We start from the raw sequence: 144,179 nt of genomic DNA, 5'->3' as shown, positions 1-144,179 counted from the left end.
AAATCTGCCAAGTTGATGCCTTTAAAACTCCTGTGCCTTCCTGTGTACACATGGATCCTGCTCCATCAGGCAGCCTCCTGCCCTTCTGGAGAGACGTGCAAACTCTCAGGAAGGAGAGGAATGTGAGATTGCAGGCCAGGGAGGTGTCACCACCATCTTGCAGGAAGCCACTTGGGTGTTAGCCCCAAAAGGCATGCTTCAAAGATGAAACCACTTTTGAAGAGCAGATGTGTCACACGAGGAGGGCTGCTCCATTGTTGAGCTTAACAGGCTGACATGGGAACCAAAGAGGGGAAACCAGTTGCCCAACCAGTTGCCCCAGGGGTGTGTAGCTCCAAGGTAGTGACACCCTGGGTGGTCAGCTAGGGAGGCCTGAACACGGAGGGACAGGGTCATCGCCATCTTGGGAGTGGGCAGATGGTGCATCCTGGGATAGACATATTACACAATGCACAGGAAGTGGTCACCAGGTAGGAGGTAACCTGATAGTCCATTGACTACCAACCACATTCTGCCCCGCGGGCCAACATGTGTAAATGTGTTTGTATTTTTATATAGCACCTTCTACCCAGAGGTCTCATAGCACTGTATTCATACCACTGTGGAACCTTCCTGGCTTTCCTGTGAGATGTCCACTCCTGGGCACCACCAAGGTGAAGCCAGGCATCCAAGCGCTGCTGGGGCCGTTGTGGAGATTAAGCAAGCTATTGCCTAGAGTCACAGAGTGTGACCCATGATTAGACTAGGCACCAAGGCGAGAATTATCAGGTCCGGGGAGATTGAGTCCAAGAGCCGCCGAGGCGGGAATTGAGCCCAGGTCCCGGTCCAGACCTCTGCATCAGGGTCTGCCGCTCTAACCATTGAGCCACGCTTCTCCACAAAGACTACACTGGTTGCATCCGGTGGCTAGCGAAGAGAGAGACTGCGCCAGCCATGTCCAGCTCAAGGAGAAGCAATCTCCAGAACCCAGTCAAGCCAAGAGAACTCCAAGGACCAGCTGACTGGCCTTCTGTTAGCAGCACAGGGACACAACAGGTGAACAAACCTGCTGGAGCAAGTTGGTAGCCCGGTCTTCAACTCTCTACCACCGCTGTCGTGCAGCACCAAGTCCAAGATCTGTTGCAGAGTTGCACCAGAGTTCATTGAACCCATGAGTGCTGTCGGAGAGTTACTGGGAGCCTCAGAAGGGAATTTATTGACTTAAGAAGTATTGGTCTGTGACCACGACAACGGGTAGTACAGTGGTAACTAGACTTCGGCAAAACCAAAGAGGACTTTGTGGGACGAGGACTCTGAAACCAGGATCCCTCACCACCTTCGTGGACTGAGACAGACCCCCACCGACAGCATCGTATCCACAACATCCTAGGAGCACCTACAGCATTCTTCCCGAATGCATCAGGACCACACCATAGGAATTTTTTGCAATGCAAATAAAGTGCCTGGACTTTCTGAAATACTATTCTCCTGTGAAGGTAGCTCTGCTCGAGGACCTTGCTGGCCCCCCTCGACTAGCTCCCTGCCAGAGTTGGTCACCCAAAGTACTTGCAACCTACCGCATTACCACTTACCCTTCCTCTAAAACATTTTTAAGTATCTAATTTATTGACTTTGTCAAGGCTTGTTTCTGGTTGAGTGAAATTGCTTTGATTTAATATTGCTTGTAAAATCAATATATCCGGAACCCTGCGGTAGATTTATTTTTTGTAGTGTCTGACTTTGTGTAAAAATGTAGCCTATTTGGATAAATTGGTGTCCGATTTCTTGTGTTATGTCGATTTCTTTTTCAATTGTTTTGGTGTGGTTTAAATGCATCTTCTTCCTCTGTGTAAGCCTGGCTGCTCAGTGCCACCGCTAAAGATCTTTGAGCGGGAGGTTTTATGGATGAAACCTACTGAACCTAAAGGGGTTGGTAAGTGTATTGCATGGTGAAGTTGCACAACCACACCATATAATACACCTGATTTCCTCTCACAATATAACTGATTTATAATGCAAAAATAAAAATCATTGATAAGTTAGTATAAATATGGTCCAACCAACCGTTGTTTTCTTCAAGAACTATTCAGCTCTACTCTTCACAATCTTCTACTAAAATATGAATTAAAAAAAATCAAGGAGAAGCATAGGTGAAAAATCAGTGAAAGTAGCAAAAAGCAGCACGTAGGATTCAGAGAACAGTGTAATATACTAATATCAATGCTGAGTTTCAGGAGGGGCCATGAGTTGCAAGAAGTGAAGCCTTGAGGGAGACCGGTTTAATCTCACCTCCAACAATGGTCATAAATAGCATATTACTTTCTGCACATCTGCATGGATTATTTAAGCCATGCTGTTCTTGTGAGTGCATTATTTCTACACAGTTATTCAAGCCGATTAAGAGAACAATCTCACTGCACAGATTCATGGTGCAAAGTCGTGATTATCTTAGGTAGGACCTAGGCAGAAAATGCAGCTCTACTTTGGCAAAAACATGGGATTTGGTTTTTGCACTGCAACAATAAAAATATAAATTTGCATTTATTATGATGCCTGTTACAAATGTCACTTCATGTGTGAGTATATATACAACATCAACTCTAACTCGGCACTCTACCATGTACAGTCTTGTCACAAATTATGTCATTTGAGATGTTATAAGCGTTGTGAATGCTATGATTTCACATGGGATAAATGATGTTACATGAAAAGGTATAAGAAGTGAATTGAGAAGGCATAAGTTATAGTTAATGTAGTGCTGCAAGTGAGCTCACAACACTGTACAGAGGTGCGCAACATAGTAATTTGAAGGTAGTGCGCAAGTTATAAATTTAAGTTATAACTGACTGGAGCATTTCTAATGTTTGTGTAGTTTAAGTTGGGTTTGTATAGAGATAATTAGGATAATACAACTTACACAGTATGCATCTGTTCTTGGCATGTAGAGCAGTAGATTCACATGTTTTGCCTATGTCTGCCATCCAGTGTTGAGTGCAGATGTTTACACTTTGGTTTTGTTAGAAAAAGTATTTTCCAGTCGCGAGGTAGGAGACTCCTCCTTTCGGTGATAGCGTGCATGGGCATCAACTCCATTGTTAGATTGTTTTCCCACAGAGGATGAGAATGGAGTTAGTAAGAGTGTAATAAAGATGTCCATGTGGATGGATCTAAGTAAGATAGTAATGGAACAGGTACAGGTACCCAGGGAGGTGGGAGGGTGCATGTGAATCTATAGCTCTAAATGCCAAGAACAGATGCATACTGGGTAAGTAGCATTTTCAGTTTGAGGCATGTGAGCTGTAGATCACATGCTTTGCATAGGCTATACATCAGTAATCTCCCAAAGCGGTGGCTAACCTATGGCTGTTGCAGTCATTTGAAATAGTGTACGTAGCACTGCCTGGGCTACATTAGCTTGTTATCTAGCTAACACATCTACGCAAAAGTGTTTTGTAAAGGTGTGTGATTTAGACCATGTTACAGCTTTACAGATGTCAGCTATGGGAATGTTTCCTAAGAAAGCCATAGAAGTCCCTACTTTATGGGTGGAATGCACCCTAGGGGGGAAATGGTAAAGTTCTCTTTGCTTTTGCATAGCAAGTTTGAATGTATTTAACTATCATGCAACACCAGATTTTGAAATGGGATTGCCTTTGTGTGGTGAAGCAAAAGCGACAAAGAGTTGTTTGGTTTAACTAAAAGGTTTTGTCCTTTCTATGTATTAGAATAATGCTCTTTTAACAACCAAGGTGTGTAGAGCACGTTCAGCCATAGAATCTAGTTGAGGAAAGAACACAGGTAACTCAACAGACTGGTTGATGTGGAAGGCAGAAATAACTTTAGGTCAAAAAATATGGTTCGTGCGAAGTGGTGTACTTGTAAAAATAGTTCTTCTATGGTTAATGCCTGAAGCTCACCCACTCTCTTCAGAGATGTGATAAAAATGAGGAAAGCAACTTTCCAAGTGAGAAATTGCAGTTCACATTTATGTAATGGCTCGAAGGGTGGTCCCATTAGTCTGGTAAGGACAATATTAAGATTCCACGCTGGGGCAGGTGGAAGTGTGGGAGGAATAACTCTTAAGTCCTTCCATAAAAGCTTTAATTACAGGCACTTGAAAAGGGACAGATGTCTATTTTGAAGATATTGCAGCGAGATGTAAGCGTATAGATGTGTATGCTATATTTGAGCGTTGTAAATAGCATAATATATTTTGAACTGAAGCATCAAGCAGGTCGATGTGATTGTTATTACAATAAATAACAAACCGCTTCCATTTTGCTGCATAGCAAGCTCTTGTAGTAGGTTTTCTGGCCTCTTTAATGATCATACAGTCTGGTGGAAGGTTCAGATAATCAAACTCTATGATTTTAAGTGCCAGATAGCAAAGGTTGAGAGGTTTGTGATTTGGAAGTCTTATCTCTCCATGGCTCTGCATGAGGAGACTGGATGTGAAATGTAGTTTTTGATGAGGAACTACTGAGAGGTCCAACAGGGTAGTGAACCAGAGCTGACGGGCCCAAGTGGGTGCTACCAGGATTAGCGTGGGGGATGTTTGCCTGAGCTTCCCTAACCACTTGTGGAATGAGTGGGGGAGGCGGAAAAGCATAGGCAAATATCCCTGACCAGTTAATCCATAGAGCATTGCCTTTGGATAATGGGTGTGGATACCTGGAGGCGAAGTTTGGGCATTTTGGTGTGTGGCGAACAGATCTATGTCTGGGAAACCCCACACCTGAAAGAACAGGAGGACAACTTGAGGGTGCAGTTCCCACTCGTGGATCTGTTGCCTCTGTCTGCTGAGCAGATCTGCGATCTGATTGTTTACTCCCAGGAGGTGTTCCGCTAGGAGGTAAAATTTTTGATGAATGACCCATCTCCAAATGGCTTGTGCAAGGTATGACAGTTGGAGAGAGTGTGTCCCCCAGTTTCTGAATGTAACACATGGCTGTCATGTCTGTGCGCATTAGGACAGCTTTGCCTACAAGGTGAATTTGTAAGGCTTTGAGCTCTAGAAAGACTGCTAGCAGCTCTGGATGATTAATATGGGGTTGCTTTTCTTTTTGACTCCACAATCCCTGAATTGTGCGAGTTTGGAGATGAGCTCCCCAACCATCAAGTGAAGCGTCTGTTGTAAGCACTATCTGTGGAACTGGGTCGATGAAAGGCTGCCCTTTGGAAAGGTTCTGTGGATTCCATCACTGCAGAGAGCGATGAGTGTAGCAGTCCCCCAACACAATCGACCTGGAGACTGATTCCACAGACGTGCTAAACATTCCTGAAGGGGACGCATTAGAAGTCTTGCATACAGAACTATCATGATGCAGGAGGCCATCATTCCTAGTAGCTGCATGAATACCCGGAGGGGTTGGGTTGGGACAGGCTAGAGCTTTTTGTGGATCTAGAGTGGCCCCCATGTACGTTTGCGTTTTAGAGGGTTGAAGATGGGACTTCAACTGATTTACTGTGAATCCGAGGTTGTGCAGTAAGTGTAGTGTTCTTTAAGTGTGCTGTAAGCACTTTGTGAGAGTGCAGGCTTTGAAGAGCCAGTCGTCTAATTATGGGACGACATGAACATGTTGTCTTCAAAGATGTGCAGACTACTGCCAGGTATTTGGTGAATACTCAGGGGCAGTGGTGACCCCAAATGGGAGTACATTGAATTGGTAATATTGTCCTTCTACCACAAACCTGAGGTATTTGCGATAAGCGGGATGTATTAGAATATGGAAGTACGTGTCCTTTAAGTCTAGAGTGGACATAAAGTCGCCCTGTTGTAACGGAGGAATCACCTGTTGGAGAGTGACCATATGGAAGTGATCTGAATGAATGTATAGGTTTAATTCTCTGAGGTCTAATATAGGTCTGAGAGAACCATACTTTTTGAGAATTAGAAAGTAAAGAGAGTATACACCGGTCCATTTATATTGCAATGGGACGGGCTCTAAAACTCAGTTTTCCAGAAGAGATTGGACCTCTTGTTTGAATAGGTGTATCTGTTCTGGAGATAATTTGTATTTTTGTGGTGGAAGGTTGTTGGTAAGCTCCAGGCAATAACCAGATTGGAAAATTTGTAAAAACTCATTTGTCTGATGTGATGGTATACCAGACTGATAGAAATTGAGTGAGACATCCCCCGACAGGTGTTGAATGATCGGGGGAAGGGGAGACAAGTCATTGTTTATTTGTGGCTTGGGAAGTACGGGGTGTATTACCTTTCCCTCTTCCTTCGCCATGGTTTCTCCAAAACCCACCTCGCAAATAACCTCTGGTAGAGGGTGATTGACTATTGCCTCTTTATGAGGTAGAGGACCCGTCAGTAGGCATGATCTTTGAGCCTCCCCTGTAAAAGGAGCTGCGAAAGGAACCACGGTTGGATGGTGTCTGCTTTGCTCCCGTTGATTTGGCTACCTCAGTGTCTTTCTTTATTTTTTCTAATGAAGTGTCCGCTGCAGGGCCAAATAAATGTTCCTTGTTAAAAGGTAAATTTAAAATGGATGCTCGAACCTCCAGTTTAAATCCTGATACCCTTAGCCATGCGTAACGTCTAAGTAGGACGCTGGTGTTAATAGCGCGTGAAGCAGTCTGCTGCGTCAAGAGAACACCTATTTGAAGTGTCCGCTGCAGGGCCAAATAAATGTTCCTTGTTAAATGGTCAATTTAAAATGGATGCTTGAACCTCCAGTTTAAATCCTGATGCACAAGTTACTACTTGTGTAACTATATATCTTTAAGAGACATTAGTTAGTGATAGATTCCTTACCTTAGAAAATCCCCAGGCATCAGACTGGATCCGGAAATCTTTGCGTAGCAGTACCCTTGCGCGTCAGTAGGCGTCGTCTGCGGCTCCGCGTCAGTCGTCGTCGGAGTACTTAGACGCCGCCTCCGCGTGCTGACGTCAGTTCTTAGACACAGCTTTTCCGTGCCAAAAACTCAGAGCCATGTCAAAAAGCAACACTGGTGCCATTGAAACTAGGGCCCTGAAAGGGGATGACCGTTACCCTAGATATCGGGGAGGATGGGTGGGTCTGTAAGGAATCTATCACCAAATAATGTCTCTTACAGATATATTGTTACACAAGTAGTAACTTGTGCATCTGAAAGAGACACGTTAGTGATAGATTCCTTACCTTAGAATAGATACCCCAGCAATACCAACCCGGTGGTGCGTCTGCGAACCAATAATCACACCAGAAAGTACTGGAGGACAGAACGGCCAAAGAAGCCATCCCTCCGGACTTGGCTGTCCAGGCAGTAGTGTCTTGCGAACGTGTGCAGCGAGGCCCACGTAGCTGCCTGACAAATGTCCTGCAAGGGGACTCCTCGGCCCAGGGCAGTAGTAGTCGCCGTGGCCCGAGTGGAATGGGCCCTCAGCCCAACAGGAGGTTCCTTTTCAGCCAAAGAGTAGCACGCTTGGATGCACAACACGATCCACCGAGAGATGGTCCGTTTGTGCACCGCCCGTCCTTTCTTAGCGCCCACGTAACCAACAAAGAGTTGGTCATCCACCCGGAACTGGCGTGTGCGATCCAAATGGTATGAGAGCGCACATTTTGGGTCCAGACGGTGGAGCCTCTCTTCCTCTTTCGAGGGATGCGGAGGCGGAAAGAAGGTGGGCAAGGTGATGGACTGCCAGATGTGGAAGGCTGTGACTACCTTGGGCAGGAAAGAGGGTCTTGTCCGCAACACAATCTTGTCCGGATGGACAGAAAGGAAAGGAGGTTTAGAGGAAAGAGCCTGGAGCTCACTCACTCTCATGGAAGAGGTGATGGCAACCAGGAAAGCAGTCTTCAGAGTAAGAAGGCGGATAGGACAGTAGTGAAGTGGCTCAAAGGGAGTGCACATCAGATAGGTAAGAACCAGGTTCAAATCCCACTGAGGCATCACGAAGGGAACAGATGGAAACGTGTGTGTGATGCCTTTCAGAAAACGATTTACAATAGGGGACTTGAACAAAGATGGCTGATCAGGCAGCCTTAGAAAGGCTGAAAGGGCAGAAAGGTAGCCCTTGATAGTGCCCGGAGCAGAGCCCTGCTGGGCAAGAGAAAGAAGGAAGAGAAGAACCTCAGAAAGAGGGGCAGAGAGAGGATCCACAGCCTTTGCTGATCTCCATGCCACAAATCTGTTCCACCTGCAGGCGTATACCGACTTTGTGGAGGGACGCCTGGCTGCCAGAATAATATTCCAGACTTCAGGAGGCAAGTCAAATGGCCTCAACTGTCACCCCTCAATCTCCAAGCATGGAGGTGGAGACTGGACAGGTTCGGGTGGAGGACCGTCCCCTGTTGCTGCGACAGAAGGTCCTCCTAAAAAGGCAGACGAACCGGGGGATCGACTGACATACTGAGTAGCTAGGGATACCAGTACCTTCGTGCCCAGTCCGGAGCCACAAGGATGACTTGGGCCCGGTTGCGTTTGATCTTCTTCAGCACTCTGGGCAGAAGTGTTATAGGCGGAAAGGTGTACAACAGACCACAACTCCACTCTCGACGAAAAGCGTCTCCGAGCGAGCGCCGCCTTGGAAATTCCAACATGCAGAACTGTTAACATTGCGCGTTCTCTTCTGTGGCGAATAGATCTAACCAAGGCTCTCCCCACTGCCGAAAGAGACCTTGCGCCACGTCCGAGTTCAGACGCCATTCGTGATCCATCATGCACCGTCGGCTGAGTTCGTCCGCCCTGGCGTTCAGAGAACCAGCCAGGTGTTGAACCACCAGGGTCACGCCCTGATGTTCAAGCCACTGCCAAAGGTGCAGAGCCTCCTGGCAGAGGGCCCACGACCCCACCCCACCCTGTTTGTTGCAGTACCACATGGCAGTGGTGTTGTCCATGAAAACCTGCATTACACTCCCCCGGACAGAGGGGAGGAATGCCTTCAGTGCAAGACGAAACGCCCGCAGCTCCAAAAGGTTGATATGGAGCCGGGACTCCGCCAGAGACCAGAGGCCTCTGATCTCCGCCTCTCCCATGTGGCCTTCCCAGCCCTGGAGGGACGCGTCCATCACAACTACGTCCTCGGGTTGGGGAAGGGAGAGGGATCTGCCGCTGACCAAATCGCGGTCTGCGAGCCACCACTGCAGCTGTCTTCCAGTGCCCTCCGAGATCAGGACATGGTCGGACAGGTTGCCCTGATGCTGGGCCCACTGAAACCTCAGGTCCCACTGCAGAGCCCGCATCCGCCAACAGGCGTGATGCACCAGAAGGATGCAGGAAACCATCAGCCCCAGAAGCCGCACCGTCAACCTGACCGAGACTCGGGATAAAGGCTGAAAGATCGGAATCAGAGCCTGAATATCCCAAACCCGCTGCTCGGGGAGATAAACCCGAAACTGCGCTGAGTCGAGAACTGCTCCGATGAAGACGAGCTTCTGAGAGGGACACAGGTGTGACTTCGGCACGTTGATGGAGAACCCCAGCAGGTGCAGGAGATCCGCCGTCGTCTGGAGGTGGCTGACGACTGTCTGGGGCGAGCCCACCTTCAACAACCAGTCATCGTGGTAGGGGGAAGACTGAAACCCCTAACCTGCGCAGATGAGCTGCGACCACCGCCATCACTTTCGTGAAAACACCCGTGGGGTGCTGGTAAGGCCGAAGGGGAGCACGTAAAACTGAAAGTGCTTGTGGCCTACCGTGAACCGCAGGTAGCACCGGTGGGCCAGCAGGACGGGGATGTGGAAATAAGCGTCCTGCAAGTCCAAGGCTACCATCCAGTCTCCTGGGTCCAGGGCAGCTAAGACCTGAACCAGTGTGAGCATTTTGAACTTCTCCTTCCGGAGGAAGCCGTTAACGTTCCGTAGATCCAAGATAGGGCGTAGGCCCCCTTTGCCCTTCTTGGGTACCAGAAAGTTGTGGGAGTAGCAACCGCACCCTACTTCTGGCCCAGGAACGCGCTCGATGGACCCCTTGGCCAAGAGGGCCGTAACTTCCTCCTGTAGAAGCCGCAAATGATCCCCCGATACGCGGTGGTATTGCGGTGGCATGGCTGGAGGGGTCGTCTCAAAGGGGAGGGAGTAGCCCCTTCGGACGATTTGCAGCCCCCACCTGTCCGATGTGACAGTGCGCCAGTGAGAGTGGGGATGGCTAACCCTGCCCCCCACTGGCATCACATGGGCCCGAAAGCACGGACTAGGAAGGTTTTGAGGCGGATGCTGCGGGGGAAGGTGTGGACTGGCCTCGCCGTTGTCCCCGACCGCCTCCACGGCGGTTTCCACGGCCGCCACTGCGTTGGATGTTAGCCTACTGTGCGTGGCTGGCAGCACATGTGGGGGCCCCCTTCCTTGGCCACGAAAGGAGCAAAAGGCACCAGTTTGCTTGCGCGGACCGAGAGGACCAAGGACTTGGCCGTAGCCCTGGAGTCCTTAAAGCGCTCAAGCGCATGGTCTGCCTTGTCGCCAAAGAGGCGACGGACATCAAACGGCACGTGCATGAGGGTATTCTGGACATCCGCTGAAAAGTTGGCGGACCTCAACCAGGCGTGGCGACGAATCGCAACGGTCATTGCCATCGCTCTGCCTAGTGAGTCGGTGGTATCCAGCCCACACCGGATGGAAAAAACGTGCCGCATCTCGACCCACTGCAAGGGCTTGGGCGAGTTTAGCCTTGACCTCCGCTGGGCATTGTGGCAGCACGTCCGCGACCGTGTCCCACAGGGAGTGGGTGTAGCGGCCCAAGAGGCATACAGTGTTGGAAGACCGCAGTCCCAAACTAAGGGAGGAGAATATCTTCTTTCCATAATTCTCATACCTCTTGGATTCCCGACCAGGCGGAGCCGACGGGAATGCGGTTTGGGAGTTAAAGGCCTGGATGACCAGGCTCTCGGGGGTGGGGTGGGGGGGACAGGAAACAAGGGTCGCCCGGGGCCGGGCGGTGGCGTCTGGCCACGTTCCTATCTACAGGCTGGCCTGTAGCGGGCCTGGACCAAGTGCCCAAAAGAACATCAGTCAAGGCCTCATTAAAAGGCAGCCGAGCTTGATTGCGGTTTAAGGACCTCAGTGAGGAGGTTAGTCCTCACGGCCGCGACGGGGAGCTCAAGGCCAAAGGCCTTGGCTGCCCGCGTCAACACCACACTAAAGGTTGCCCTCTCCTCCGAAGCCCTTGGCTCTTGATGAACTTGCTCCGGTCCATTTACGTTACTCGGCCAGGAAAAAGCCGTCGGCCCCCTGGTTCTCAGAGTCTTTAAGACTCCTCAGGCCGGGAGTCAGGAGGCAGGAGCGTCTCTGGTTGGCCAGCTGGGACCTGAGGGAAAAAGAAGTCCACAAAACCTTATTGAGGGGCTATAAGGCAGAGATAATAAGAGCTAAGCAACAATATTTTACTGCTTGTACCATCTCACTCTCCTCCCCTAAAGAGCTTTTTAAGATTGTGGATTCTGTGACTACCCTGCAGGTTCCTGATCCGGTTATTTGCTCTCAGCTGTTGTGTAACAACATTGCCTCTTTCTTTCAGGCGAAGATTGCTGATCTGTATTCGGCATTAGAGCTTCAGAAGGCAGAAACTGCGGACTCCTCTGGTTCTGCTGAGCTTGCTCTAGCCACGATGGAGGCTGCTCCTTTGGGACGCTTGGCATCCTTTCCTCCCCTCGTATCTCATGAGCTAGAGGACCTGCTTTCTAAGACTAGATCAGGCTCCCCCCTAGATCCCTGTCCTCTCACGCTTCTCAGGCAGTGTAAGGAGACCCTTTTACCTCCCCTTCTGGAGATCATGAATGGGGCAATGAGGTTTGGTTCCTTCCCTCAGCAATGGAAAAGGGCTTTGGTGAAACCATTACTTAAAAAGGCAACACTTGACCCTGGGGTATTTAAAAACTTTCGCCCCATCTCGCTGCTTCCTGCTGCAGCAAAGATGCTTGAAACACATCTTAATAAGCATCTTTCGGCCTTTCTGGAGAACTCTGGCTTGTTAGATCATTCGCAGCACGGATTTAGGAGGGAGCATAGCACCGAGTCGGCCCTCACCATTGTGCTGGATAATATCCGCACTCGAGCCGATAGGGGCCAGACCACCCTCCTTATCCTGCTAGACCTCACTGCTGCGTTTGATACCCTCTCTCCCTCGGTGTTAACATCTCGCCTGAGGGAGATTGGAGTGGAGGGGTCCGCTCTTGATTTGCTGACCTCCTTCCTAAACCAGAGAGAACAGAGAGTGATGCTGGGGGAGTTTCTATCTCCATCCCTGACTGTGCAATGTGGGGTCCCCGAAGGGTCGGCATTAAGTCTGACCCTTTTTAACATCTATGTGACCCCACTTGCCAGGTTGATAATATCTTTTGGGATGGAGGTAGTTTCCTACGCCGATGACACCCAGATCTTGGTCTCCCTCTCCCAGCCCGTTAACGAGGCTGCCTCCAATTTTAGATCCTGTTTAGAGGCAGTCGCAAAATGGATGACTTACAATTCATTAAAATTGAACGGGGAGAAGACGGAGATTCTGGTGTTTGGGGGAAAAGAGGACATCTTGTCGGCTAATCGGTGGCCTGCATCTTTGGGAGCGTGTCCGGTACCTATCGCTCTGGCTAAAAACCTAGGAGTCCTGATTGAGCCCACCCTCAATATGCATCAGCAGGTGAATCGAACAGTCTCTACCTGTTGGGGCATAATTCACATCTTGAGGAGAATCAAACACTATCTATCCCAGCAGGCCAGAAAGCAAGTCGTGGTTGCCCTTATTGGCTCCCGACTTGACTATTGTAATGCGCTGTATGCAGGTCTCAGTAAGGGGCTGCTGCAGCGCCTTCAACTGGTCCAAAATGCGGCAGCTAAGTTTGTGTTGGACCTTCCCAAACGTGCATCGGCCACTTCCGCTAGGAAGGCATTGCATTGGCTACCTGTTGAGGACAGGATTTCTTTTAAAATCCTGTGCCTTACCTTTGGCGCCTTAGCGAGAAATAGGTCAGTGGGGATTGGGGCTCTTTTGGCCCCCTATTGCCCCTCGAGGAATCTGCGCTCCACGAACAAATCTTTGTTATCTGTACCACGCATTCGCAGAGCCAAATGGGGTGGCAGAGCTTTTTCCACAGTGGCACCTAAAATGTGGAATGCTCTTCCCGTTGAAATTAAGGCCCTTCCCACTCTTCAGTCCTTTAGGAAAGCTTTGAAGTCACGATTTTTTGCCAAAGCATACCCGTAGTTTTGCCTCTGCCTTTTAAGATTTATTTTTTAGGCGCTTTGATGCCTTCGGGTCTTAGTTGCGCGGTATAAATTTTCTTTCATTCATTCATTCAAGCCACGGTAGGAGGCGAGACAAAACCAGTGTCTGGCGAAGTGTCCAGACCACTGGCATCCCCAGGTCCACCTGTCCATTCCTCCTGGGACTGATACTCATGTGCCAGAGGGTCCTCAGACCCCTCCCAATACTCCTCATCACCAATCTCCTGATAATCAGGGTTGTCAAATGACAGGGCGGGTTCATTAGAGTAAAACTCCCCAAGCGGCGCCGCTCCGACGCCGGAACCGGGTCGAGGGAGGCATTGGGGACGGCGCCGCGCGAAGACGGCGCCGGAGGTGACACCTGTGGGACCGGCGCCGGTGAGGTCGTCAGGTCGACCGGCGACGATCCAGATCCAGTAGCGGATCCAGTGGGGCACGAAGGCGCCGGGCCCGAAGGCGCCGGCGGCATCGGGGCCGAAGCACCCACCGGCGACGAAGCACCTGCCGGCGACGAAGCACCCGACCCGCTAGGACCCCCAGGTGGGTCCGCTGGGCCCGAGGGCGCCACTGAGTCCGCCGGAGGAGAGAGGGACCTCATGGCCATGAGGAAGCGCTCGATCTCCTCAGACATCGCTTGCTGCCCAGGGACCGGAGGGTATGGGGCAGGTCGCGACGCCCGGGACTCCGACAGAGCCGTGTGGGCGGTGTCACCGGAACCCCCCTCGGCCGCATCGCACGAGCGTTCGGGGGGAGTCGGAAGAGCTTACCTGACGACTTTGATCCTGAGGAGTGATGTCGACTCGCTGAGCTATGATGGCTCCGCCCCGCGACCGGTCCCTCGACCTCCGTCTGGACCGGGAACTCTCACGGCGCGGGGCCAACTGCCGGAGCTCTAGCCGCTTGCGGGACCGCTCCCGCCTAGCTTTCGAGATTAAGGCACGACAGTCGGAGCAGGTCTTGTCGTCATGATCGACGCCGAGACAGTGGAGGCACCGTCGGTGAGGGTCAGTGACCAACATGAGCTGGTCACAGTCCTCACAAGGTTTAAAACCTGGCATCCCTACCGGCACTGATCGGAGTCGAAACCTCGAAGAATGATCAAAAAAAATCTCGAAATAGTTTAGTCAAAAAGTGAATAAGGTACCACTTTTTCCGGATCTGCACTGCTGGCGCGGAAAAAAGAAGAACTGACGTCAGCACGCGGAGGCGGCGTCTAAGTACTCCGAAGACATCATCACGGCGCAGACGACAGACGCGGAGCCGCAGATGACGCCTACCGGTGCGCAAGGGTACTGCTACGCAAAAATTTCCGGATCCAGTCTGACGCCTGGGGATATTCTAAGGTAAGGAATCTATCACTAACGTGTCTCTTTCAGATACCCTTAGCCATGTGTAACGTCTAAGTAGGACGATGGTGTTAATAACGCGTGAAGCAGTCTGCTCAGTTTCAAGTCTAACATTTGTATAGCGCACTACTCACCCAGAGGGTCTCAAGGCGCTTGAGGGAAGGGGGTATTTTATTTGTCGAATATCCAAGTTTTTAGTTGTTTTCTGAAGGAGAGGTGGTTCTGTGTGAGGCAGAGGTGGGTGGGGAGAGAATTCCAGGTTTTGGCCGCTAAGTAGAAGGATCTTCCCCCCCATGGTGGATCTATGGATACGTGGAATTGCGGGGAGGGCTTCATTGGACGATCCTAGTTGGCGGGTGGGGGTGTAAAAGGACAGGAGTGTGTTGAGGCATTCAGGTCCTAGGTCGTAGAGGGCTTTGTGTGCGTGGGTGAGGAGATGGAACGTTATTCTCTTATTGACAGGGAGCCAGTGGAGGTCTTTCAGGTGACCAGAAATGTGAGCTTGGCGGGGGATGTCTATTATGAGTCTGGCTGAGGCGTTTTGGATGCGTCAGAGTTTTTTCCGTAGTTTGGCTGTGGTTCCGGCGTAAAGGGTGTTTCCGTAGTCCACTTGGCTTGTGACCAGTGCGTGGGTGACCGTCTTTCTTGTTTCGGTGGGGATCCAACGGAAGGTTTTTTTGAGCATACGTAGGATGTTGAAGCATGATGATGAGACGGCGTTGACTTGTCGGGTCATCAAGAGGGAGGAGTCCAGGATGAAGCCCAGGTTACGTGCGTGGTCCGTAGGTATGGGTGCGTTTCCCAGGGCCGGTGGCCACCATGAGTCATCCCAGGCGGAGGGGGATGAAACTAAGATGAGGACTTCCGTTTTGTCCGAGTTCAGTTTTAAACGGCTGTTCTTCATCCACTCGGCTACTTCTTTCATCCCTTCGTGTAGGTTGGTTTTGGCGGTGTTTGGGTCTTTGGTGAGGGAGAGGATCAGCTGGGTGTCGTCTGCGTAGGAGATTATGTTGAGGTTGTGTTGGCGCGCGATGGATGCGAGGGGACTCATTTATACGTTGAAGAGGGTGGGACCGAGTGATGATCCTTGTGGTATGCCGCAGATGACTTCGGTGGCCTCTGATCTAAAAGGGGGGAGGTGGACTCTCTGGATTCTTCCGGCGAGGAACGAGATGATCCAGTCCAATTCTTTTCCTTGTATTCCGCTGTTGCTGAGGCGTTGTATAAGGGTGCTATGACAGAAGGTATCGAAGGCTGCAGAGAGGTCAAGTAGGATGAGGGCAGCTGTTTCTCCGTTGTCCAGTAGTGTTCGAATGTAGTCTGTTGCTGCGATGAGAGCGGTCTCGGTGCTGTGTTTGGCTCTGAAGCCGGACTGTGAAGGGTCGAGGGATTTGTTGGACTCGAGGAAGGCGGCGAGCCGACTGTTGACGGCTTTCTCAATGACTTTGGCAGGGAATGGGAGGAGCGAGATGGGGTGGTAGTTCTTAAGTTCAGTGGGGTCTGCTGTGGGTTTCTTCAGAAGGGCGCTGAGTTCGGCATGTTTCCAGCTTTCCGGGAAGGCAGCGGAGTTGAGGGAGCAGTTGATGACGTCTCGGAGATGGGGTGCGATAATGGAGTCTGCTTTGTTGAAAATGTGGTGGGGACATGGGTTGGTTGGCGATCCTGAGTGGATGGAGTTCATCAGGCTGAGGGTGTCTTCAGTGGTGATTGGGTTCCAGGCGCAAAGGTTGTTGGAGGGGGTTTTAGTTCGGAGGTGGGTGGGGTGGACTGGCCTCCGGACTAGTTATCAAAGCCGTTATGTATGTCAGCGATTTTGTTGTGGAAGAATGAGGCTAGGGAGTCGCAGAGGTCTTGGGATGGAGTGATGTCGTTGGTGCCGGCGGTGGGGTTGGTAAATTCTTTGACTATGTTGAATAGTTCCTTGCTGTTGTGGGCGTTGTTGTTGAGTCGATCCTTGAATGCTGATTTCTTGATGGATCGGATCAGCTGGTGGTGTTTGCGGGTGGCGTTCTTGAAGGTGGCCAGATTGTCAGTGTTTGGGTTTTTTCTCCAGGCTCTCTCGAGGGTGCGACAGAACTTCTTGGATTTCTTAAGGTCATTGTTGAACCAGGGGGCTTTTTTGCTAACTTGCTTGATTTGATGTTTTTTCAAGGGTGCTAGTTCATCAGCGCTGTGGGTGATCCATTGTGTGAGGTTGGTGGCTGCAAGGTTTGGGTCTGATGATTTTGCAGGAGGGTTTTGGTGAAGCGATGTGAAGAGTTGGTCGGTGGTAATTTTGTTCCAGTTTCTGCGGGGAATTGGTTGTGGGTGGTTGTGGGTCGTAGTCTTATTGTAGTTGAATTGAAGGCAGCTGTGGTCTGTCCAATGGAGAGCTGTGGTGTGATTGAAGGAGATGTGCTTGCTGGAGGTGAAGATTGGGTCGAACGTGTGCCCGGCATAGTGAGTGGGGGTGTTAACAAGTTGTTTGAGTCAGAGATTGGCGAGGTTGTCAAGAAGGGTGGTGGTGTTGCTGTCGTTGTTCTTTTCCAGGTGGAAGTTGAGGTCTCCCAGTAGAATGTAGTCCTCGGAGGGGAGGGCGTGTGGGCTGATGAAGTCAGTGATGTCTTCGCTGAATTGTGTGCGGGGTCCTGGTGGCCTGTAGATGAGGGTGCCTCTGAGTGTGGTCTTGGGGTCGGTGTGGATCTGGAAGTGAAGGTGTTCGGCGGCTGCGAGGTTATCGTCGGAACTGGTCGTGATGCGGTTGATGTTCTTATGGACGATGGCGATGCCTCCTCCTGTTTGGTTGATGCGGTCCTTTCGGATGATCTTGTAGCCGTCCGGGATGGCTATGGCGATGTCGGGTGCTGATGAGGCGTTCATCCAGGTTTCTGTAAGAAAGGCGACGTCCGGCGATGTGGTGTCGAGTAGGTTCCAAAGGTCAATGGCATGTCTGTGGACCGAGCGGGTGTTGAGCAGGATGCACTTCAGGTGGTTAGTGTCCGAGCTCTGTTTGGAGTTTGTGGATTTGGTGTGGGTCTTGATGCAGTCGAACTTGCAGGAGTGGCAGGTGAAGGGTCAATGGGTGTGTTCTGGGGCGGCTTGGTGGCAGTTTGTTGGTCGGCCGGGGTTAAAGGCTGAGAGGGTTGCGGCGTCGTACGTTATGTGGGTGGAGTGGATGTTGCGGGGGCCAGGGTGTCTGGCGCTGGGCACGGTCCAGGCGCGGACGGGCGTAGACGGGCTTACCTTTGGCGCGCATGGGGCGCGCTCGCTGCGCGTCAGCTGTTCTGACATAAGTGGATATTGGGGGGGCGGAGCGAGGGAGGGTCAGCTGGGAGGTGGGAGCGGGGTGGAGAGGCGGGCTGGAAGGCACAACAAGATGGCTGCAAAACGAAAGCAAACAGGACGAGATTGGGGTGGGCAGAGGCGCAGGCACAATCAGGCACAGATTAAATGAGAACACAAGGCGAACCTGTAAAAGCGCTACGATGGCCAATATGCACACAATCCAATAAACTCGATGTGGGCTATGCAAAATAGCGTTACGCTATAATCAGGCAATGCGGCAATTTTAAATAATCAAAACGGAGCGCAATCAGTAATGGGAGCAATAGCAAAGCAGAGCACAATAGCGTCTGTAATGGGGCAGTAATGGGAGCAATAGCAAAGCAGAGCACAATCGCGTCTATAATGGGGGCAGTTGCGATGAAGCGCTACGATACCAGCTGGAGCCAGGGAGTGTGGGGAGCGACCGCTTCTGAAGGAGTCAGGACGGTCACAGCGCTGTGGTCTGCGAGATCGTCCTTAACTTTTCTGTGGGAGGGAGGGTCAGCTGGGAGGCGGGAGCGGGGTGGAGAGGTGGGATGGAAGGCACAACAACAAGATGGCAGCAAAACGAAAGCAAACAGGACGAGATTGGGGTGGGCAGAGGCGCAGGCACAGATTAAATGAGAACACAATGCGAACCTGCAAAAGTGCTACGATGGCCAATATGCACACAATCCAATAAACTCGATGTGGGCTATGCAAAATAGCGTTACGCTATAACCAGGCAATGCAGCAACTTTAAATAATCAAAACGGAGCGCAATCAGTAATGGGAGCAATAGCAAAGCAGAGCACAATAGCGTCTATAATGGGGGCAGTAATGGGAGCAATAGCAAAGCAGAGCACAATAGAGCTCTGTCTCACCTTACTATGAGTGCTTGTGTACTAGCTATGCACCAAGTATTGGCTGCTTATTATGCTCCTCTTTTGCCTGAGGCATCTATTAATTTCGATTTTTTATCAGGCGGCGGGGCGTCTCCTGTTTGAGAATTAGCTAGTTTACAGGCATTTGATACCACTAAAGAATCTAATGGAACCTGACCCCTGATGTAAATATGGTCTGTAGGTGCAGCTTTATATATTTCTTCAACTCTAGATGTGAGGACCCTAGCTGGCACTGGATCTTTGAATACCTCATCTGCATGTTTTAATATACCAGTGAACGTAGGTAGTGTATGTGGCCTTTTGTTTGGGGTCTGTGTTGGCAGGCGGAACATCCAAACGAGGCTCCTTAGATGGTGGAGGAGCAGTTTTTAGGTCTCGCCTGCCAATGGGCTTGCGCATTGCTGGCGAGAGATATAGAGGCTAAACCAAGCTCTGAAACTATCGCGGATTTCATCAGGTGCAATTAGTTTTTTAAAAGCCATTTTCATCAGTAAAATATTGCTCCGGTAGATAACGGAGGTGGAGTTTAAGAGAGAGGCATCAACCAATCGGACTGCCCAGCAAAAAAGCAGCTACGTTATTCGAGAGTAAGGCTGGAGCTGTTAACAAAAAGAACGGACACGAATCATGACTAACGTGGTGGGCATCTTTAAACAGGAATCTTTTCTGGAAGTTCATATTAGTGCCGCCATAAAAGGGTATAATACAGAACGATTTATTGTTACCATTAAAGTTAAGAAGCAGGCCAATTACTTATTTTGATGCCTTCTAGATTAGCAGTAAAAATGATTAGAAAAAAGTTTAATTTGATGTGCGATATCCAGAAACGAAATATACCTAAACAAAACATAAGCAGTAGATGATTAAGATAGATCTCTGTCGCTGATAGTCAGCCGGTCAGCTAACTTTGCTGGTCAAGGAATAGAAATTTGAGGCTCGCACACTTCTAGTGCGCGAAGACAAGGCTGCTGACACTTCGCTTCTTTTCTATTTCCAGTGCTCGGAGACAAGTGCGCTAACCCCAGTAGGGTTTCTGTTTTTGGTTTTAGTTATCGCGAGATTCCATTTAGCCCTTTCGCCTGCCGCTATTCAAAAGGTAGGTTTAGGGCTTCGATTGGGTTAGGTCATTGTGTTTAGTGAAGGTTTAGGTGACTGGTAACACTCTAAAGTCTGGTTATGTTGACTGCGCGTGCTTTACGGTCACTAAAACCAAGAGAGTACGATGCACAATGAGTATGTGACGTACGCAGCCTGGTGAAATTCCTTTAGCCAAATTTGCAGTTACAGTTTTATTTACTGGCATTAATGGTTGGCTTATGTACAAGGTCACTTTAGTACTATGGGCTGTTGCAATAACACATTCTGGTAACTCATGTTGTATTTGTACATTGACCTTTGTGTTCTGATAATAAACTCTTGCCTGACTGGTTTTATTTTGTTTTTGCGGCAACCTGGGGAGACCGTCGCTTTTTATTGGCTGTACCAAAACTTTGGAACCTTCTTCCACTAAATATCAAAAATGCACCCAACTTGATGAGCTTCCGCAGGCTCGTAAAGACATGGTTGTTTGACCAGTGAATCCTATTACTGTGGTCCTGCTAGTTCACACATGCGCCGAGACACCTCCGGGTATTTTGTCGCGCAATAAAAATATCAAAAATAAATAAATAAATAAATAAATAAATAAAATAAATTTGCGATTGCGCTAGGCGCATTTGCCTCTCGCACACACAACTCCCACTTCTCCCCCTCCCCCACCTCGATCAGGTACCATTCGAAGCTGCGACTTCCTTATCTGTGCAGAGGGGCCACCCGAACCCACTTGTGAATTTGGCACGTTCATCATTACAGCCGTCTGCGTCAGGTGGCGACCCTGCCCACGACCCTGATGTTCCGACAGCTGCCTTCCTTGAAATGACCGTTTCTTCTCCACCGCTGCTTTTATCCTTTGAAAATCTCATTTTGCGTTCAGTGTAAGCAAAACAAAGAGCGCGCTAAGGTAAGTTTTCTTGCCTTTAATCATTCATTACGTATAGAATAAATGGGACACTTACCCGAGGTGGCGGTACAGTTTGGTGTTGGCTTGATTTTTTTAAACTACCTGGTTCAAGTCTAGTTTATCGTTTTAGCATGTTATCCAATATTGTTTTACATATCTTGAAGACAGACCGTCTCTGATTAGCAGTGTCAGCATTAAAAGTTTGTGATTTCCATGGACCTACAGGTGTTCACAGCACTTCCATTTTAGTTGACTTACCTGCATTCAGAGTAAGACATTTAAAGACCATTTCGTTTTCGTGCCTATCCCTTTTGCACTCTACGAATGAATGAATGAATTAATTAATAAAGATTTATAGAGCGCAACTTAGCCCAAGGGCGTCAAGGCGCTTAAAAGATGGTACAGCTGCTAGTGATGTGAAAACGGTGCACCGGCTACAGGTAGGCTTCTGAAAGAGCCAGGTTTTTAATGCTTTACGAAAAAGCGTGAGCGATGTTTGCCCTTTTAACAGAAACAGATGAGAATGGCAATTTCCAATATTTAAACAGGTTAGGCTACGTTAGGACCCAAATGAATTCCAACCTTGTTACATCATGCTGCATTTAATGCAGAAAAGCGGCACATTTAAGTTATCAGCACTTCAATATATTGTACGTTTGGTGTGTTTTGTATTTGTCTCCCAACATAGTGTGCATTTCCAGCTTTTGAGATTTTAACAAACCTCTTTCCAAAATTAAAACCCTTTGCATTATGCGTGAAGTCTGCATGTTATTGGTAGTATTGTTTTTATGTTGTATTATTGACAATTGTGTAGCGCCCTGACTCAACCACACACACAACCACACACACAACTACACACACAACCACACACACAACCACACCGTCAGTGCACACTTTCACCAGGCACAGACACCCCCACCGTCAGTGCACGCTTTCACCGGGCACAAACACCACCAGCAGTCAGTGCATGCTTCCACCAGGCACACACCACCAGACGTCAGTGCATGCTTTCACCAGGCACACACACACACCACCAGCCGTCAGTGCATGCTTTCACCAGGCACACACACACCACCAGCCGTCAGTGCACGCTTTCACCAGGCACACACTACCAGCCGTCAGTGCACACTTTCACCAGGCACACACACCACCAGCCGGCATTGCACACATCAATTGTTAACGCATCCACAATTAACTATTGTAGCAATCGCAGTATGGCACACTTTACTTTTAAACATATTCATCTAAAGCGCAGCATGCCACCATTGCTACAAAAATAATCACACTTTTTTTTGGCCTACAATTTATAGACTTTTGTTGCAATTGGTGTTGCAATGCCAATAGCTCAAACTTAATAATGCGAGACATAATGCATTGCAAATGCTGGTTTCTCTTGGGGCCAGAATTTTCGGTGTGGAAGATTTTGGTGCCGATAATTTCGGAGCCAAGGATTTCGGCGCTGAGGATTTTGGATAACTTGGTTTGTTTTTCTGTGCCAAAGTTTTGCGTTTGGTCCCTGAAGGAGGTCGACTCGGTCCAGAGCCGGAAGGCTTTGATACGTGTTTCGGTGCCGGGCCCGAAGGCGGAGCGTTTGAAACTTTATCTTGGTGCCCACCTTGGCACGAAGGCAGAGGAGGGACCGGAGCATTTTTAGAGGGAACCTTTTGGGGCAGAGGAGTATCTTTACTCACGGTACGCTGACCGGGCGTGATGTCTTCCTCGATGTCGGAGTCGTCCTCGGACACGTAGATGTGTTGTTCCTCCTCTGCCTCGGCTCCCTATGCATCAAAGATCTCTTGGTCGACATTTTCACCGTAGAGATCTGGAGCGGAGTCCCTGTGTTGCTGATATATTTTGTGGTGTCTAGCTCGACTGTCATGGAGCGTCTTCTTTGATCGAACGATCGGCAGGCTTTGCAGTGCTTCGTTGTGTTCGGGTAATAAACACAAATTGCACACGTCGTGTAGATCGGTGCGGGGTACTTAGAGTGGCACCCGGGGCAGAATTGGTATGGAGTCTGTTCCATCTACTGTGAACTCTGTCAACGCGGATAGGCCCAAGGTCCTCACACGAGACATTCTGAAGTTTTAGAAATGGATACGATACGCGAAGGAAGGAAAACATGATCGAGAAACAATACGGTTGAGGGTAGTGGATTACGCACCGAAGTGAACCCAAGAACGGTGTCGGAGCGCAGCAATTCATGGCGGAAAAAAAACAATCTAACAATTGAGTCGATGCCCATTCGCACTATAACCGAAAGTAGGCATAGTGGCATAGAGTGGAGTAGGTCTTCTGGAACTGGAGTGGCGTAGAGTGTAGTGGCCTGCAAGAGTCTAGTAAAATGTCAGTGTGGAATGTTGTACAGCGGACTAAGATGGCGTAGAGTGGATGGGCATACAGTGGATTAGAGTCTTCTGCAGTGGCGTACAGTGAAGTAGTGTACTGTAGAGTACACTTGAGTGTCATATAGTGGACAGGAGTGCCATACACAGGAGCGTTGTATAAAGGAGTGTCATACAGAGGAGTGCAGTACAGAGGAGTGTCCTTGAGTACAGTTTCATAGAGTACCACAGACTGTTGTGGAGTAGAGTGTTAGAGTGGAGTGTTATTGAGAGGAGCATCGTGGATTGGAGCCTTGTAAAGTACAGTGGAGGACAGGGTCGTGGAGTGCTATGTCAAAAAGAGGGGTGGAGTGGATTGCCATTGAGTGTCATACTGTAGTACATTGGGGTATAGTGGATGGGCAGAGAGTGTGTTACAGTGGAGCCTCATAGAGAGAGGAGTATGGTACAGTGGGGTAAAGTGTCAGACAGTGTTGTGGATTAACGTAGGGGGGTAAAGTGCAAGAGGGGTGTGTCATACAGTAGAGTGAATTGGCATAATATACAGTGTTGGAAAGTGTTATACAGTAGGGTACAATTGAGCGGCATACAGTGGGGTGGCATAGGGTGTTGCGATGTAGTGTTGTGGCATAAAGTGTAGAGGCGTGGAGGGACGTTCAGTGTCATAGCATAGACAGAAGTGGAGGTAAGTGCAGTGGCATATAGTGTAGAGGAGTAGAGTGGAATATAGGAAGTTTCATAGTGTGTTGTACAGTGCAGGAGAGTGACGTACTGTCATACAGTGGAGTACAATAGAGTGGCATAGAATGAAGTGTAGTGGTGTGGCATTTTGTAGAGGAGTTTGAGTTGTATGTCATACAGTGTCTTAAAACAGAAAGGCGTACAGTGGAATGATGGGCCATACAGTGGAGTGATGGGCCATACAGTGGAGTGATGGGCCATACAGTGGAGTGATGGTCATAGAGGGAGTGGTATGGAGTATCAGACTACTGTTGAAGAGTGTAGTGGCGTGTCATTGAGTTCAGTGGAGAAGTAGGTTATGGAGTGTCATGTAGTAGTGGAGGAGAGAGGGGTGAGTGGAGTACTGTGTCACACAGTAGAGAGGGATAAAGTGTATAGAGAGTGGAGTACAGTGTCAGAGTGGAGTAGAATGCCGTAGTGTGTCATTTCTTACAGTGTTGTGGCGTACAGTGCCGTAACAGGATTGCTATGGCACAGAATGCATAGGTGTGGAGTGGGGTAGAGTACAACGGCACGTCGTAGAGTAGATTGGAGTGGCAAAGAGTGTAGTATCATGTCAAACAGTATAATGGAATTGCGTGTGGCATGTTTCTGAGTGTCTTAAAGTGGAGGGGCATGGAGTACCGAGGAGTGGCATGTTCTGGAGTGGCGTGTTATGAGGTGGAGTGGCATACAGAGTTGCGTAGAGTGAAGTAGAGTATTGTAGAGTGGCACTGAGTGTAGTGGCGTGTCATACAGCGGAATGGTGTGGAGAGTCACACAGTGGTACTGTTGTATAGTGAATTGGCATGTCAGAGTGGCGTCTTGCATAGTCGAGGGACGAACAGTGAACTGGGATATCATAAACTGGAGTGACATAACAAACTGGAGTGCCGTATGGGAGAGTGGAGTGTGTGATGTGATGTGGAACTTTTATAGCGCGCTATCACTCCGAAGAGCATCTGGTGTGTCGTACAGCATTGGCATATCGTTGAGAGGACTGAAGTGGTGTGGCGTTGAGTGGAGTGGCATGTGGTATAGTGGAGTGACATTTCGTAGGGTGTTAAGAGTGAAGTGGGGAGGAGGAGCTACGCTAGCAAGCAAGATGGCCGCATAAGCTCCCGGCTCCGCCGACCTCCGCCAGCAGCTCGTATATCCTGCAAGTTATCCTGTTTTCAAACCGGACTCCCGTGTACACGGGGAGTGACTGACTCTGAAGGTGCAATCCCGAGCTTTGTAACTCATCGGGTGACGAAGATATGCCGTGTTTCATTCTCGGCCTAACTCAGCGTGGAAGCCGGGGCCTCGATTTCCAACCCATCCGGGCTGGAGTTGAACAACATCGGCTGTGGACTTTGGGCTTCGTCCGGTCTCCCGAGCGAAGACACACTTTACTTTTTTTTAACGGCGATTTGGTATCCTGTCTACACCGCAGACGCTGCAGCGTGACTTCGGTTGCTGTGGCCCTGTATCTGACGCCCGGAGACACTGTAAGCCTCCCGGGGGTGACGGACGGGAGCCCTGACCAGCGGCGAAGGTGTAGAAATTGTGAGGTGAGGGCGCCCATTGTTGTGGTCTGCTCCGGTTGTGACTGCTACCCCGAAGTAGTTGACCTCCGGGGTTCAGATCCTGCTCTGTCGCTTCGCGAGAGGAGATGGAGGGCACAGAAGGCACACCACCGCTACATGCCGTAATGGCGGCCATTGGAGCGCTCCACTCACAGATCATCGCCAACTACCAGGTACTGTCGGCAACAATGGACAATCTCTGCCGGAGACCGGACGGCGACTTTTCGGCATCATCTCAACCAGCTGTACTACCCATGGAACATTATATGCTCAACTTTGAAGACCCTGTGCGGAAGCCGAATTTCGTGTGCGCTGCTGATCCCTACAGGACAGATCGCGCGCCCGTGAACATTGTTAGCTTCCCCTGCTTGAGCCATATCCCGCTAAACATCGCTATGGACAACCTTGGGTTTTTAGGGTTCGGCAAAATAATTTACTTTGCTGCTGGGATTGTGACCTGTAATGTACGGGAGTTGGGTGGTGTGTATCATACTTCCCCGGATATATTGTATATTTCGCTGCATTCTATTTTGACCGTGTTTCAGGGTGGTCGCATCTGGTGGGGGGTAAGGGAGTCCGGGAGTGTGTTTTTATCTTTCCTCCTCCGCTTCTCTTCTCTTTTAGGGGTGTTTCTGGGCGACAGGCACGCTGCTAGTGGGTTAGGCCGTAGCCATTGCAGGGGTGCAGGGTGTGGGGGGGGGGGTTGGTATTTTGCCTTTGTTTTGTTCTATGGTCCCTTTTTCTTTCTATCTCTCTCTTTTTAGGGTATTCTTCTGGGCGACAGGCACGCTGCTAGTGGGGTAGGCCGTAGCCATTGCAGGGGTGCAGAGTGGGGCGGTGAGTGGGGGGTTTGTTATTTTGCCTTTGTTTGTTTTGTTCTATGGCCCCTTATTTTTCTTCTTGCAGTGTCCGGTAGCAGTGCTTTCGGTTTCATCCTGAAGGATACGAGTGGGCGGGGTCTGGGGTGGGCGGCTACGATGGGAGATCGTTTGTTTTGTTCTTCACTCTCATTGAGCTTACTAGCGCTTGCGTCTTTACTGTTTCTTTAACTTGGTCCGCGACTACCTTCTTACACCTGCCCGCCTTTCTCATACCTTCGAATGTGTGGCTCCGGATATTCTGTATCTTCTTTATCTTGTCTCTGGGGAGAGGGGGCGGGGGGAGGGGGGTTAAATGTAAAATGAAACCTTATGAATATTCTTTGATCTGTACTAGTTTCAATGCACCGTATATCCTTTACCGCTGCCGGACCTCAGGGTTGCCGGCTGAAGAGCTGTGTTATTAGAAGTTCTGATACGTATCGCCTACATGTGGTGACCGGCCCCTGTGGCTGTAGGGCTACTTCTGTAATTTTTTTCTGAACGATATAATAAAGGTTTTCAAAATTTTTTTTTTTTTTTAAAAAGAGTGAAGTGGACTGTCATACAATGGAGTGCGTTGTCAGAGTAGAATGCCATGTCAGAGTGGTGTACAGTGTATTGAAGCGGCGTGTCGTAGAGTATTGTTTAAAAAGACTTAGTAGGAAAATGTCATAACGGATTTAGATAAAATGTGTCAGAAATATAGATTGTGTATTGTAAAGGAATCTTTTGAGTATTTAATTTAAATTGCCTCAGTATTTTTAAAGTTATAGGTCTGATTCAGAAAGGTAAAGTTAACCTTTTCTACAAGTTCACAATTGTTTGCTATTTAGAAAGGTATTTTACGAGTAGCATCTTTACGACTGGGGAGTTTCTGCACCTAAAGAGATTGCACAGTCCCATCTTTTTAGATTAGGCAGTGATAAAGATACTACCAGTGAAATGCCTTTCTGAAGACCAAACAATGGTAAACGTATACAAATGTTTAAGTTTACTATTGTGAATCAGGTCCATAGGGCACAAAAACAGTGATATATTGGCCTGCAGTAAACTGCAGGAATTTCATAGAACACTGTGGTACATGCTGACTATTAAATAGTATGACTGGCTAATGACTGCCCTTTCAAAAGTAAAAGGCAGCCTTATTGTTTAGACCATGCTTTGGCTGTATCTGGGTATTAAAGCCTAAATATAGTCTCCTATTGTTCTCTAAGTGTATAGGAAGGGATAAGTTAGTTTACGTAAGAGTCAAAATGTAAGTACAATTTGTTTTTTTACTCAATATATTTTTATCAAAGTTTGCGGAGTACTACCAAGTTGTTACCAAGTTGTGTAGACTGCAATTGGTGTGTTTTCTGGTGTTAACCTTCGTGTCACAGAGTTTCGTTTTAAACAAAAATATTTACATTATAAATAAATTAATTAGGTACACTACAGTAGACTATATTTCCCATTGAAAAACCCACAATGCCAACTAAGTGTGGCATAAATAATATTTTGCCCTTCCAAAATAAAAAGTGCGAAATATAGTTTATATCACGCTTACATGCGTTATGGGTCTTCGGGGAAAATATATGATATTAGATTTCTTTTATTATTATTATTTTTAAGTTCACTGTACTACACTAGGTTTCTCCCATAAATCCAATGCATTTTTTATTTTATTTTGTACATTTTATTTTTTGTTTTTAAGTAGTGCAGTAAATTCTAGGTATTACCATGGTACTTCAACATTTTTATAAAAATGTAATATGTAAAAAAAATAAACAGACACCGTAGTAGACTTTTGTGAAATAAAGTGTGTACAGTGGATTTTTAATTTATTTCCAATTTTGTTTAATTTTTATAAGTAGCTTGGGACTTTGAAGGTAGTACAGCGCAAATGGTATTTAAACATTTAAATATGTCAAAAATTGAAATACTTCACTACACTACATTTCAGAAATATAGTGTAGTAAAGTCTATTTTTAATGTAACATTTTTTCCCCAAGTATTGTGAAACTTCCTAGGAACTACTGCAGTACTCAGTAAATTTTATGAAAAAAATATCAAGAAAACATTAAATAATTCTCCCTACCTATTACCAATTTAATAAAGTGGCAATAGATAGGGAAAAATATCAAACTTAACACTAACCTATATCTTAGTCCCTAACCCAGAACACAGCCAAAGTGTACTTAAAAGAACATGGCTGCCTTTAACTTTTATAAAGGCAGTCATTAGCCAATTACATAATGCCTTGGTATTGGCATGTACTTTGGTACTTCCGCAAAATTTAGCGAAACTACAGAGGCCGGAAATATAACCAAATCAAAATGCCTTATAACCTTCAAAATACTTAGCCTACTTAGCTGTGAAACCAAAAAAGGATCATCTGCACACACTCTATAATCCTGCCAAATTTCATGGAAATCAACTGGCTGTTTGGCCGCTATGCGCGAGTACAAAGTCTATGGAAAATGCATTGGTGAAAAAACATGTTTTGGGACCCCCCTCCATTTTCTTTGCATACCCTTGTCCAATCACAATGATCATCCACCAATGTAGAAAAGGCTATAGTTCTGCAAAGTTTCATGGAGATTTGCCAAATGGGTGCAAAGGTATTACAGGTCAACTATCCATGGATTTCCCATCTACGGCTATTCCAACTTATCTACAGAGCGACTACTGACACACTGTAATATATATTTTTTTGATTATGTTTGAGAGTGTGCACCTCTACTGCATCAGTGACTTGGCAACAGACTAATCACACAAAGGTAGCTCAAGCCTCTGCAAAGTGCTCTCTACCAGAAGGTAGATGGGATGCAGCTCTCTGGATACAAAGTCAAGTTTCACAATAGAACAGGTGGAAAGCAAACTTTAAGAAAATACAGAGAAGAAAAACAAATGGATTTATAAATATGGCGGCCACATCGTGGCCTCTGTCCCTTTAATCAGCTTTCACCCTTTTCTTTTTTTAGCAGCAACAGAACAGGAAAAGAGTCTTGAGGTATTTTTAAAGAGTTTAAAAAAAATATAAAGTTATAAAAAGCAGTGAACTCTGCATCCGAATTTCTCTACAATGGCACCAAGAGACCAAGGACTGGCAAACACCACTTCGATTAGGTCAGCGACGCTGCTTGTATTGGCCAGGACTTCGATGACATCAGGAATGTTGCTTGGATTGGCCAGGACTTCGGCATGCCTCCACTGACCTCAGTAACACAGCATGGCTTGGAAAAGCATTGGGACGTGCCTCCGATTACATCATTAACGCTGTATCCATCGACCCCGAACACCCCTCCGATGAGACAGCAGTGCATCACTTTCCCAAGAGCCATGGACATACCTCAAATGTCATCAGCAACACTGCATGAACTGACCAAGGCTCTCAGGCACTCATCCGTGGCACTCAGTATTGATGTCTAGACTGACCACGGCATGCTGACACCTTTTACATGATCAGGTTCAGTTTACCCGATGCCGGTCATGGTGCATAGAAGGCCACAGCACATACACACCTTAGATCGCATCCAACAGAATCAGTCATGGTGTATGCGAAACCCAAGGTTAGCAGAGATATCTCTGACACTTTCCATAAGTCTCTGGACTCTCCAAACTATTTCTGATGACTTCTTCCAGGAGGCCAAAGACTTGTGCACCCTTATGCAATACTTATCCTGGTGCCTTAAGGCTCAGGACTCAAACAATCTTCCAGAGAGATCAGCAGGCACTTTCTTGCTAATGCGCTTTTGACTAAAAGAAAAAGAGAAAAAATGATTAATTAATGAAAAACAGTAAAGAACAGTAGTGTTTAGTGCCATATAAACACTTCAATAGTGATAATGTGCAACCTATTGCTGCCCTTACTCCCCTTATAAAATACAGTATGCCACATCCTTGAACCCAAAACCAGGGATATCAAATAACCATTATCAGTACCCCAACAACCCAACTCCGCGCCCCATAATCGTTCCTTTACTCTGTGTACGTGCAGTTTATTTTAATCAATGTGACAAAGTACTGAAGATGAAGGATAGGTTTTAAGTCTTCAGCACCATAAGGTACAAGAATACCGTAGTTACTATAGTAAATTAATTATTTTTATACCAGACCTATTTTATTCCAGCAGCTATCATCCAACAGAATCTTGGACAGAGATGGAGGTGGGAGAAAGAAAGAAAGAAAGCAAAGAAACAAAGAGATGAATTAGTGCTGCTTTGCAAAAGAGAAAGGTTTCCAGTAATTTGTGGAACTGGGTTTGTGAGCAATTTTTGAGAGTTTAAGAAGGCATGCCATTCCAGACTGTGGAGCTCAGGACTCTGAAGATTCTTCCTCCAGAAGAAACTTGGCAGTACTTGGGGGATCTGGAGAAGTAGCAAGGATTCACAGCTACACGATCAAGCAAGAATATAATGTGAGGTCAGTAAAGACACTAGCATAAGGCCGGTTTTATGAATGTATAGCGTTAAAATGAATTCTGTTTGATGGTAAGCTAGCACAGAGTATGTTGATCTCCGATTTCATTACATTTTCTCAACCCTCCTGCCATGTTTTAAAGTCTCTGAAGTTTGAAAGTAAAGTACTTTGCAATGCTCAAGTAAAAAAGACATTTCCATAATACAAGTGGGAGAGGATGTTGGAACAAATCACCGCTCGCCCAGGAGTTCTGTGGGAGAAATGTGAGTCTCTTCCTCGGGGTTTAGAGCAGGGAAAAGCAGAAGTCAAAGTCTTCTGGATTCGGGTACTGTGATGATTGTTCTGATCTACCCAGAAGCCATAGCTCATCACCGCCCTAGCTCGTGGTGGAAGAGTACACATGGAATACTGTAAGAGGGGCCCGTTTCAAACAGGGGAACTGCCCCCATTATTAAGATTTAGGTTTGGTCTGCGTTACGTTCCACGAAGTGGCCCACCAACCAGGAAGTCAGATAATGAGGGGTAAGTTGTTGTATTTAAGGAGTTGCTTAGCAGCATAAGACGTCACCTAAACACCACAGCTCTTGATCAATTTACAAAAGGAAAGGACACACTTTCTAGATACATGTTCAATAGGATGTGTTCACAGTGCAGACCCTTGTGGGAAGTCACATTTCAATTAACCTCATGCGCGCTAGCGGAATTCCGCTCCTGCGCGGAGATTTTTTAAATCGCATGTTACGTGACGAGCTGGGCTCGTCATCAGCGTGCGAGGAGGCTACGCCATGACGAGCCCAGCTCGTCATCAGCGTGGAAGGGGTTAAGAGTTCTTGAAACAGAAAAAGGGCAGGGAAACAAACTGAATGTGGTCTGAATAGAAAGACCCCCTTGAGGTGCTTGACAAAGATAGCTTGGTGAATTGGTATCAAAGGCCAGAGAGGTCTAAAAATAGGAGACTAGCAGGGGAGCTGTAATTACAAGATTTACAGCGATAGTAAAAAGTAATCTCCAAGGTGACCTCAGTGGTGTATTGTGCCTTAAGGTCAAACTGGCCTGATCTACAAATTTAATTATTTCCAACTTGCCCAGGAAAAGCGCAATAATCTTAGCAAAAGCAGGGAAGAGTGATAGGTTTGGAACAGGTCAATGGATTCGGTCAAGCAGGTTAATGCCTTTGGCTAGAAGAGCCGCCATGATAGGGGCCAGCAATGTTATGTTCCTTCCGGGCTCAGACTGGCACACTAAGAGGCTGTCACAATGAACACTTATAGAGCAAAGGATGCATGTGGAACCAACTTCCTCATACATATTAGAAATTGTGTGAGAAAAGGAAGACATGTATTTGTATAATCTTTGAGAAGAGGCACACCGAGAGGTCATACAGCCTGGGACAAAAATAGCGCAAACTACTTTATAACAATTCACTTGCCAGGTAGAGGAAGAAACCAAATGTAATAAAATAGAAGTTGCAACAGCATGAGCATGCACCGCTACTTCTTTTCAGCGTGACTTGTTTGAAAACGCATCTGTTTAAACTCCAAGGTAAACCATCTATTGGCATACCTGATTGCTAACGAGACCACTGGCTTTCAGGCAAGGAGGGACAGATATTTAGCAAGCTGCAAGAGCTTATCAGTGAGCTGTCGAAGAGAGGGGCATCAGTGATGGAGTCCTCCGGGAAAGAGAATCTAGCAGATGATCTGCTGCAGCAATATAGTTAAATTATTACCATTTCTTGAATGCAGATCGAGAGGGAGGCCTTATGTAGTAGGTGCAGCCGCAGCACAGGACCAACCCATCAAAACAGATTACGGAGAAAATGTTGCAGCGGTCTGTGGAACGATAGAAAAAATAAGGTCCAGAGTATACCCTGCAGAGTCCATGGGATCAACAACAATCTGTCTCAAACCTATGGAGGAGAGGTTAGGGTTTTTTTCTCTCCAAACTGTGCCGTTTCCAGTTTTAGCAAGAAGACTGAAGTCACCTAGAGTGAACGTTCCGAGAGGATATCAGCACTAGGTCTGCCACTAAGGCCAGAAAGATGTCAAGCCACACTTCTAGATGAGTAAGCTAAATCAAAGGGCCAGGTTGAGCGTGAAAAGGACATTTTACTACAACAGCCTTAGGAAGTGAGATAGAGCAGGTGAGTTAACAAAAAACACTAAGAGGATCTAGGGGGGTGGGGAGAGGGGGAGAGAAACACAACTGCTTATCCATCCAGCCGGTGCGCACAATATTAGAACTATCAGGGAGAGCAATCTGGAGATCAGGATTGGATATATCCAATAATTTACTTGGTTATAAACAATTGCCAAAATGATAAGCTATGGAAAGATAGAAGATTTGCCACTGATGCATATGGAGGGATCTGGCAATCAAACAACATTTAAATATCAAGGCTGTGTCAGCAGAGGGTGCAGAGGCACACATGGGTAATATGATATCAACATTAGGGAAAGAAATAGACTGCAGGACATTAGTATGAATGTTATGGGAGAAGTAAGCAATCCTCTGTGCAGGAAAAAGCTGGATATAGTAACCTACCGAATGTGCAAACAGGGTGCAGAAGGGCACTCCAAAGGCATAGTCACACCGTGACCGCATTTAAACATGAGTTCCTTATCTTGCACATAGGGGAGACCAAATGAATACTACTCTTTCACGCTGTAGATAACAAAACGGCTCTCAGTAATCAAAATGGACGAAAGACTAACAATATGTCCATCAGTCTTGGGAGAAAGAATCTCAAATCAGCCATGCAAAGGCTCTGTTCTTCCCAATGCAGACCATTTAATGATGCGTGCTGGCTAGGATGTGTGACTACCAATCTGGTGGAAATGTGCTTACATTCAGACTATTAGAAATTGGAAATGGTAGAAGATCAAGGGTACTAGAAACTATTGGCACAGTTATTTTGGCTAGAACCCCAGAGGCTTCTGCATAGTCTTCTTTTGCCTTTTGAATGAGTCCGTAGAGTGAGGATCGTTAGTATAGATAAAGGGCAAATTGGGCCATTCTGGTCTTCCACAGATTTAAGAGAGGCTGCTAGATTACTGTTGTGCTTGGCGTTTATCATAATAAATCTCTGGAAATGCTATAGGCGTATAGTTTAGACAATAGTAGATTGAACACATTAAAATCAAATTGGAAAAAAAACTTTTGGGGGTCATGTTAGGTACATCTAATTATTTTGTAAGTATTAAACAAGGAACCGGTTTCCTGAAACCTTGCAAGCTGTTAATTAGACCGGTATTTGGAAAGCCACTTGGCTAAAGGACCTCATACATGAAATGCAAGCTTAGGCAATAGTTCACAAACACTTAGAGTGTCCGGCTCTGGCACAATTTTTTGCTAAACTGGATTTGAGCAGATTGAACGATATTTAGACCTCATACATTTAAAGGCTAACAGTACAGATATCAAACGACCCAGGCTAAGGAAATTACCCAAGTTAATTTTGACATTCTTTTAGAAGAGAAAAACATACAAAAACAGACTAAACTTAATCTGCTTGTGTTCAGCCATACTATTGAAGATGTGATTCATTTTATAGTGTTTTGCAACTGGTATCATCTGTTCACAAATAGTTACTTACACTGATCTGGAAATCAAAGTATTTTCCTGCAAGGATGCAGGAAGTTCTCTCCTTTTTGCTCAAAAGCAAGATATGTGGGTTATATAAATAAGCTTGCCTATTATATAATGTGTGCTTTTTAGAATTAGGAAGTAAAAAGAAAAAAAGTACTCAAGGCCTGGCTAAAACCGGATAGGGCAAAGCATATACGATTGATACAACATTCCACACTATCTACTAAATGTCTTTTAGAAGTCTAACCATGGATGCACTTTAAAGATATGCTACAATACAACGTTTTATTAACATTGAACTCCTGATATGTGATGATTGGTTCAAGGAATATTCGGAGGTTTTTAAATGCTGATTTGTTGAACTAAGGTGATTACGATCTAACTTTTTTATGTATGGATCATTCTATAGAATTTTCCCGAATTGCTTCTATGAGAATTGACCACATTCACGGTAATGCTATCCCTATCAGGTTATTTTCTTTTCAGTTAAGAACATTTTCACAATATAGAATACTTTTATCTAAACACTATTCCTAACCCGAACATGAAGTAACATTTATTATTTCACTTGGTCAATTAAATTAAATTATTTTTTATCAACAAGGAATCTAGGGCTGAATGTAAAAATAATAATCCAAATCACAACCCTAACTAACCCCACACAATTGAAAATATTTATTATTTAAATAATTAACAATTTAAAGAACGTCCAATGCACCTAGCCCCAAGGAGATACAACCGTTTTCTTAAATGTATTTGAATAATTGTGTATTAAATGGTTCAAAATGTTTTTCATTTGAATTCACACAATAAACAAAAAAAATCAGTGAATGTTAACTAATTAATTATTTTCTCCCGTTGGTAAAGCAACTGAGGTAATGGTGTTCCAGAAATAACTCTCAAGGTAACAGGCTGTGTAATGTCGGGGAGGTACATGTCCCCCAAATATAGTTGCCCTTCGGCTGATATTGCGAGCTGATTCTGTTCAAAGCTATGAAGGCTTTGCTAGTAGGGCAATTTTGCAGAAACATTTGCACAATAAAAACGTTATTACTGTAGTAGTAATAATAGGAATTCTGGAACAGAGATAACAAATGATTATGAAGTCTTCGAAATATAGGTCACAAATATGTCCTTCCACTGGAGTGTATGGGACTGAAGACTACTGCTAGACACCTAGGAATATCATGCGACTATTACATTTGGAAAGGAAGAAATAAAATACACTCATGTATCAGCCTTGGCCGTACTGAGGGGGATGCACATTATTAAAAAAACACAAACACAAATGAAACTGGACATACTTAGAGAAGTGGGCTTGTGGAACATGGCCACCTATGGCAGACTCCACATGTTCAGGCCTTTTATTCAACTGCAAAGCCACCCTCTATTCCTGTGGTGTCTTGCAAAGTGAGAAAAAAACTAAGCTGGGACACAGGAGTAAGTTATGTTCAATACCACACATTTTATTGATGGTTATCAGTCATGATAGAGCACGTTTTGTAAGGTGTTTTCCCGTACTGACTGGATCCAGAATACTACCATCTGTGCTATAACTGATGGTGTGCCCGTAACCAGAATACTGGAGTTCTAGTTCAGATTCTATGATTCCGTCGGAATCTTATGTTGTTGTGGAAGATCAGTTCAAACTCAGTTTCAAGCCACATGCGACTCTAAAAGCATAGAGTTATACGAAGTAAGCTTCCTTTAAGATGATTTGTAAACTTCTAGCATGTAGGCACTTTCCAATCCACAATGTAATACTCCTCTGCACACACAGGAGAAGGTGCCAGCTGTGCTTCTAAAGAAATTAAAACAGATGTATGTCAAGCTGACATATACGTTGTCAAACACCCCCAATGTCAAAGGTGCACAGCCTTACCCAGAATGGCTAACTTATGATTAAAAACTCTAGACATTATCGATATCTGCATACAAGGTAACCAATTCGTGCCTAGATTTCTGAGGCGCCAACCCAGGTTTGTTGAGTTCTTGTCTTAAGACAGGTTTGTTATTGGACCCATTGCAGCAGGATGTAAATGCTATTGTGGTAGAAATCGAACATTTAAAGTGAAAGATATTAATAACGGATTTTTTTGCTCAATTTTGCTTGATTTTTACATGTGAAGTAGTGGTGATTAGGGACTACTGAACACGGTCCTACTTTCAGACCAGTTTAGCATCGCTTTATTACTTCACTCCTCGCTTTGCTAGAAGGTTCATGTAAACTACACTCAGGCCCGGACTGCCCGTTGCGGACACCGGGCAAACCCCCGGTGCGCCGCACGGGTGGGGGCCGGTTTGTGCCCCTAGGGGCCGATTTTATTACAGGGCCCTGTAACAAAATCGGATGAAAACCGGCCCTGGCAAAGAGCTCGGCGGCTGGCCGAGCACTTTGCGAGGGCCAGTGTTGGTTCCCAGTCCGGCCCTGACTACACTTCAACATTAGTCACTGTTCAGTGAAAAATACATTTCAAGATTCCTGAAATGAATCCAAAAATCATACAAACACAATGATTTCGGCTTATTGCTAATCTTGGAAACCAGAAGTAACAAATGCTTGATAAAGTCTTTGCATTGTGCAGGGAATGCGTTCAGGAAGCCCCAACAGTGGGTAAAACCTAGTCTTGTGCTGTGAATACCCTTCAAATATGCACAGATAAAAACTTAAAAATATAAAATATCTGTACACCAAAGTTAATAATAATGGAATACGGTATCTTGGATGTAAAACAGGTTGCATCTTGACCCTATTGTTTCACAAGATCGAACCAATATGGAGGGGGAAAGGTCTATAGTTAAAATGTAAATAGCGCCAAGGTGAGCTCTACATAGGAATGACTATGGGCAATTGATGGTTCCCAGGAACTTCACCCTCTACCGATTTGCTAAATTACTGCAGTTGACCGACAAGTGAGGACCTAAACACCCCCCCTGCAAACCCCACCTAGCTGCTATTCCTAATATGGTTTGGTTGGAAAGCCCTAGTCTTCCCATATCAGGCATAATCAACAAGGCTATATGTGATTACCAGTAATGAATCCACCACTTGCTGACCCACCTGGTATTGCCAAAATTACACACTAAAATGTCCCTCTGAGCTAAACACTAGGAACATCACAGCAGCACTTTACTACCATATATCCACACCCAAGCATCTGCAGAAGAAGATAGTTTGCTCCACGCCTAATGCCAGCCAATTGTAAATTCCATCTTTACTGAGAAATAATTTACTGTTACTCAGTCCTAAGCATACCCACTTGACCCTCAGGAGAAGGCATCCCACCTGTGGGCAGAACCGAAGAGGGAGCATTTGTAATAAGGCCCCGGGGGATGCCCTGTGTCAATTAGTAGTAAGAAGTGGAGAACCCCGTGGTTGTATTGATATACAGGACATGTAGCGCCAAAGCACATAGTTTTAGTATGAAAGTTGAAAGATTTGTTTTATAAAGCGCAACAATTACTTCGAGAGTGTCCTGGTGCTGAGGCAGATGGCCAGTATCGGGGCTGCTCCGTCCTACTGCTAAAACAGATGGGTTTTCAAGAGCCTGCAATAGGCGTTCTTCTCCGAGATGCATCTAAGAGGGAGAGGAAGCTTGTGCCAGTATTTAGCAGCAAGGGCCGAGTAGGCAGAACCACTCCATTTCTTTCATTTTGTGCGTAAATTATGAACAGCCTTGCTGACTAAGAACATATGGTTCTTTTAGGATCGTATTCCACCATCCTATTGAATAGATATTTGGTTGTGGACTTGGAGTACGTGGCCTGAGCCACTACAAAAAGGTACAAAGTAGTTTATTGTGTTGATTATTTAAAATCTTACAATATTACACATCTAAATGAAAAACAGTAAAAGCTATATTCATGTATAAAACCACTTAAAATGACATTGCATCAGCTTTGTAGTCAGTTAGATATTTACAGTAGGTACGACTCCTAGTTTCCTTTTAACTATTATTAGGAACTTTACAAAGGTAGCATTTAAAATGATATCATTCGAGTGCAGCCACTATCAATGCTTTGAACCTAGGTATAGAATATTTGCATAATCCAGTCTGTTGAGGTACGTTTGCCTGGGTGAAGACTTGTTCCAAATCTCCAGAAGGAGCACTGCCCCCTTGTTCTAGGCAGAAGGCATGGGTACCGGGAGACAGCTTGTTTCGGGGGTGGGCTACATTCTCGGATACTGGGACTGCGAATTTAAGCTGCCAGAGCTCCAGTCTTTATATACGCAGCCCAGCCCCTGCAAGGAGTTTTCCCGCGCACGACTGGAGTTCCGCCAGTAATCAGAGTGCGGCAGCCAGCTCCTCGAGACGCCAGAGGCACTCTAACTCTGCTGCACCTCCTCTCGTAGGACAACCTGTAGTTTCTGCTGCGGGCATGGAGAAGACGGAGTATGCACCAAGTAGTTGAGGAGAGAGTTCCCCCCACATGTCGCCTTTCCCTGTCACATGCAAGTGTTGGTCCTAAGAGACCCTATGACGTCCCTCCCCTCTTGGTTCTCTCTCTGAACCCCTCACCCGCAGGCTCCCTGCTGGTTTACTCCTGAATGAAATCATCTCCAAAGAAGAGTACGTCTGGAGTTACGGCTCCACCTCGTGACGCGCCACTTTTATATATACACGAGGGAGGAAACGCGTTTCCATAGAGAAACTATTCGAGCCCACTTTATAACAACCTGGTGAGGGGAGAGGGGGAGCAAAGAGGCACATCTAGCACTCTGAGCCCGATGCTCGCGGTGACCGGCTGCTCCTGAGCACCAGGAAGACAGAGAGGCGCTCCTCCACGCACACACGGATCAGGTGAGTCCACGTGCGCCCTGAGCTCAGGTGCACGTACGTGAGGCGCTAGGTCTCCTCGAAGCGCCCTAGAGAGGAAATAACAACAACTGACGGCAAAGTTGTTATGAGTACTTGGCGCCTTCGAACTGTCCAGTATGTACAACTTTTTATTAGTTGGACTTGCCGTTATAGGCAACTGGTCTGGCTCGTAAGTTGCCACTAGTTGTTTGAACGAATACATGAATGAATGATGAAAGAACCTCGTTGAGCACTGCAAACTGGTCCTTCTTGGCGTCTCTCTCCTGAAGAGGAGTGGCATGATGGTACCCAAACGGCAGGGCGCTGGTAGTGATTTACTTCTTGGGTGATTGCTGGGTGGACTGTGCGAGGCGGCATCCTTTAAATGGACCTCAGGACGTGTGCCCTTCCTGTGGTAGGCTCACAGTCTTCGGTGGTTGTACTTTAACGGTGCAACGAGTGAATCGATACACATTTAACAAGCACGCCATGCGCGCGTTGTGACGAACGCGCCAGCCCTTCGCGTGCACATCGCCTGGAATGAAAGAAAAACAAGGCAGCGTGACGAAGGTTCATCACGACGGCCGGCCGTAATACAGGCTACCATGTCCCGGGAGGCCGTTACAAAAGCGGATAGGGCGGCAACAGAAAACCATCCTTTCTAATGGGAAGCCAGCATTTACCATGAACGCTGACACAACCCAATAGTAAGGCGGGGCTTAGGCTCCCTTTTTGTTTACAAGATCTCTCCGAGGGCGGGGCAGCTTTGCTGCCACACCCACGAGAGACCTAAAAACAAGATGTTCTGAACAAGGTGGGATGAGTTTTAGATTTTGACATCTTCTGTAAAGCGTACTCAAAGTATACTATGCACGCTTCTCCATCGTAACAGCTCTGGTTAGTCAATAATCTACATAAGCCTAACTCAGTTTTCCTAGGTTTGCTGCCCACACATTAGGTGAACATCATGGCCATATTATTTCATTCTAAACTTCAGTACTATTAACCTATAGTGCTATTCCTTCCTCACCCCGCGATATCTTAGGATATGGGATTTATTAGCATGTTTAAATAAGGAAAATAAGACTAACGTAGTCGTGAAGTCCTTTCTTGTACATAAGCAGGAGCATTCTGCAACTTAATGTACATTCAGGTGAGTTTCCCAATGTTAGGTGTACATACTGGTCCGAGGGAACCATCTGTCTTTTGAGTTAAGAGATTAATCCCTGCGGTTTTAGGGTACTGCGGTTTTAGGGAACCTATTTATTAAAGCATCATTACAAATGTTAGATGTATACTATTTTCCTGAAGCAGGTGGTTTAATCAAGGCTTCAACCTCTAACTGCCTTGATATTTCTCAATCAGGGTTTCGACCTCGGCACAGCACCGAACTGGCCTTGGTCAATGTGGTAGATGACATGCGTATGCAAGCAGATGCAGTCCGGGCAGTAATTCTTATGCTGCTCGACCTGTCTGCCGCGTTTGATACTATCTCCCACCAGATCCTGCTACACAGATTACATTCGATCGGCATTCGGGGTATCGCCCTTGAATGGCTGAAGGACTTCCTCATAGACCGAACTCAAACAGTTAATCGTGGACCCTTTAAATCTAACACCACAGCGGTAACTAAAGGGGTTCCTCAGGGCTCCTGTCTCAGCCAGACCCTATTTAATGTGTACATCGCCCCCCTAGCGTCACTTCTTAGGAACATGGGGTTTAACTCAATTTCCTACGCAGATGATACGCAACTTCTTTTGTCTTTTGATAAAAATAACCCTAATACCCAAGATACATTTGCAAAGGGAATGAAGGCAATCTCTTCCTGGATGAGCTGCAAATTTTTGCAACTCAATACAGGTAACCGGAAATCATGCTCTTCAAAGATGCCACGAAGTTGGTGTAGCCCCCACACCCAAGCCAGTAGTCAAAAACCTTGGGGTTCTCCTAAATAACAACTTGAATATGGATGAACACATAAGCGCTACTAAACGAGCATGCTTTCACGCTCTTAGCCTACTGCGCAAAGTTTTCCATTTTCTCCCTTCTTCCACATGTAAAGCCCTGATTCATGCACTGGTTCTTAGCCGCCTAGACTTCAGCAATGCTTTGCTGATCTCCGCAAAGGAATCTGCTATTCAGAGCCTGCAGGTTGTACAAAACACGGCGGCCCGCCTTGTTAAGAGTTCCCGTATCGTACCCCCTCTCTTCCTCTACGCAAACTTCATTGGCTTCCCATTCGCAAAAGAATACACTTTAAAATCTGCTGCATAGTATTCAAAAGTTTAAACCAACTGGGACCAGCCTATCTTGCCAAAAAACTGTCCAAATACACTCCCTTGCGCACTCTTCGTTCGGAAGGGAAAGGTTTTCTTGTGATCCCCCGTATTAAACAAACCAGAATGGGAGGCAGATCCTTTTCCTATCTTGCCCCCAAATTCTGGAATGATCTTCCCCTGGACATCCGTTCTTCCCCTAACTATTTGATTTTCAGGAAAAAACTAAAAACCTTTTTGTTCTAATAATGGACCATTCCTCCACTGTCTACTACACCCCTCTTAGCACTGTCCGAGCGCGGAGATTCCCCATTTGGGGTGATTCAGGCGCTGTACAAATGACAAATAAATAAATAATAAAAATTATCATAATATCTCCAGTGACCGTTTCAAGCATCCATAGATTAATGATTCCCCAAACCCAGTCCGATGGAAACACGTTTTCTCCTCCAGGTTTCCACTCTACAAGCATTTATTTGCTACAGCACTTGCGACTACCACCCAACAATGACCCAGTCTTTAGGTCACCAGTTTGAGGATGCCTCTGGATCAGCAAGGATTCTTCGGAATGGTGTTTGCAAAGGCCTCTGAATGAGTCTCTTTGGCTGTAAAACTAGCATAGTTTTGACTGTACATTCTGGTTTGAACATGGACATTCGCAAATAACAGGAGCATGTCAGCATAATGCAGTCAAAACCTGCCTTGTGTCATCCTCTGCACATCAGGTCCCCTGATGCAACTGTTGGCGGTTATTTGCCTGGACTCCCCATTAAAAAGGCAGCAATGTCTTCTGTATAATCAAAACTGGACAAACACCTCTTGCCACACGGACTCTTGTCACTGTATTCTATCGAGAAGCAAAATTGGCCCCTCAATGCGAATTATAGATTCCTAAAACATATCTCAATGCACTTCCCTCCTTGGCCAGGAACAGGAAGCTTTGATTAATACACTTTCTTCTTACCTTTATTACAATGTCTTAATCTGCTCTTAAATGTCTTTTCATATTATGGAGATTTTGAGGTGCAGGTTTAAGGTCTGGATGCCACATTCTAAATACTAGAAGGCTTAAGGAAAATGTCCTTCACTATCATGGAGTACCTTTTCATAAGAAGTAAACAAAGCTGAACTATCTGCAAGTTCAAGCATCAGGATAACAACTTGGGTGAAGAACCTACATTGATTAAGGTCATTTGTCACAGCCGCCTTTTGTACTAGAGTATTGTATGCCATCAGATCACCTGTAGACATTGATACAGAATATACAGACACTCTGTCAAATGGAAAGTCTGTGTTGTTGTCTTCCTCAGCATCATTTGGAATAAGGTCTTTGAAAAGTGGTTTCTCCCTATCTGCTTTACTGTCAGAAGATTTCTAAACCCACCCATAAATTGATGTTCTATATAAGTGAGTAATAGCTAAAAGTGAAATATACAACAAGGCATTAGTTAGTTTGGGGAGTACAAATAAAAGTTCCACTGCTCTTAAGTTGCTGCGATCGAGTGCACCGTTGTGAGACAGCAAGGCAGAAAGGCAATTTTGAGTATCATAATTTTGAAGCACAGACCACCTTTGACACTCATGTGAAAGCACATGGTGAATTAAAGATCAGCGACTATGGTTAATGCCTCTCCTGGACTCTACGCTTTCCTTTTAACCTCAATTTAGAGGCACATCTGCTGTTCGATACTAAAAAGGTCGAGCCTAATAGTATCAAGACACATGACTCAAAGACCCCTTTTGCCTCCAAAGTTGGAGGTTTTAAAAAACATGGCAAAATAAATACTGACTGCATCCTGATTTGATACGAAGCCTGATCGCCTATGTTCAAATTGCATATAATTTTGCGGTTACAAAGAAATGTTTCCATGGACACAAGTTTTAACCGCATCCGTGCGGCGCGAATTCCCCGCCCATGCTGACTCCGCCTTGCGCGGGCGGAGTCATGACGGAACGGTTCCGTCATCAGCACAGCTCAACCGACGCTGATGACGGAACCGTTCCGTCATCAGCATCGAAGGGGTTAAAAGCCATAGCAAACTAACAGTCCTCAAAATTTTTTGCTTTTGAATACTCACATTTGTAGTAATGCCAACATAGTGTACGCTTTCCTATTCAAAGTTGTCTGATAATGTTCTGCTCAAGTCTCAAATACATACATTAATTGCACATTTCATTCCTGAAATTAGATGGCACACAAATCATTGTCGAATCACACCACCACTTGAGAGCACTGCTTTGAAAGTAAAATAATCTAGAACTACTTTGTGTAGAAAGATTAGGAATCCCTATTTCCTGTATCATTTGCTAGAACCCTGTTAGTCAACTGCTCCTGCATCATTCTTTACAACTCTCCTCCCATCCAAGATCCCGGCATCATTCCCTACAACTCAACTCGTTCTCTTACACCACTACCCTAAATTCTCCTCAAAACCAATGCTTATACCACATTCCAGACTTCTGTGCACAGCAAGCACTCCAGCATAACTCACTAAACTCCCTTTAGAGCCAGCGCACCTGCACAACTCCCAAAGTTTCCTTACGAAACATACAGTCCACACTGCCTAGAACTCTTTACAGAAAGCATTCTGCCAACATACCCAACAATGCCTCAATATCAGACACCACGACCCTTCCCTCCATGAGGGTGTGCTATCTTGAAGGCGTGAAGACATGAACACAAGACAAAAGGGTCAGAGAGCCCCCTGCTGAGACATAACAAAGCACTGAATGCCAATACATTACTGAACATGCCACTGCACAGCTGCCAAAGTTGCATCACCTTTAACGTGTTCTGCTTTTCCTCAAATCCCAGCGAGGTCCCTGGCTTCTTCCTCCGCACTGCGCAGCTAGCATCGGAGGGAGAGGTGGAGTGCTTCGGCTTCACAGACCGGCAGTATGTGGCCAGATTTTTGCGCTTTTTTGCCTCTTCTTCAGAAATGCAGTTCGGTGGTAGAGCTTTCGAGCTATTAACTGGCGACCCCCGGTTTTCCAGTGTTAAACCTTTCACCTGCTGGTGAGGGGGTCCCCGAGGGTCCAAGTGTCCCACCTTTTTTACCTTACTGCTTGGGGAGATTGTCCCATTCACAATAGAGTCAGAAGGAGGCTTAGTCTGTGAAGGGTAGGATGAGGGCGATGGAGCAGGCGAAATAGAGGAGGAGGTCCGTATGATGGAAGGCTTCACCTTCCCAGGATCCAGAATGCAGTTCCTTTTGTGAGACGAAGGACTGTGGGTAGGGTCGGAAGACTGTTTGCGTTTTCGTGATAGGTGTTCAGTATCATGACTGCTTCCATCCTTTACCTTGGAGGAGCGACTGGACTTGTTTGAAGGGAGTCTGCTGAAGGAAGGAGATGGGGTGTTAGCTGGTAGCGGAGAGGTAATAGAGTGGCTGTTGCCACCAGTAGAGTCCGACAGGCTGCATGCAGCAGCGGCGTGCGGAGAAGCAGCTACATAGCTGAGGGAAGGATGGAGCCTAGTCTCCTTGTTACAGGTAGCCAAAGTCACAGAGGAAGACACGGTCCTGGGAGGATTTCCATGGGAAGCTCCAGTAACAAGGACAGTGCTAGAGTTCGGGGAAGGGCGGCCTGTAGATGATACAGGGACAGAAGATGCAGTCGTAGGAGGCAGCTGAAGATCTGTTGCTGGAGGTATTTTCCTAGAAAGAAAGAAACATTAATTGCAAGCAGTTATATCCCACAACACTCTACCATCATTAAGGTGAGAAATACTTCGATATTTACTGACCTGTAAGTGTTCCTCAAAATATTGATACATTGCATTGTCTTGACACCAGGGGTCAAAGCATGTGAATATGTTCACAATTCAGTTCTGGAGAATTTGCAAACCATTAATATTTAGTAAATAGGACTGAACTCCTCCATAGCTGCTTCGTGCAAGTGCATAATTGAACCACCATTAAATCAGCCAGGAGAGGTTATGCTTTTGTGTAAGTGCATTTAAAGCAAAATGTCTGAGTGTTCTTTCAATAGCTCACCTGTGTGTGTTTGCAATACACTTGCCTTCAGCACTTTATTTTCTTCTGTCCACACAATGGAAGCAAATCACTTTTCTAAAGTAGTGCATATTGGTCTGTTGGGACCCTGGTAAGAAACAGTGAGTAAGAAAGGACGCAGCCTGGGTTACATTCTCAATATCCTTCACCACGCAAGGTTAGGAGTTGGAAAAGTGGGAGTGTAGGATAGGAAATAAAGACTAAATCACTAGCTGAAGGGGATTCACTCAGTTTTGTGTTGGGCCTTAATTCTGAATGGACTACAGTAGCACAAGTATTTAAACCCTTCGACCCTATAGTTAAGAGCCTGGCAACAAATCTTGTAGTTTTCTCACTTTTCCGGTTCCAATGAGTTTGCCACTTGCTTCCCTTGGAGTCCCTCAGGTTCACCAATTAACTATTCAGTACTAACTTCTCTGTTTCTGCATTTGTCTTGGCTGGATGCTGTAGCACAAACTTCTGGTTTATCACTCCTTTAAGTCTTGGACAATTCTTGGATGGTGTGAGGGCTCATCACAGGTCCACCCACCTTGAAGTTTGGTAAATTGTTCTAATATATCGTCCTAACATTGTGGTTCCTTTTCCTTTCCTCCGGTTTCTGTGGAATGTGATTGAATCGGCACATGCCGATGATGGATTTCTGTGTCGGTCTCCTTTAACCCTTTTTTCCTTGCTTCTCTATAGGTTGCGCTATTAACATGATAGCTATTAGTCTGAGAACAGAAGGGAGGACTAAGATTCTTAGAAGGTCCATTTCCTTCAATCCAGCTTAATAGCTTTTAGTGTTGGTACTGCCACATATCTTCTCTCCCTCACCTCTATATCTGGCAGGAGAACAGAGGCTTGTACTGCTATTTTTGCTTGGCCAAGCCCATCAATATAGATATAGCTGGACAGTCAGTAGTTACTTGACAGAACCGTAAGTGTGGGCACCACTGGTTTGCAATAGCTGCCAATAATACTATCTAATTCATTAACCAAGATGCTACTTTTGGACATTTTACTTTCTAGTGGTAGAAACGTTGAGCAGGTTGGGTTTCATTTAGGGAGTGGTAGGGGTAAGAAACGCACACACAAAACACAGTAAATAACACACAGCAATCTCACAGTAAGTAGCATCATGTACAAAATAATTGACTTTGGAGCAGTTAAAATACAATGTATTCATAAAAAATGATAAAAGCCTGACTAGGGCGGATATGCATTTCTAATGTTGACGCACTAGGGAGCGTTGGGTGTTGTCTGAAACACTTTAGGATTTCGACAGGTTTGTAAACACTATTTCCTCAACGGGACAGAGGTTCCAGGATACATGGGTGCAACATATTTATCCCTCCGTTTTACGGTCTCTGGATGAAAGACTGGACCAATGAACGGTGTTTGCTGAATAGCGAGCCAAAATAGCCCAACACTATTAAAAAAAAATAATAATCGCAAGCAAATAATGAGATTCAAGCAAAATATGTACTAGTGCAGTCCTAGTGTACAGTTACAAAATGCTACATTAGGATAATTTGGTATTGCTAAAGAGAAAGTACTATCTTGCCCGTAGAAATTGTAAATTAGCCTTGCCTCTATCAGAAGCGAAGAACCTGTTTACTGGCAAGCGGAATTTCACTGCAGAAACAGGATGCAACTAGGCACAAATTACCCAATCTCCACTGACCAATCCACCTAGGTTTTCAGTGGTTTATCAATGGATCAAAATGGGACTCAAGTCAACAAATGAAATAAAACTCCAATCACAACTCGTCACACTAATTTGTCTCTCAGCCTGCATAACTGTATAGCCTAATTTGAGGAGTGTCCAAAGAAGCTCACAATCAGTTTCCTACACTTGAAGCACATTCTTTGTCCTTCAAAAAGGGCTATGGTGCCCAAACGGAATGCACTGTGCTAGCCTTTGCAAGAAAGACTCCTGCTGTTAAAGAAGAAAAATGTGTACAGAGTAGAGGAAATGTAGTGTGCACGAAGAGGGCAATAGCACTTAGCAAGCAGAACTCTCTGTACACACAGAAAAAAGTCTATTAGTGCATTTTGAAGGAATTTCGAACAACCACCAGGTGGTGGGTTTGTATAACTACTGTTTTACCTACTCTATCCTGATGGTAGAAATGATGAATGAGAGAAACTCTTGAAACGTGCAGAGAAGTAGGCACAGAATGAGCAGGTAAGCAGTCTGTGTCGTGTGGATATAATGCAACGTAAGGTGTAAAAGGGCACTAGGGCAGCGCCGGGACACCCCCGGTGGGGGGGGGGTAGCCGTGCGCTCTATCAAATTCCATAAATGAATAAATAAACAAACAAACATGGATGCAGTGTTCGGGAAAGAAGCATTTTAAAAAGGGGGGGGGGGGAACTTACTTCCACATGTGAGATGTGAGGTGTCTCTCAAGCATGGAGCTGAGTGCAGAGCAGAAGCGATCCAGTCGTCTATTAAAAAGGTGACACCCAGGACTCACTGTACGGCTCCCAAAGGTACAGACCTGTGAGGAAGAGCAAGAGACATGATGTAAATAATGCACTGTGTGTGCTCAAAGATGAAGGACACGTACTTTACTTTTACATTCACCCTGGCAAGGCACATGAACAAACAGAAACAATACCGACACACACACAAAAGAAAATGTGCCACAAAACACTCACCACCAACGATACCACAGAAAGCACACACATCTCGTCCACCCGTCATGAACACTAAACATACTTACCTACCATCGCTGCGATTCACAAAAACATAATTTTCGGCATGACAAATCAACGCTTCTCAACAGAAAACATGCACACACATTTACTACACATCCACCACGAAATACATACACAATATCTGCACAAGAACTTCAACCACATCCACCTACTACTGAATGCTTTGGAACTAAACAACTTCCTTGCTGAACTATTACCAACATATCTAATGCTTCCACTAGTGCATGAACACATGCACCCTATAAACACATTTAACACCCAACAAACCCACCTCACAGTAAGACCACATTAAGAACACCTAACATACCGACAGCATTCTCGTCAACCACTGTGAACAGGTACGCACAAATAAAAAAACCAAAAAACGACCTCGCCAAGCGGCTACAGACATGAGTAAACATAACATTACAGACATATACCTTATCACCATTTGCAAATGCATGGCCGTCCAATCCTTCGTTGCACGTGCTAGCAACTGCACTTAGGCTGCATGAACGCATCAAACCTTCACCATATTACATGCATACATCTTTTTATATGCATATGCACCACAAAGGTATCCTAGTCCAAAATATCGCCTACTTACATAAAAGATTAATTCTCTCCAAACAATTCCACATTACTTCTCTTCCTAAGTAAGGCTAGGAATCTACATCATTCAAAGGCATGTTGCTAACATTAAGGAGTGCAGGCATGCACAAAACACACCTCACCCTTCCGAATGCCAGTTGATACACAATGTACATTCTACTATGAAATACAATTCAGGGGCCATAATAACTCAAGCTACCTTATGAAAAACCCTTCTACAGTGAAAAAAGGCAATACAAAAATATGGTGCTTTCTGTATACAATGAATCTTTGAGCTAAACAATTTTAAGTAGATGATTCAGTATACTATTTAGATATAAAATAGTTAACCAGGCCTTGTAATACAAAGACTTCTTAGTAGGCGAAATTATAAGAACCAGCAACAGCATGATGTGAAAGATAAATATACCTCTGGGCGGACACAAAATCCAGTCTAGGTATATTTACAGAATTGGTAGCAGTGCACGATCAAGCCAGAACCAAAAAGAGAGTACACCAAGATACCATAGCACACTATCTTGATTCACTCACATTGCTCATCTGCTGTTCCTAAATAGCCTTATACAATGCAACCGTCCACCTCCTTGTGGATGCAGTGTGCTGCCCACCATGCTGCTTCATGCAAATTCTTCCACCGCCCCACTCAGTTTACCTCCCAAATGTCTCAACTTAGAACCAGTCTTCCCCTAATCACCTGATAGAACCATTCACGCACATACCCATAGTAATCCTCATTTAATTCTGCCATAGTTCCTTAAACAAAAACCACCAACAGTCATCTATGCAGTTCCACATGCTCTCCAATAGCCTCCCTGCCCATAGGCAGAATGCCATTTCTCTTTTCTGCATGCAGATGTTTTTCTCTCCCAGAAATAATCACCTGCTCCAACACGCTGTCCTTCCACTCTCCCTACTGTACAGAAAGTGCTCCTCGGACTAGGTTGTCAAAATATTCAATTTTTTAGTCCGATTGGGGTTCCGGAAGTCTTAAGGACAGCTAAATGATGTAACAATGGCATTCCTCTGAACTACGTCTCCTTGCAGATATTACATTCGAGGTCAATTCAGTCACGTTAGTGACCTTGGATGTTGAAAGCTTATATACAAGCATCCCCCAGGACGATACCATCAAAGTCCTGGGCAAGGCACTGGACTCAATCGAATGGGAATATCAAACACCGAAAAAATTCATTATCGATTGTGCAACAATAGCACTCAAAGAAAATTTCTTCTCTTTCAAGGATAAGTTGTTCCTCCAATGCTCAGGGACCTCGATGGGCAGTACTTTTGCCCCAAGTGTGGCTGGGCTGTACGTGGCGGATTTTGAAGCCCAGCACATTCTCCCCCCAACTGCAAAATTTGGCTCGTCAATGCTTTTATGGAAGCGTTACATTGACGATATCCTGCTGTTATGGACAGGCAGTGAGAGTAACATGGAGTCCTTTCTGATGTGGATCAACACCCTAGACCACAATCTGAGATTTACCAACACCACAAGTAAAACAAACATTGTCTTCCTGGATGTACTAATTACGATAACTGGCACATGTCTAACCACTAAAACTCATCATAAGCCAACAGCAAAGAACAATCTATTAGAATTCAGCAGCTTTCATCCCCGTCCCTTAAAGGAGAACCTTCCTTATGGGCAATACCTTAGGTTAAGGCGTAATTGTAGTACTATAACTGACTTCAAGGAACAAGCCTCTGGCCTAACTGAAAAACTAAAAGACAGGGGATATCCTCCCTCCATCCTTAGCAAGGGCTTTAAGAGAGCTAGAAATCAGCCGAGAGAAGTCTTGCTGGAAGAAAAAACCAACAACCAAGAACTGGTACCACTCACTTGTGTGACAACATTCAATGGGCTGTCAAACTATATGAAAAAAACTATAAACAAACATTGGAGTATCATAAAATCAGCAAAAAAAGATTGGGAAAAACCTTTGTTTTCTTTCAAAAAAGGTCAGAGCCTAAGAGATGCTCTGGTTCACACTCGTCCAAAACAGAAGACTGACCCTCAGACATCCTCAGTCACAACAGCATGGGGCCTCCCTCCTATCACAGGGCACTATCCGTGCTCAGACTGTAGCATATGCCACTTAACAGAGGCCTCGAAATCACTTTTGATGGAACCAGGAAAAATCTGGACACAAGTAGCACATACGAACTGCAATTCAAACAATGTGGTGTACTTAATAACGTGTCCCTGCTCTTTACGCTACATCGGCATGACACCAAGAAAAGTGAAACAGCGCATTGGTGAGCACCGGAGCAATATACGATGCAAGAAAGCAACGACAAAACTGAGCCGACATTATTTGGAACACAATCATACCCCCAATGATATGAAATGGACAATAATTGAAAAAATCACTGGTACCACAAACATCCCTAGCAGACTTTTTGAGAAAGAACAGCGGTGGGTGTACCGTCTAGGTACTAACATCATTGGGCTCAATGATGATATCCCGTGGAATACAGTCCTAAACTGACACCCCACCACCTGTACTAATATATGCTAGTTCACTAACAGTCCCCGCAAGGCTAAATGAGAAACCCAGTAAAAGTTATTACCTGTAAGATTCGTCTGATGAGTAGCGCACAATCCACATTATTGATACTAGAAACTAACATTCTGGTGTTACGTATAGCTAATGGATTATGAAATCCCCATTAACATATGAATATGCATATCTAATCAATGGATAACGATGTTATTTCACTATCCGCTCCCTTGCGCTCCCTTGTGTGCTGTTATATGCAGATTTCAACAAATAGGGAAGCATAGTTAAACCTATTTACACCCATGATAAAATCGAGTGTATTTCAAGCAGCTAAGAAACAATCGAATGTTTCTTGCTGTCTTGTGTTTACATCCTCGAATTCAATGATTGGATAATGGATCCAAGCCTCCATCTGGAGACATATCGTAATGTTCCCAATAGAAACTAGCGCATCCAAGCCTCGGTTTCGCCCAACCCCGCCCACGGGGAAGAACACCCTGGCCTCACTCGGGTGCAGCCACGCCCACCCGGAAGAGCGCCAACAACGTTACACAGGCTATTAGAACGGACCCACCGGCCCCGCTCTCCATCGTCGGGGTCCGGTTGAGGAAGTACTAGGTGTACAAGTGGGCTGCGAGTGCTGAGGGCGTGAGTAATACTGCAATGGCGATCGGACAGAAACCACGCAATTAAGCTAAGTCGAATGCGATTCTGAATATTTCTAGCCTATTTTCTTTATCCTTAGGATGTGCCAGGGACACTCCAACCCCCCTCCTGAGACCCATGGTGCAGAGAGCGCCAAACTTTAAAGTGAGATTTGTAATTTTATATGAAACTTATTGTTGGGGGTCACTGACTCTTTGTCCATTGATCCCCTGAAACACTTACACGGTGTGATTTTAACCCCTATTAAGCCACTGATGGCCTTTTTAAATCACCTTTGTCACTACACTTCCCAGAACTAGAGTTATCATCCCCAGAAGGGTTTGCGGATGGTGTTTAATTCTAGTAGCTAGTTTGGGAACACATTTGCTGCCACTTATTTGGAGCACCATGAACAGAAAAACGTTATGGCACAGCTCTACAAATAATTGTTTGTTTGTCTTATGTGTCTGTTTGTATTCTTGTTCCACAGGTGCCGATACACTCCATAACTAGGAGTGATTTTTCGGAATGAGCATTTCGCTCTTCCATTTTTATGTACTTTAACACCTTTTTCATTAATTTTTCACTTTCACGCCCCCAGGTTAGGGTGGACGATTAGAGAGTCCATACCGCCGGGGTTTATCATTGTCCTGACGAATGCCTAGGTAAATTAAAACCACCCCTAAGGCTGAAACATGTTGACTAAGTTAAATCTGAATTAAACCATCCATTACCTTTGGCATTATAATTCAGACACATAGAACCCTTTTACTTGTGTCCTAGGGATCACTAATAAACTTTTTTTAGATACCCTTTAGACACTTTTTAAGTTTAAATTAACCTCACAACACACCCTTCACACAAACCAGCTCCGCAGTCTCCTGGCGTCGCAGCACACCGAAGAGGCATTAGGTCTCTTCGGTGGGGCCCGATGATGAAGCATGACACTGGCCAGGTCGGTGTGTGAGGGCTTTCTTTTCAAACCCTAATAGGGTGCGAACTCCACGAGTCGTTTGGCTCCATCTAAGTGGCTTATAAGAGACCTCAACCTCTCTTCTTTTGTTTATTGACATATAATTGGGGATTAAGAGAGAGTGTTCTTGTACTTCCCTACCTCTCCCATTGTTATTCTATTCCTCTGAAATCAACATGAAGGAACCACATATTTGGGTACCGTTCCGGCTGCACAGCCAAATCCAGAACTGTACGAATCCAATAAATCAAGTTAACCAATTAATCTTCTTGTTAATCCTTATTTCATTTCATATTCTTCACCATATTTCACTCTGTATTCGTCGATTTATTTTACTCCTACATCTGCCATACGTAGTTGTTAACACAAACGCAGGAGAATTGCATGTTACCGCAGGTCACAAATTTTATTTTACCTAATGCATTTCGGGATTGGTTCCCTTCTTCAGGGGTATCGTGACATGTATAAATAAAGGCTCAGCCACCGAAATTGCCGCATCATATCAGCACTAAATTACACCGTATCCTCAAACTCCATCGTGACTGACATTACACCTCTAAGATAAATGCCACTAGAAAGCTTTTAAGGAATTAAGAACACCCGTGACAAACTTACTGCCTGAGGCCGAGGCTGGTGAGCCGCATAGTGGCAGTCCGGCCTTTCCAAATCCTCTGGCTTTTCTTCCTCGCTCTCCTCACTTGACAGACGACTGCTGCTTCTGGCCATGGAGAAGGGGTAATAGAGGCCTGACTCTGCATTGCCTGGGGGTGGAGGTACATCCTCTGTGTCGCTCTCGGAGGAAAGCCTTGATCTAGAAACACAAACTACTAGTAAGGACATATGAACTGGACTTGCCTTCTCAGGCAAACTCTTACTCAACCCATGCGACACAATAGTCCCACTCTAGCCCCCACAGCCTTCCATTACTAGCTCATGTCATATCTATAACAGTATCTGTCCCTCTTTTTGTTTATAATAGTTCTAGAACAGCACACTAGGCCTTCTGCCTCTCTGACAACAACAACAAGGAATGGTAATGCGAAAAGCTCTGGCTCTGCAAGAATGTTGTATGTCAATGAAAATAATTAAAGTAAATATCAAAGGAATCAATATGGATTTGTGTGGGAACAAAGAACTGTAGAATAACATTGGTTCGGGTTAAAAATAAAATAAAATCAGATGTACTGTCTAGCCAGACCTAAAAATCCATCCGAGTTAATGACTGACCTCTTCCCATTTGCGCTCCTGCTAGAGAAAAACTAACAAATGATCTGGTTATCGAAGACACTTTAATAGCGTTACAATGATGTTTGTGACCCTGAAAGTTCAAGCTCAGGCAGCTGGATAAATAAACAAAATTATCACAGCTGTGTAGGATAATAATTTTTGGGTGGAAGCAGACAATTTTTGCCCAATCAAAACAGGTTTTCCCGATCCCCAACATTTCTATTGGGGAATATCAGGGTCAAAGCCCTTCTCTAGTAATGCTCTCATAATTGTATGGTGACACCTACCAGTGTCAAGCTAGACCATGAAAAAGGAAATTTATTATTTGTGGCACAGTTTCGAAAAACAGGGACCCTAGGCATCACTACAGATATTTTAGTAAGCACCTGGACAATTCCCAATTTGTGTACATCAGTTACTTGTCAGGCTTTCCTTTCCACTCCCCCAATTCGTCATCCTTCAGTTTCATGGGCTCAATTCACTAGTCATAGCACATTTCACTAAACTGACTGCTCCTTTACCCTCATCTACATAAAGGGATACCAAAAACATCACCTGTTCGGTCCCCAAAAGTAAATCTCGTCTTAATCTGTTTTATGAGAATCATTTAAAAAAAATCCTTATCAAGCAGTCGCATGGAAAGTGGGCAAGGAATGAGTGTGTTTGGAGGTGGGCGAAGAGAGTAGTATTGGGGAGAGAAGAGTTTGTGGTATGTGTCGCTTTCCATATGCAGGGACTGAGCTGGAAGCAAAAGATATCACCCTAAAGTAAACCAGATTATGCTCCACTGCCCTGTCCTTAGGCCCATTAGCTGTGGTAGCCCTTTGTGAATGTAGTACTACTGTTAGACCCTCTGGCACCTCATGATTTGTGAGGACACAAGGAGACATACATATAACAAGCATTGGCAAATAGCTATTGGCTTTGCCAGTGTGTTTTAGCCGTGTTCTACACCAAAGCTGCTGCATTTCAGCATGAATAAAAGTCAGTGGCGCAAAGGAGAGTGGAATGCTGAAGAGTGATGTAGAGTAGCATATTTAGTTGTGTATTGGAGTGGCGTACACTGGAGTGGCATAGAGTGCAGTGTTACAGAGGATAATGTTGTAGAGTCCACTGGTGTAGAGGTTTTGAGTACAGTGGCGTGAAGTTGTGTAGAGTAGAGGGGACTGATGTAGAGTGCATTGGTGTAGCGTGTTGCAAAGTCGAGTAGAGTGCAGTGGCATAGAATTCAGCGGCGTACAAGGCAGCGTCAAAGATTAGAGAGGTGCATAGTAGAATGTAGTAGTGAAGTGGTGTAGAGTGGCAGAGAGAGGAGCAGAGTGATGTAGAGTAGCAGAGTGCAGTAGAGTAGAGTGGTGTAGAGTAGAGTAAAGTAGATTTCAATGGCGGAGAGTGCAGTGTTGCATAGTAGTGTGTCGTACAGTGCAGTGGTGTAGAGTGCTTTGGCCTAGAGTAGTGCAGAAAGCAGTGGAGTGAAGTACAGCGGTGCAGAACAGAGTGCAGTGGCATTGAGTGCAGTTGAGTGAAGATGCGTAGACCTCATTAGTGTACAGTAGTGTGGAGTCGAGCAAGAAAGGGCATAAAGTGAAGTTGTATAGGGTAGAGTGCACTGGAGTAGAGTGGCGTAGAGTGCAATGGGGTAGAGTAAAGTGGTGTAAAGTGCAGTGGCATAGAGTACATTAGAGTGGATTGGGGTAGAGTGCAGGTGCATAGAGTTCAGCGGTACAGAGCAGAGGGCATTAGTGTAGAGTATAGTTTTAGAGTGCAGTGGTGTAAAATGCAGTGTTGCAGAGTAGAGCGGAGTGGAGTGGTGTAGAGTAGCATAGAGTGCGGTGGTGTAGAGTAGAGGAGCACAGACTACATTGGCAGAGAGTAGAGAGGTGTAGAGGGCAGTGGAGTGGTGCAGAGTAGAGTGGAGTTTGCATGGTGTGGTGGCACACTGCCATTACAGACAACACATTTTCAATTAAAATGACCATTACATGGCACAGACATGCAGTTTTGCCAATAAAACTACACAGCACACAATCGATAATGTGTAGAAATGGTAGCACCTAGTGTAATGATTTGATCATATTAAAGTATTTGTTTCCAACACACTTCAGAAATAACAGAAAAAGTGCTCTATTTGCTCTGATATATTTAGAAATACTTGAACTATTTTTTTAATGCTGCACTAAAGAAAAAAAACTTTCCTATCCCTAGTATCCAGCAAGATTGTCAAATAAATCCTCTCACTTTGAAGTCAGAGAAGTAAATGTAAACACCAAGCTCCCTCTGAAGACCACGCCTGGCATTTCAACACTATCTTTGAAAGCACAGCAAATTTGACAAGATAAGAAAAATATTTACAGGCTTGTTTAAAGAAAGGAGCAATAGTGGAAGAATACAAGCAGAGGTAGTGTGAAATGGATTTGCTCCTCGGAAGGCATGAACTCACATTGGACAGCCCAAAACAAATAAAGCAAACAAATAGAAAGCCAGCAAATGGGAGTTACAAACCACAAAGCCAATGGTAAGCAACAAGTGGAATGCATTCCCAGAGAATCTTTCTGAATGTCACCAAGATGTCTTTAGCAAACCACACTGGTAGATTTCAACCTATTAAGCAAATAAGAACTGGGGGATTTGAGGGTGTGTGTGTGGGGGGAATGGACAGATCAGGGGTTTCGTTGAGATTTATGAAGAGGTATTGTAGGTAGCACATCCACTGGTCACTACCTATTCTGCAGTAATGACCTCTGCACTAGGCAGGTCTAACGGTCTTGCATGTGTTGGCTGCAGCATACATGCAGATAAAAGTATTGGGACAATCTGCAGCATTAGAAGTATAGACCAAATGTAATTGTTCAGCTCATTTCTAAATGTTACTTATTTGTACATACAGCATGCTTCCGATTACCTTGCGCTTGGAAGGCATATTGGAGACGCTGTAATCTCCCTATTAATACCCATCACTTATTTTCTTATTTAAAAAAAAAAAAAGAATGCCAAAAAATGTTTGTAGTAAGAAAGCGTAGTGTGTATGGCTGTAGATTCACATGCTCTGCATACTTATGTCATCTAATATTGGGCCTAGAATTCAGAACGTTTTTTTCTTTTTTGTTCAGCAGATGTTTTCGAATCACAAAATCTGTTATGACTTCACCCTTGGTCCACACTGCACCAGGACAAAGACAGACCTCATATTGGTTTCTGCTCAGCGGGAAAGGTCAGTGGAGTGCAGCATCAAAGACAAACATAGCGTGAACTGTGATCTGAAGAACCTAATGAAATGGAAAACATCTGATCATCAATAGCTTCTGAGGAGGAGGGTAGCACATATGAATCTACAGCACTAAACGTAGCAGACAGATGGGTGCAAGTAGCATGTAGGACTTTAGATACACATCCACTGAATAGACTATAAACCTGCATTTCAAAGTGGTGGGTAGTGAGTAGATGATGCAGATGTTTGAACAGGCTTGAAAGTCCACGCACTAGTGTTCAGTAAACGTGTGGTGCTGACCAAGTGTCAGCTTTACAGATGTCAGACCTCAGAAAACCATAGTGCCATTGTTTTATGTATGGAATGCGCTTTTGGGGGCACAGGCTGTGGGCTTATCTTTTGTATAGCAGGTATGATAGCTTTTAGCAATCCACCTACCAATGACAGCTTAAACTTTGGGTGTCCCATGTGAGGCATAGCAAAGGCTATAAGCAGTTGCTTTGTTGTGCGTTCAGACTTGGTAGTGTCAGCTCAGTATGAGTGCCTTTTTGACATCTAATGTCAGTCAGACAGAATTCTTTATTTCAGTCTAAAATTATACAATAAAAAGACAATAAATACATCACACATCATAAAACATTATCAAAACTTCGAGAATAAAATACAATCAGTTAATTCACACATTTGCAGCTGATAATCTAATGTATATAATACCCTCTCCATGAGTGTGGGGGAAAACAGCAGTTTAACAGCATGGCTGATGTGAAAAGGAGAGACCACTTTTGGTAGGAATTTGGGGTTCGATCTAAGGTCTACCCTATTCTTATGGACTTCGATAAAGGGTTCCTCTATAGTCAATCCCAGTAACACATGCAATCGAAATGAAGCAATGGTAGCTAAAAATGCCACCTTCCAGGACAAGAACATTAGGTCACAAGAACAGAGTGTTTCAAAGGGTATACCCTTAATGTGTGAGAGAACTACATTCAAGTGCCAAACTGGCCTTTCTCAGATATGTGACTTGTGAGGCCCTTCATGAACGGATTTTAAAGAGGCTAAATGCTCTCTGTTTTGCATGTATGCTGTTACTGCAGCTAAATGTAAAAGGATGAAGTGTATGTAAACTCTGCTTTCTGCAAATGTAGGAGGTAGCAGATAATGTCTTGCAGATACTTTAAGGGTTAGGGGGTCTATGTGCTTGTTGATGCAGTAGGGGACAAACCGTTTTCACTTGGCTGCGTAACAGGCGTTTGTGATGGATTTATTTGCCTTGCACAGGATTTAATCCGGAAGCTTGAGGCGCTCACTACTATCTCACTACTATCTACTATCTCACTACTATCTCTTCCCCGTAATGTGTAACAAAGTCACCTGAACTCCCCATTAAAATAGGTTGTGAACACCTATCATATGTATTTAATATTGGTCTAGTGTTCAGACCTAGTTAAAAAGAAGGCAGGTTTAGACCATTTTAAGCTGAACGGCCGACATGTTCCATTGCCTTACAGTTTTGCAGCAATGTCCTGAGGGAACGGGGATACATCTCCACCTTAATAATACTGGACTGGGTGGCTGCCAGGTGGACACCTGGATACCAGCAACTTACCAGGGGTCACCTTCCCCTCATACAACTTTAGGGGGCAGAAAGACGCCTCCACCGCTAGGACCGGGCGTATAAGCTTCACTACTAGAGTAGGTAGTAGTTGATATAGAGTGAACATGGAGTGTTGGGACATGTTTGTGGTTGAATGTTTTATTCGAAATAAATGTACACACATTTGTAAGACTGAAATATAAGCATAGCCTAACCCAGGAGGTGTAGTTGATACCCAGTGAACTAAGAATGTAAAAGTTGTGGGTGTTAGTCACAATCAGCCCTTTTTAGGTTTTGCCTGGCGAAAGCTGCGCTTTCTGCGCAGCTTTTTCGCGCAGGCGAAAACCTGATGAGAACTGTAGTGTAGCTTGGTTCGGCCCTCGTCATTGATTGGCTGGCTCCGTAAACGGAGCCTTGCCATTGGACGAGGGGCCTGTCCGTCAATGCCGGACCAGACACGGGGGCGTTCCCGAGATTCTTTGGCTTTTGCCGACGTCACGCGACGCCGGGAACGCCCCCGTGTCTGGTCCGGCATTGCCGGCACTTCTGCGTCTCTCCTGCCCCGTGACTGGCCGGCCGGCCAATCCTAGCGCGGCCGGCCGGAAGTGCCCGCCCCCCGCAGCCCGGGGAAGAAGGAGAGGAAGACGGCAAGCACTATGGCGGCGCCCGCGGGGAGACCGGAGAAGTGCCTCTCCAACCTGCCGCTCTGTCTGGGCTGCCCAGCCTGTCGCTGCTCGCCTCCCAGACCGATCGTCACAGTGCTCTGCTAGAGGCTAGTTGCTTTAAGCCCCGAGTCGTCGGAAGACGCTCTGCTTCGTGGGATAAAACACACGGCATCCACCCTGCCCCCTCTGCAACATCCAGGCGTCTATCATGTTGGACTTTGGCCTCCATGTCAGCCAGGCTTTTGTCCAATGCGTCAAATCGCCCATCGAGGTCCTTAAAACCAGCCCTCATTTCCTGGAGCATCGATGCAGACAATGAAGGGAGGTCGTCTACTCTGTCCGCAATCTGAGCATTGTCCGCCATGGTGGGGGTCTCTTCGGTCGTTCTGTCTGTAAGTTTCCCAAAGGGCCCATGCCGCGGTGTAGTGGTGCAATGTGGATGCAGAGTGAGGGACAGGCCCTGGTCGCAGTCGGCGGGTCCAGACACCACAAGGAGTCAAGCACGTTGTGCACAGCAGTGGGAGAAGGGGATAGTTGAGACCTTGGCGCAGTTTACAGCCGCCCCGACAGGAGAGAGGACGATGGGTAGTGCCTAGTACAGTCTGCGCAGCTAGATACCCATGTCCAGGACTACTTGTTAGTGCGTATCCTCTGCCTTTGCTGTGCTCTTCACCTGGCCGCCAGGAGGACCCAGTTGTAGGGGACAGTTGAGCATCAGGAGCGCGCAGTCTTGGACACACCAGAATTCTGCAGTGAAAGTGCGTAGATCGCAAGGCCACTGACCGCGGTAAGTGTTGAAAGATGAAAGGGGGTGCAGCCAGACATCACATCAGGGATAGAGATATGTCCATCATATGGGGTTCTCAGTTCAAGGACGCAGTGTGGTAGCGGCTCGCTCACAGGCCCGGGAGCAGGCTCAGGCGGGCACCCGACAAGAAGAGAGTCGAAGGGGCCACAGAGCCGCGCGGCCAGTCGCTGCGTGTTTGGGGTAGGCACCAGAAGGGTTTCCCCCAACCGTCTCCTACGCCCCAGCACTCGTTATTCAATGCAGCGAGGCATGCAGTTGGCCCTGTCCCCAACGTCGCCTCCCAGAAATGCCGAGTGTGTTTAGTGCGGAACGGGCGCGGCCGACCAGGCCGACTGCAGAGCCCGTTCATGGCGCATGGGGAGGTGTGAGTCACCTCAGCTGGTCCGCAACTGGCCAGATTGCGACAGCCTACCATCCAGGCAGTTCACCGCCGATCCTCCAGCAGCAGGGCCCAAGTCGCTGTGTCCATCTCTCTGCAGTCCCAGAGTGCCGGTGTCGGAAACACAGATTGAGAATGTCTGTTGGACTCGGGATTGATTCAGGCGCACAGCGCCACAATTTTCTTGGCAATGGTGTTGAGGCATTGGGGGGGGGGGGGAATGCTGGAGATGTTGTACTAGCCGACGACGGAGCTTCGACAGCAAGCGACCATCTTGGATGGAAGGGTGGGTGTCTGACATAGAACAGTCTGGCACGCGGGGTGAACAGCTGGAGTGAGTGAGTGGGTGTCTGGTGTGGTGTACATCAGGCTGTTTGACTCACAGCTAACCCTGGGGTGGGTGTGTCCCCGGTGTAGAGCCAGCGAGAAGCCGGGTCCACAGCTGGGGTCGTGTGTGTCTAGCTTAGAGCAGTTTGAAAGAGAAGCCGGACGAACAGCTGGGAAGGGTGGGTCTCTAGTGTAGAACAGTTTGAAGGAGAGGTTGGGTGCACACCTAGGGTGGGTGGGTGTCTGGTGTAGAGCGGGTTGTAAGAAAGGCTGGGTGCACAGTTGGGGTGGATGTCTGGTGTGGAACAGTTTGAAGGAGAGGTTGGGTGCATACCTAGGGTGGGTGGGAGTCTGGTGTAGAGCGGGTTGTAAGAAAGGCTGGGTGCACAGTTGGGGTGGATGTCTGGTGTGGAACAGTTTGAAGGAGAGGTTGGGTGCACACCTAGGGTGGGTGGGTGTCTGGGGTAGAGCGGGTTGTAAGAAAGGCTGGGTGCACAGTTGGGGAGGATGTCTGGCGTAGAACAGTTTGGAAGAGAGGTTGGGTGCAAAGATACGGTGCCTCTGTGTGCCCCTGTTGCCTGCTTGTGCCCCTGTTGCCTGCTTGTGCCTCTGTGTGCCCCTGCTTGTGCCTCTGTGTGCCCCTGTTGCCTGCTTGTGCCTCTGTGTGCCCCTGTTGCCTGCTTGTGCCCCTGTTGCCTGCTTGTGCCTCTGTGTGCCCCTGTTGCCTGCTTGTGCCCCTGTTGCCTGCTTGTGCCTCTGTGTGCCCCTGTTGCCTGCTTGTGCCTCTGTGTGCCCCTATTGCCTGCTTGTGCTCTGCTTGTGCCTCTGTGTGCCCCTGTTGCCTGCTTGTGCCTCTGGGTGCCCCTGTTGCCTGCTTGTGCCTCTGTGTGCCCCTGTTGCCTGCTTGTGCCTCTGTGTGCCCCTGTTGCCTGCTTGTGCCTCTGTGTGCCCCTGTTGCCTGCTTGTGCCTCCGTCTGCCCCTGTTGCCTGCTTGTGCCTCCGTCTGCCCCTGTTGCCTGCTTGTGCTGTGTTGGTGTGTGTGGAGGGCTCTGTGTGGCTGTGTGTGTAGGAAGCTTTGTGTGGCTGTGTGTGTGGAGGGCTCTGTGTGGCTGTGTGTGTGGGGGGCTCTGTGTGGCTGTGTGTGTGGGGGGCTGTGTGTGCGGGGCTCTGTGTGGGGGTGTGTGTGGGGCGGCTCTGTGTGTGTTTGTGTGTGTCATTTGCGATAGATAAAGCTAGTGGCATTGTAAATGACAATGCCATTTATTTATGTTAAAAAAACATAAATAAAAATAATGTCAAGAGCAATGCCAATAGCTCTAACTTTAACAAAGGCAAAACCATTGCATTGTAAATGCTTGTTGTTGAGTAACTGTGGGTGGAGGGTGACCTGGTTTTGTATCCCTCTGATGCTCCTTGTTTAAGAGGTGAGACAATGGGACTCTGTTGCAGTGCCCTCCCACCCCACACTTTTTGACTGGCGTTTGATGCAGCATTGACTGTAGAGTACTGGATGCCTGCTGTCCAGTAGCAGTGGTGTTTCCCTAAAAACATGTCAAAATTGGTAGGAATGCCCCCTTAAGTCCTAAGTAAGTGGTACCCTAGGTAGCAAGGCTGAAGAGGGTCCCCTGGTAAAGGGTCCATTGGGACCCCCTCGCTAGCGCCATGCCACTGTCCCTGCAGCTGGCATGCACCTGTGAGGTGAAAGAATAACAAAGTCGACATGGCACACTGCTTGCCCGCTAGCACTGCCTAAGATATGGGTAAGTCGCCTGTCTAGCAGGCCTTACCCGTTGTAAGACAGGGTGCACTACATCCCAAGTGATGGACTTATCAGAATGAGCAGTATTAGGGTCTATTCTCTAGTATTTTAAGTCCCAGGGAAGCCATAGAGAGTACATGGGTCTGGGAACCAGACAACTCGAGTTCCATAGCACCATGATGGCTTCACTGAACCCAGGAGTGTTTGGAACCAAACAGCTCCTTGTAATAAATCCACACTGATGCTAGTGTGAGATTTATTAAAACATGTACTCAGAGGGAACTCAGAAAACCTACCAACCCTGGTGTGGGCACGGACTGGCTTTAGGCAGCCTGTCACACACAGACATGTTGCTGGACCCCTGGGTTGAAAGCCTCTGCTCTCTGGGGCCAGAAACAATTTATTTATTTCGTTATTTAAAGAGTTTTATATAGCGCTGGCTAGACCCAGAGGTATCAGAGCGCTTTACATGAGAATTAACAATGTAATATAAAAAGTTCAACAATTGCACAATAAATCCCCCCCAAACAATATGCAATACAATTAGGAGAGGAGATAAACGAGAGAGAAAAGTAGTGGAGGGGGCAGGGGAGGTGAGAAAGGGAGGATAAGGGAAGAGACAGTACGGAGAGATGAAAAGAAGTCTGTCTAAAGGCCGACTGGGTAGGTGACGACCAAGGAGGGAATCCACGGCCCATCTCACCTATAGCTAAACCAGGTAGCTCTATCGGGCATCATACAAAAAAGTTCAGTCTCAGTACATTGAGGGAGGGGAGAAAGAGAGCCATAAATAGAGGGAGGATGCGGGAGGAGACAACAGGAGGGACGAAAGGAAGTGCAACAATGTGGTTTAACCTTATAATAGAAAAAGATCAACAATTACAAATTGCATCAAACAATCAGCAATACATTAGGAGAGGAGAGAAAGGAGAGAGAAAAGAAGTGGGGGGGTAGGTGAGAACGTGAGGATAAGGGAAGAGACAACCGTATAGACGAGAGGAAGTCTGTCTAAAGACCGACTGGGTAGGTGACGACCAAGGAAGGAATCCACGGTCCATCTACCCTATAGCTAAACCAGGTAGCTCCATCGGGCATCAGACAAAGTAGTCTGGTCTCAATACATTGAGAGAGGAGAGAAGTAGAGATATAGATAGAGGGAGGAAGCGGGAAGAGACGACAGGAGAGACGAAAGGAAGTCTGGCTAAAGACTGACTGGGTAGGTGACATCCAAGGAGGGAATCCCCGACCTGTCTCCCCTATAGCTAAACCAGGTAGCTCCATCGGGCATCAGACAAAATAGCTAGCTCTCAAATGACGCGGGAAATTCACAGGTAAACAGGGTGGGGACTAGGGCAAGGACAGGTGAGGGCAAAGGTTAGTAGCCAAAAAGAGGAGAGGAGAAGAGCAGGGAGGGGTAGGGGGTAGGCAGCTCGGTAAAAGTCCCCATGGATCTGCTGCGAGGCATTCAAAAAGCAGGTCAGTTTCTTCACAGGCACCATAATGGAGTTTTCTGGCGGTGCTGCTGAGCGGGGTCCCTTGCAGACTCTTCTGGTCGTCCCCTTCTTGGGTGGCATGTGGACCAGCCCAGGGGGTCCTCCCTCGTTGCGCTGGGGGCGGCCACAAGGTTCGTTTGGCAGTGTGTGGGGCCGGCTACTGAGAGTCCCAAAATGATGGGTAGTAGATGACAAGGAGCGCTGGGTGAGTTGTCCCAGGAGGAGTGAGACGCAGGACAGCCCGGTTCTAGACTGTTTTGCAAAGTTTTAGTGCATCGGTAGGTAGAGGCAGGCACCAACCTCAGCATCTGCCGGTCTCATCGAGGGAGGGCAAGAGTAGATGAAGGCCCCTCACTTGGAACGAGTGACTCCATTTTGTGATCAGCTCAAAGTATACAGACTGACCGGCATGTGGCAGGGAAAGGTGCAATATTCAGGGTTAGCTGCCGCTGGGCCAGATAAGCGCCGCAAGGTCATAGGCCCACTAGGCGATGTCTGGCAAGAGCGGGGCATAAGCTTTTGAGTCTGCCCGGAAAGTAGCAGCTCCAATGTCTCTAGCGGGCCGCCATCTTAGGGTCAGGCAGGCAAGCCTCGGCACAATGCAGCCCAAAGTGCGCTGCCGGTAGAAGCCCCCCGCGGCAACCCCGATTGTTGCGCTTAGTCCCGGCCTCACCTCCAGCACTGGTAGCTCTAACAAGGGCCAGCCCTCAAGCGGCATTTCTCTTGGGCAGTAATGGGCCAATGCTCGAAGGGGAAGCTGCCGCCTTTGCAGCAGATGCCAGCCCCAGGTTCACAATCCCCACTTTGAGCGGGAAAGCTGGCGAGAAAAGTTAGAAAGACTAAGAGGTATGCCCACCTTTGGAGGGGCAGTTAGGTACACTTTTTAGTCCCCTCCACCTTGAAGATGTGGGGACCCCACCAATCGAGGCTAGGTCTATGCCCCCTCCCAAGAGGGAGGAAGAAAGGTGGGTGTAGACACCCCAGGTAAGGTGGCCATTGGCCCTACCTACTCCTCCTCTAAAATGCTCCCTGAATTTAGTACTTGGGAGGCTCCCCCAGACACACAAAACCAGAACTGCGACCGCCTAAGGAGAAAGAAGACACTCTACAGCAGAAGCAAAAAGAAGACAACTGCCTTGCCCCAGCCCTACCGGCTGGTCTCCTGCTTAGGCCCCTGCGATTTGTCTTGCAAGAGCGACCTCTGAGACCCCTGGGAGACCTTTGCTTTCGAAAAAGACTCCAATCTCTCATGGACCATGGACCTGCCCAGAAGAAACAGAGTACAAAGGCTGCAGATCCAGGCGGATCCGCGGCCCCTGCCCACTCTGCCCCAGCTGCCTACAGCCTGAGTCGGAGTGGCTCACTTGTGCATTGAAGTCTCCCCTGCCATACTGACCTTGTGTCCAGCACTGGCTGAGCTCTCTTGCTCTCCACGAGGGCGTCTGCAGTGTGAATCTAGAGGCACCCACGACCGTGAACGGCTCCAGTAAGAAGACACCCCGGTACCCAAAATCCCTGCGCCTTGGTGAGCAGAACCGATGGTACCCCTACGATCTCCTACATCTCAACTTACCTCTGCTGTCGGTCTTCCTCTTGCATGCTGTGGTTACGCGCCTGCAGCCTCTTTACAGACAGGAAGATCCTCACTGAAAAGCATTGGGTGCCTGATGTCGTATTTGCACCCAGCACCAGGCCACCCCTGTACAACTGGTGGTGTAGGTGTGATGCCCCCATGCTTGTGCTAACCCCCAAAGCTTGGCCCCAGCAACCAATTTACTTACCTGCAAGCAGTGTGGTTCCAGGCACCCCCTGTCTCCATTGGAAAGGTTTGGGTCGAATGCCAATCCTGACCTCGGAACCCGGCTGCCCCTGTGCCGCTGGTGGGGCAGATTTGTAACTTACCTGACCTCTGACCCTTGCTGACCTTTGGCTCCGAAGACTGAGATTGTAAGTTAAATACTTAACTGTTTAACTGCAATATTGTTTTCCCTATAAGATAACATTGGACTGTGTGAAAACGTTTCCAAATGTCGATTTTTCAAAGTGAAAAATATTTTTATTAAAAACTTACTTATCTTATTACGAAGACCTTGGTCTGGATCTCCTTCTTGAGTTGTGTGTCCATTATTGATCACTGTTGTGCAATAAATGTCTTACACTCCTTTGTGTTAGGCCTAAGGCTGCTCTCCCACACTATCACTAATACAGCACTTTGGGTTTTACATTAAAACCCTGTACACTTTTGGGGAATGCCTGGACTCTGTGCACACTATTACCACCTAGTGATAATATCATATACAGAGCCAGCTTCCTACATTTGGTCTTTAACACAAGATTCTCCCAATGACACTCCATCGCATGGCACTCTTGCATGTGCAGTCTGTCGTGTGGCACTGTTATGATACATTAAGCCATCATCTCCAACAGACTTCATTACCATTCTTACAGTAAAGAGGAAGTTCTAGCTAAAAAAGAAAGCAGGTGGTTTTGGAATACCCCTCTCTTGGTTGAGGTAGGTCTTCCCCATGACAACTTTTAAGATTGGCACTAGGCAAGGCTGGATCTGCTGCTACTGCAGCTGAAGGAGGGAATTGTTTTACATTGACAGCAAAGACACCGCTGTCAGACTGTGCTACACATTTCACTCTGCTACGGCATAGAAAGAGGTGAGCGGTGTCTCTCCACAGATGTACCACCACTACCGTCAAACACCTTGTGAACATCATTTGTGACTCCAAAGGGCAGAACTTTGAACTAGTAGTGCTGTCCACGTACCACAATATGCAGGTGGTGGTAGTGGACTGGCAGTATGGGCATCTTTTCAGTCGCTATTGAAAGTAGTCATAAGGAAGGATGATTTATCAGCCTGAGGTCAAAGGTAAGGGACCAGCCGCTGTTAGGGATTAAGAAGTAGAATGAGTACACTCCTTTGTAGCTCTGGTATGGGGCACCCTTCCTAGCACACCTAGCATACCAGTGGGGGCATCTGTGGAGAGTAGCACCTGCATCTCCACCTTAAGCTGCTGGAGATGGTCACAGCTGATGACATGGCACCAAGGTGGAATATTTGGTGGTGCAGTGTGCACTCTAGGCAGTACCTCTGTGGAATCATCAAGAGTACTCATTTGTTGGAAGCACTCGTCTCCCACTGGGGAGGAAAAACATGATTTTCCACCCTACAGGTGTTGTGTTATCAGGGGAATGAAGGCAGAGGCACCCTGAATGACGCTGCCTCTCCCATACCCTCTGCATCCACCATAACCAAATGTCTTGGAGGACTGTGTGTCCTGGAAGAACTGCTGCTCATGTTTGTAGCCAAGTCTCTGGTTATATTGTGTTTTGGCAGCTCCTCTAGTCTTCTGCGTATGAGAAGCAGACCTGAGTGCCAATGTCTGAAGGGCACGGGTTGATTTGGCCGTTTCCACGTCAATCTTCCCCTAACATCTGATTGACGTGTGGGTCGAAAACATGCTACTCATCGAAGGGCACTTAAGTGTTGTTGCACTTCTGGCCAAAAGTGAAGAATTCAAAGCCAAGCTTGACTTGAGAAAATGATACGGTTCTTACTCCCCTGAGAGGCAATGTCTGGAGCATCCAATGGGGACCTTACATCTGTGTTGGAATTTACCTTGCCCATGGCAACCAGTTCCTGTCCCCTTCTCCTGTGGGCCTCAGGGAGTTGGTCAATGAGCTCCTTCATTTCCTTCCAATGGTGGTGGTCAAATTAGAAAAGCAAGACAACTGAGTTGGCAATGCAGGATAGTAGAGGTCGCCAGAGCCATAAGCTTTCCATCTGCATCAATCCGCTTGCTCTTCCATTTGGGGGGGGGATGGGAGGGGCATCTCCAGTCTGTTGAATGTGCTGAGGCATACTTCCTCACTGAGTGAACAATGAGGGAGTCAGGTGGACCTTGCCCACATAGGTCTACCAGATCTAGTGCTGGCTTGAAAAATATCTCCACCCATGGAGTAATCACCGAGCCTTTACAGGTTCTTTAAAGTTCTCAGTGGCAGTTTACAGTAAACCCCAAAGCCTTAAGCATAGTGAGATACCACACTGACCTCTCTTTTGGAGAGTGTTTCTATGAGGGAGTCATCCTCCTCCTGGACAATCTTAACATTGTGCTGGTGTACAGCCTTCTGGTAGGCAATAGTATCATCTAGATGGGAAGCATTAGCGGAGTAAGGGTCTAGGTGCGTGTCATCAGGAAGGGAATAAGGGGAGTCAGGCAAAGAGGGTATGCAGGGGCGGAGAAGGACTATTGGAGGCAAGGAGTCCTGATGAATGGCAGGATAGATGGCTCAAAGGAGAGCTCTTTATCAAATACAAGTTTCCTTTTCTTGGGGAAGCAGACGACTAGTAACATCAAAACAACCCTGAAGGAATGAAGTCACGCTAAGCCAACCCCATATGCCTGCCTTCTCTTACCAACTAAAGTGAGAGGACAGAAAAGACTGCTGAGCACAGTTTTACATTCTACCGATAGTTCCAATGTTGTTTTAGCTAGAATTACATATCACAGACATAAATACAGACATCAATTACAAAAACTCAGGGTATAAACCAACTGCATGCCATGACTTCCCTAAAAGTTATTTGTTCCCCATTAGGGCGACTATTTCCAAGTTGGGTCTGCGTGAAAAATGCCCTCCTTGTACGGCAACTTTTTACCAGCAACAAAAAGAGTTACTGATTTTGTATCTTAAAGCTTTGAAGAAACTAAGGCTGCAATTCTACCATAAGTTTATTAGAAAGTGCTAGAATTCATATTTTAAACGAACTCTTTGTACCTCTTTGCAACTGACAATCTAATGAAATGTAATCATTCCACTGAAGTGACATGGACCAACCAGAACTGTATCTTTTCCCCAGTATTTTCATAAAGGATCCAGTGATAAATGCTACACCAAAAGAGACAAATATAATTCAATCCCAGACCAAAACTAATACTATTACTTAAGTGGCCCAAAGGCTGGAAAAAACCCAAGCTTCCGTTGAAAGACAAAGCGTAAGAGACCCCTTTAACAAAGTGAGTACCTTTGATCACCACATGAGCAGCAACTCAGATGAAGCTTGTTCAATACGAAATAGTCAATATGAGAGATGCGGCATGTAAATGGTTCATGCCCTCCTTAAAAACAGAAAAACTGCACTAAACAAATTGGAATATCAGTTGAGAAAATTGCAATATCAGTTCCGAAAATTCTCTAACGTCATAGATGGTACCAACCAAGAGCAACAATTTTGTAAATACTGCTTCTGAGCCAGACAAGCTAAGCCAAACCCGATAAGGACCTCCCTGAAAAACCCTAAAGAAATCTTAGTAATTAATGCCTTATTCGAGCCACAGGGCCTGAACAAACATTCAGGTCATCACAAGAATTGGTGGATTAGGTTTAAATTTTGTTTTCTGAAAAAATGTTTAAAAAGAATAGAAATAAGAACTTCATTAAGTCAACATGGTCTTCTGCATCCCCTATTAAAAGAAACCCTCTATAGACTTCACTAAGCTTTCAAATTATATAATCCTATTTTGTTACTACCATATATTCTCAAGTTATCAGGAAAGGCTACAACTGCATTCTTTGTGTAAAACAACATCCTACTTCACCGTTTGGAAGTAGGGTTTAGACCAGGCGGGGGAACAAAAATTGCAGTTGTCTGCAGCACCCGATTTTCAGTTGAGGAAGACAGCCAAGTAGTCGTAGATTATTAGACCTCTCAAGACACCTCGGACGACTCACTTCTCTTACATTGATTATCATTAATGTCGACTGGGGGAAAGTTATTCATGGCTTTCATCTATCTCGTCAGGGGATAGAGCTGCTTTGTTGGGCCGTTGCCCCCCAATGTTCCATAATCTCTCAGTTTTTGTTTAACCTGTATTTAGGTCTGCTAGTAACTGTGCTGCAGAAGATATAGGTCAGAACATACTTCAATGCAGATGATGCCCAGTACATTTTGAGGTTACACATCAACTTGGGTGCCTCTATCTCAGTTCAAACTCACACTGAAAACCACATGAATGGATGAAAGAAACGCCATAAAGTTGAAGCCTTAAAAAACTGAAATACTACCCATCTGCAATAAATCTAGCAAATGAGATCACGTTATGGTAAATGCCTAAAACCGGTTATAGCAGCTCGTAGCTCACATCGTTGACTATTATCTTCACCTTCATGCCCAAATTATGGCTGTCACTAAATCATGTTTGTCACCTTAAAACTCCGTATAGTGTATTTTTTCTTTTCTTTCAGTTTCACTTAGAGTCACAGTAGTTAAGGCTTCCAATTAAGACTGGATTATAGCAACTGAACTTACAGATCTTGCCTAAAAAAGCATAGCCCGGTTACAAACACTACAGAATGCTAGACTGCCGTTCAAATATAGAAAACTTGACAACATATCCATCTACTAAAGAGATCTCCAATGGATAACAATTAGAAAAGTAAATCAGTTTAAATATGCATCCCTGGTCCACAAAGCTCTATCTGGACCCAGCCCAAAATTATTTGCGGATACGTTTTTAAAATATCCACAAGTGTAATGTTAGATCCTCTGGCAACTGAAACAGTGAAGAGAGTTACACTAGCAAATTGGTGAGAACGTTCCTTGCCGATACTCTATTCTTATTAGGGGTGGGTGTAACTTGCATAACTACTTAAGAATTATGCGAGACTCTGCTTTAAATTACGCAAAAAATAGTTATTCTGCATTTAAATGCCCCCATGTATCCAAATTGGACGCAAGGATCTATTTTGAGCTAAGAAATAGTGCTAAATGGAACAGAACAAGTATAATGAGCAGCTGCTTGGGATCGCTAAATGTGCTCTTGGTGTAGGATTTGTCAAAAACTTACTACCAGCTTTAATGCTATGTTCTAAGCTTAGAATGTACCCTTGTGTCCAAACAGGGTGTGAGAATGCAGTTTGTGCTAAGAAACAGAGCTAAATACAGCAGAGCACTAATAGCATGGACAAGTAGCCGCTGGCACTTGCTAATTGTGCAGGAGTAATCGTGCAACTATCAATATTTTCGCATCAAAGAGTGATGCGAAATCACCAAAATTACTCCGGCATAATCGAACTTCTACCCAGGCCTCCTCCTTCTCAGTGGCACACAGGCACAAATTCATGAAGGTCCTTAAAACCTTGCTCTTTATTCAATAAATCTGAATATTCGATCTTTTTATCTATGGTGTTAGACAATACCTATAGTTTTTAAATAAAAAATATATACGGTGGAAATATTTTCTTACAGGGCTTTTATTGAGCCCTCTTCAGTCATTTTTCTGCTGTAACATCATTTAAATTTGGCTTTCATTCATACAGCATGGGGCACTGTGTCCGTCCACTTCAGCCGTGGCTATCTTGGCCGTGGCTATCTTGACTTAGTGACAGCATTCTGCTGTAGCACAATGTGCACATCAATGCAATATGTAGCCCCACTTAGCGCAGGAGGCTTCTGGTCCTATAATAGATTACTTACTGGCGGTTGCCAGTAGGTATGGTTAGTATGTAGTTTCCATAGAAGAACTATTTTTGCCAATGACTTTGGCGTCGTTTGACGAATCCTTGCAAAATTTTCAAAGCTAGTTTGTCACTCACTTCAGCTGCTGTTTTGAAAATGTTTGCGTTCACCATCAAGCGAGGGGCCCAGAAAAAAAAGGGAGAGTCCCAAAACGCGTTTTCCAAATGTAAACTTCCATAGGAACTTTAGACATGGCTTCAGATCTAACTGCTGAACGAAATTACACTAAAATTAGCAGGAAGGTAAATGTTGGTCCAGAAAAAGCCCTTTTTTGTAAATCAGTTCAGCAGTTGCAGAGAAATTTAAAATAATCTCCAGTTGTATATCTAAGTACACTGAGGATCCACAATCCCTCCTAATCTCATGCGGAGATCAGATTGCCTACCAACACTTCAAACCAGTAAGTGTTAGCAGCCATCTTTTGACTTAGTTGAACCCAGTCACAGACAAAAAACTTTTTTTAAAGAGAAGAGGGGGCAGGGTAGTAACACCCTGACACCCCCTAGGCCTCTTTGCAGGGTCTCATAAGGACCCTGCAGGGCCCAAAAATAATTTTTCTTTTAAATAAATTAGTCTGGAGTAGCTCCGGATTAGCGGATCCTGACGAAAATTTTCAAAAAGCAGAAGTGCGGTTTCTCATGCTTCTGTAATGTTGAGTCCCTGGCTGGGCCAGGACCTGGGGGCAAGTCCAATATATGTAGGAGGGGGAGGGTGCATAGGACCCCCTCCTAGGAGCCCTAAAGCCCCAGGGACCGCCACCTCCCTGGTGGATTTCAAATAATGTATGCAGGGTTGGCTGCTCGGCAACCCTGTGCTATTGGGACCACCGCCTCCCCAGGGCTAAAATGTTTGCATTATTGCAGGGGCAAGGGTAAAGCCACCTCCCCAGGGCTAAAATTAAATGAATTACAGGGGACCGTGGTGCACCCCCGTGGACAACCACCTTTATGTGGATGTGTCCTGGAATGGAGGGAGGGCCCTCCTGGAGGCATAGGTGGCCCTGGGGACCGCCAACCCTCAGGGCTGGGTCCTGCTACATCCTGGAGTGCCCACCCACGTGTCATAGCTGCTTGCTATAGCGTGGCGGGAGCTTTATTACTCCTGCCAACCCATAGCATACTGTGCTCCGCTTATAGCAAGCGAATGAACAGAAAATGCTCTCGCTTGAAAGAACGGAACACAACTGCTTTGACAGAGAGGGAGCTACATGTTAGCTGCTCCCTTTCTGTCAAAGCAATACAGGCTCCCGCAGGAGGCAGGAAGCCAGCAGGGGCTTTCAGGATACCCCGTGGTCCCCAACAGGATGGGTGCCCTGGGTGGGACCAGAGCATCCACAATTGATGCCAGGCCCGGGCAATGGGGTTCTCGGGGGTCAAAATCAGCCTTGTGAGGGGGAGCCAATTCAAAATACTCCCACTCACATGCCCCCATACCACTCATATGCCCACTCACACCCACACAACTACTCACATGCCCATTCACAGATCCATACCAGTGGTCATACATCCGCTCACTCTTCCATAGAGCCACTCACTCTTACAGCCACTAAAACAAACTTTCACTCACCTATACAGCTGCTCATACAGTCACTCACCCATTCAGCCACTCACACAACCACTTACTCACCCATATAAGCACTCAGTAGTTAAACACCAACAGAATACCCATTCACACATCCATATAAGCACTCACACATCTGCTCACTCACCCATACAGCCATTCACACAAACATCCACTCTCCAATACAGCCACTCACATACCAACTCACTTAACTAAACACTCACTCAAATAGTCTCTTACCTACCCATACAGCCGCTACACATCCACTTACCAACCCATAGAGCCACACAGAACGCAACACACTCACCTATATAGCCACTGGCACACCCACCAACTAACTCACCAATACAGCCACTCACACAGCAACTCACTCACACACACACCTACCTACTCACACACAGAGTCACTCAATCATAAAGCCATTCAGGCATCTGCTCACTCACTCAGCCATAGTCACTACACACCTAATTACCCACCCATAGAGCCACTCATTCACCAATATGGCCACTCATAGCAACTCGCTCACCCACACATCACTTATAAACACCTTATTTGAGAAGGTATGTATCATAATCCAATACTCCTAAAAACAAACTGAATAAGGACATTGTTGAATCATGTTAGAGTTGCAGGACCTTATAAGGCATGCAGTTGCAGGTAGAGTTCAACTCTATGGTTATGAATTTCTTGGTAAGCTGCAACATCTCGATTACATATATCTGGTTTCTGGCTTTGAACTGAATGGTTTTTGGTATAAATAAAAAGATAGAGTGTGGTGGCATCTAAATTACCAATAAATCTTCAGGGTTCATTGAAGATACTAGCAGGTTTGAGGCAGTGTTCGAATGACAGTGGATAAGCATTTGTTCACAAAATATAGATTCAAAGCATTACATCACCATCAAATCAGAGCAAAGTACAATTGCAGGGCTTCCTTACCTGAGAAGTGAACACTGGGGCGGCTTTCCTCCACAGGGAGAAGAGCTGGAAGGTTTTACTTTGCCTGGGGAAAGAGTAGACAGTTTTCCTCGGCAGGTGGGTGTGGTGCCGGGTTTCCCACGACTTGTTGGTGTGGAGAGCAGTTTTCCTTTACTGGGAGGGGTGATGGGAGGTTTTCCTCTACTAGGGGGTGTGGTTGGTGGTTTTCCTCTGCTAGGGGGTGTGGTAGGTGGCTTTACTCGGCTGGGAGAGGGGTTGAGCAAATTTGACGAAACGGGTGACAGAAGTGAAGACTCCTGGTGGTCAGAACCCAGCTCCTTCGGCGCAGGACTCTTCTCCTTGGGTGACTCCCGATTCTTAGCAGTGGCCTTCAGTTCTGCCACAAGCACATCAAAATCCTTAGCACGGCCCTGGACCTCACGCCTCTGATGCACTGAATGGATCTGCATTTAGAGTACAAGACGTCAAATGAAAAATCTAACCAGAGCTGCAGGAAACACATCAGACCAAAGGGAAATAGTGGCACGGGTCTAGTATTATAGATGAGCATTTATAGAGAAGTTACAAAATACACAGAAAACAATTACATTACACACTGACAAAAGCGTGAAATGAAAGGCAGTCTAATATCATCTAAATGTACTACCAGAAGCACAAAACAGAAGGAATTGCAAAAGACACTGAAGGAAATGCATGTTTCACGTGGTCCATTCTCTAACACAGGAAAATAATAGTTTTTAGGATTGTCAGAGGAAGAACTTCAATCAATCAATCAGTGACACTTATAAAGCGCGCTACATACCCGTGGGGTCTCAAGGCGCTGGGGGGGGGGGAGCCGCTACTGCTCGAACAGCCAGGTCTTCAGCTTCTTCCTGAAGGAGAGGTGGTCTTGGGTCAGGCGCAGGTCGGTCGGGAGGGAGTTCCAGGTCTTGGCGGCCAGGTGGGAGAAGGACCTTCCTCCTGTAGTCGCTCTTCGGATGCGGGGGACGGCGGCGAGGGCGTGGTTGGCTGATCGGAGGTGGCGTTTGGGAGCGTAGAAGTTGACTCGGCTGTTGAGGTAGCTCGGGCCTTGGTCGTGTAGGGCTTTGTGTGCGTGGGTGAGGAGGCGGAAGGTGATTCTTTTGTTGACGGGGAGCCAGTGAAGGTCTCGCAGATGTCCGGAGATGTGGCTGGTTCGTGGGATGTCGAGGATGAGTCTGGCTGAGGCGTTCTGGATCCGCTGGAGTCTCTTCTGGAGCTTGGCGGTGGTCCCGGCGTAGAGGGCGTTGCCGTAGTCCAGTCGGCTGGTGACGAGGGCCTGGGTGACGGTCTTCCTGGTCTCGGTGGGGATCCACCAGAAGATCTTCCGTAGCATGCGTAGGATGTTGAAGCATGCCGAGGAGACGTTGTTGACTTGCCTGGTCATGGAGAGGGAGGAGTCCAGGATGAAGCCCAGGTTGCGTGCATGGTCTGTCGGTTTGGGTGCGGTGCCCAGGGCGGGAGGCCACCAGGAGTCGTCCCAGGCGGAGGGAGAGGAGCCCAGGATGAGGACCTCCGTCTTGTCCGAGTTCAGTTTCAGGCGGCTGGTCGTCATCCACTCGGCTACCTCTTTCATCCCTTCGTGCAGGTTGGCTCTGGCGGCGGCGGGGTCGTTGGTCAGGGAGAGGATCAGCTGGGTGTCGTCGGCGTAGGAGATTATGCTGAGGTTGTGTTTGCGTACGATGGCCGCGAGGGGGCTCATGTAGACGTTGAAGAGGGTGGGGCTCAGAGATGATCCTTGGGGGACGCCGCAGATGACTTCGGTGGCCTCTGACTTGTACGGTGGTAGGCGGACTCTCTGTGTTCTCCCGTCGAGGAAGGAGGTGATCCACTCCAGCGCCTTGTCCTGGATTCCGACGTTGCTGAGGCGCCGTACTAGGGTGCGGTGGCAGACCGTGTCGAATGCCGCGGAGAGGTCTAGGAGGATGAGGGCCGCTGTTTCTCCATTGTCCATCAGGGCTCGGATGTCGTCGGTGGCGGCGATGAGGGCGGTCTCGGTGCTGTGGTTGGCTCGGAAGCCGGACTGTGAGGGGTCGAGGGATCCGTTCGTCTCGAGGAAAGCGGCCATCTGCTTGTTGACGGTCTTCTCGATGACTTTGGCTGGAAACGGGAGGAGCGAGATGGGGCGGTAATTCTTGAGGTCGGTGGGGTCCAATGTTGGTTTCTTGAGTAGGGCGCTGAGTTCGGCGTGTTTCCAGCTCTCGGGGAAGATGGTGGTGTCGAGGGATGTGTTGATGATGTCTCGCAGGTGGGGTGCGATGACAGCGTCGGCTTTGTTGAAGACGTGGTGAGGGCAGGGGTCGGTCGGTGATCCGGAGTGGATGGAGTTCATCGTGCGGATGGTGTCTTCGGTGCTGATCGGGGTCCAGGCGCGGAGGGTGGTGGTGGGGGGTGGTTGTTCGGTCATGGTGTGCGTTGGTTGGTTGTTGAAGCTGTTGTGTATGTCCGCGATCTTGTTGTGGAAGTATGAAGCCAGGGAGTTGCAGAGGTCTTGCGATGGGGTGATGTCGTTGTTTCCTGCGCTGGGGTTGGAAAGCTCTTTGACGATGTTGAAGAGTTCCTTGCAGTTGTGTGCGTTGTTGTCCAACCGGTCCTTGAATGCTGTTTTCTTGGCGGCGCGGATCAGCTGGTGGTGTTTCCGGGTGGCAAGTTTGAAGGAGGTCCTGTTGTCCGGTGTCGGTTCCCTTCTCCAGACTTTCTCGAGGGCTCGGCAGTTCTTCTTGGAGCTCTTGAGTTCGTCGGTGAACCATGGGGCTTTCTTGCTGCCGGGTCTGCTGGGCGGGGTCCTCAGTGGGGCGAGTTCGTCCGCGCAGTTGCTGATCCACTTCGTGAGATTGTCGGCGGCCTGGCTGGGGTTCGCTGAGCTGGCAGGAGGGTGCTGGCTCAGGGAGGTGGCGAGCTGGTCTGCTGTGATCTTGTTCCAGCTTCTGCGGGCGGTCTGTTGCTGGTGGTGGTGGGTCGTTGTTTTCTTGAAGGTGAAGTGGACGCAGCTGTGGTCCGTCCATTGAAGCTCTGTGGTGTGGCTGAAGTTGATGTCCTTGCTGGATGAGAAGACAGCGTCGAGTGTGTGTCCGGCGAGGTGGGTGGGGGTGGACACCAGTTGCTTGAGTCCCAGGTTGGTGAGGTTGTCGAGCAGGGTGCTGGTGTTGCGGTCGTTGTTGTTCTCCAGATGGAAGTTGAGGTCTCCCAGGAGGATGTAGTCAGCGGAGGGGAGGGCATGTGGGCTGACGAAGTCGGCGATGTCCTCGCTGAATTGTGTGCGTGGTCCAGGGGGTCGGTAGATCAGGGTGCCTCTGAGGGTGGTGTTCGGGTTGGTGTGGATCTGGAAATGCAGGTGTTCGGCGGTGGTCAGGGAGTTGTCGGTGCTGGTCGTGAGACGGATGGTGCTCCTGTGGATGATGGCGATGCCTCCTCCCATCTGGTTGGCGTTTCGGTCCCTCCGGACGATCTTGTAGCCCTCTGGGATGGCGATGGCGATGTCGGGAGCTGAAGAGGCGTTCATCCAGGTCTCCGTGAGGAAGGCAACGTCTGGAGCTGTGGTGTCGAGGAGGTTCCAGAGTTCGATGGCATGTCTGTGGATGGAGCGGGTGTTGAGCAGGATGCACTTGAGGTGGGTACTGCTGGTGTTCGGCTTGGTGGGTGCTGGTGCGAGGCAGGTCCGGATGCAGGTGAACTTGCAGGCGTGGCAGCTGAAGGGTCCGTGGGTACGTCGTGGAGAGGCTTGATGGCATTCTGGGAGTCGGCCGGTGTTGAGAGCGGTGAGGGTGGCGGCGGAGTACGTCAGGCGGGTCGGTCGGGGTCTTCGTGGGCCAGGGGTCCTGGCGCTGGTCGCGATCCGGTCGCGGACGGGCGTAGACGGGCTTACCTTTGGCGCGCCTTCGGCGCACAATCGGCGCGCCCGCTGCGCGTGACCGCTGCACGTCCGCACGGTCGCCATTTAAGGCGAAGTGCGCGGGTGGGCGGAGCAGCTGGGAGGCGGGGAGGGAACAGAAGAGAAAAAGGGGCGGGGCCAATGTCGGTGGCGGGAAGCGAGAGCGGAGGGCGGCGAGGTAGGCGGCCAATCAGGAAGGAAACTGGACACGGCACAGGGGATACAAAGAAATTAACAGGCACAAATTTAGGGCAAAACAAATAAAAACGGCAAAATACGCGAGCAGACGGCAGAAACAGACAAGCACAAATTACGGGCAAAACAAGGAAAAACGGCAAAATACGCGAGCAGACGGCAGAAACAGACAAGCACAAATTACGGGCAAAACGAGGAAAAACAGCAAAATACGCGAGCAGACGGCAGAAACAGACAAGCACAAATTACGGGCAAAACGAGGAAAAACAGCAAAATACGCGAGCAGACGGCAGAAACAGACAAGCACAAATTTAGGGCAAAACAAGGAAAAACGGCAAAATACGCGAGCAGACGGCAGAAACAGACAAGCACAAATTTAGGGCAAAACAACTGGGAAACCAGAGGGGAGCGACCACGGCGTCAGCGAGGCAGAAGGCAGGCAGAGGGGAACACACGCAGCAGCTGGTGGCCGTGTGGCGCGGGGGGTGTCCCACAAGTGGGCCACAACTTGGCTTCTCCAAAACACCACAAGCTGCACAAAGAGTGAGTGATGGTGTGAATGTTCCAATTAAAAAGTAATTTAAGACATTTTGAGTAGAAGTCTGCTCACCATATCTTTATTTCTTTCCTCAACTCCATAGTAATCACTGACTGACACCAAATGGTTACCCTTCTACTGCCCTTGTTGATCATTCTGGGTTACCTGGGACTTCAATCCATGCTGGCCTACTTCTCTAGCAGTTGATATCACTCAAGGCTTAGTCGTTGTGACACTCTTTCTTTCTCTTTACACCATCCTCCTGACATCTTCTGCCATGGTTCTTACCATCTATAGGATTATGACACCCAAATATTTCTTTCCTTCCCAACTACCTCACCTCTTAGTCCAATAAGTGGGATTTCCCTGTCTCACAGATATTCAGCACTATGATCACTGATGCTTTTCTTCCTCTAAAGCAACTGTGAATCAAATTCCTTCCTGTATTACCTCCCACCCTGCACCCTCTACCACCTTACCTCTACTCCCTGTAGGAAATCTTCCATGTTCTCTTCATTCCTAAACGACCCAACCAATGCTGTAGGTACCTTTCTTCTTAGATAGTACCATGAATAACTAGGAGTTTGTGGGCTTAGTAATGTTCTTTCTCTAAACCTTTGACGTCACTTGAAAAGGATGTGTAAGTTGCATCCAAATCGAAGTGGCGTGTATCACTGTAGGGGATTGTGCCTCACTAGAAGCAATTCTAGTCTTAGGTTAAATGGGGACAAGACGGAGGTGCTAATTGTTGGCAAGTCTCATTCAGTTTGGACATCTGCATGGTGGCCCCAGACTTTGGGTCCTCTTCCCCAACCTAAAGATCAGGTCAAGAACCTTGCCATCTGGATGGATTCGAATTTATCTTTCGAGTGTCATACTAGACGTGTAGCTGGAACCTGCTTTGGCATCCTCCGTTGTCTGAGGAAGACCCTTGATTTGCTCCCAGTGTCAGCTAGGAGAGCCCTGGTCCATGCCCTGGTTACTTCCAGGCTGGACTACGGGAATGCCTTATATTTGGGAGCCAATGTGAGATGCCTTCAACGATTGCAGCGTATTCAAAACGCGGCAGCACGCCTAGTGTTGACATTGCCAAAAAGATCCTCCTCCATGAAGGCCTTGAAGACGCTACACCGGTTGCCAATCAAGGAGCGTATCCAGTTCAAAGCCCATGGGACTGGCCCCAGGTTCCTGCGGAACCTGCTCACATTGTACAAACCCGCACGGCTTTTGCGGTCTGAGGGTGCTGGATTAATGTGTATCCCAAAGACCACTAGGGCCAGGATGGGTGGCAGATCCTTCCGCCTTTTGGCAGCTCGGAGTTGGAATGATCTTCCTCTTAGACTCCGGCGGAGTCCTCCAAAAAAGTTTTCCGCAGAGAACTTAAAAAACATCTGTTCCCTAAAGATTAACTGCATTAGTTTGTGAGCTGCTTTGGGGGGTTTCCTAGGCCACTGAATAGCGCGGGACACACTGGCTAGTGTAACCAGGCGCTGTATAAACTCAGTAATAATAATAATAGTTGCATGCACAAACTGCTTTCTTGCTATGCTGAGTGAGAATTATTGTTTGACAATATCCTGTCACTTTTCAACCTAAACAGGGTATCCTAAGTTATAATTGTGTAGTGGTAAGCTAAAAAGTTAATTACTGTTACACATGACAAGGTTAACACAAATGTCCAGGAGTGGACTATTGGGGCCATTCTTTGTCGAAGAGTATCCTTTATGTTTGTTGATATGTCTCTGTTCTCTCAAAGCACTCCATAGGTCATGAGTATTATTTCAGGGCATAATAAACACAAATGTCTGTCCTAAGGGATGATACATGTCATGTCACAATTTGTGCCTAGGTGTGAAAGAGCCCCTTTCCCACATAAACAAGACCTACTTGGATGAATCACCAAGTTCTTAAATCAGTTTCACCTCACAAACATGCGGGCAATCAAAGTGTGCCACAACTGTATGAGATGTTTGCCGGTCATCTGGTGATTGTTCGCCCATCCTATCATGCCATTGTAATGCTTCATCATTCCAACTCCTTACACAGTTTATTTTACCCCGTACTGAACATATGTAAAACCCCACCGATAAGGCTGCACATAACAAAAGCACTGAATAATTGTCCTGTGCTATGTAAAATAGATTATTACATGGGGTTTGTGGGCTTCCCCAACGTGGAGCAAGGGCATACAGTTTGCCAAGAGAACACTACCACCTCTTCCTAACTCTCACACATTCACAGGATCCTAAAAAAACTAATATAAATAAATAGATAAATAAAACAAGCCTTTTACAAATTACCAACACTGGTCTTTAAACTTACACTCATGACTTAACACTCTTTGTTCAAACATTTACCAGTATACTGCAATACGTAACCTGCAATCTGACAACCACAATCTTTTGATATCACCAAACTTTACTCCATCAAGGTTCGGATCCATCCACCTACTTTTCCCTCTCTTAGAAGTTCTCTTTCTCCCATTATCAGTGCCAACCCTCCATCCAGGAATTCAAATCTGCCCTAAAGAAACAGCTCTCGCACTTGAGGGCGGATTCTGACCTCACAGCCCTCACACCCTGGAAATATGAATATTTTTTATTAGTGTGCATATGTGTGTGTCTGCCTAGTTTTGAGCAATGTCTATTTCAAGAGCGAAGTTATTTGGTATTCTTGTATGTATGCACATGTATTAAAGGTGCTTATACTCGCACACAACATGTAGAAATCCCATTGTCTACTCTACACCAGGTTTTTGCTAAATACCCACACACTATAGATGCTAAATACCCACACACTATAGATGCTACGCATTCTATCGCAACTGTTCAACTGTAAACAATTTAAAAAATGTATGCTGCTAAAAACAGTAGGAGTAAAGCCAGCCTTACCTTGCAAGTGAGTAAGCGGGTACAAATTTTTTTGGTTTCAGGGTTTTGAACTCCACACTGTCTGTTCAGATCACACTCTTTCCCTGCTATGAAAGGAAGGGAAAATTACACATCCACTGGAGGAACACTAGCACGCCTGCAAAAGGAAGCTGCAAAAGATTTAACACATCTGGAGATGTTAACAGTGGAGCAGGGATTTGTAGAGACCCAAAGCAGCATAAGAAGTATAGAAATATAGCACAGGTCTGGGAAGTCTAAAAATGGCATTTCTGTGACAAAGAAAAACAGAACCAAAAGCACCGGGTGGGTTTTTAGCGAGTGCAGTAAGTACATTGTATTTAGATTTTTCCCCCAGAAACTTTCAAATAGGTTTGATAAATGTACACCTATGTCTACCTCAGAACTTCCAACCCCTGTGCAGACAGGGGTTTACTTTGGACAGAGACTCAAATGCATTAGTCCACTTGTAATTAGACCCTTTGAGAACTACTTGAAAAACACCCACTGCACTCCAACCCCCTTCCCTAAAAATCCTGCAACCCACTGCACTCCATCCTCCTACAGTGTATTTCATCTTCTCCTCTATTCCAGTGCACTACACATTTTAAACACCCTTATTAGGGGCCTAGTGATTTGCACCTGCCCCACACCCATGCACTGGATTCTCTCGCGCTGCCCACTTCCACTGAATAATTTGTCACTGTTCAAATAATACCAACACCAGCACTCGCCTAATGAGGAAAAACAAAGTATTTTCTACAACCTAGGACACAAGGGCACAGAGACCAAAAAAAAAGAAAAAAACTCATCTTAAGAAATAGGCAGATACTCCGTTCCAATTGGTTTGCATTACAAGCCTTTCTCCTAGTGTTCATGGAAACCAAAGTTAAAGACAACTTCTTATATCCTTCTACATGAAATCATACATACTATATTCCAGCCCACAAACGAATAGGCTAAAGCAGAGAATCGTGTATGTTTCAATAACCTTATCTACTAAGAAGTTGTAAGATGCTCGGATATAGTTACTGGCACTTCCCTCTAGGATATAGTTACTGGCACTTCCCTCTCTTTCAGACATCGTGACACTATCAGCTCTAGGTAACTTTTGGACAGAAGAGATGTACGACTACACCAGTTAGTATGCCTATCTTTCAATTGCCTATTTTTGCTCACCCACTACCTACAGACCTAATTCACACTAATTCTCATATTAGGATAGTTTAACCTAGGGATATATGCTCATACACACAATTGATGCCTACTGCAATAAAAAATAAATGTAGTGGTCAGAGAATCAAAACGAAAAAAAAGAAACAGCAGTATGCCTGAAGCACTTTTCAAAATACCCACATCTTTAAGCACAATATGTACACTTGCAAGTGTTTTCCCTACTAAAATTAGAGACAAAATCACAAATAACAGCATCTTAAATGCTACATGGGGATCATTGACATTCCATGACTGAATTGCACCATTGCTAAACAACCAGATGAGACTAGATCAACCAATCCAACCTGGGGAGCCAACTTCAGACAAAGTAGCTAGCAAATGCAGTCACCAAGCCTCAGCCTATATGCATTCTCTACCCAGCACAATATAGTGGCAAGACCGAAGATTTCTTGTGTATTCAGACTACAACGAAACTCATATGGAAGGGTGAGAGTGAAAATACTGCTCTTGCTTCTATGTAACCACAGCTAAACTAACGCCCCAGCCTCAATGAACCACACAAAGAGCAAACAATAACTGGCAATGCTAAAATACCGATTTAGGTCACATAGCCCCGTGTAATAGATAGCAACTATTTGACATGTCAGAAAATTAGTTAGTCCAGACAGACACACCACTATTGCTTCAAAACTAAATAATCAAGTCACCATCATTAAGAAAACATGATTGTTTGCAATACATTAAATACTAACAATGAAAGAAATGAAGAAACTCAAACTAGCCAACATTCCATACATCTGCGGACTGAACGCAAGACACCCTTCAAATGTGTTTACGCAATTCAAAGTACTCCCAGATTCAAGAGAACTCGAGGGACAAAATTATACCTCGTTAGCACATGTGAACAGCTTGCAAAAACTGACTCCAAAACTAGTAGCTACATTCTCTCCCTTTAAGTGCTTCTATCTGCAGTTAAAGCCACTGTCAAGTGCTTGTCACCAGATTTTTTTAGACCCACGTTGCAAATTAACCCTTCCTTAAAATATATTTGAAAAAAGTAGGTCTGGATTTAAAAACTGTAGCGAGATATTTATGAAAAGTCTAGATTTCTGCATCCTAGGTTTGGTTTTCACAAGTAAGCAGCCCTCAGAAATTAATCTCCATTAATTAAGAAAGCTACATCAGGCACTTACGTGAAATCTTCTTGATGGGCTTCAATAGATTTTTTACTCCATTTGCTTCCTTTTGGTCTTTTTCCTGTGGTACTGGGGAAGCTTCAATTTTTTTAATGGAGAGGTCCAGAGCAGGGCTAGTGTTAATAGATAGCTTAGATGTTGGTGGTATCTCTGAAAGAACTTCAACAGCTGCTTTGGGCAGCACTGTAGGTTCTTTTGGCGATGGTGTCGGAGTAAGCTTCATGGGGTTGGTCATCTTAATGGGTGGTGTCTCCTTGGAGCATGGCGGTGGAGCTATGGTGGCAGCAGGTTTGGGATGTACTTTAAAACCTTGCCCATCAGTCTTCGGGATGCTGGGGATCTTCTCCAAGTTAACAACCGGCATTAGTAAGCTACTAGGAGGGCAAAAGAGAAAAGAAACATGACCTGGCCGCAAGGAGAAAGGAATCCAGCAAAGAAAACAGTGAAGATTGGAAAAGTTCTCAACAAGGATTGAAGATTGAAAACAGGGAATGGACAGAGTGAGAATGCAAAGTAAAAAGAAACAAGCAGTTTTAAAGGAGAGGTGATGTGACTATAAGAAGTGCACGCAAGGTGTAAGGACATCACAATGTCAGGTACGAGAAAACAACGCGCTACTGAAAGTAGGCCAGTACAAGCATGCACAACTCACATGGAGAGGAAAAAAAAAACTTGAACAGGTTGAAAAGAATATTGGATCGGAGCAAATTAATTCAGCAGGTTCAGGGGGAACGAGGAGAGATGTCTAAGTAGAGTAAAGACTAGGATCGGGCTTTGGAAAGAATGGTAAAAAGCAGAAATAAAAGAAGCAAACCAACTCCAAAAAGGAAAGGATCAGGTAGGCAACAAAGGGGAGTAAGAAGAAAGCATGTTAACAGAAGAGAAGAGGTAAACGCAAATTTTAAAAAGAGCATCAGGGTGTCAGTTAAAACAAGAGGTGAATTTAGAAATGCAAGCTGGCCAAAAATATCGAAAGGCAGGTCTACAGTTACGAGGACGATTTTCCATCTCTCCCCACTTCCTGTAACAGGGTCCAAATTTCCTTCCAGTTTAACAGATCACTTTAACCTCCATACTACTATAAAAGTATTCCATTCCTCACAACCCACCAAAGGTTATCTTTCGACACGCTTTCCGGCTTCTCCGGCTGATGGCTCCGAATACGTGAACTTTGAGACTTATCCCGGGAGGACTTTGTTGATCCACAGGCACCGGGTTGCCCATTCACAGCGTGGTGCTTCTGGGAACGTGGAGAAGAGAGTGTGCGTCCATAGAGCTTGCTTAGTGAGCCATGGCGTCTCTCTGGGGAGGCAGAAAAGCTTGGTCAATGGCAATATCTAGGAAACAGTGTTAAACTCATAATTGGAACCAAAATATCAAAAATCTTGTGCACACTCTTGAGCCATTCACATATACACATATAACTTTACACAGATGCATTTTTCTTTTCACAGCTGTATATACATCTAGGAAAGTTTAAATGTCTAGCAAGAAGATAACAATAAGACATGAATATTGACTACCCAAATCCCCATCCCACGTGCTGGACATCTTACCGCAATGCTTCTGAAAGGCTTGAGGTTTCACTACTTGGCCACAGTGGTTACAGACCACCAGATAGAAATCATCATGTGCTGGGCAGTGACCAAAGATGGACATGTCTACAAACATTAAGAGAAAAGCAGAAGATTGGACAGTGCATTACTGCGAAGGGAGGCCATCCAAATTTATTTAAACAGTACAGTGAGCACCTCCCTCAAGGTCATTACGGACCATCCAAAATTATCTAAACAGTACGGTGAACACCTCCCTTAAGGTCATTACGGACACGGTTTCTAGGCCTGGACTTGTGTGAGAATCTAATTCATTTTGGGTATTGGTTTTGTTTTGCTTCCAATGAAGTAATTAGGCTAACACATACAATCTAGGATTTGTAGGTGGACATTTTGAACCTCAGACATGGTCCACAATGACATGTAGTGCAGTGGTCACCCTGCTACAATGTGCTGTATGCATTCTCCACCAAAGGGTACCTAACACACTTCAACTAACAAGCTCCAACAATGAACAAGAGCTATCCTCCAAAAAAAGCCACCAAACTGCTAATTTCATTCTCCAATGCAAATCAGCCATCCCATTCACTGCACCTGGCAAGCACAAGAGCAGAAATGAATCAACATGTGCGTATCAGAGCTGCAATAGCAGAAGCAGATCACACCATGTACAGGTCATCAACATACTATTACCAGCCAAAGGCAGAGGTACAGCCAGAACCCACAAAAATCCTTCCAAGTCAAATTAAAGGGAGGACATTCATTCATTCAAGACGGACTCCTTATCCAATAGAGATTCACACTGGTCAAACCGCCAAAATAGAGAGGGCCAAAGCCAGCAAAGCAGCATTCTCGCCCAAACTATGGAAAGGAAAAGATCATTAAGAGTAGACAGAGGCACCTAAGCCAGACTCCTTAGTTTTAGGCCACAGAAGAAAGGCACAAGACATGTGCACAGAATATAGATGCAGATGAGTTGGGAAAAATAACACTTTTCCAGCTAGTAAGGCACCAACCAGCAAACACAACATATGCTTGCAACAGCTCAATGGCAAGTTCTGAAAATGCCCTCAGTGGGTCTTAGCCTCTACTACCGAGCATACAAAGCCTCTTAACATCAGCAGAAGCAACACATTTTGCAAAAGCTGAAAAGATGGATGGTGAACAGGATGCCATCTTACCTTCTTTGATCAGGGTCATGGCATCCACCTTCTTGCCATTCTTCCCGCACTCCTCCAGATCAGAACCTGTAACAGTGTATACCATTATTACCAACTTCGCTATGCCATCACTTTACCTCAATATATGCAATACGTCTTTATAGACTCCTCTTCTGCTCCCTCCCCCACCACAAACTATGGCACTTTCAATTAAGTAATGACTCAACTCCTCCAACCACTGCACACTCCTATCATATGAACCTCTTCCCACTTTCTATGATGTCCTCATTGCTGTCTGGAAATCCCCATCCCAGCAAGCGAAACACATGACTGTGATCCCCAGATTCAAGCATGTTGTTCTAACTCATGGAATGGGACTTTGCACATTTGGCTCTAACCTCCTCATCTCCCGTATCATTCTCACCTTAGGACCATCACACTACATGTGATCTCAGAGAGGGTCATATATACATAATATGTGTTTTCCAAGTCTCATTTTAACTGAGGTCCCACACACCAGAACCTGTACTTCGCTATCCATCACAACTGCTTCCTCCTGTCAACCACATTCCCTATATTCTGCTTTCCATACCATCGTTCAGAGAACTCATAATATACCCAATCGTAACTAGTACCATCACACTTCTCTCACCAGTTAAAATGTGCATTACAAATACACACAACACAATACTTCTCTCACAACATCCTTAATATGTGCAAATAAATTGTACCACCTCACCATCATCCCTCTTTGCTCCTCCTTTTAAAATCTCGCTCATTAATGATTCATCATAGTTTACAGTAAAATCAGGAAGCAGGATAGAATAAGAAAAGAAACTTCCTGAAAGCCACTAAGAAGGTATGACTTATGATACATATAGAATTATAGATGGGCAACAGTGAGCAAAGGGGATGTTTTTTCACCAAAAGGTTCTGAGGGACTTCAAACAAACAAAAGAGAAGCGGTTGTAGTCTATGGTGTCACTCAAAGCCTCGCGGTGAAAAACATCCCATTTATTCACTATTACCCATCTGTAATTTTATTGTATGACCCACAAAACTGGCCTCCTGCCACCCACCTCCACCACCCTCTTCCCCTATTCTCTTTGGCCTGCCAGTGCTGCACTGATAACCTCTGTAAGATCTCTTGTCAGAGCAGCTGGAATTCATTTATGACATAGCAACTGTTGGCAACAGCCTTTGTTAGCCTGTGTTATGCCATAGCAGTGAATTACCAGATTTAGAACATGGCATTCATCCTGCTGAGGCTCTGTTATAGCCATGTATAACATATAGAACTTTAGAGGGATAACTGAGCTATGGGTATTTTTTTCACTAATGGGTTCGAAGTGACAACAAATAGTCACTAAAAACCACAAGGTGAAAAACAACCTGTAACTCAGCTATAATATATGTAGTAAAAGAAGCACCAAACACAGTAGGCGATTGTAGGAGGTTCCTTTATTCTCAGTAAGAGAAAGCGTAAGAGCAGACCACCAACAGCAGCAACAACAGGTCAACTGCCAAAGAGTGGAACTCACAGAGAGAAGGCAGGGTAGAACATAGAACATAGAACAAGTAATGAATGCATAACACAGAAAGACTAGAATGGCAACTTGGCAAGAACTAGTATGTACTACACATCTTCTTCCTTTCTGTTGTTTGAAAGAACAGAAAAAAAAAACAAAGGAAAAGGAAAAGAAAAAAAAAACTAACAAACAAAATCCTGTAAGTAAGTAGGAGGCCGCCGAGGCCTGAGAGGGCGTGCAGAAGGAGAAGGGCTTGGAACAGGGACCGGGACCGGCAACAAAGCAGGTGCATCACCCCCACCAGAAACAACAACTTCATCTTGCACAAGGGAAGCAAGAGGCACACCACTAGAGGGTAAGGAGACATCCGACTCATTGGCCAGCAAAAATCCACTAGAGGAAGAATCAGTGGGAGAGGTGGGAGAAACCGAAACCCCAGAGTGCACAGGAAACAAAGGGGAACCCCCCTTTTCTCTCTTGTAGAGAGCAACTCTCCTGAAGTTCCAGCACTCGCCATTATTCAAAATGACGCAATGGTTGAGCACTTTTTTGACTTTAAATGGACCCTTAAACTTGGACAAACCTCTTTGAAGCCTGCCCAACTTGATCTTGACTAAATCTCCCACAAGGAAGGGAGGAGAAAAAGAAACATTTGAGGAAGAATCAGCAACACCAGTTTGGCAATCATCCGGAAAACTACCCTGAGCCTGCAGGGTGACAACATCCCTCATCCATGACGGGACTAACTTCAACCCAGGATCACGTCCTCTCATTAACTGAAAAGGAGACAAATCACCACTAGCCAAAGGAGTGGTGCGGTAGGCCCAGAGCATCTCATCAACCATCTTCCTGACGATGTGACCACCACTAGACGCCATCTGTATGATACCCTTAACCACTTTATTGGCTCTCTCGCAAACGGCATTGCCCTGAGGGTTGTATAAAGATGTAAGGTGATGGGAGACACCACACCCCTTCAAAAAGGTCTCCATGTCCTTGGAGGTGAGTTGTGGACCATTGTCTGTGATTAAGACAGAAGGCAGACCCTCATCCTTAAAAAGATGACCCAAAAACCTGATGGAGTAGGAAGAAGTGATATCATTAGTAAAATGAACAACCAACCACTTGGTAAAAATGTCAATGACCACAATGGCAAATCTATCGCTTTCCCCTAACTCACCCATAGGGCCAATGAAATCAAGGGCAATGGTATGCCAAGGCAAATCTGGTGAAAGAACATGAGCACCATCAACAAGCTTAGGGCCAGTCTTCAATCGTTTCTCCCCTTCCCTACAGAGAGAACAGCTCTCAACCCACTCCACAACCTGGGAGTCAACACCAGGCCACCAGAAGTGGTCTTTCAAACGCCTTTGGGTAAGGGTCTGGCCCATGTGCCCTTCATGTGCCAAAGCCAGTAACTTGGTTCTTAACCCGAAGGGGGGGACGAATTTCTCGCCTTTAAAAAGAATGCCCCCAACAACAGAAAGATCATCAAGGACTTTAATGTAAGGACGAACCGCAATAGGAACAGAACTTTCCCGTCTGGACCCCAACCTTATGAGTCTGATGACCTCCTGAAGAGTGGCATCAGAAGACATTTCTCTGGACCAGTCACTGGGAGAAAAAACGCCCTCACCTACAAAAACGGCATCCTCCACCGAGGCCACAGCTAAATCATCTGAGTCAAGAGAGACAACTGAATTGTGAGGAGAACGCCAATCCATGGACAGCCTCGAGAGACAATCGGCTTGGACATTTTTCCAGCCTGGGACGTATTCTACCGAGTACTGAAACTCCTGTAGTCTGGCCGCTAGCTTCATAAGGCGGGCAGAACCCTTACCTGCCCCCCCAGGAGAAAGAACCTTGATCAGAGGTTTATGGTCAGAGCGCAAAGTGAAGTTCATGCCCCACAAAAAGGTACGAAAATACTCAACAGCCCAAGAGGCCGCTAACGCCTCCCTTTCGATAACGGAATAGTTCTTCTCCGTATCCGTAAGGGTCCTGGAAGCAAAGGCGATGGTGACTTCTGATCCCCCACACAACTGAGACAACATAGCCCCCAAACCATGTGCACTTGCATCAACAGTGACGATAGAGCTGTTGCGTACATCAAAAGGAGATAAAATTTTAGCATTGCAGATTTCATTTTTGATGTTCACAAAACATTTTTCTTGCTCAGCCCCCCAAATAAAACTTACACCCCGTTTAAGCAAAGACCTAATAGGCACAGTCTTGTCAGAAAAGTTATGTACAAACTTAGAGTAGTACTCTATCAACCCCATGAAAGAACGGAGCTGGTCTTTGTCAGAGGGCGAGGGTGCAGAACGAATAGCCTCACATAGGTTTCTTTTGGGCTTGATACCAGAGGCAGTGATAGTGTAGCCCAGATAATCCACTTCACACACACCAAACAAACATTTATCCTTCCGTAAAGTCAAACCAGCATCAGATAACTTCTCAAGAACAACATTCAAAGTGTAATTGTGCTGAGATTCAGTTAGACCATAAATGAGAATGTCGTCTTGAAAATAGACCACCTTGGGCACACCTTTGAAGATACCTGACACCATGCGCTGAAAAACGCTGGCTGCTGACTTGAGACCAAATGGCAAACGAGTAAATTGGAAGGTACCCCAGGGAGTGATGAAGGCCGTGAGGGACTTGGAGTCTTGGTGGAGGTCAATTTGATGGTATGCACTCCTGAGGTCCAATTTCGAGAAAAATCTCGCACCATTAAGGGTAGTAACCAATTCAGATATGTTGGGTAGTGGGAAGGTGTCAGCAACAACGCAGTGGTTGAGAGACCTGAGGTCAACGCAGAAACGGAGCTTGCCGTCAGCCTTCTTGGTGACGACAATGGGCGAAACCCACGGAGAGGCTTCAACCGGCTCAATGACACCAGAACTCAACATGTCATCCAAGAGACCCTTGACCTCATCCCTAATGATGATAGGAATGCGTCTCACCTTGTGTTGTATGGGAACAGAGTTGGGTTTGATTATGATTTTATGTGAATAGCCCTTAAGTCGACCCAAACTTTCACCAAAGACATTTTTAAATCTAGAGAGTAAAGAAGACAGATCAGAGTCCTCCACCACCATGACTTGTGGATCAGCTCGGGGATTCACAACAATGCACAGGTCATATTGGTGTATCCAACCAAGGATGGCAGGACCAGACTCTGAGACATACACCTTACCAAAAATTTGTCTGGTTGAGAACACAATGTTGGCCTCAAAGTACCCCAAAATGCTCAGTGGTTCCCCTTGATACCCCCCAGGAGAAATATCCGTGGGAAAAAAGGAAGTCATACCCCACAATTCAACAACCAGTGAGTAGGGAATAATTGTATACCGCGAACCAGTATCAACCATCAAATAAACTTGCTTTTCATTAATAATGAAAAGAGCCTTAGGTCTATTCCTACGTTTGTGGTCTTCGCGTTGAAGATCACTATCATCACCCACAACCAAAATTTTGTCCGAGTCATCTTCAACTATTGTAATATCGCTAAGATATGAAACAGAAGAGCGGGCTTTACTTCTGCAAACACGAGCGTAATGCCCCAATTTGCCACATTTCATGCATTCCTGTTTGGCTGCAAAGCAAAATTTGGAATCAGAAGCATGTGCCAGGCTACCACACCTCAGACATTGCCTGGAAGAAGAAGGTTTAACAATGTTATTTGACTTAACATTAACAGACTTTTTGTTGAAGAATTTTCTCTGTTTAAGAAGTGCAACTTCGTCTTGGTCATCATCTCCTTGACTCGGAGGCATATACGAATGACAAGACACCTCACCAACATCAGATGAAATTGCCCTCTTTTCCAACTCTCGCATACATCCTTGGGACTGTTCAACAACTTTCGCCAAGTCAATTGCTGTTTGTAGATTGGGATTTTTCGCTGCCCAAAGACGTTCCTGAATTTTTTTATTATTGCATTGTACAATAAGCTGATCCCTGATCAGCTCATCAGTCATATTGCCAAACTTGCATTTCACTGACATTTCGCGCAACCTAGAAACAAAGTCGTCTATGCTCTCACCAGTTTTTTGGCTTTTGGTGTAAAATTTATACCTGTTCATGACAAGGTTTTCCTCCTTGGCATACCTGACCTCAAGGCGAGACACAGCCTCCTTATACTCATCCAACGGGGCCTGTGCGCCAGGTACAAGAACTTGAGGCAAGAACCTGAAGACACGTTGTCCTTCTTTACCTAGCGAACTTAGAAGCAGTGCTTTCTTGCGTTTAGGAGAGAACTCTTGAGCATCCAGCGCATCAAGATAGTTCTCAAACATGGGAAACCAGTCTTCCCATGATATGCTGGGTTGGCCAGGCAAAGAAAGAAAGTTAGGCGGCAAAACAATAGATCCTGCCTGCAGCGATGATTGTTCAGCCATGTTTGAGTAGAGGTGAGAGTCACAAACAGAGTCAATTGCGAAGAAATAAACACACCAAAAAAACGAGTCAGGAGAAATGAGCAAATAAATAGTTAATGACAGGAACGTGTTCCAAAACGAAACGCTACAAAAAGAAGTAAGTAAAAACTTTACTTGTCACAAATGCGCACAAGACGAGCGCATCGTCGTTGCTGGAGTTGAATGTGTTACCATGGTAATCCAAGATGGCTCCCAGCGTGATGACGTGGACGCGTTGTGCGTCTGAGACGACGTGTTGAGACGATCACGCAAAGGAAGAGGAGCGCATGCTAGCGTCACAAGCTAGCGTCACAAGCAGGATCGCTGACTCCCCCGGAGAGTTCCACTGCGTCATCAAAGCTGCAGAGACGCCGAGGGAGCAGGAGATAGCCAAGCAGGAGACAGAGGAGAAGGAAAGCAAGCGGAACAGAGGCAGAAGAGGTAAAAACTTGCCGATTCCGCCGATTCCGTGGTAGACGCTAAAATGAAACCATCAATCCTCGTTTAGTCCTCGTAGGCAGATTCTCCAAGCGTAGACAGGAATTCAACTCGGTCTGCTCTTAAATGAAGTCGGAAGGTGGCGGAAAGGTGCAGGTTTCGAAGAAACGTCGCCAAAATACTGTAGTAAAAGAAGCACCAAACACAGTAGGCGATTGTAGGAGGTTCCTTTATTCTCAGTAAGAGAAAGCGTAAGAGCAGACCACCAACAGCAGCAACAACAGGTCAACTGCCAAAGAGTGGAACTCACAGAGAGAAGGCAGGGTAGAACATAGAACATAGAACAAGTAATGAATGCATAACACAGAAAGACTAGAATGGCAACTTGGCAAGAACTAGTATGTACTACAATATACCATCTTCCCCTGCTCATAACAGCTAGGGTGAGACTAAAGGCGTAATGGGGAAGCCATAAATAATATGGCCTCACCTCTCTGATCCAAATGTGAAAAAAATACTTTATCTACCATCATTAACCCACCCCAACCATCATCCATGCCTTCTTTACCCCCTCCTGTTGCTGTGCTTTCAGTCAAAGTAGGCAAGCCGCGCTAACAGACTCTCAGAGAGCCCGGTCAGTTTTGCCTGGAAGACCTTCATGACGTAAAAACAGTGGGTAACCAGTTTTATCAACTATTGCTACATCATAGCACGGAATTGCCACATTTAGAATCTTTTGAGGAAGCCTGTAGTGGGCACTTTAAGAGGATCGCTCGCGCTATTCGCGCGGTGTGTCGCGCGAATAGCTAGTTCTATTAATGTTGTGTTGTAAATGTAGGGCCACGTGTATGGTGGCCGCGTGTCTTGTTATTATTCAATGTGACGCCCTCGTGCAATGTGTCCGTTTGGATGGCTACTCGTAACGTGTGTTCAGTCACCGTTGGAGTCTGCTGCTGGACGGAGGCATCGCGCATAGGGTGGAGTTTATTACTGTACTTTACTGAATAAATCAGTTACCCTACATCCTGTTTCGTGTGGATTCCTCAACATAATATTTGGCGACGATCGGGAACTAAACTCCACGCCTTACCCACGCAACATTTTACCTCGTTTCTGAATATTTGGATTCAACTCTCTTGTCTGGTCAGCGAACCCTTCATTGACCTGTTCAGCTGTTTCCAAGGTACGTCGATTGATATGCGTGACTGTCTCAAACGTCAGGATTGAACATCCAATTTTTAATTTTGAACCAAACCCCCTTATTGGCTTTTAACCTATACTAAACGGAGATTGGCTACTGTCGTTAAGACCTTCAAGTCGTCTTGGTTACCAACGCGCCTACCAATCTCTAAGCCGTGTATTAACTTGTCTCCTACTTCAAGGAGCACCGCCTTTCCTGCTGCTGCAACATGGTTGTTGGCGTTCAAGTGGCAGTTCTAAGTGGAGGGTTGATCTATTGCAGAGTTCACGGTACAGCGCATTAACTCGCTTTAAGACTGGCTGATTCATCGAGTTCACGGAAGTATTCATTGTCAGCGCATTTCTTCAGCGATGCGCACGCTTGAAAACCACCTTCTTGAACTATCTACTCCGAGGTCATGGTAACATTCTTTTGTACAGCGCATTTCTACAGCGATGCGCACGCTTTAAATTAACTGCCTCATTTTTACATTTACTCCAGCGATGCGCACGCTTTAAATTAACTGCCTCATTTTTACATTTACTTTTACAGCACACCTTTCAGCGATGTGCACGCTTTATTAACTGTTACTTACTAAGTTTAATTTGTATTATTCTGTATTATTCAGCTGTTTTCTTGGTCATATATTACTGTGAAGCTGTTTTCAGTATGGCTAATCTTCATTTACAACACATCACACAACCTCCTCATTTCCTGAATAAGCCAGGAAGCCCAGAGATAATTTGGAAAGAGTGGTTTTCATTATTTGAAAATCACATTGTTGCTATTGATGCGGTTGATTTTTCTCCTGAACGTAAATTTGCCATTCTTTTTGGTTGTTTGGGCCAAGCAGCTCAACGTATTTTTAAAAGTATACCTCCTATACCTCCCCCTGCTGGCCAAAGTGGTGATCGCAATTGGAACTTATACATTGAAGCTGTAGCCAGGTTAAAAAAACAATTTGCTGAAGAACCGAATATAATGTTAGAAAGACATAATTTTTATTCTTGGAAACATAATGAGGGTGAAAAGGTTGAGGAATACATTTCAGCTCTCAGAGTTCTGGCCACAACATGTGAATGTGGTCCCCTTTGTGACAATTACATCAGGGACCAATTCGTTTTTAATTGTTCATCTAGGAAGATTAAAGAGAGAATTTTAGGTTGTAAGAACCCTTCTCTTAATGAAGTAATTGAATTGTCTTTAAGTATTGAACGTTCCGCAATTACCAGCAAAGTCATGTCAGAGGCATCTAAAGGTAGTATTAATGTAATTAATTCTCCTGAGTCCAATCCGGACAATGATGTATGCTCAGTTAATGTTAGAAACAGAAATCCTAAATTTGTTCAAAAGAAACAAACACCTATTTGTTACAGATGTGGTTCGAAGAATCATTTAGGTAATTTCCAGGGATGCCCTGCTATGAACAGACGCTGTGTTTCCTGTAAAAAAATAGGTCATTTTCAAGGGGTGTGCAGAAACGTGAAGAAAACTCCTTCTGTCAATTATATTGAGTCCAAGGTATATGACGAATGCTCTGATGCTTTTTCTAATATTGTTGTTACGTTAGATGACAATGGACTAGTGAATGACATAAAAGGCCCTTTGTGTTCTGCTATTATTGACAATGTTCCTTTACAAGTCATGGCGGATTCTGGCTCGCCTTTTACTATTCTGAGGGATTCAACCTTCTATGATTTGTGGAAAAGAGAAGTGAAGTTGTGTAATCCAGATGTTAACCCTAAAGCGTTAGGGGAAAAAGACATCAACATGATTGGTTACTTTGAGGGTCTAGTACAATGTCTAGGCAGAGAGCTGGTTACCAAAATCTATGTAGTGGAAAAGGGTAAAAACATAGTTGGCTGGAAAGACCTAGCTCGTATGGGTCTATACTTAGTTCCTGGCGATGACAATCCAGTTAAGGTTGGAGAGTTACCAATTTCTAGAATTGACTGCATGTCTATTGAGCAACCTTTTGATGTGAAACTTCTAATGGAAGAATTTATACCTGTATTCAGCGACAATGTCGGCAGCGTTGATGGTTTTGAACATAAAATAAGACTTATTCCAGGAGCCCAACCTATAGCTCATAAAGTCAGATCTGTTCCCTTGAGTGTACGTGCAGAATTGGGTAAGTCTTTGAAAGATCTGTGTGTTCAAGGAATTATTAAGCCAGTTGATTCCTCACAATGGGTCGCCCCTATTGTAGTCGCTCGCAAAAAGACTGGCGAGATTAGGCTCTGTGCCGATTTACGCGGCCTAAACAAAAATATTATTGTTGATTGCCACCCCCTACCGAAGATTCACGAACTGCTAGCTAATCTTGGTGGAGCAAAGTGGTTCTCTCTAATTGACTTAAAGTCAGCTTACCACCAAGTACCTCTCTCAAAAGAGTCACAAGAGTTAACCACTTTTATTACACCCTTTGGTGCATTTAAGTTCTTACGGCTCCCTTTCGGCCTAGCTTCAGCTGGAAGTGTCTTGGGTGCAGGCTTACCTTGATGATATCTTAATATTTGCTAAGTCTTTAGAAGAGCATAACACGATTTTGAGGAGAGTCCTCACCATCTTGATGTCTAAAAAAATGACTGTCCGTGGTGACAAATGCAAATTTGCAGTAAAAGAACTTGATTATTTAGGACATACTATATCTAGGGAGGGGATTAAACCAAAATTCTCTGTGGTTAGAGCAATAGAAGATGCCAAACCTCCATCAGACAAGGACTCTCTTAGATCCTTTCTTGGCCTAGCCGAGTACTATGCTAGATTTGTCCCTGCTTATTCTGAGTTGGTAGAACCCCTACGGAGTTTGTTAAGAAAGGGCTGCAGTTTTACCTGGTCTCCTGATTTAGATAAAGTTTTTAACGATGTTAAGAAACTAATTGTGTCTGCCAAAGCCCTTCACGCATTTAGGGATGATTGTCTTTCTTCCATAACTGTGGACGCTAGTATGTCTGGTCTGGACGCAGTATTAACTCAGAAAGTTGGAGGGAATGAACAAACAGTTGCTTTCGCCTCTCGCTCACTTAAACCTTTTGAGACAAGATATAGCACAATCGAAAGGGAGGCATTAGCTTGTGTGTGGGCTGTCCATAAGTTCAGAACATACATTTGGGGGAGAAAGTTCGAACTTGTCACTGACCACAAACCTCTTGTTTACATTTTTGATAGAGTGGATTCTTCCTGTATGTCAGCTAGATTGATGAGACTAGTAAGTAAGCTACAAGAATTTCATTTTGAGGTCAAACGCATTAGTGGTGGCAAAAACTTCAGGGCCGACTGTCTTTCAAGACTGTCCATGATTAAAGATGATGATGAAGACATAGCCCCTGAAGATATTGAGTGTGTCACTTTAGTAGATGATGTAGAGGAGTTTTCTACAGTATTGTCAGAAGTTGATTGGACAGATGCTGGACTCAACGACCCTGTGCTTCAAAAAGTCATACATTATTCAACTCATAAGTGGCCTGAACCCAGGTGTTTAGAGGGCGATTTACGTAGATTTGTTCAGATAGCTGATGAGCTTTCTATAGAAAATAACATTGTTCGCAGAGGTGACAAATTTGTTCCCCCTTTCAAACTACGGTCTCTGATTATAAATGAAGCCCATAAAGGACACCTTGGGATTACTAAGACCATTATGAGAATTAAAGAACATTACTGGTGGCCTTCCTTAGACACCCAAGTCAAGAGATTAATTGATTCCTGCCCCGAATGCTTAGTTTCTGATAAACATTGGCACACATCTAAAGTACCTTTGTCGCCAACCGAATTTCCTCAGAGAGCGTGGGAAAAAGTTGGCATTGAATTTTCAGGGCCTTATTCCATTCTTGACCAGGATTGTAAATACGTCATTTTACTGGTTGATTACTATTCCAAGTGGATGTACCACGAATTTGTTAAAGCGCCTGATTCTAATTCAACTATCTCATTTTTTAAAACGGTTTTCAATATTGAGGGTTCCCCCAAAGTGCTCGTGAGCGATAACGGCACCCATTTTGTTTCTGAAAAAATGGTAGAATTTTTAAGTAGTCTGGACATTAAACAGCTAAAAGTTGCCTTATATTCCCCATCTTCTAATGGCTTGGTGGAGAGAGGGAATAGGGTGTTTAAGGAGGGTGTTCAAACAGCACTAGCTTGTGGAGCAAACGTAGTTTATTTCATTAAGGAGAAGGTTTGGCACTACAATACATCTCCTCACTGTACTACAGGGGTTTCTCCTTTTGTTTTGTTGAGAAACAGAGATTCACACTCTAAATGATTTCCTTCTTGGCTTCAGAAATTATCGGGAAATAAAGACATTAACCTAGATACTGTCCGGAAGAATGTAATTAGGAATCAAACGCTCATGAAAAAGAAATTTGATTCTAAACATAATCCCCCATCCATAGATATTTTCACCAATGACTGGGTTTTGATCAAAAAACCAGTCAGGGGTAAAAAGGGAGAATCTACATTTTTTCGTCCTCTGAGGGTGCTCAAAGTCAGCAAGGGGGCAGCTTTTGTCGACAATAAAGGTTGGTGGAACAAATGCCATTTAGTGAAAGTTTCCCCCCATCAAGCAAGCATTATTAAAGATTTTAGGAAAGATCCTCCTGAGGAGTTAGACTGGTGTCATTGGTTGAAGGACCCTGTTAAAGTGGATAACTGTGTTGATAACCTGGGGCAACCATCCACCAGCCATGGTGGTCCTCCTGTTAATGCTCCTCCTTCAAGAGTAATTTCTTCCCATGGAAGAACCATCAGAGTACCCAACAAATTTAATGATTTTGTAAGGTATTGACGTTTTGCACAGCATTCAAGTACTCATGAGTTCATGATTTTTGACTTTAATGCTTAATTCTGTTTCTCTCCGTTGTTGTAAGGGGGAAGGTGATGTAGTGGGCACTTTAAGTGGATCGCTCGCGCTATTCGCGCGGTGTGTCGCGCGAATAGCTAGTTCTATTAATGTTGTGTTGTAAATGTAGGGCCACGTGTATGGTGGCCGCGTGTCTTGTTATTATTCAATGTGACACCCTCGTGCAATGTGTCCGTTTGGATGGCTACTCGTAACGTGTGTTCAGTCACCGTTGGAGTCTGCTGCTGGACGGAGGCATCGCGCATAGGGTGGAGTTTATTACTGTACTTTACTGAATAAATCAGTTACCCTACATCCTGTTTCATGTGGATTCCTCAACATAATAAAGCCATGCATAAGAAAGACTAGGTTTTAAGTTTAATGGCCTCAGTAAAGAAAGAAATGATTAATTTTCTCAACTCCCACACATCTTACTGTGAAAGACATCAGTAGGGCAATCCAGGCCATATTGAACGTCGGCGGAGCTCACTGGCAAATCAATCCTTTCCTTATTTCCAAATAATCACGCTCTCAGGAAAACTACTCCTTACTGGAGATAGATATATATATATATATAACAGTCCAGGTTCCGTGAAGGTAGAACGGAGCCAGAGGTCGGGACCTCAGAAGCCTTGCGCCCAGCAAATCAACGTAGCCTCAAAAAATGACAAATACAACAGTGGAGAACAGGGAAGACGTTTAATGGCTTTTAAAGATGGCTCCACTCGACGCGTTTCGAGGAGAATTCCTCTTGATCACGAGCCTATATATATATATATATAGTTCTGCCATACAGCGACGCATCGCCAGTTAAGAGCGCCTGAACTGCCTGAAATTGAACTGTCTTTGGAGCTCACAAAAGCGTCATGGGACAGCAGGCAGCCGCCAAATATTAACTTTGGCATGGACTCCAGCAGCCTCGATAATAGGCATGCGAGGAAGCAACGGTGAGCGGTAGAAAAAGCACATTGCAAAAGACTTCGGCATCACCCACTAAGAACTGAACTGAATCTCTCACCACAGGTACCAGCATGCTCCAGTAAATGGCCCAACAGGGCGTCCACTAGGGGGCAAAAATGTGTTAAATGAAGCAATCAACTTGAGGTGTGTGGTCAGCAGATGCCACTGGCTTCCCTTTGCGAAAGATCGATGCAACCGAAACATGTCAGGACTGCCAGTGCTGCAATTTATTAAATTCATTGGAATACCACTGTTATGAGTGCGACACACACACACACAGGGCCAGTAGGCATACCTATTATATACTACCATTGATACAAGATAATGCAGGTAGACATTCTACTGCTCACTAAGTACTGTCAGAAAGAGTAAACTTGTTATTTAAAAGTTTCAAAACAATATTAAAAGAAAGGAGTCGTACTGATAGAAATACTGAACTTATCAAATTAATGAATAGTATATCGAGCCCTATTAGGTCGCCATAATCTTTCTACCACTAACATTACAGTAGTCTCCAGTTTTCAAACTTGTACTTTTTCCTCAGTGTCCACTCAGCTATTTTAAAATATATCACTACTACTCCCGCAGCTATACGTTTCACATACCCACTAACTTTACTGTAAACAAATGTTGCGTTCCCTCACACTTGAGAAATCCATCATGTGTGTCCTCCACCTCAAGATCAGAGTACTAACAGCATTCACTAGTTTTGGCCCTGTGTGCTACTTATAATCTCCTCATCCTACTTCGGAAATCCTAGAAATTCAAGGCAGATTCTGGAACCAGGCCAATATATTCCTTGAACATACACAGAGTATCCATTATGATCACATCCTCTGTGTGTGCTCATGGATGTCTACAACCCACAGAATCTCCATCCTTTACATTAACAACTCCATCACGCATTTCTTCTACATGATCCCTTCACCAGAGGCTACTCCATGCGCACTATCCAATAGTATTTTATTATGCAATTCTGTATATTACAGCTCTGTTGTTTCTAAGAATTCTAGATAACAGATTTCTATTTTCACTGAATTCAGAGACCTCAAAAATGGATCTTGACTCAGCAGTGTCAAAATTCAAAATTGTAACCCTCAAATTGCTGCATTTGTAAAGGCAAATATTCAGCTCTATTAGCCATCCACCATCAAAGTCCAAATCCTTATCGGAAAATCATCTAGACCAATCTCCAGGAACCTCACCGTATACGCTATATAAAATGACCACACTATGCTTGCGTCATCTGCTCGTTTAACGCATCATCTATGTACCTCACTCTAAAGCAGCTTTTGATGTCCCTGCTTCATTAAAATAACCCTACACATGCATTTTGAAGCTTTAAGTCCATGCACGTGCCCATCTAAACCTATTTTTCAGATACCAGAAGAATTTGAAGATTCAGATCTGAATGGTGTATCCTTTACCAGACTACCTTTTAAAGCACAGCTGCCAAGAGGTCCCAGAATTATTTTCCAGCAAAGTCATTTGAGGCTGCATGGGTGGCACCATTGGCCAGTCATGGATTTTTACCCAACAGCACAATGCATGCTGGAATGCATCAACTCTTACTCTGAATAGAACAAATATAAACTATAAAGCTCACAATGGAAACTGGTGGTAGGTAAAAAGTAAAGACCATGGTGTGAGATGAAATGGAGTCACTTGGCAGCACTGACACATTTTTGATGTGGGATTAAAGACATCAAAATGATGGACCCTGATAGTCTCCTTGAAATGGGATGAACTACCCAATAGGTCTAGGAGTCACAGAATGAAACATTCTTTTGTAAGAATGAATGTGAAATATTAGTCAGATCTTTCTAACAAAGCTAGAAGAGGTATGTACAGCACCCCATATCCAATTCCTTCGTGGAGTCCCCACCTTATGCATGGTATTGCTTTCTCTACATGCCTCACTTTCTTCAGGTCGATACCACTAACCCCACATCTATCCCCTGCCTATATACATACTTTTCAAGACAGGGTGCCTATATACATACTCTTCAGGATAGGGTGATCAAACGTCCCACATTTTGTAGGTCTGTTCTAGAATCATGGCTCCTGTTCCACAATCACAGCTTCTGTCTGTGAGAAAGTGCCCTCTTTCTTGCATGGTACGCCCCCACTTTGTGCTGAATTGCTGATGTGCTTTGACAGTGTGCCCTGGGCTCCTGACAATCTGGTACCCAGGGCCTGTGTTCCTTCCCTAAAGCTACATTGAAAACTAAACCCAATTGGCATCTCTGGCCACCTGTCAGCCCCTGGTAAATGGTACCCTAGGTACCCAGGGCACTGTGACCAGAGAAGGCCCCTAAGGGCTGCAGCACTTATTGTGCCACCCTTAGAGGCCCCGTGCCTTGACACACACACACAGCGTTTGCAGGTTGTGTATCTTGGTGCAGACCAAAACAGAGTAGACATGGCACACATCCCTGTGTGCCATGCCCACAACACACTGCACTGGCATACCTCAGTCACCCATCTAGCTGGGTGCCCTATGCCAGTGGTGTGGGTACAGGTGCATGAGCCATGTACCCATTCCTGGGGACTGTAAGTGCAGTGCTGCCATTAAGAGTATATGGTGCTGGGAGGCCGTCATCACGAACTCCACAGCACCATGAGGGCTTCACTGAAGACTGAGAAGTTTGGTATCAAACTTCTCAGCACATTAAACCCACACTGATGCCAGTGTGGGATTTAATGTAAAATGCACAACAGCGGGCATCTTAGAGTTGCCCCTTGAAACTAACCAACGACCAGTGTCCTGACTGGACCCCTGGGGTGAGAGCCATTCGCTCTCGTGGGCCTGCAACAATGCACATCCTTGGGCGAGGTGCTAGGCCTCCTCCCCCAGGATGGGCAGGGGAAGTTTCAAAGGCATACCGCCTTTGTGAGTTTCTCCAGACCACTTGCTGTACTCAGCAACTGGCCCCCACCGGTTCTGGAGAGAAGATCGGTGGGAAAACCAAAGTGAGTGTGCCACCCTCTGCCAATCCCACCCCTCAGGTGGGTGAGGCGAGGTGAAGTACAACTCCGGGCTCTCGCCATCTTGAGGATGGAGAGCCCTACCCAATCAGGACTAGGCTCCTGCCCCCTCCCACTGGAGAGTGGCAGGATAGGGGGTGTACCCACCCCAGGGAAGGGACCCTACCTACCTGTAACACCCCTTAATTTTGTATTTAGGGGCACCCTGAACCTTCCTTCCTCAGATCCCGAAACTACAAAGAAGAACAAGAAGAAGAAGACCTGCTGCGCAGCTGCTAACAAGAGGACGACACCAACTGACTTGATCCCAGCCCAAATGGCCTGTCGACCCTCGAACCTGCTAAACCCCAGCGTCTCCCGGGGATCTGCAACCTCGAAAACCCCGGAGGACCTAACTGCCTTGCTCATCCAAAGACTGGGACTCCCACGAGCAGTGGTTCTGCTCAAACAGCAACTACCCCTGGTGCCAGCCAGGAACCGCGAATCCAGCACACTCTGCACCCACCAAGCCCGGTCCGTGCCTGAGTGGACAAAGACCACGAGGACGTCCCCCCCGGCGACTGTGACCAAGAATCCAGCACTCGAGGACCCTCCTGACCAGGACTGCAGCCTCACAACCAAGAACCTCTCCAACCGCGACTAGCAGAGGGTAAAATTTCCCAATACCAGGCGCCCCACGGCCCCCTATGCCCAAATTCTGGGTGTCTACCCATCCTACAGCTTCCCCAACTTAACCCTCGAAGTGGTAGTCGCACCTTCTCCGTCACCAAGTCTACAGCCTTTATTCGTATTGCAGCTTTCCCATTGAAATCCATTGGCCGCCCGATGGCCCAAAAGCACCCTGCACTCAGCCGCCCGAGTGCCACTGGAAGTGCAGCAACTGTTCTATTCTACTTCCCCACTTGCCCTGTGTAAGTGACCAGGAGCTCAGCTCCCACAGACGTGTGGCCTGCCTGCTTGCAGCCACCAACCGAAGGCCCCCTACCCGCAATAGGCTAACATTGGGCCTACTCTCTCTGCACCCAGCTGCCGCTGTGCCGCTAAGGGTGCAACTACTGTACCTACCTGAACCTGGGAGACCCCCGAGTCTATCCCCAGAACCTTAACTCTGCCGGTCAGGTAATTACATGAAAGCCGATAACATACATTTTCTCTATAGTGTAACATTGGTTTTCACTTGGAAATTCTTCTTAGTGTTGAGTTTTGAAACTTTGAAATATTCACTAAAATTCATCCGATCAACGAAAACGGAATTACTCACCCGTTACCAGGAGAGATCTCAGTGCTGCATCTTTGTGCCCAGCACTGACCCTAAAAAGTCATTACAACTGTGATTTTCCGATAAACTGATTTTCTCCCATAGGATAACAGTGCCTGCTTTTTGCCAGAAATTCTTCTAAGTGTCGATTCTTTAAACATACAAACATTCCTTAAAAAATCGCCTGTTTTACAAAAACGATTTCTTTCAACTGTTTACAGGAAATGCACCTGGGCTGAATCTATGATCCAGCCTTGAGTAAGAAAACCTACGTAAAGTAACTGATATTGCATTTACTTAAAATCCCCATTGAGCTCAATGTTATAATTGTGTTTAACTTGTGTTGCATATTGCAACAACTGTATCTATTGCATTGAAAAGTCTATTGGTATTTGAAAGCATTCAACTATAGCTTCTCATTCTGAGAAGGTATTTTTATATCAACTTGTGGTTCTAAAATACAACAATATATTTTTATATACAAAACAATTGGCCTAGAGTTCAGTTCTTGAGTGTGTGAGACCCTTTGCTGACCGAGTGTGTACAACAAATGGTTTACACCGATACTACCTTACTGCTCGAGCAAAGTAAAGTTATATGTAACTTTAACCTCTGCCAAACCTCTGGGGACTGTGGACTCTGTGCACACTATACCTTTGAGGAACCGGAATTATTTTCGGTTCTATGAATCATATAGTCGTTGTTTGTAAATTAGCGTGATGCATCTAGAATAATAACGAAGAAAACGCAAATACTAATATACACACGAAAAGCAGTAATTTAGGAATTAACATACACCGCATTGCACGTTTTTTGTACTTGCTCGACTTGACCGACGCCATTTTGTGGCCTTGTTCGATCCCTGCATTAGCAAGCCCTATCCTTGCATTTCACTAAAGCCGTTCTCCTGAGAAATAGCCCAACTGTTGTAAACTGCTGTCTCTGCTCGTTAGGCCTGTCAAGGTTATAGGTAGAAGGAGGAGGCCGGATAAGCACATTCCGAGGGGTGCGGTACGGACGCTCTCGGAGTTAGCAAAAGGGAGTCACCCTCACGACCTTGCTATAATGAGATGAGCTAAACCAAGAGCGCTTTGTCCCCCATATATGGTCTTTCCCTCTGCACCAACCTGTACTAACTTGTATTTTTCCATCTTGGGTAACGGTTTCGAAATGTAACAATATATATTTGATGTTATGACAATGAGCCAGCAGTCTTCTTGGCGGACCTCGAGGGGTTAGGTCACAAGGAGCTCCTCTAGCAGAGTTTGTTATAATGAACGATTGGACCTTCTACACTGCCAACCGACTGATTATTGGTAATGGGTATTGGTCTAGTTGTAAGTATGGCTCTAATTAGGTTTTAATAATAATTTTCGGTACTTCAGTTGGCGACTCCGCCGGGACTCAGCGTTTGGGGTCGTCCCTCTGTGTCAGAAAAGAAACGGGACATTGAAAGGGGCAATTTTGATCGGAGGGGGGGTTAAAGAATAGACCAAAAAATTTGGGGTCTGCTCCACTCTCCCGTTCGCGAGAACCTCAGCTGCTAGTGACCCCACGCCGGAGTCCTTCGGGTGTAACCCGAGAACCAGCCACGTTGGCATTAACGGGAATTGGCAGTGAAAAACGTACAATCAGGCCTGCGTGCACCAGGTGAGTGTTGTCTTGTGTTGGATAGCTTTCGAATTTTGGATTTGAGACTTGTCATTTGGTGACCTTTGGTCAGGGAGAACTTTGGAAAAGGGGGTCTGACGGGCAGCTTTGAAATTGCACGTTCGGACGCCCCTGTTTTGGATTGAGCAAGTCACTAGAGATAGAGACCAGACGCCTGGGTGTGAATTGCGGTTTTCACCAGGCTGGACTGCTCTCGGGAACGCCGGCGGTTGAGATTGGGTAGCGCTCGGACAAATCTGGAGCGGCGCTTGAAAACGCAGGCTTAGCCAGAATAGTTCAGAAGGTGAACCATGAATGCTGTCAGATGGCATGTAGGTCGGTCTGTGGTTTAGAAACCTGTGTGGCTAGCTCTAGGCAGTCAAAGGACAAGACTGTTGAAAGTTGTCATTTTTGAGCTTTGAAGTTCTGGGAAAGGTTCTCCATAGGTGGGAGTCGACGGGCTCCACCTCTTGTTTGCAAATATCTGTGTTTTCGTTTCGCTTTTATGTTGATGTTAATTGAAGATTCGTTTTCGTGCTGTGGTTACTTGATTTGTGTAAGAGTGAATTCTAATGAAGACATTGCCATGTGTATGAGAGTGTTGTGATTAACAATTCTTGATTCCTTTTCAGCTCAAATTAGGTAACAGGGGGCAATGCTGTGCTTTAGTAAACTATGCTTTGGCTGTGTTCACCGATAGGAGCACGAGGTTGGACGAAAGCCAGCCAGCCCCTCCGGAGTGAACTCCCAGCCATGATATGTATTGCAAGCATGGTATTGGGCCCCTCCTCTTTAATACCTTGTGGAACAAATACACAAAGGATAATGTAGAATTACAATGGCCAAAGATCAGGTCTTTTGATGAGAAAAAGATCCAGTATCTGCAAGAGCGCCTATTTGCTAAACGTAGTAGACAGGCCATGTTTGATACTCTTAATAAATGGCACAAAGAGGCGAAGCGGAGACGCATCCGGTCTGAAAACCTCCTGAAAATACAGCAAGGGCAGACTGTAACTCAGAAAGCCGTTGCTCATGACAAGAATAAGACTGAGCAGAATATTGAGTATGCAGATAGACAATTCAGGTTACAAGTAGATAAGAGTTGTAACACGGAATGAAGCAGAAGATGAAATAGAGGATTTGTTAGATAAAAGACCTCCCCCACTGTATGCACCGCAACGTATATACCCCGCACGACCCGTTCAGATGATGGCTGCGCCCCAAGCCTCCGCACCGGAGGAGCACATGTCTCTCACCTCCCTGGGGACTACCCGTGCCCCACCTACCTCAGTGAGAGACACGGCTACACTCATCCCTGATCCGCGACAACCCTCGGAAATGTCCCATGTGGTGTTAGCAGCTCCGAGTCCCATATGGACTTCCCAATCAGCCAGTACAACACCCGGAGATCTGAGGCAGACACTGAAGGGGGAACCAGGAGGTCTGGGCAGTAAACGATTATTCACGAGAGCCTCTGTAGGGTATGGTGAAAAAGAAGCAGTAGCAGATCAGGCAGCCCAATAGATGCGGAACAATATATACACAGTAGCTGATGTATGGAGCACTATTAAAGATCTGGAACCGGTAATGCAGCAGCATGCCCTATATCAGATGTCTTGTTACCTCATCGAGGCCTGGGAACTATGTTTCCGGGATGGGATGGCCCCTCAAGTACTGTATACCATCCGAGACTGGACTCATAAGTTTAACATGGATCCACAGGAGGTATACAAGAATGTCGATACACTAGTAAAATATCGAGGCAGAATGTTCATAAAAAGCCCCATTTGGACCTCCCAGCATCCCATGCGGGAAGTGCAGCCTATTTTTCATCCCGAAGTTCCTGAAGCATGTGATAATGCTGACCAAGTTATAAGAGCTCGAGTAGAGGCCCGGTTCCAGGAGCAATGGGTGTACACTCCGTGGAAGCGAAGTGAGGTTCTTGCCCTTAAATCTCAACTGCCCGATCCCCGCAAGAATCCCACCGCCTACTACAAGGAACTGACCAAAGCCGCAGCCTCGGCTGCAATGACACTGCCAGATGTCGAGCTATTCTTTGGGTTACTAGTTCCGGTTGATATATGGCGGCAGGTGCAAGACGCCGATCATGCTGCGGAACTAGGGGGTACTTGGGACGAGTTGAAGGATTGGGACCGAGATCGAAAACCTGGGGATAAGCCTAGAAACGAAATCACCTCTTTGCCAGCAAAAATAATAGCGTACATGCATACCCCGATTCCTCCACGAAAGGTTGACTGGGACAAACTCACAGCTTGTAGGCAGAAAAAGGTTGAAAGTGTGTCAGATTTCTTTACCAGATTTGAGGGGGTTTTCATTGACTTTAGTGGGCAGGACTTGGCCACGGAAGGTGGAATTAGGTTGTTCGTGAATAGATTGGTTACCAATTTGGCACCGGAAATTTCTGCACGGTTGCAGGCCGCAGAAAGCACCTGGACCACCTTCACTCCACTGATTTTGAGCATGGCCCAATATTACGAGCACAGGGAGAACGAAAGCAAGGATAAAGTAGAGAAAAAGGCCAAGGATCTTAAAACACGGGTGCTGCTTCAGCAAGTTGTCCGAGGACAAGGAGGGGGGGAGAGGAGCCAGAGGGCCCGTGTTCAGAGGGGCGGGAACAGGCAGAGGCGCAGGCGGGGCTCCGACTGTAGGGATAAACCAGTGCTCATATTGTAAACAGGAGGGACACTGGAAAGCGCAGTGCCCGTTGTTACATGCCCAGAACGGCGCAGTCCGAGGACGAGGTGGCCCAGACCGGAGTGATATGCACAGAGAGGAAGCATCAGGCAAGTCTGAACGGAATCATTTTGATGGTCACCAAGGCAGACAATATTATCAAGATGATTACGCATTCGAGGATCAGGATGGGTATGTCCACCCATAGGCCAGCCAGGGACAGAGTAGGGGCCAAGTGTCGATCCCAGTCAATCAACAAGGACCCTATGTGAAGGGGGAATTGATGGGGACTTATGAGAATTTCCTAATTGACACGGGAGCAATGAATAGTTCAGTTGCTCGATCATTGGTTCCAGGGGCGGCTCTGTCCGGGCAGAATAATGTATCAGTGGAATTTTCAGGAGTCCCAGTAGTCCGTCCCATCTTTAAGCCAATCCCCTTCACGATCGGTCCCGCCACTGTTGAATCACCTTTTCTGCTAACGTCGCATTGTGGGGAGAATTTGTTGGGCTTGGATATGCTGAAACGGTTGAATGCAAAAATATACTGCTTCCCCGATGGGGTTTATTTGACGATACAGCCCCCCACTGACTGCATGAAACAATGTTTTGCTAAAAACGAACATCTTCCCCCTGAGTTTGACGGCATTCCCGATGCTTTATGGGCAACAGGAGATGCGGGCGTGGGTAAGTTAGACATCCCATCAGTCCATATCACTTTGAAAACTGGCGCAAAATTACCACGCATACCGCAGTATAAGATCTCACCAGCCGGTGAACGGGCTTTGCTTTCAATTATACAAGATCTCATTGATAAAGGGGTAGTGGAGGAGACACCTGCTAATATTTGTAATAGCCCGATTCTTCCAATTTTGAAGAAGAGTTCTGATTCTGACACAGGGACACGGTGATGCTTATCGTTTTGTGATTGACCTGAGAGCCGTTAATAAGATTGTCGTACCGCAGTATCCTGTGGTAACGGACATCACCACTCTCCTTACAATGATTCCGCCCACTGCTCAGTATTTTTCGGTCATAGATCTGAAGAATGCCTTCTTCAGTATCCCTATACGCCCCGATAGCAGACAGATCTTCGGATTCTCGTTATCTGGCCGAAGCTTCAGATTCTGTCGTGCACCTCAAGGCTATACTGAAAGTCAGAGTATCTATAGTCCGGCCCTTAAGGCTCTGTTGGACGATCTAGCCTTACCCGAGGGCAACGTGCTTTTGCAATACGTGGACGACCTGTTGATTGCCTCTGACACAGAAGATGGCTGTAAGGTTGCCACTGTTAAATTATTACACCATTTGGCAGCGAAGGGGAATAAGGTATCCTTGTCTAAGTTCCAATACTGTCGACGGGAGGTAACCTACCTAGGTAATCTACTGTCGAAGGAGGGTGGGCGACTGACTCCTGAACGCATTACTACCATCTCTAACATGTCTGTCCCTTGCACTCAGCACAAAGTTTGTGCCTTTCTTGGCATCACCTCTTACTGTCGCAAATGGATACCTAATTTTTCTCTTCTCACTAAACCTTTGTTGCATCCAACCACTAAAGACATGCATGAACCCCTCCCCTGGACGGATGAATGTCAGCACTCTTGATTTTTTTAAAACTGCTCTCTGTTCTGCTCCTGTCTTTGGTACTCCTGACTACTGTAAACCTTTTGTACTATACGTGCATGAGGTCGACGGTTGCTCGCTCTCAGTGTCAACGCAGGAATTTGGTGGTAAGCAAAGACCTTGCGCTTATTTGTCAGCCATATTGGATAATGTCGCAAGAGCACTTCCTAGCTGCCTGAGGGCCACGGCAACTGTTGCGGTGGCCATCCGGCAGTCGGAAGGACTCGTTCTAAATTCCAACCTAACAGTGATGGTGCTGCATGCTGTGGACACATTACTAAATAAAACTAAGACACAGCACCTTACGAGCGCACGCCTCACTGGGTATGAATTGACACTATTTGCTCCGCACATAACGATTACACGATGTGCCACGTTAAATCCAGCTACATTGCTACCACTCCCTACGAGTGAAACTACCATTCCATTTTCAATCTTTATTTCGATTATAGATCACAAAAGATATACAAAAACATATTCAATTTAAAATACACAAGGTATCCATCATTAAAAAACACATAAAATAGTATAAAAAGCATTTGCTATATATAACTGTTACATATCATTTGAACGCTTCATTTATACTGAATCTTGCTCAAGTTTTAAAAAACGGTTGCGGATGTGCCACATCACAGTTAGAAATGTTGCTACCCCCAACACAGTGATAGGTGAAAGATCAGTTTTTAAAATCCTGTAAGCTGGGAGGTATCGGGTGAAGCCCAATTTTCTGAGGAGGGGGACAAGCCAGTATTTCCTAGGTCTTCGGTAAGCCTTGCAGAAGAATATTATGTGTAGATCATCTTCCAGGTGATGTGAGCATGACAGGCACTGCTCTCTTGATGGAGACTTGGCCTAGTGTTTGGTAACAGCCATAGTGGGAAGTGTGCCATATCGCCATTGCAGGAAAAATTTTCTTGTGAGGACGGGAGAAATGTCATCTAGCACACAGAGTAAATACACGTCTTTAGACTTAAGAAACAATTCTGACAGGGACCCCTCCCGTAAATTCTCCGTTGTGGCTGTGAGCTTCATCTCTCGAAAGTCTCTCACTAAGAGTTTGCGAGGTATCCTGGTGCATGTATTTACTGGATCTAACCATAATTCTGGTCTACCCAAATTCTCGCATGTTTGTCTAATGTATCTTAACCATGGGATTGGTCTTGATTTGGGTAGACAAAGAATCTCTTGGAGCTCGCTCCTGTAGCTCATAAGTTAGGGTGTGCTCCAGATACGGCGCCAGAAAGTGATTGGTTTAATCCCAGTTCCTCCACAATAGGTCTCAGACCTAGGTCGAGTCTTAGCGGGGTACTTGCGGGTAGTGCCGCCAATTGCCTGATAAAATTGTTGTCAGTGATGTAGGTTTTGAGCGGGACAGTGACCCCACAATTCCCCTCCATGTAGAACTGCCCCTCTGGCCTGCATTTTGTAGATTTCAAGGGCAGCGCTAAAGGGTTTGTAAGTCGACCTGCTTGTCATCCTGGAAATGCCTCCCGTTAGTTGGACTAATTTCATATGGGCCTTTGCCCGGTGCGTGTCCCACATCATATCCTGATTGATGGTTACACTCAGGTATTCAAAGGTAAAAACCCTCTCTAATCTTGTCGAACCTATAATAGGTTTGGGGCGTGTCGGAGAGGGGGGGGTTGAGAATCATGAATTTGGTTTATAAAGCATTGATCTCAAGCCCACGCTCGGCGCAGAATGCTGAAAACCCATCCAGGACTCTTTGTATTCCCATTGGGGATTTGGAGAGCAGCAGGGTGTCGTCCGCGAACATTATAGCGGGCACCCTACTGCCGTTCAAATTCGGAGCATCAATATCATCGATCCTGGTCAGATGGGCAATTACCCCATTGACAAAGAGGCAGAACAGGGTCGGTGCAAGCACACAACCCTGTCTCACCCCCCTGTCAACGGAGAACCTGTCTGAGAGTGCCCCATTTCTACCGCACCTAACACGTGCGAAATTTCCCTGGTGCAGCCTCATCAGGATAGTCAGGATATCAACCGGGTTGCCCAGCTCGGACAGTACAATCCAGAGTCTGTCTCTGGATACTAAGTCTAAGGCGGCTCGCAAGTCCACGAATACCGTGTACAAGCTGCCGCCTTAGAGTATTGCAGTCTTCCAATACAGGAGGTTCAGACGGAATATCTGGTCCGTAGTGGAGACCCCTCTTCTGAATCCCGCCTGTTGGGGCTAAGAATGGAAAAGTCCTCTATCCAGGTTTGGAGGCGATCTAATATCAGCCTACCAAATAACTTCTGGGATACGTCTATTAGGCTAATAGGCCTGTAGTTGGCTGGGAGCAGAGGTGATCCCTTCTTAAATATGGGAACAATCTCTGCGCCCAGCCAAGTACAGGGAATCTCCATGCCCTTAAGAACGGCATTAAATATCAAGACCAAATAGGGAGCCCATACATCAGGCTCGTGCTTGAATAGGTCCCCTGCCAAGCCGTCAAGACCGGGGGCTTTGCCTGTTGCCAGCCCTGCAATAGCTGCACAAACTTCCGTCTCAGTGAAAGGATCTACCTCCATAGTTGCACCAATGTTCAGTGGGGTCTCATTAGTAGCATCGTCGGGGGGCTTGTAAAGGGAGTGGAAATGGTCCTGCCATGTCTTAGCTGAAATGTTAGGTTCGATTGCTGGTACTAACTCCTCTGACCCTGTGTTAACAATGCGCCAGAATTTACGCGAGTCCCTAGTGGCTAATGTTGTGGCAAGGTTTTCCCATTTTTCATACTCCCATTCGCTTTTGGCATTGGTGATCAGGTACTTATAATCCCTTCTTCTTGCCTGGATAACGGGTCTGTCTGCACCATCTTTAAAGGATGTCAGAAGATCCAGTTTGGCCTTCCGGTAAGCCTGATTATACCAGTTGGGGCGGTCATAGTGCCGCCTCTTTCCTGTGGTGAAAAGGACCTCAGCCACGGACTCAATAAGATTATTGTGTGCCATCCCTAGCTCCTTGAGTAGGTCCTGGTGTGTGGGGAGCTCCATTATCCTGCACACCTTTTCAAAAATCGATATGAGCCGGGTGTAAAGTTCACAGACCTTCTCGGAGTTAGAGGCTAACTTCTCCCTCCTCACTCGCCGTCTGTTATTTGGCAGTGTCAATTCTGGAGCAGCGTCATCTAATTCGGCCCCTCTGCCCTCCGAGTCAGGAACCGAATATACCAGTTCTAGGGCATTGTGGTTGCTATCTTCCCTATTTATTGCCTGGAAGTCAATAATATGCGGCCACATGGAAAGGTGAACCAGGATATAGTCCAATCTGGACTCCCTACCTTCTCTATGGTAAGTGCATTTTGGTGGAATGTCTGAGCCTATACGTCCGTTACAAGCCCGGATGCCCAACTTCAAAGTTAGGGCAGTGATTTGGAGGGCTAGGGGTGTCCAGGCTTTAGGTGGGGGGCTACCGAAGGAGGTACCAGCCAGACCGCATCCTCCTCCTGAGACAGCCCATCCAATAAGCCTGGAAGAGGCTCAAAGTGGCAGTTGAAGTCGCCTCCCACCAGAAATGGCGTACCCTGAGGGATATCACTGAGGAAAGCCGAAAGTTGATCAATGGTGTCTGACTCATTTGTGATTTTTACTGATCTGGTGTAGATGTTCACCACAATCAACCTGTTCGAGTTTGGCCACTCCCAACAAAACCCCAAGGATGTCATTAGAAGCTGAAGGAATTAGTGAAGCCTTGCATCCCAGATCGGCAGCCACCCAGGTTTCAAGGCCTCCCGAGGGACGCCCCTTCCCTCCCCCATTTCGCCGGGATAGAGAAAGCTGCGAAACCTGTTCGAGAAGTAGCTTCTCTGGCCCAGGTTTCTTGAAATAGGCATATATCCTTGCCCTCAATAAATGAACTCCAGTCAGGGCAGTTCAATTTATTCCCCAGGCCGGCCACGTTCCAAGACAATATATTGAGTGAGGATGATCTGGAATTCGAAGCAGCAGCAGTGCAAGGTGTCCCGTATTGTTTGGAGAAGTTACTAAAGTATTATTATGAGCCTCACCACCGTGGTTTTCCTTCAAAATGCTAGCAGAGCTTGTGGTGTGGGGGATAATGTTACCTTCATTGTGTGTTCCCTTGAAGTCGCCCATCTCCCACCTCCTGCCTTGTTTAAGTCAGTCCACCATGTCCAGACAACTATATCTATTGAATGTTGGGAAGAATTCTGGCTGGTATTGCTGGTGTGGTCTGGGGTAATGGAAATCATTCCTAGCTCTATCGACCCAACCTCTCCCCCTCCTAGGAATGGTGTGCCAGCCCTCTTCCTCGTATGAATTGTACACAGGTGGATAGAAAAAGGATAGGGGTAGCGACTGGATGGATGTCCCCTGTTCAAGGTGTGGCCAATTACAGATATGGGAGACAGTCCTAGGGTCTCTGAAGTTGATTATAACACAATCTCCTGTGATCGATTTCTCTGTGTGGCCCAACCATGGGACTCTCCTGACCGTAAGGACCCCGCTAGTAATTCCATGGGGTAAAGGTCAGTTCGTAGAGAGCCAATTGGAGACCTTGTTCTTTAGAGCGAATACAGATTCTTTAGAAATCGGGCTTCAACTCTGGGACACCAGTCAGAAGGACTGTGTAAGGGCTGGTCTCCGGCGGCAAGTTCACAGGCCTATGTTTTTTTGTGTTGGCGTGTGTGTCTTGTTTGGCTGGGGTTTCTTTGTGTGGGCGGTTAGATCTTAGATTACCATCCGTCACCTGAGGAGTGACAGTCAGTGCTGACAGAGGAAGTGTTTGTGATATAGAATCAGTGGCTGGAGTAGTAGCGTTATGTGCTAGAAGAGTTGATGTATGTGGTGTTTTTGGAGCTAGCACAGCATCCTTGAAAGGGGGCTTGGATGTGACCTTCTTGCTCCTGAGCTCGATCCCACCTTTCGCTGTAGTATTATTTGTCTTATAGATGTCAGCAAACTGTGCCGATGTTTGTTCTATGGACGCTAGCCTTGATTCGATCTTTGATAAGCGTGTAACTAAGGGGCTTAATAGTGACTTGAAAAGAGCTTCAATCCTAGGTAAAGTCAGATCATGGACATCAGTGGTTACTGACGGGTGTAGGATATCCTCGCTAGGTGTCTGCGATGGCGGTGAGACAATAATTGGAGGTGTGGTTTTATCAGTTGAGTTGGGCCCCTTTTTGCTTGGTCCTAGTTTACTACCATCTGTTATTTCGTTGGGCTTGGGGATTTTAGCTCTACGCCCTCCATTATTTTGCGCCCCTCTTTTCCTTTTTGGTATAGCACCTTCCTTCCCCTGCGTAAGGCAGTCTGTGGTATCAATAATCACATCTGTGTTAGCTATATTATCATTGGGAGAGGGGAGGGTCTGTTGTACTGGAGTGTGGGGTGGGGGTAGGGGTAAGAGGCTAAGTTCATCCGGAGCACTCATGTCATTATCAATATTGTACAGGGTGGAATTATTTAAGTTAGATAGAGCTAGTAACCCAACAGTCGCATTTTCTCAATTCTCTGGGACGGTACAATCAGGTCTATTCTCCGGAGTCTTTGCATGCGCAATGGGCCCTATGGAAGATCTCCGAACCCATTCTATTTCTTGTGATCTGCGCCTTTCTAGTATCGTTATCTCGTCAATCAAGAGAGTCCCCGCTTTGGCAAAGTAATTATCCAAAGTACCTTTTGCTGTTCCAGCAGCCAGCGTGCTCTTGCTCCTAGTTTCTCTGGTCGCCATAGTTCGTTGTCAAAGGCTGGGAGATGGAACTCTAGGTTGATAAGAGGGTTAAGAGGGGTGGCCCGGTCCCGGTCTCGAACGGCCCGCCCTTCGCCCGGGCTGAGTCCCGTGCGCGTAGGAGTGGTTATAAGAGGGAATTGGGGGCGGGAAGAGACACCAGGTGCGCTATGGTGATGGAGCGCTGTGCACCCTGGGTCTCGCAGTCCCGGCCCCGGTAACAGCGGTAAATGCCCGGAGAGTGTAGGGTCCTCGTTGGTCAGGCTCTGTCAGCACAGCAGTCCGGGAAAAGGAAGAAAACTAAAGCCCAGCAGCACCTTTCCCAGTTCAAGGCTGCGAGCGGCACCAACTATCAACGATATACATGATTGCATATTTCGAACCGAAGAAGAAACAAAGGGAAGGGTTGACCTTACCGACATTCCTCTATCCGACCCTCAGGGGGAGTTATATGTGGATGGGTCCTGTTTTAAATTAGCAGATGGAACACCAACAGCTGCATATGCAATTACGACCTTGAAGACAGTAGTTGAAATGTTTCGAGTGCCCCACCGGTCAGCCCAAGCTGCTGAACTAATGGCATGGTTACAAGCCTGTGAATTGAGTGAAGGACTCGAAGTTAATATCTTAACAGACAGCCAATACGCATTCGGCGTGGCCCATAGTTTTGGGCGGCTGTGGAAGGAACGGGGCTTCCTTACTTCTCATGGTCAGAAAATACAGAATGGTCCCCTGGTAAAACGGCTGTTGGATGCCCTCACTCTACCCAAGAAATTAGCCATAATAAAATGCAGTGCACATAAGGCGGTGGTGGATGAAGTAAGGGAAGGGAATGCTTTCGCAGATCAGGTGGCCAAACAGACAGCCCACTCTCCAATGTCGGCTAGGTTTGTAATGTCCTCTGCAAGATGGGTGGAGGAATCTGAATTGTTCGATAATACTATGGAAAGTGTGAGAGAATTACAGAAGGAGGCCACCCGACTGAATTAGAGAGATGGTAAAAGGAAGTGGGAAGATCGGATTAAAATAATTGTTGGGTTGATTTGACAGAAAAACAGATGGTTGCTACCCAATGCATTGGTGCAGGCCGTTGTAACTATGGCCCACGGTCCTGCCAATGTAGGAGCTAAAGGCATTTGTAGCCTGTTAGACCCAGTATGGAATAACCCTAACAGACAAAGGACGGCTGTTTGTTTGGTCCAATACTGTATGGTCTGTTTACAACACAATCCGGGGAAGGGAGAAAATGTTCTGAGTGGGAACTTTGCACCTCCAACATTACCCTTTGAAGTGCTCCAGATGGATTACATCCACATGGAACACGTCAACAATTTAAAATATGTGTTAGTAGTGGGCTGTGCTTTTAGCAAATGGGTTGAGGCCTACCCCACGAAAGAGAACACTGCCCTGGCCACAGCAAAGGCCATTCTTAAAGAGTTTATACCACGCTTTGGTTTGCCCCGTTTGATCTGGTCGGACAATGGGGGGCATTTCCATGGGGCCCTTGCTAAACACATTTGTGATGGATTATAGATAAAACAGAAATTCCACGCAGCCCGACACCCCCAGTCAGGATGGCTTGTGGAAAAGTACAATGGGATTCTGAAACTAAAAATGGCTAAGATACAGGAAAGTACGGGTTTCAAATGGCCTGACACCCTGCCCTTGGCCCTCATGTCATTGGGAGTTACCCCTCATTCTCGCTCTGGTCTTTCTCCTTATGAGATAACATTTGGGCGACCAGCTAATATATGGGGGGTACCCAGACCACGGTCTTTCTCTGACATCGAATATCCTATGTTAATCGATTACCTGTATACCCTGACTAAAGATCTCCGTTCTATTCATCAGCAGGTAGCATCTGTACTGCAGCCTCTGCCAGAGGGCCCCGGACATCGACTGGAACCTGGCCAGTGGGTACTGGTCAAGAAGTTCGAACGAGACTCCAGCCTGGCTCAAAGGTGGTCCGAGCCGCGCCAAATCTTACTTGCAACCCGGGCGGCTGTCAAGGTGGATGGGAGAAAGAACTGGATACATGTCTCCCATCTGAAAAGGCTGCCGCTCCCGCTTCCTTAAGATCAGCGACGCTCTGGGGGAATTCTGACCCAGGAAACCGAGAGAGCCACTGCATTCGTACCCTTTTCCGACGCCTGCGAGATAGAACAAAGGCAAGAAGAGGGAGTGACGAGGTCGAGAGAACCGGTCTCTGTTGAATCTGCAATTGCTCTGAATCCTGTTTTGGATACCCCAGCAAGCGAAAGCTCTAATGAAGGAGAGATACCTTCTGGGCTGTTTTCTGATCAGGAAATTCCGTGTCATGTGCGATACAACCTATGGCCACGAAAGCATCACGGCACCTCAGACTCTACTGATAGGAGATAAGGAGAGACTTGATTGAATAGACAGGGTTTGCTAGATTGCAGGTCTGAGGTGCTGAGCGAGACACTGGACTGAACTCGTTGAGAGCTGGAACTTTGGTTACAGTGCTCTGTTCAGAAAGAAAGACTAACCCTTGTGAACGGCCAGGTTATACACCAGGATCCCTATGACCACGACGTTTTGTTTTCTTGAGATGAACGATAGGAGTCTGCCTGTGAGACTCTGACTTGTGAGACTCTGATGGACACAGGGAGAAGAACCCTCTGGCAGGACGGACTGCTAGGCCCGAGTTTAGTTTTGGACTTTTAGCTAGGAATGTACTCTTTTGGTCGTATTGTACTTGAAGAACTTCCCATTGCACCACGATACTTGCCATTTTATGAACCAATGTTTTCTACATGGACCACGAGGGTCAAGATCGCTTTTGTGTTGGTAATCACAGTTATATTAGCTATTTTTATGGGTTTATTCATATATTTAGAACATAAGTACCCCTTGCAAACTCTTCTACGTTCTACTGTTGCCCCACCTGAACATTTCATGTTCACCTTAGCGCCCCACAAAGAACGACATCGCCAGACTTATGCGAAAAATGTATTTGTAGAAATGCTCCATCAAACACACAGCGCTACCAACATCACCGACTGTTGGGTTTGTGGGCTCTTGCCATCTGTTATGCATAAACATGACCTGTTTCTCTCATTGCCCTTGTCCCATTTAGGAAGTTGTGAAGCAGGATTTAAAAATGTTTTCTGCTATGTACAATCATTATTTAGAAAATCCCAAACACTACACCGAGAGGGTTTATAACATGATCTTAGCATACATTGAAAAACATCAGGGATTTGACCCAGAAGGAAATAGGGGACAGGGATCGTTGGATCCAGAAGCCTGTATGAATTTATATACGGAAAATGAGAATAGTACCTGGGTAAAAGATGAACTCTATGATTTTGCTAATTTTAATGATTCGCAGTATTTCCAACACTTTGTGGTCAGAAATGTTACCAGTGAACGCATTGTACCCATTCCCATTTTGAATACTTCTTCTGATTTCTGTGTACAGGGGATGGGGCATGTACAGGTTGGTGACAGTGTCTGTAACTATACTTATCGCATGAAAATATTTAGTAGCCCGCCATTGTTGACGCCACCAAATGTGTATTTTGTATGTGGGGAAAATGCTTACACCTGGTTGGCCCGAAGTTGGGCGGGCCAGTGTTATCTGTCCTTCTTGTACCCGCCTGTATACATTGCGCCATCAGACTATCATAGAACACACCAACTCCATACCGTAAGAACAGTACCCAATAGGCAGCGTAGACAGCTCATAGCGACGGAAGTCGATCAAACTGACACCTCCTTACAACAATTTACTGACTTTAGTAAGGGATTGGTCCCATTCTGGGGACCCAGATTCAATAGCAGAGAAATAAGGCGGTTGTCCAGAATAGTAGAGAATGTCATTAATATCACTACAGATATCATGACCAATATTACAGTAGAGCTTCAGGCGACAAGACTTGTTTCGCTCCAAAACCGGATGGTTTTGGACGTTATCTTGGCTGATCGAGGTGGTGCATGCCGGGTGATTTGCAGCTCCTGCTGCATGAATATTCCAGACTCCGCCCCCACTGTTCATTTGGCTATCCAAAAGCTACATCGCATAGCGGCTGAAATGCATACTGAAAATGGGTCCTGGTCACTGTCTGGGTGGTTCTGGGGACTCCTGACAACGTGGGGTTGGAAATTATTGTTGATACTGGTTGGGGCAGCCGGTGTCATTTTCACCTGTTGCATCCTCGTACAATGTGGTCCGGTTTGTTGCTCCTATTGTGCCACCAGGGTGACGGCCATGTGCGTCCCTGCTGCTGTCCCCACCAAAATTCAGATGCTCCAGCAGGAGATTCATGAACTAATGGCCATTGGTGAGGAGGTTTTACAAGACTAGGATTCCTTTTTGTTAGCTACATCACGCTAAAAGGAGGGTTTGAGGAACCGGAATTGATTTTCGGTTCCATGAATCATATAGTCGTTGTTTGTAAATTAGCGTGATGCATCTAGAATAATAACGAAGAAAAACGCAAATACTAATATACACACGAAAAGCAGTAATTTAGGAATTAACATACACCGCATTGCACGTTTTTGTACTTTCTTGACTTGACCAACTCCATTTTGTGGCCTCGCTCGATCCCTGCATTAGCAAGCCCTATCCTTGCATTTCACTGACGCCGTTCTCCTGAGAAATAGCCCAACTGTTGCAAACAGCTGTCTCTGCTCGTTAGGCCTGTCAAGGTTATAGGTAGAAGGAGGAGGTCGGATAAGCACATTCCGAGGGGTGCGGTACGGACTCTCTCGGAGTTAGCAAAAGTGAGTCACCCTCACGACCTTGCTATAATGAGATGAGCTAAACCAAGAGCGCTTTGTCTCCCATATATGGTCTTTCCCTCTGCACCAACCTGTACCAACTTGTATTTTTCCATCTTGGGTAACGGTTTCGAAACGTAACAGTATATATGTGATGTTCTGACAATGAGCCAGCAGTCTTCTTGGCGGACCTCGTGGGGTTAGGTCGCAAGGAGCTTCTCTGGCAGAGTTTGTTTGTTATAATAAACGATTGGACCTTCTACACTGCCAACCGACTGATTATTGGTAATGGGTATTGGGCTAGTTGTAAGTATGGCTCTAATTGGGTTGTAATCATAATTTTCGGTACTTCACCTTACTTTGGTGCAGTATATACAGAGCCACTTTCTTACACTGTCCCATGAAGAGGCACTGCAGGGCACCCACTGTCCCACATTTTGGTTTCTCAACAATTTTAACTCTCTCAATAGGCAAACAACTATCATACTTTCAGCCCTTTGTGAGATGTGAAAGAGCTATCCTGTGGGTAAGTTTAACAGATATACCCCCTTGGTAATGATCAACTACCAAAGGTTTTTCAGGATGCCTGCCTGGCAAGGTGGGAAAAGGTGGTTTCTTTAAGATAGAGGATATGCTGCCCGAGGACCATATAGCTCGTTCAAAATGGTTAGGGAAAGATTTAACATGGGTCATCTGGACTTCTTCAAATTTTTGCAATTAAGGAATTTTCACTTTAAAAAAGCAGGCGGGCCACTGGCTTCTCAAAAGTATCCCTGGTGGAATTATTAATAAGGCCCTCAAGCACCACAATCTCACAATTATATAACTGTATGCTGGAAGATGTGACGGATGATGTGGATAGGCATGGGCAGAAGTGGAACAACAGACTTGGGGTACGGGAGTCCCATTTTTTGGAATCACTGGAGATGGGCAAATGCATACTATGTTCTGCAAACTTGCGGGCTCAACATTTTAAAAACCCTCTTCGATTTGTACATCATGCCCGCAAAAATAGCAAAGCGTGGAGGAGTGGTAGGGGTCCAATGCTTCAGGTGCAAGACATATGGCGCGGACCTGGTTGATATTTTCGCTACATGCCCAAAAATAGAACTTACTGGGCGAGAAATAGCGGGCTTTCTGCAGCATATATTGAAAGAAGAGGTCCTGCTCTCACCGCAGTTGATGCTATTAGGTGTAAATGAACGAAAAGGGAAAATTGGGGAGGAGCTCACGTTTATAGCAATGGCTGTGCTCAGACTGTTGATTCAGCCTGGCTAGATTCCTCTCCTCCGACCTTTCATCAGTGGAAAGGTCGCTTCCTACACATGTTTAATCTGGAACAAGCACTCTATGATCGGAGAGGTAGAAAAAATTTAAAAGATTAAAGGAAAGCAGATCTGGGGGCCATTAACCACATGGATGGCTCAACTTGGTCCGTTAGAATGAACATGGAGGCAACGTTTAATTATGGTCTTTTTTTCCTTTTTGTCTCTATTTTAAAAATATGTGATGAAGTAGTATGAATTTTTATGACACAGGTATATATACTGCATTATCATTTATGATATCCTTGATATTTCCATGGCACCCTGTGTTCTATAATTACAGAAAACGTAAAGATCTTAGTAGACTAGTCTTAGGATTGCTTAATTTCACGTCCATATAAGAAGTGCTTGTCTACTTTTCTTTTTTTAATGATTTTGATTAATTCCATAGTAAGGATTGACGGAAGGGAAATATGGTATCTCTGAATTGTATTTATTTGCATTTTTGTTTTTTGCTGCATCTCATGTCATGTTTTTGATTTACATAAAAATAAAAAGTTTATAAAAAATAACAAAAAGAAGAAGAGGTATCCTGTTGGTGGCTAGGAAGGAGGAAATTCAGCATAGGAGGGGTCCTGCACAATGAAGCATTAGGTGCAGGTTTATCAATTGAGATGCAAACACAGCTACCTGCATATAAACAGCCATAAATGTGTTAAAGAATATGCTGAGCATATGTCCTGTGAGCATGACCTTGATGTTTACTTCTTGCATTAATGGTTCAAAGTGCTGACATTGTCAAAGCATTAAATAAAGGTACGGGAGAGATGATTTGCCAAGGATAAAATAGTTTAGTACACACAAGAATACAACTCACTGCTACTTACTGCAAAGAGAATACATTTATCAGCATATTGCATTATATTAATATACCGTCAGATGGACATTTATCTCACTCACCTCCTCCCAAACAATCCAGGTTAATACCAGTCCATGCTTTTTAACCACACACTTTGTTTTTAGATCGATTTCAAATACTCCCAATTTCGACAAAAAAAGGAGCAGAATTAGTAACACACAATAAGCTCAATCTCCCAGCTGAGTTATATCTTTTAAAATTGCCCAATTTCAGGGTGCAGCATCACATGCCACAGATAGTAATACATGCAAGATCATAGTGGGAATTAGATCTTGGTTCAGAGTTCACGGAAGCACATTGGAACTTGTGCTGTGGGAAATTAGACGATCTCTCCACAAATAATCAACACAGGCTAATACATTTAAATTTTCAACACCACCTACATTGCACCTCTGAACAGCAGCGCAGAATAGGGCTGGCTAGCAGATGTTGAGAACTGTCACAGATGTGGCGTTCCAAGAGAAGATTTCCGACAACTGGCTTGGGCTTGCCCGGTGGTTGCAAGGTACTGGGTAAGAGCGATTCAGATTATTCAAGACTATAACAAAATGTCGATTACTGGACACACCTTTTTGCCTCCTTGGGTAGGTCAAGAATGTGACACCCACCTCGCGCAGATTGGTGGCCATTCTTTTACGGTTAGCAAAATGCAGAGTGGCAATGGTATGGGGCAGTCGTAGAGCACCCAAAGAAAGGGACTGGCTCATTGATGCAGTTTACTGTCGCGAGCAATTTCCGAATTACTGGGAATTGATGCCCCTATCATCCTGTCCAAGAGATATATGGGGACCATTACAGGAGTATCTAAATCTTTTGGAGGATCAAAATGTCCCTACTGCTTCGAGAAGATCCCATGTCGGTTTCGGCCGAAGCAATTTAGACATTAGCCCACCCCAGCAAAAATGCCGTGGGTTGAACGGATTCTTCAGTCTCCCTGATTTCGTGAAGTATTGAGCCTAGGAATTAACACTTACTCACTGTGCTTTCCTTGCAGGAATTGATGCCTCTACTTATTGGAACCTTGGGGAGCCACACCACTAATTTGGGTGGCCAACAATCTGGCTTAATTTTATCCGCTAAATCCTAAAGGTTGCCCCATTCTAGTCCTACGTCCTGAGGAAGATCTGCGTGGCCGAGGTTAAAATTTCGCTCTTATGCCATTAAGTCGGATCGAAACATCGATGCCACCCCCACTTAACCTGGACCATTTTGTCCCTGTACCCACCCCCTGCAACTCAAGGAGATATATCCCTTGGACTTTTGTGAATTTTGGAAACCAAAGTGTATCTATATTGTGTTTGGCCAGGTTACTAAGACGGTTTATTTGTGATCAGTCCCATGTAGAGTTTTGTAACTCATATGTCCCTTGATACACCTTTTCTTGAATTTCCTTTACTCTATCAAACATCCCTTTTTGCACGTTCTCTTGGAGCAACCCTTTATTCCTTTTCCTTCTGAAACCACTAGGTTTCTGAACTTATTTTTGAACTAAATAAATGCATAATGTTTTTAAGTAATTGTTTATTGCACATCATACATTTTTCAATGGTAATAGTTTCGTGTAACTGTGAGCTGAATACTACAAGCTCAGAAATGTATAAATGATGAATGTTGAGAAAATAATTTTCTTTGAGGTATTGGTCTAGGACCATTGTTATTTTGTATCATTTGTAACCCAGGTCCACTGACTTCTTGTTGGGTCACCCCATTGATGACTTGCATTTACACGATGATGCTCTGTCCTCCACAGACTTAAAGGGCAAATATATAAAAAAAAAAAGGAGAGGATAACAGACTTGCTGGCTCATATCAATCAATCAGGGGTTTGTTAAGAATGACTACTCACCCGTAAGGGTCTCAAGGCGCTGGGGTCGCAGGGTCCGGTCCATCACGGAGGGGGTCTGTCGAAGAGCCAGGTTTTGAGGTTTCTTGCGAAGATGGGAAGCGGTGTTGTCTGCCTGAGGTGGAGAGGAAGGTTGTTCCAGGCTTTGTCCACATATTAGGAACAATATGAACTTTCCTGCTCTGGAGGGGATTGCAACCTCAGACGAATCTTGCCTAAGACGACTCCAAACTTCTTCTACTGAGGCATAATCCTTGGGCACGTTGGTTCCTGTAACTCCAGAGGTCCAAGACAATCTGACATGGTGGTTAAGCACTCAGAACCTTTCCAAGGGCATGATTATGCATCACGTGCCTCCTTTGTTACTCGTGACATATGCCAGCACTCTGAGTTGGGGAGAATCCATTCAAAATAAATTGTGTCACTTTAAATGGTCTTTTCTGGAAGGTCGAAGATTTTTGAATTGGAAGAAACTCTTGGCGATCTTCAACGAACTGAAATATTTTCATCACATTCCGAGGCAAAAGATTAAACACGATAGCTGTCCAATTAGGTTTTTGAGCACAGAAGAACTTGTTGAACTTGTCAACAGTTCATATCAGGGGAACCAACACTCTTGCAGCGGACACTCTGAGCTGGAAATTTCCATAATTTCAAGATCGTACTCTTTCGAGGGTGACTTGTAGAGAACCTTCTGTTTACAACATCAAACAATTCCCTTGTTCACGGGTTCTGTTCCAGGTTGCCAGAGGAGGGAACTAGGTGAGAGGACGCTGTGGTGATGAAGCATCCAAGACACATGCTGTATGCTTTTCATCCCTTTCAATTGATCCAGAAGGTTCTCTACAAGTAACAACAGGAGGAAGGAAAACTGATTTGGGTTGCTCCGTATTGGCCTCAGAGATCTTGAGCCCCTCTGCAGAAATACCTGGCAATTCTGCCCCTATGGGTACTTCCGAGATCTCCACCTCCTCTCAAAACGTTTCCCTTTGCCTTCCAGACACCAAATCGTACAATCGTTTTTGGAAGTTGAGAAGTCCAACCTCTTAAGAGATGGTCTTTCCTCTTATTTGGTGGAGGTTATTGTGGGTTCTAAACCTGTAAAGAATCCTACTTCTCAAGCTTTTGACCTTCCTACAGTGCTATAGCCCTTACAGTTGCATAATTTAGAAAGTGTGAATTTGAAATGTATGACGATTTCTTCAGCCCCCAAGGCCCTCAGCTGTGGAGTTCCGCAAGGGTCGGCCCTCAGCCCCCTTTTGTTCAACATCAGCCCCCTTTTGTTCAACATCTACCTTGCGCCTCTCTTTACGTTGATTGCCAACTGGGGTGTCAAGGCAATTTCTTATGCCGACGACATCCAGTTGGTATTTCCATACTCAGAGATGACGCAGGAGCCCTTTTCGAACTTCAAAGGCTGTCTCCAAGACATTGCCCATTGGATGAACACGAATACATTAAAATTAAACGCCAATAAGACCGAAGTGATCTTCTTTGGCAGAGGCCCCACCCCCGCCTCAGAACTTTGGTGGCCAACGGAGATGGGCCCAGCCCCCTCACCTAGCCGCTCGGCAAAAAACCTTGGAGTTAGATGGGACGATAGCATGTCCTTCACCTCCCACATCCAACAAGTCGCCGGTTGTTGCTTCACCAAACTGAGAAATCTCCGAAAAATCCTGAGACTCCCCCCGGAGAGCTGCTGGAAAACGGTTATTCACGCCACTGTTACATCTCGGCTGGACTACGCCAATGGACTCTACCTTGGCCAACCTAAATACCTGACGCAAAAACTCCAGGTAGTCCAAAATGCGGCTGCGAGACTGTTACTGCGAATTCCTCTCAAGCAGTCAGTCTCTCCGCATCTTCGCTCTCTGCACTGGCTGCCAGTTACCAGCAGAATAAAATTTAAAGCACTTACGCTGGCGTTCAGATCTCTGCATGGCTCCTGCCAAGAGTATTTGAAAAAATGCCTCCCAAGATATGCCCAAACACGCGCACTTCGGTCCAACTGCCGTGTTCAGCTGGCCGTCCCACGTTCGAAAAAGGCTCGACTAGGCGGTCGGACTTTCTCGGCAAACGTCACCTCTCTTTGGAACACTTTACCGCAAGAAATTCAGCTGGCTCCTTCTGAACCTTGCTTCAAGAAGCTGCTGAAAACGTGGCTCTTCACCCAACCCCGCTAGCTTCCTTTTTCTGCCTCTAGGTCAACTATGTTCCTCTAGCGCCGGGACACCTCCAAGCGAGGTAGCTGTTCGCGCTCCATAAAATGCAGTATTATTATTATTATTATATCTTAGAAAGCCTTCATCATAGAAGTTACTACCTCCACTCATAGAATTAGGAGTCTGGGCCATAAGATGTTCTACCTCAAAAATGTATGGAAGATGGAAGGATTTTAAAACCTGGTGCTGCTTTTGACTTCAAGGTCAATCTGTTCTTTCGTAAGTCACAAGAATTGTATTGTCCTTATTTCTTTTCTTCCCCTTCTAATGTGGAGGAACAAGCACTCTAGATGCTACACAAGCTCTTTTGATTTATGTTGACAGGGAACATTAGTAAAGAAAGACTGATTACTTATTTGTGAGTTTTGTAAAGTCTATGACCATTAGCAGATTAATCAAATCTACTTTTCTCTTGGGATTGCAGTACGATACTTCAGATCTTTCTGTTTAGGGAAAGTTCACAAGCAAGATGGCCACTTTCTGGACGGAATAGCAGGGAGTATCGATCCAAGAACATCATCTCCTCAATTTTGTTTCAGGCTTTCAGTTAAGCTGGGTACAGGTGTGTTTAACTCAGCATGATGATTGATGGTAGTGTGGACTTTTTTTTCTATGCAATAAAACTCTCTGTGTTGCATAGTCAAGACTGCAAGGTCTTCAGTTTCAGAATCTCAACTGTAATGTAACTGGATCATTAGGGCCGCACTACAACACATTTTGAAAATTATCGGTAAGTAAACAGGGTATGTATTCCCTCACCTTATTTTGGACCATTCCGTGTACTCACCTTTAATCCTTTGTTTACCTTTACCTCAACATTTAATAACCTCTACCCACTCTCAATGTAACTCAAATCCATTGTCCCTTACCTTCAATACACTAAATAGCAGTAACCATAACTTTATATAGCTTCCTACCACCTCAACTTATTAACATACCCCCTTCCCATCTTTAAGTTCCACCCACAGTGTATACCCACATGGGTACCCCATATCTTCAGTTCAATGACCATCATTATTAACCCTTCTCATGGAGGCGGGACTACGCCCAGGTTCCGGATATCCGGTCTGATAAGGCTGGCACCAAAAACAGTACATGCGCAGCATGGACAAGGTGAGGTCGCGATGTGCGCATGCGCAATGTCGGATTAACAGGCGGCATTAGGACCTAGGGGCTCCTTTGTTTTAGGGCGGACGCTCGCTGAACGGACCGGTCCCGGGCGGGGAAACACCGACTCCAGGAGGACTTCGGGCCTGTCGGCCTGGCTCCTGGGGGACTGACTCTTCACTCACCCTCGGCTAGCGGCGCGGCGGCGCTCTGTACCCAGGAGCTCCAGCTCTGCCCGGCGAAGCCGTCGGGACTCGGAAGCCGCCGATCCAGAGCGGCCATTACTGCCGCTGCGCGTGCACGCACCGCCATCGCCTCCCGGCGCGCGCGCCTGTACGTCATGCGGGGTGCGGCGCGCGCACATCAAGGCGCGGCGAGGTGGCGCTTGCGCAGAGTTAGGGCGCGCCCAAAATAGCGATCGGGAAATGTAGTGCGAGAACAGCTCCTCCCTCCAGGTGTCTACCACTTGGTTCCCATAGGGACGCAAATGATATGCTGTTCTTTGCTGGCGTCAGAGAAGCACAATAGATTCTTGGCAGCCAAACGGCAGGCCTGCAAGAAACACATCATTTATAATGGATCTGTGAGGACTGCCTAATTACTGGTTTTAACGAGACTGTTTTTTTTGTTGATGCTTACCGTGTAATGGTGATTTTAAAATGGAGGGAATAAGTGAATCGTCATCTCATTTGTGCCTTATAGTACTTGCAATTTGCAGTGAACAAATGTAATTGGTTCACAGTTTTGTTCTGATGTTTAAAAGTGCATGTAACATGGCTACACGCAGACTACTTCAGAGCTCCAACCCGGGAAAGGAGTAGTGCTTTCAATTAAAATGCTGGTCTTGGTTTTTTTTTTAGGCCATGTGCAGTAGGGGGAAAGTGCAGTGCGCCCCTTTAATATGCACTTGACTTGAATTAAGGGGACATGATGTCCTTTGACCGTTCATCCTGTTTTTGCATCATTGGAGTGACTTTGTAAAATGTAATTTCCCTTTTAGAAATAGCAGTAAAATAGATACAAAATATAAATTCTTATTAAAATGTATTATTCTATTCTAAAACACTAACAAACGGGTTACACCTCACATTAGTTTCAATGAATATAACGATGACCCTTTCTCCAGCCTTTTTCAATCACATGATTTAAGCAAATTTCTTCTCCCCACTTCTCCTTTTAGTACTCCTGGTCCCTATTTTATGTGTATATATACGTGTATATATATATATATATATATATTCCACATTTACTTATGCCTTGCCTTTATTCTGACAATTCCCTATTGTGCCTCTCACGTATAGTGTATTTTATGCTTCACAAATAACAACTGGAAGTCATTAAAGCAACTAATGGCCAACCATGGTTTTTTAAGTAGCAGGTGGCTTGCCGGCAGTGGCATACGCATTAAGCTGATGCTCCGCACCAACCCAAGTTAATCCTGACGTTATACAGCTCAATCTGCGAGGGATGACTTGAGGTGGGCAGCCCTGAATTAGGGAAAACCTGGTGTTCTGGCCCAGTGGAATTGAGACCTCAGCGGCATACGATATACGGCGAGTGAGAGAACCGACTGCGCAGCGAGCTTGGAGCCAAGATGGGGGCTCCGATGTACGGAGGTCAGGACTTAGGTCTCCCACTGAGACCCCCTTGCTGGACCTAACAAGTGGTCGAAATCTGTGGTGCACACTGGCACCTGCCAGCCTGAGGAGCCAGGCTTGCGGCGGATGACAAGAGAGAACATTGCTTGGCAGCTGCTGAGCTTGGAGCTCTCTGGGAGGAGGGGCTCCTCTGATTGTGCGGCGGCCCGGGCCACTGATGTGCCTTGGAAGGCGGTGGTTGGCGGGCCTATGCTGATCACGAGGCAACTACACCAGAATACAGCAGGCCCTGAGCCCAGAAGATGGCGGCACGGAGGTCGAGGCCTAGGTCTCCCACTGAGACCCTCTTGCTGGACCTAGCGCGCGGTTGAAGTCTGTGATGCACACCAACACCTGCCAGCCTGAGGAGCCGGGCTTGCGGCGGACAGCCTGTGAGATTGGTGCTTGCAGGCTGCTGAGCCCAGAGCTCTCCGGGAGGAGGGGGCACCTTCGATTGTGCGGCGGCAGCCCGGGCCTCAGGCGGGGCCTTGGACAGCGGTGGTTGGGGGGCCTGCGCTGATCACGCAGCAACTATACCAGAGTGCAGTGGGCCACCAATGTGTTTGCTCATTCCTCAATTTAGTGAGATACAGGCCATCGCTGTATATCATCTGCCACCACCTGGTTTGGAGGGCTGGTTTTATGCTGCCATCGTGCGCATCTTTGGATATTGCACGGATGCTGCCCCCTCTACAGTAATAATTTGTCAGTGTACCTGTGTTTGGGTCTTCGTCGCAAGTCCTGTTTTTATTACTATGCTCTATCTTGACTACCGACAATACGGTTAGCTGCCCAGACATTTGACACTGCAAAACGTCATGACGTCATCACGTGACCTGAAGCTCTATATTAACTCTGTGCGGACGCTAAGCTCGTTTCTGCCTGATTGATCGTCACACTCTTTCCGCTGAAATCCTCTAGTAAGTGACATTTTCATTTTTGTCGAAGAGTATAATATTTCTTTATAATAATGTCGCTTGTCTTCTCCTTACATTTTGACAATTCCACAATGAAGATGAAAGCTGTAGAATCCCTTATGACATTACATATTCAAATCCGACAATATCTAAATGATGCCCTATCATCACAAACCTCAAGTTAAAATAAAGTGTATGCCACATTCTCCATGATGGGTTCACCAATATCTTGAGGAACTTAGATATACATTTTTGGTTTATACTAATCCCTTTCGGCTAGTATGAACTCCATGTGGGCTGACTTCACAATTAATAGTCTTCTATGATTCTTTTTCATGGAGCGGGATGGTCAGTCACAGATCATCTAGGACTACCTTTGAATGCCATTCGAATATTGCAAGCATATAAGATAGTATCTTAATTGGGTCATTTTATCCCTCGGTTGAGAAGGACAGTGTGCTTAATGTTGACACACGGACTGCATTTAAATACAGGTAGAATCATTGCTTATAGGTGGGGATTATAACTGCGTAACAGACATTGACTTAGATCGCTCGCACCCTCCCCTGCCTGGAGTTCAGGCGTACCGCACAGCAGCAAGGTTTCGGGACTGAATTGCCCACTGGGGATTGATGGACATATGGAGGACACAACACTTAGACGATTAAGACTATTCATATTCCTCCACTAAGCACCAGTTACATACACGATTAGACAAGTTCCTCTGTACATCGGAGCTAGGGCAAGTGATTACACATGCAGAGTACCTTGAGCGCTCTTTATCAGACCATAGCCAAATCCTCGCTGGAGCAACTAAAACTCCTTAGAGATGTTAGGAGCTTCTATAACAAACGAATCAAGAGCGCCAAGGCAGACTATTTCAGACACCAACTCAATCAAGCTACAAACTCCCCCAAGAAACTTTTCGAATTGGTCAAACCGCAATCAGTGGTAGGCCCAAACCACTCTGATTTCGGAGTCATCCACCTTCATGCGATGATCTTGCTGCTTTCTTCAATGAGAATTCAAGACGCATCACCATTGAACTTGCCTCTAAGAAGGCTCTACTGCCATCCCTTGACCTCTTAGATAAGCGCAAATCTATCAGTCTGATCAGCAAAAGCAATGTGTCATGGGGCTCCTTTACCCCATTCAGTGAAAAAGACATAAATAGGATTCTTCAGAATATCAATCCATCTAACCACTTCATTGACCCGTTGCCCCCAGCCATCTTCAAAGAAATTAAGAATGTACTCGTCCCCACCTGGACAAGGATTGTAAACGCCTCTCTAGCACAAGGAATGATCCCAGACTGTCTAAAAGCAGGTGTCACCTATACTAACAAAAACTAACGCAGATAAAACCGACCTCAATAATTTCCACTGTATCTACACTAGCCAAACTACTGGAGAAATGTATACAATCCCAACTTCGTGCTCACATAGAGAATTTCCAACTACTAGACCAACATCAATCCGGCTTCCGGAGGGGGCGCAGTACCGAATCGGCTCTCATGCACATTATGGATGACATTTTAAAAATGATTCCTGTCTCCTAATCCTCCTTGACCTCTCCTCCGCATTCGACATGGTTAATCACGACAACCTCCTATCCATTCTGAAGAGCAGGATGGGTTTCTCTGGTCTGGTGTTACAATGGTTTTCTTCCTTCTTCCACCACAGATCACAAAGAGTCCAGGCAAACCACTCCTTCTCTCAGCCCTCTCCAGTAATCTTCGGTGTCTCCCAAGGGTCCGCCCTATCTCCTATCCTCTTCAACCTTTTCTTTGAACCGCTAGCTAAATCACTAAATTCCAGGAACATTCTCTACCATATGTACGCGGACAACACACAACTTTATTTGAAAATTTCATCCCCGGATAACAACTCACTCAACACTACCCTTCAGGCCACACAAAATTGTTAACTGAGAACCATCTACTACTCCACACTCCCAAAACTGAATTCCTTCTCGTTTTTCCCCCAAACCACATCCCCAAGCTAGACCTTTAGCTGAATAACCTCACAGCCTTCAACTGCACCCCCTCATCATTGACTCAGCCAAATCTCAGCATCACCCTGGACAAGCACCTGAATATGAAAAATCCTATCAGCAATATGTGTAAGGGAGCTAAGCATCTGATGAGAACCCTGAGAAGTATCAAACCATTCCTGCCACAAAAGGATTTCAAGAAGGTGGTGCAAGCACTGGTCTTGCCGAGACTAGACAATGGCAGCGCTACGCTCTCTGCCCTTCCCTAATACACCCTGGCTCCGCTAAGAGCATTACTGAATGCTGCGCCGGACTGGTCACAGGTACCAAACGAAATGAGCAAATATCCCCAGTCCTAAAATCTCTCAAATGGTTACCCTACGAAGCTCAAATTCAGTTCAAGATTGCCGTTCTGACACACAAAGCCCTGCATTTCAAAACTCCCAGGTACCTAGCGCAAAAGCTTGAATTATCCTGTGGTGCGAGAGCCTCAAGAAGCGCTAACACTTTCCTCCTGAAACCACTCATCCTTAGCAAAAAGAGAACTTGTCACCGAGCCTTCTCTGCCGCTGCCTCAAAGATATGGAACTCTCTTTCACCTGTAGTACCTAGAATCTCCTCACGACTGCTTTCAAACTGGAAGCCAAAAGATTCCTAATGGACAAATTCCTACCCTAATCTGGGTTAGGTCCATTTGCTCGAAATCATTGATCCTATAACCACTGTTCCATCATGTGATGCTGATCTTTACCACATTGTGTGCCCCCTTCGTAGCCCGCTATATACCTGTTTTTTGTGTCACTCTCCTTTGTATCATTGTCTGTGAATCATGCGATTATTCATGTTGTCTATGCTTACTTAATGTAGATATTTGTTTTTTGACATTCCTTCACCCTTGTAAAGCTCTCTGACAACCTTCGGGTTCTTGTTTGCGCTATATAAAATGTTCTAAAAAGCCCTTAACCTTTTCCATGCTCATGACGAGCTGAGCTCGTCATGAGGCACAGTGCTCCGGTGAAGGGCCGTAGAACGCTCAGGTGCGGGGAAAATTCCTCTGCTGTGCTGAGCGTTCCACGGGAGACGGTGCACCTGTGACAAGCTGAGCTCGTCATGAGCACAGGAGCGCCGTGCCTCAAGACGAGCTGAGCTCGTCATGAGCATGCGGGCGCTGTGCGTGCCCCCACCCCCCCAGCACAGCGGGGGAATTACCCAAGCAGCGAAGGGGTTAATATTGACTATGCAACCGGAGGAAAGAAGCCCCTGCTCCCACTGTGGCGCCTTGACACAACTATGTTGGAATAGACCTACTTTAGGGAAACCTTGGGATCATCCATAGACGCATACTTTGACATTAACACACATACAGCGAATACAGCACTGACAGAGTTGGAAGCCTTTAAAGTGGTGACAAGAGGGTTCTGTTTGGGACAATCCTTGGGAGCATAGGTCGAACTTCACCAAGAAGTCAGACAGCTAGAAGATCAGCTACATGGCTTGGATAATACACAAGGGCAGGATGAGATACAACATCTACGCCTAAAAGACACACAAAAGCTGTACCACTTAGCTCTAGAGAAATTGAAATTAAAATTAAAATTCTCATATTAACATGACCAGAGAATCTGGATTTCATTATAGACACGGAAGCTAACATTATGCATTAATCTTTTAATGCAGTCACAAGCAGCTGCACTTACATCATAAGCAAAACAGTTCTAGATTGCAGTGACAGCAACTAATAAAATGCATGAGCAACAACAGAGCTGCCTCTTTTAAATGGAACGAATCAGCAAAAGTTCATAAGGTTGAGTTGCAACTTGGTCTTGAGAGCGAAGAAAATACAGAATTCGGAGGAAGCAAACGAAGAGAAGAGGTTTAGACGAGATGAGAACAATCCATCAGGTTGAGTTATCTGAAAAGAAGGAGGAAAATTAAAAAAGATTCAAGCCTTAAGCAGTAAAAGCAGAAAAAAATGCATATAGTAAAGAAACCAGTGCAAATGATCAACAACATATAAATAGATACTCCGTCCAAGGTAGGGACGGGTGGAATGATGTTAGCCTCCGTGTCTTTAATGAAATCCAGATTCTCTGGTCATGTTAATAGGAGAATCGCAATTTCATTACAAGACAGGAGGCTACATTATGCATGTTGGTAGCCTTGAAGGACAACATCGGACATATGCTCATTAGGTTTACAATAATGACGAGCAAAAGTAGAAGCTTTGGACCAATCAGTCGCTTTAAGGATATCATCTAACTTACCACCAGACCAGAAGGATTTACTAGCCATAGCACCTCTGGGAGAATGGGCTTGGAATTTAGAAAGGTCAATACTAGCGAGGTTCGTAGCTGATTTGACCCATCTAACAATGGAACAAGAAGAGACTGGCTTAAATGGTTTAACAAACGAAATAAGAAGTTGATTAGCATCCTGAGGGCGAAGATCTCTCAATCTGGAAACATATTCTTTCATACAATCAACAACACAAAGTTTTTTGCAGTAATCAAAACGAGGGTAAAAAATGGATCCTGACATAGTCTTAGTTCTCCTAAGGATTTCAAACTTAACACCATACATGTCATAACATCTATTAGAAATATCAAGTGATTTAACATCAGATACCCTACGACAAGAGATCAAACATAAGAGAGTAGCAAGTTTAATGGAAAGACATTTTCTATTAAGAAAAGGGTTTTCAGCCCATGAAGTAAAAAAGTTTTAGAATAAGTCTAACATCCCACAAGGATTGGTATTTAGGTCTAGGACGTCTTCTTAGTCTAATACTTTTCAGAACTCTACGAATCATAACATTCTTACCTACCGTCTTACCGTTGACGAGGGAATGTCCATCGGAGATCGCTTATCTGTAACAATGAATGGATTTATAGGAGAGGACATTGTCAAATAGTTCGACAAGGAAATTAACTATGCTGACGAATAGAGCCTACACAGGACCCAGGTTCCTCTCCATGCACCAACAAAACCATTTTCTCCAAATGCTATTGTACCTATAATGTGTCCCTGGTGCCCAGGACTCTCCGAGGAGAGTGGGAGCTGATGACGAAAGTCCAGACAACCGTTAGATTGCCTGACACTTTCCATGCACGAAGGTTCAAATTCCCTGAAAGGATTAGGTGGTGATCTTCTCCGTTTGCGTTTGAAACCAGACCTTTCGTCGCAGGAATTAGGAAGGGGATGTCGCAAGACAGTTCCAGGGTTGTCGGGAACCATGGCTGAGAAGGCCAGAAGGGAGTTATCAGGACCAAGTAGCACTGGTCTTGTCTCACTTTCTGAAGAACCCTTTGGATCATGGCAAAGGGAGGGAAAGCGTAAGCCTGAAGGTGAGACCAGGACTGGAGAAAGGCGTTCACCACAAGAGCGCCCAGGTCCGGTATCCAGCTGAACTACTTCTGCAGTTTGAAAGTCAATCTGCTCGCAAATAAGTCTACATCCAAAGTACCCCAAAACAAAACAAGGTGTTGAAAACGTTCACATTGAGTTTCCAATGGCTGAAGTCTAAAAGGAATCCCGAATTCCAATCTGCGGAAAATTTGACTTTCCCAGAGATATTCTGCCTTCAGGGAGATTTTGTGTTCTAAGCAAAACATCCAGAGTTTCTTGGCTAAATCGGAGAGGTCTGCTGATCTGGTCCCGCCAACGCGGTTGATATAGTAGACTGCACAGATGTTGTCCATTTTGAGAGTAACAGATCTGCCCTGGAGTGAGTGTTTGAAGCTCATTAGAGCATATAAGCCGGCCGTAAGTTCCAAAAATTTTATATGGTGGGAAGATTCCACATGAGACCAAACACCACCCGTGTTTTGGTCGAGGAGGCGAGCGCCCCAACCGTGAAGGCTCCCGTCTGACTCCAGGACAAAATCTGGAGTTGAGCCGAAGATAGCTCTCCCATTCCATGCGTCCAAATTGTTCAGCCACCAGGAGAGTTCCGACCTGGTCTGCTGATCTAGGGTTATAAGGTCTCCGTACCAAAGACCAGACCTGAGGGCTTTGGCTTTTATTCTCTGGAGAGTACGGTAATTCAGTGACCCCGGAAAGATGACTTGAATAGAGGAAGAGAGTAAGCTCAGAAGGCTGGCTAATTCCCGAAGAGTTAGAGATTGTTGTTTTAGAACAAATCTGATCTCTTTGCGAATATTGGCGAACTTCTTGTTGGGAAGAAGAAGGAGGCACTTGGAGGTATCTATGGTGAACCTGAGGAATTCTAGAGATTTGGAGGGGGTAAGAATAGACTTTTCCCGATTTATAATGAAGCCGAGACTTTCTATAAGATCCATGGTAGTCTTCAGGTCTTCCAAAAGTTGAGAGTGGAGTTGGGACATGATAAGGATATCGTCTAGATAGATAATTAGTCAAATGCTTCTTTCTCTCAGGAGAGAGAGGATAGTTCTCATAACCTTGGTGAAGCACCAAGGGGCTGATGAGAGCCCGAATGAGAAGGCCTGAAATTGAAAAATATGACTGTCCTAGATGAATTGACGGAAGGGTTGGTGTTCTTCGGCCATAGGGATGGTAAAGTAAGCGTCCTTTAGATCTAACTTGACCAACCAGTCTCCTTGTAGAAGGAGGTCTCCTAGGAGGTGAATACCCCCCATTTTGAAGTGTCTGTAGACCAGATACTTGTTTTCCTCTCGTAGGTTTATAATCGGTCTTCAACCTTTTTCCTTTTTTTGAATCTGGAAAAGGGTGCTTACAAATCTCATTAGAGACCATGGCACTTCTACAATACCGCCTCTCTGAAGCATAGAGGAGATTTCCTCCTTGACAATCCCTTGATGTTCTTCCGAAAGGACCAAAGGTTTGGGCATTTTCTGTTTGGAAAAGAAGATCTATAAAGTCTATTTTGAAACCCTGAACAGTCCCCAGAACCCAAGGATCTTGAGTTAAAGATTTCCAAGCGTGATAAAAGTATTTGAGTCTGCCCCCGACCTTTGGAGGGGAAGAAGAAAGAGGAAGACTTACTTGGAAGGTTGGTGTTGGGAGCTCCACAGGAGGAATAACCTCTGTTTCGAGAGCCTCTGCCTCTTTGCGGGTAGAACTGGCAGTTAGAAGGGTAAAATCCTCTGCCTGATGATCCTCTGCCTCTGAAGGATGAGAAGGCCCGCTAGTTGCCACGGCCACAAGAATGGCCCCTTCTTCCAGCCTGTCCAAAAAGGTTACTGTTGAAGACACGTTTCATATTGCTCTGGGCCTTGTCTAGGGCAGTAAAATTGGAAACGTATTTTCCTATGGATTTAATCATGTTCTCACCAAAAAGGAGGCCTTTGGGGTTCTGTAAGGGCTCTTTTTCAGCTAAATCACCCAGTTTGGGTATGATTTTATTAAGGATCGTCTTCCTCCTTTCAATTTTGAGGCTTGAATTTGCGTTACCAAGCAAAACAATGGCTCTTTGGCTCCAACCTCTGATGAGGTTGATGTCGAGAGGGGAGTTGGAGATATAAGAATCTTCGGCTAGATCAAAAATCTTGTTGAGGGGGCCGAGAACGTCAAGGAGACGATCTTGGCAGTTCTTGAGGGCTCTTTCAAATCCCTTCCTAGGGTCTTTACCTAGTTTGAATAACATTTTTCTCAAATCGGGGTTAAGGTTAGGGGTCTGACAGACCTTGTCTTGAATGGAGGGCCTCGGACATTCTGATATAAGAGTGTTACGCGTTTCCCTTTCAAGGGAATTTCTGAGCCATCTGATGATGAATTTTGAAACAGGATCTTGGGAAAACCATTTGGAGCTATTGCGGTGGGAGATGTTGAGAGGAGAGAACATTTCTCCACCCGGGGCTTAAGGATCGCATCTTTAGAGGAGGGGGAGGAGTCAAGCTCGAATTGATTATTGAAGTCGAGATCTTCATCGTCCAGGTCAAGGACAAACTCGTCAGTGATTATGGAAGACTTCTTCCTTATCAGAGTCAGTGCCTGCATCATCCTGGGCACTATTATACCATTTCCAAGCTTTATTTTGATCAGTAGACTATAAAAGCAGTACATAAAAAGCAAGCATACTAATTTCATACAATTAAGACATCAATGATCATTACAGAGTAAAACCCTAATAGTAGGTTGGTTACAGCTCGTGCCAGTTAGGGAATACTTTAAAAACAAAGTTAAAAAAGTATTAAACATTTGAGTGTGATACATGATAAAATCAAAACAATTGGAAATGGGCAATAACACTTGTCAGTTACCGGGAGAAGTTAAAAACTTACGACGCTTATGCCACATAGAGTTAAGAAACCGTGACACAGCAAAGACTAACAGTGGGTTAGTGTCGGTTCTCAAGACTCTAAAAGCCTCCTGTGACTCCCTGAACCCCAAATTCCTGCAGATTGGCAATGGCCAGTGCCTCCTGAGTATGTCGTATTCTGGACAGAAGAAAAAAACATGGAGAGGAGTCTCTTCATGGCTATTAGGCTACTGGGGAGGAAGGAGTTTCACTCATTGTGCCTCGAGAGCGCCCGTTTTCCATCAAAACCGCTCCAGATCTCCTCACGTTCCGGAAAGGCCGGAAAACAGTTTTTTTTTTCACAGTAGCACTCTTTCAGCTTCCCAGGAAGACCAGTACTTAGCGCCAGGACACCCAAGGGTAATCATGCGCTCTACAAGTGCAAATAACATAACATTACAGGCAGGGCAGCTAATAGGGGAGACTTTTGACCAGTTATTTGTGAATGCATAGACCGGCAGGCAGCCCAGGCTAAATTGAACATAAAGTTTCCTTGCGAAAAACGGTTGAACCTCATCATGGAAAGGCTCAAATAAATATTGCTCTTTAAACTGAAAGAAGTCGGAAGTTAAACGGCCCACGTTGTACTCCCTTGTACTTCACTCAGTCTCAGCTGCTTATAACCTTTGACCAATTCGAGCCGTGAGATTATGGGGGCCACCACCTCGGGTTTGGTCCATAGGTTCGGACAGCCTAGTCTACAACACAGATCTTTTATTTGTGTAAACCAGGGTAGCCTGCCCACCCCCGGTAGCCCCATGATTGCTTTCAGTTCGGACTGGTAGGCTATTAATTCAGGAGTCGCCCGTAGCCTTTGCCAGAAGGTATGGAGTCGCAGTCCAAGCTCCTCTTCTATCTGTTTTAACCCTAAGTCCATGTGTAGAGGGATGAGGTGGGTGCTTTGCGGTAGACCCAAAAGCTGCCGCAAGAAGCTGTTCTCAGTTTTAGCCATTCTATTTACAGAGAGATGGCCCCAAAGTTCTCCCCTGTACATTACAGCACTCCTGATTTGGACTTTGAATATCTCAATCGTTGGGCCAGGTTGTCTAGACGTTGTGTTCCTGTAGAGGTTTGCTAGTCCCCCTGCCATCTGCGCTAGCCGTAGGCCTGCGTTTTCTTGCTGAGGGCCCCATCCAAAGGTTTCCGTTAACGTCACACCCAGGTATTCGAAGACAGTTACCCTCTCTAGATGGATGCCATTTAACGTAGGATTAGGGCGAGATGTTTTACTAGGATTAAACACCATATACTTGGTTTTTAGCGTATTTATCTCTAGTTCCCTTTGCTTACAGAATAGAGCGAAACTGTCAAGCGTCTTTTGGATGCCCATGGGTGATTTGGATAATAACAAGGTGTCTGTCAGGGCTCACGGAAGGTTTCCTCCTCGCAGCCCTGTTGTGGCCCTTACATATGCCCCTTCTTCCCGACATCCTAATCACAGGGCTCATTGTGCCAGGAGTTGGCGAGTGTGCTGGTGGTGTTGGTCATCTAAGATGACCGCCAGCGCACCCGCGATTTAGCAGTCAAGTTGTCAGCCCCATATTTCCGAAGTTCAGGTGAAGCACTCACCAACGTTCTGATGCGCACTTCACCGAGACTTTCCCCGGGTTCAGACCTACCTAAATTTCGTCGTGCTTAGCTAGTCAGGTGGCGTCGTGGGAGGCTTCGGTTCTTCGACGTCGGGAAACTCAGACACCCCCAAGACCTCCGGTTAGTGTTGTAGAGTAGCGCATGCTCTTGCCGAAGGAGAGGTTGTGCGCAAGTCTATTACGGAGACGTTTCAGGTCTGGAGTCTGCGCAGTATATTCAGTCAGTCTTCGTACTAGAGTGTTGAAAGCAGTGCGCAGGTCGGAAAGAGCAGCATTTCTATTTGGAGTCGTTTGTTACGAGAGTGTGCAGGAAGGCTTCTGTAAAAGGTATTGAAAACCAGGAAATCCGAAACTAAGTATACACACGAGTTAGCTAGTGGGCTATGTTGAAGTTTCATTTAAAAGGTAAGAAGAATTTAAATAACAAGTGTGAGCTGTATCACGCTGGGAGTTAACAATATTGTTTAGCAGAGTTGGTTGTATTTCAGTGCTAGTGAGAATTATCATTTGGCACATCAAACTGTCTTATAACTGTGATTTTAGAGTTTGTATTAAGAACCACTACTCTTGTTCATTCTCAACTAACACAAAAGGGAGCTGATATTAATGCAAGGTTATAAAAACATAGTAAGTAGGTAAGAAAGAAGATAGACCAGAGTTATCAGAACAGAAATATAGCAAAAGATACTTACCTTGTTTTTCTCTTCTTCAGAAGCTGTACACAAGTCCAGGTATTCCTGAGAACAAGAAAAGAGAAAACGCATTAATAAAAGATAACCAACATGTTCTAAAGAAGAGAGGCAAGCCCTATAAAAGTTCCTGGTAAGATAAGTATTGTTATTTGGAAAAATGTATGCCATCAAATAAAAAGTTTTAGCAGAAGTATTTAAATATATATTTACTTACAGTCCGTTCAAGAAGAAAGAAGAAGAAGAGGCAGAGAATTAAATAAGAATACAGGGCAGTCTCTTCTCAATCCCATTCCCCTTTTTCCCCTTGGTACTTACCTGCGAAGGATATAAAAACATAGCAGGAAGTATTTAGAGGTGAGCCTGGAAAAGGCATCTTTCTGCTCCTGTGTGGTTTGGCGATATCGAGTTCTGACAGTGTCATCCGCAAACATCATTGCTGGCACCTTGCCATGGGCGAGCTTGGGGGCATCATTGCGGTCTACAATATTCAGTTGGTCCACTAGAGCATTAATAAACAGACAGAACAGGGTGGGGGCCAACACACATCCCTGCCTTACACCCCTGTTCACTGGGACACGTGATGTCAGTTGTCCATGTTTCCCGAATCTCACCTGGGCAACATTTCCGGTGTGGAGTCTCTTAATCATAGAGAGTAAGTATGGCGGGATGCCCAGTTGCTCTAAGACCACCCACAGTTTGTCACAGGAGACCAAGTCAAAAGCTGACTTGAGGTCAACAAAGATCAGATAGAGGCTCCCACCCTCTATTGTCACCGTCTTCCAGTATAGTAATTGGAGCCTAAAGATTTGGTCGATGGTAGACATATTTTTAGGAAATCCGGCCCGGTATGGGCTCAGGATCTCACACTCATCCATCCAGGACTGTTAATGCTCCAAGACGATCCTGGCAAAGAGTTTCTGTGTTATGTCAATCAAACTGATAGGCCTATAGTTAGTGGGCAGGAGGGGGGATCCCTTCTTGTATACTGGAAATATTTCTGCCCCTAACCAGGTGTCTGGTATTTCCATGCCATTGAGAATGGCATTAAATATTACATATAAGTAAGGGCCCCATATGTTAGGCTGATCCCGGAATAGATCCCCGGGGATCTTATCAAGTCCTGGAGCCTTTCCCCGGGGAAGGTTCTTGATTGCACTAAATACTTCGGACAGGGTAAATTCACCGTCATCTTCAGGGGAGTTCCCCGCAATGACTTGCGAGGATTCCCCTGCAGGCTCTACAGTATGATGGATAGAGTACAACGATTGGAAATTAAGTTTCCAGGCGTCGGCTGCAATATTCGGCTCGATAGGTAAGCTCTCTAAGGTGCTACCTGTGCGGACCAAGGTACAAAACCCCCTCATATCTTTATTGGTGAGGGCCTGCTTTATTGCACCCCATCTTTCGTTCTCCCACTCCAATTTAGCTGACTTTAGAATGTATAGGGCCCTCCTGGTTTTTATCAAAGATTTATCCTTTAACTTTATAGCATCAATGAGCGCACCCTTTGCCATTCAGCAAGATTTATTATGCCAAGTGGTTTTGGGGGCCCTCTTGGCTTTAAAATGTGTCAGGGGGTTAAAGTTGTTAGACTGTTGGTCAAATCTGTGTGAATTGCCGATAGTTGGGTAATGGTGCCCTTGAAGTCAGGGGTATGTGCGAGCTTCTCCATTGCCAATAGAGGTGAGATTGTTAGGGAGTACAAGACGCCCATCTTGTCTCGTGACTGCTTCATAGATTCCCACCTAATTTGTCTCCTGCTGTTATCTAAAGTTAAATTGGTATCGGTGGGGTTGTCAAAAGTTGGAGGGTTATAAGGTTCTGGGAGCTTGAGGTCGAGTACCAGAGCGTTGTGGTTGCTGTTGTGTCTAGGCCAATGGCAAAGTCCACAACCCAATGCCATATGCTAGTTCCTACCAGGATATAGTCTAATAAAGATGTTTGGCCCGGCCTGTTAAAGGTGGATTTTTGGGGTAGGTCAGACTTGGTGCAACCATTGCATGCTCTCACAGCATAGGTGAGTGTGACTGCGTTAATCTGTAAAACCAGGGGTGTCCAGGCTCTCACCGGAGAGATCAGCGGTTCAGGGATCAGCCAAAGGGAGTCCTCGGCATTGAGCAAAGGATCGATGGGGCGAGCATGAGGTTCGAACTGACAATTAAAATCACCACCTAGCACCAGCCTGGTATTCGGGGGAACAAGCTCAAGGAATGTAGTGAGCATGTCTATGGCCGGGGATTCTTGGGCAAAGGAGACTGGGCGAGAGTAAATATTATTAAATGTAATTTTGGTCCCAGCATTGAAAGTAGGGAGGGTACACAAGATGTCATCCGATGAGGTGTTCAACTGTTCGACGGTGCAGTGTAAATGTGTGGCTACCCATGTAGCTAACCCACCCAAAGGTCTACCTCTGCCCCCCAAGGTTGCTGGCACATTAAAAGTAGCAAAACCCCTCCTACCAGTGTCTTCTCTTGCCCAAGTCTCCTGGAACATGCATATATCGTGATTCTTGACAAACTGGGTTTTGAAGTTTATTTTTGTTGCCAGCAATGTTCCATGACAACACCCTTAATTGTAGACCCGGATTTGAGGTGGCATCACTTTCAATATTATCAGTGGGAGTTATAATTTGTATAGTGTTTGACCCGGGCACAGGGTCGGGTCCTCTCATTTGGCTGTTAATCGATCCCCCTCCTGTGTTGCCCTTGTCAGTTCTGTAGTAGGGGGAGACTGGTGATTTGGGACCTCTAGTTAAGACCTGCCAAGCCTTGAGAACCCAAAACGGGTTTGTGAGGAGGTTCACAAAAGGCGGCTGGGGTCACTCTAGTGACATTAGGGGGGAGCAGCCCTGTACTTTTTAGTTTGGGTTCTCTGTTAGCTCCCCCTAGTTGCTGGGTGGTAGAGAAATCTGGTGGATTTGAAAGTCAATCTACCTCCTCAAGGGCCCCAAACCTGTTTGCTACTGGTATGTTAAACTGTGTTATAATTGGTTGGCCATACG

General features: G+C 45.9%; 1 protein-coding gene across 3 annotated transcripts; it reads right to left on the bottom strand.

The window, feature by feature from the left end:
- Nucleotides 1-29,043: 29,043 nt before the first annotated feature.
- On the bottom strand, nt 29,044-128,455 carry ATXN7L2 (ataxin 7 like 2). 3 transcript variants are annotated; one of them, XM_086923562.1, is made up of 11 exons: nt 128,299-128,455; nt 86,752-86,817; nt 85,574-85,678; nt 85,127-85,319; nt 84,015-84,391; nt 81,649-81,734; nt 74,136-74,578; nt 53,261-53,456; nt 47,591-47,712; nt 43,996-44,869; nt 29,044-29,887 (listed from the first exon to the last, which is right to left on the bottom strand). In XM_086923562.1, exons 1-11 carry the CDS (start codon nt 128,453-128,455, stop codon nt 29,873-29,875), a joined length of 2,634 nt encoding a protein of 877 aa, XP_086779688.1. In that variant the 3' UTR covers nt 29,044-29,872. The 3 variants fall into 3 exon arrangements, with proteins under 3 accessions (XP_086779688.1, XP_086779690.1, XP_086779689.1); XM_086923564.1 differs by having other exon boundaries at nt 81,649-81,731; nt 128,299-128,429; XM_086923563.1 differs by having other exon boundaries at nt 84,015-84,388; nt 128,299-128,429.
- Between the last annotated feature and the right edge of the window lie 15,724 nt (nt 128,456-144,179).

This window comes from Lissotriton vulgaris, chromosome 5 (genome assembly GCF_964263255.1).
Source record: "Lissotriton vulgaris chromosome 5, aLisVul1.2, whole genome shotgun sequence".
In the NCBI taxonomy this organism is placed as follows: domain Eukaryota; kingdom Metazoa; phylum Chordata; class Amphibia; order Caudata; family Salamandridae; genus Lissotriton; species Lissotriton vulgaris.
Note: the sequence above shows the minus strand (reverse complement) of the source record. Positions and strands in the feature narration are given on the sequence as shown.

What these genes read in the sequence shown, in the direction of transcription:
- ATXN7L2 (XM_086923562.1), bottom strand. Translation starts at nt 128,455, where the DNA reads ATGACGTACAGGCGCGCGCGCCGGGAGGCGATGGCGGTGCGTGCACGC. An exon ending in AGCCTTTCAGAAGCATTGCG is followed by an intron (nt 85,320 to 85,573) that starts GTAAGATGTCCA and finishes CTGCCTCCCCAG; the next exon opens with AGAGACGCCATGGCTCACTA. An exon ending in GCCCATCAAGAAGATTTCAC is followed by an intron (nt 81,735 to 84,014) that starts GTAAGTGCCTGA and finishes TTCCTTTCATAG; the next exon opens with CAGGGAAAGAGTGTGATCTG.